The sequence below is a fragment of the Buteo buteo genome, chromosome 11 (assembly GCF_964188355.1).
Source record: "Buteo buteo chromosome 11, bButBut1.hap1.1, whole genome shotgun sequence".
Taxonomy (NCBI): domain Eukaryota; kingdom Metazoa; phylum Chordata; class Aves; order Accipitriformes; family Accipitridae; genus Buteo; species Buteo buteo.
This window is the reverse complement of record NC_134181.1, coordinates 44,139,733-44,240,922: the sequence shown is the minus strand read 5'-3', so window position 1 is coordinate 44,240,922 and position 101,190 is coordinate 44,139,733. Positions and strand designations below refer to the sequence as shown.

The window sequence follows — 101,190 nt, the reverse complement described above, 5'->3', positions numbered from 1 at the left end:
GTCCACGGGTGCTCAGCCCACCCTGGGCAGGGACAGGCAGGGCATGCCCTACCTGCATAGCCAGGCCCACGTGCTCAGCGCCAGGCCCTGGGGAGGCTGTGCTGGGGTTGGGATATGGCATGTGCCCAGAGCCCCTTAGGGAAAGGGCCATCCCTCTAGAATATATTTGCTAATATATGGGGGGAAGGGATTAAAAAGGGGGGATTATCTTCTCTCTTGCAATTGCCAGGCCCTCAGTGCAGAATCTGGGCTGGCTCCATCAGCTATTTTCGGTGCAGGTTTTGGCTGCAGAGATGATGGGTAGTTAGATCAGGCTCCATGGTCGTCTGCAGGTCCTGTGGCTCACAGGAGTCCTCTCCTGCCCTGAGTACCCAGCTGGCACTGCAACCACCTCAAAGCCTTTTCCAAGGGTCAGGGGGTACCCCGAAGATCCTGGGCAGCCTGGTCTAGGTGACCTGCTTGAGCCAGGGACTAGATGATGTCCCCCCTTAGCAAGGCAGTGTGCTGGGCTTCTAGAGTGGCTTCCAGCAATAAGCAACCATGGTCTCTGTTAAACAGCCATGCCTATAAGAAAATAGAGAAAGCTCCAAGACATAAGAAAAGTGAAGATGAAAACTACCCCAAAACATCCCCAAGACACACAGGTTCCTTGTAAGACCTCAGATACTGATGCTAGGAAGAAATTCCCACCATTTTCTGCTTTCCCTTAGCCCCTAGGCAATTCTCAGTGCCATTGTGTACTTGGGAGGTGCCTGGTTTTGCCCTGGTAAACACCCGCCTTTAAATTATGGGAACTACCTAGAAGGAAGCAGCTCTGCAAGCAGGACCTGGTACCTGTTTGATACATATCACTGCACTTCCAGGTGAAGGTCGGGTAAGTGATGAGTCAGCAGGACCTGGGTTGACCAACAGCACCGGTAGCAGCAGCTTAGAAGCAGGGATCCACTTGTTAGCATGTGGTGAGGTTTGGCAGAAATCATGTGGGCTGGCAAGCTGGAGAGCAGAAAAGGTCACGGGGTTGGGGCAGTTTTGGAAAGCACAGTCTCCTTTCTTTTGGTGTCCTAGGTAAACCATGTGCTGGTATTTTCATCTCTTTGGAAATGAGATGAAGGAACCAAAGCAGCTTGACAAGAGAAAAAAATTCTCACATGCTTCAGGTTTGCTTAACATTGTGTGTGTCGGATCTGACTGTGAGCTTCTACAATTGATGGGGAGGTTTGGGTGCCTACAGCAGGAAATGTTGTATTGTGCTGGGTGAATCATTAACCTGCAGAATAAGGCTAACAAGTCACAGCGTATATGTCTGCGTTACACCCAGCGTGGGCAGAGTTGGGGCCGGCCATGCAGCCAGCTCCACCTGAAGCACAGCAGCCCCATGGTGTACTTCTGCTGGCAGGGCTGCAGCCTGTCTGCCCTGGACCGCAGCCATCCACGTCACGTCGGTATTGTCGTATGGCTTGGCAAAGAGGTACTGAGTGCAGAACAAGCCCCAAAGCTTGAGGTTTCCTCCTTGAACCCCACAGGTCTCCCAGTAAAGCCAGTTTCCCTGGTTTTGGTAAAGGAAGTAGCCAAATTCAGTTGGCCTTGGGCACCAGGGGATTTCTCCTTCCCAGCAGAGCTTAGTTTGGTGCAACCAGACCAGGGGATTACATGAAGGGAACTGGGACTTGGGAGCTTCCTTGTCCCTGGCCAAAGATTGTGTCCTGTGCTTGTGCTCTGTCAGGGATGGTGCCTCTGCGGTAGCACCAAAGTTTTGTGAGCAGAAGAGGGAGTCCCTGGGTGGGGAGTGAACCTGGCTGTTGTGGTTTAACCACAGCCAGCAACTAAGCACCACACAGCCGCAGTCGCACTTCCCCCCCACCCCAGTGGGATACAATCTGGGAAAAAAAGGTAAAACTCATGGGTTGAGATAAGAACAGTTTAACAGAACAGAAAAGAAGAAAATAATAATGATAATAATAACAACAATAATAAAATGACAATAATAAAAGGATTGGAATGTACAAAACAAGTGATGCACAATGCAATTGCTCACCACTCGTCAACCAATGCCCAGTTAGTTCCCGAGCAGTGATCCCCCCTGGCCAACTTCCCCCAGTTTATATACTGGGTATGATGTCACATGGCATGGCATAGTCCTTCGGCCAGTTGGGGTCAGCTGCCCTGGCTGTGTCCCCTCCCAACTTCTTGTGCCCCTCCAGCCTTCTTGCTGGCTGGGCATGAGAAGCTGAAAAATCCTTGACTTAGTTTAAACACTACAACATCAGTGTGTTATCAACAGTCTTCTCGTACTGAATCCAAGACATAACACTATACCAGCTGCTAGAAAGAAAATTAACTCTATCCCAGCTGAAACCAGGACACTCGCCTAGAAAACCACCAAAATAATTAGCAAATCCAGCTGCTCTTCCAGAAATCTGCTATTGGAGCATCCCTGAAGAAAGGGTAAGTGCTGGTCAGAAGGCAGCTTGTTTTTGTTTTGGATACTCCCAGCACCTCCAACATTGCTTTAATTCATCCTCGTGTTCATGTCAAACTTGGAGGGCCAGGGCACCTTCACAAGCTCTCAAGCCTTGGGACTACCTTTACCACTGTGGCCACATCACATGCACAGTCACCCTGTAACCTCCCACCCTCTGGGGCCAAGAGTCACCTCTTCTGCGCTCTGTGCCAGAGGTTCTCTGGGCAGGCAGGGACAAGCTCTGATCTTCATCAATCTCTTGGATTCACACCATGGTCAAAGCGGATCTGGCTGTTTTTCTTGGAAAGCACAAATAAAAAACGGGGAGGAGCCCCACAATCACTGCAGCACACCTCCGTCCTGCACAGATGTACGTCAGGGTTATGTACTGGTGTGGTCTTCCTAATTTCTGTCACAGAAACACCACCCTGATTACTCAAAGGCAGAGAAGTTGAGAGAAGGAAGAGTTCCTGTTTCAGTCAGTGACGATGCACTCCCTGTGAGAGGCCAGGTCCTCAGCTGAGGGTGACCACTGAGAGTGGAAAGAGCAGCTCCGGCAGAGGAGACCAAGGCTCCGCTCTCCGCTTTTGACATGCACGGCCGGGCGGGCAGCGGCGGCTCCTTCCTGACGGAGCGTCACGCCTGCCTGCAGCCTTTCCAAGCAGGCCATGTTTTGCGGAGGGAAGAGCCCCAGGTGACCTGGGGACATGGAGGTCCGTGAGGTTCCCCTGCCAAGCTGGCCCAGGGAAGAGAGGCGGAGGGCTGGAGGGCACAGCTAGACTCCTGCAACAGCAGGGACTCGCTGGCCAGAAATGGCCCCGAGGACCCCGGCAAGGGGCTGTGCTCAGTGCTGCAGAGGAAGGCGAAACCCCCCCGGGCCCTGTGCCAATCTGCCCGGGCGAAAAAACTCCTTCCTGAGCCCAGCCCTGGTGGCCCGAGCAGGGTCCGGGGAGCTCCTGCGGGGGAGCGCGTTTGGGGTCGGCAGCCAGGGACCTTTTCCGGCCTGTTTGGTGCAGAGGCACGGGTGGGCGTGGGGCATCAGTCCCGGGAGAGCCGTCGCGGACTCCTCTTTCCCGGGAAGGGCAGGTCGCTCTCGCCGTGTCTCTGTCCTGCGCCCACCCGGGTTTCTTTGTCCTGCCAGCTGCTGCCCAGCGAGGAGGGTTCGGCTGAGCTCAGCAGGGATGTCCCGGGACCCGCCGAAGGAGAGCTCCTGCTTGGTCAGCATCCTGACCGCTTCGCCTTGGCGGGGGCTCCGGCGCTGTGCCGACCTCTGCTGAGCTGAGCCGAGCTGAACAGAGCCGAGCCTGCCCGTGCCGGGGTCCCCGGGAGCTGGGCTGGGGTGAGGTGCAGGGGGACCAGTTATCAGGCGCAGCTGGAGTGGGGTGGCGTCACCCCCCAGGGCCTCCCACCCGTGTCTGCAGGAGATGGCGGATGGGCGACCGAGGACCAAAGCATCCCTACAGAGCCTTGCCTGCCCTCTGCACCTGCGGGAGCAGATAAATCCCACCCAGGAGAGGAACCCCATGCCGCTCCATCCTGCCTCCGGTGTCTGCGCCCCTTGCCCAGTTCCAGCATCTTACGGTCCTTTGGGATCCTCCACTCTGGCTCTAGAGCTGCTCGGTGCCCAGCCAGCTCATTTGGGAAGCGCGTTCCTGGGCAGAGCGCTCCTGGGCTACCCCTCTGGTGCTGGCAGCCCCTTCCCCTGGAGCTGGAGGGGGACAGCCGGGGGGGCACTGCCAGGCTGCAGCCTTCCTGCCCCCAGGCAGGCAGGGATCAGACGGGGACAGGTTCTTGGTCCTTCCTGCCCAGCAAGGACACAGCTCTACTCCCCGCAACTGCAGGCATCCCCCATGGGTGGGAGCTGTGGGCCACAGTCCCTGCTTCCCCCCTCCCCAAAAACTACACCTGCCTTCCACAATCCATTTATTTATAGAAATTCAACATTAAAACCACACCTGGGGGCCAGCACAGACCTGCGGAGCACAGCTCCAGCCCCTGGTGCCCCCAGACGCCCATGCCAGGCAGCTGGGGGCAGGACAGCCCAGTCCCTGGCACGGCTCCCACCTTCCCTCCCTTGCTGCAGGAAGGGTGTGCAGCTTCTCTGGTCCGGCACATGGCCAAGGGGGTCCACGACCGCTCTCCCATGCCCCGACTGGCACAGTGCAGGCAGGAGGAGCAGCCCACTACATCAGTGCCGGAGCTGGGGATTTGTGCGCAGCAGCCACTCAATGGTTTCCAGCAGGTAGGCCATACCGTAGTGCCGGGCGATGTTCTGGAAGACGTTGACATGGTCCATGAAGGTCTGGAGAGAAGGGAGCAGGGAGGGAAGGATGCTGCCCAGCACTCCGGGCAGCGGGGGGGCTCCAGCGGGGTGGCTGGGCAGGGCTGGTGGAGCAGAGGGCAGCACAGCAGGTCCCACGGGAGAAGCAGTTAGGAAGAGGCAGAGGAGGAACAGGGCGCTGCAGGGCACCTTGCTGTCCCTCCAGGAGCTGCTGGCATGAGGCTGGGCTAGGCGGGAGGGTGGTACCTGGGAGGAGATGGTGAGGGCGAAGTCTCCAGCACAGCTGCAGTACACGGGCATGTGTGCCTCCTTCACGCCATGACACTTGTTGCACACCTGGAGGCCAAGGAGTTTTAGGTGGGCCAGGAGACGAGGCCGAGCCCCTCTGCCAGGGGTAGAGTGAATGTGTCCAGCCTCAGCCAGGCAGGGGGACGGGCAAGCCCCGCACTCACCAGGTCCTGCAGCACAAAGGCCATTAGCTTCTTCTGCAGGGCTTCCACCAGCGCTGTTTCGATGACATCGGAGTCATACTGCGCCTGGCAGTTGGAGCAGACCCAGCTGGGCAGCACTGACCCATCCTAGGGGCAAAGAGGAGGGAGGTGAGCACCAAGAGTCCCAAGCACTGGGACGGTGAAACCGGTTTCTGGAGAGGACGGAGCATCAGCCAAAGCCAAGGGATGCTCAGAGCTAGAAATCAGAGCTTGTGCTCTAGATGCACAAGCAGCTAGAAAAGGAGGTGAAGAGAAAACGGCCTTTAGGTGAGGTTGATCACCAGCAGCAAGCAGAGCTGCAAAGCAAAGGGGTTGAGAGAGAAGATGGGTAATGTGATTGATTGGCCTCCAGCACTGCTGTGGTGGGGCTTCTGGTGTCCCCAGGAAAGAGGCTGCACCTGGGAGAGGGCAGGGTCCTTGCACAGGTCCAGGTCCCTGCAGAAGTTGCAGTTCCTGCAGATGACTTCAGGGAGCACATAGGAGCGGCAAGGGTCCCGAAACTGGGCTGCTTCTGAGAATTCGCCCACCTCGATGAGGCGCAGCAGGTCCCGGCGCAGTTTGTTCACCTGGTTGGTTATGTTGGCATCCAGGGAGAGGACCTACAAGAATAACAGCCAGATAAGCCTACTAGCAGAGAAGAAGAGTGTCCTCACCAGGACAGCTCATATCCTTGTGACCTCGTATAGATGCGGGGCAAGACAAACTGGTTGTAGATCACTGCTGGAGGAAAGCTGCAGCAAATCTGAGCCATGGACAAGGACCAGAATTTGAGCCTTGACCGCAAAACTTCAGAAAAGGTGCCTGGCCCACCCCGCTGACCTTGCAAACGTATTTGATAAACTCCAGAGCCGGGTTGTTGAGCGGCAAATAGGAGCCAGGCAGCACCGGGAACATGTCTGAAGGCTCAGTGGCATTACGAGAACCAGCCATCTTCTTCTGGATCTTCTGGGTGATGGTGAAGAAGCTCTGGGTGAGCTCATTGGCCACGTAATCCTGCGAGAAGGTGATCATGCCTACGAAGACGGAGCAGAGAGCACTTGAGCTGTACAGTGGCATATGGGGACAGCAAGGTGAGTGGCTCTCCACCTGCACCAGGGCTGCCCCGTGGCTCGGCACTCACCAGGCATGGCCCCCATCTCCCCCAGTGCCTCCTGGGACACCTGGCTGGTGCTCCTCCTCTTGACGGGGGTGCTCCCGGGGGCGTTGCGCCGCAGTTCCTCCTTCATGCTGTGGTACACGGCCACGATGTAGGCTGGGGAGGCACAGGCAAGGCTTCAGCTCCAGCCCGCGCCAGCGGCCGCCCCGCTCCAGGCTCTGCCTGGCACTGGGGAGGCACAAGGGACCTAGTCCGCTCCCTGGGACAGCTCACCCGACACGATCATCAGGAAGTAGCTCTGGCAGGAGGCAGCCTGGGGCAGGAACTGCGCGATGTTCCAGCTGTTCTCCAGCAGCTCCTCCACGTTCGGCTCCCCTTCTTCCTCCTCTTCTTCCCCCGCCACCTCCTCCTCCTCTTCCTCGCTGTCCTCCTCCTCCAACACTTGCCTTTTGCTGGTGTCCTTCTGGAGGAGGCAGTGATACCGCAGCGGTTCCTTACTCCCAGCCAACGCCTCCCCACTCGGCTCAACCCCCAGCACCCTGCTCCTGGGGGACCGAGCTCTTCCCATCTCTTACCTCCCCATAGTGAACGCGAGAATCCACTTTTCCCTTGATACCTCCATAATTTGCTGGATCCATCCAGAGCAGGAACTCCCAGCAGCGCGAGAAGGAGATGGTCAGAGAGTGGAAGATCTCCTTGGAGTGGATGCTGGAGGGAAGAGACTGCAGTCACCCCCAGCGTCGGCATCGTCCCTAGTTCAGAGCGTTCTCTGTGGGACACTGCGGGGAGGAGGTGGTGCTGGCAAGGAGAGAGGGGGTACCCCCCTCTCCCATCCAGCCACTGGTGGGGACCCCAGGGGAAGCCATGCCCTAGGAGTCTTGGCTCCCTATGCTTGTGTCAAGGTGCCTGTACCATGGCTGGGATACTGAAAGCCAGCCAGGGGAGGAGGTGCTGGGCACCTCAGGTTCTCCTAAAGGTCTTTTCTGGATTGAATCCTATGAGTATTCTTGGAATATTACCTATAGAGGACAGCTAAGGGACAGGCCCCTTCTCCAGGCATGACACCAAGAGAACTGGGAAGCCTTGTCCCTCCGGTAGCTTTGTCAAAAAAAAAAAAAAAGGAATTCAGTGCTGAGGCCCATCAAAAGGCAAAAAATCTGCATCGTCCCTCCTGGCCCCAAGCCCTGCCGCAGCTCCATCACCCGGGAGCCTCATCTCCAGGCCCAACTTGGTGAGCTCACCCCACCTGTTGATGATGTACTCCATGTAGCTGATGGCATCCTCAATGCGCCGCTTCTTGGTGCACAGAATAATCCGGTTGAAGTTGGCGTAAACCACCGAGGAGCCCAAACGCTTGAACTCAGCCACCAGCCTGCGGGCAGGGCACAAGAGCAGGAGTCAGCAGGCAGGAAGGCAAAGCCCGAGGAGCAGATGCAACCTGTGGAGGCCGTGCTGATCCAGCACAGTCAGGAGTCAAGCGTGTTGGCCATGCCAGGCAAGGGAGCTCACCTAAACAGTATGGGAGGTCCAACCTACTGCCCACCTCTGTGGAGGTTGCGGCAGAGAGGAGTGACTGTGGGTGCCAACAGCACCTTGGTCACTAATGCCAAGACTGTCCCTTGGCAACTGGCATGCTCCAGGTCTCACTTACTGCAGGAAAAGCTTCTTCATCATGTTGTGGAGCGTGCGGTGCAGTGCCGGGTCATAGAGCAGGGATGAAGGAGAGCGGAGCCAGCGGTAAAAGTGAATGACCTGGTTGTCTGCATAGACGTTGTGATACTGTGTGATCTCCTTCACCCAGCTCACCACCATGCTCTTCAGGATCCTGCCAGGGAGCAGAGACCAGCATCAACCCACAAGCTACGAGTGACCCCTTACCCCCATCCAGAGAGGGACATGTTTTCAGATACGCTGGAGGATTCAGAGCAGGATCTCTGCCAGAGCAGAGACATGTGAGCCCTCAGCACACAAGCCACAGGGTAAATATGTGCCTCTATAACCTGGTGGAGCACAAAAAAAGGAGAAACAGGAAAGGGCAAAGTCTTCACCAACGTTCCCATACATCTGCTGGCTGAGCCACCAGGCAGTTCTGAGCCCAGGATCTTCATAAGTCTGTTGGAGAAGATGCCTGCCCTGCCCTCGAGGCCTGAATTTATATTTAGAGCACCCCACAAGCCCCATTGCTGGCACGAGTCTGGGAAAGGCTAAAGCCAGGAGGGAATGAGAGGATGGAGACCAGATTCTCCACCTCCTGCTGGTTCCTAGAGCAATACCTGAAAGTGTTGGAGCAGAGGGCAGTTTCGTCATAGCTGGCTGGGATGTTGGCAGCTTGGTTCCCTGTCACCATGTCTTCTAGGGATGCCTGCTGAATCACGTCAAAGCTGATGCTCATGCTGGAGCCTCCTTCCATGTCATTTATGTGGTGGGACTGCAACACCGTGTTTACAGCCAGGCTCTGGATGTCCAGCTCCAGACACACTAACAGCAAACACAACCTCTCAGCAGGCAGGCAGGGCAAAGGACCGACAAGGACACCCTCCCTGCCCCTCTGCCAGAAGTGCTTTTCACAGTTCTAAGGGTGATCTATAGGTGTTGCCACACCAAGCGGGGAGATGCTTTCACAGGCGTGACTGTCAGACCGGCACTTATCTTCCAGCAACACTTGGACCTACTAACCCTCTGGGGACCACCATTTTTTTCTGGAAGCTGCAGCAGAGGAGCTCAAAAGAACTGACTACCACTCAAGCTGCTTCTGCATCTGAGAAAGACCTGTCCTTGGGTCAGCAGGGATGACCAGTTGAGCTAGTCTGTCCTTGGGCTGACACATCGCAGGTGGTCTTCTAAGTGCTGCTGTCAGTGGCCATGAACTGGGAAAGACTGCATTCGGATGCCTGCACGCATTGCAGGCGAGACCTCCCTGCCCCAGGACATGCCCCTTGCATGCACCTTGCCCAGACCGCTGCTGAAACGCCAAAGCTGCTGGTGACTACTGTCAACACAGAGATTCTTTGGAGACCGCATCCATCCCTCTCCAGGGCTTGCAGAACAGGATCCAGCTCTGCGCCTGCTCAGTGCTACCACCCTACTCCCTCCTCACCTGTGGAGTAGCAGCCGGGGTTGTTTATCTCCACAGAGGCTCTCTCATCAAACTCCATAACTAGGCGGTTGTCATCAGCCTCCTTACCCCCCAGGTCTGGGCGGGCCGTGGGTGAGAGCCACAGCAAGTGGTTGTGACGACGGAGGTGGCGCGAGAAGAAGAGGTCAGAGCCGAAGGTGGAGATGTCATCGGGGAGGTTCCCAATGGGGATGTGGTAGTACCTGGGGTGCAGAGAGGTGAACAGTCATCGGGGTGAGCACAGCCGCAGAGAAGACGGGGGCCCCTGCCTGTGCCCTCAGGGGACGAGGCAGCCTCCCGTGGTCACAGCAAGGGCACGGCAGCCCCAGGGGAACGCGGCCGACCCGGGCACCTGCTCATCTCGAAAGCCTGGGAGAGGCAGGTGTCCAGGTTGAGGTAGTGGCGGATCATGCGGCGGGCGGCATGGCGCTGCCAGTCCAGGACCGAGTAGCTGATGTCATCTACCAGCCGGATGGGGACCAAGGGGAACTCCTCAATGATGGGGATCCCGCTCGCCAGCCGTTTCAGGTCCCAGCTAGACTGCACAGCGACCAGTGTGGGCCCCCGGCGCTCGTCCTGTGGAAAGGAGAGGAGGACACATCCCGGTGCACCTCTCCAGTGAGCGCCTCTGCTCAGCAGGAAACCGGCAGTGCTGGATGCCCCGTCCCTGCAGCAGGTTCCCACGGAGGGGACAGCACACCCCAGCACTCCTGAAGCACCCACCTCCATGCAAGCAGCTCTCCAGCTGAGCGCAGAGATGGGGGGACATACTGAGGTGGCCTCGCTGCTGGCGCTGCCCGAGACAAGCCACCCCAAGCAGGACAAAGTCCTTGAGCAACACTCGCTTCTACCCTCGACCTTTGGGCCAGCAGCTCTGTGCAGGTGCTGTTGGAACTGGTGCACCAGTGCCTTCTGCAGCATCCTCCCCTCTCCATGTGTCTGCACGGACAAGGTCCCACGGGGACCTTCTCACACCTTCATCTCACCTTGTAGCCCAGCAGCAGCCGCTGGATGGCTCTGTAGACCACCTTGGGGTCGGTCTCAGCACGGACTTCGAAGGTGTGCTTGTCTGGGGGCAGCAGCTCTTCACCCGCCTTTTCCAGCAGTGCGCTGCGCTCCGCCGAGAAGAGGGTGGTGAGATTCGGCATCTGATTGCTGCGTACCTGCACCCAAGGGGGACTGGGTTGGAGCTGGGGGGAGAGGGACCCAGGGCTGCGCAGTCCTGGGGCGCTCTCCCCTTCGTGCATCACGAGATGCCTTCCACCAAGCCCTGCCAAAATGTGGCAGGGATGTGTGATGCATGGAGAAACCTCCCGCTGCCTGACCGCCATCACAGAACCATAGAATGGTGTGGGTTGGAAGGGACCTTTAAAGATCACCTAGTCCAGCACCCGTGCCATGGGCAGGGACATCTTTCACCAGATCAGGTTGCTCAGAGCCCCATCCAACCTGACCTTGAACACTTCCAGGCACGGGGCATCTACCACCTCTCTGGGCAGACTGTGCCAGTGTCTCACCACCCTCACTGTAAAACATTTTTTCCTTAATTCCAGTCTACATCTGCCCTCTTTCAGTGTAAAACCATTACCCCTTGTCCTACCGCTACAGGCCCTACTAAAAAGTCTGTCCCCATCTTTCATATAAGCCCCCTTGAAAGGCTGCAGTAAGGTCTCCCTGGAGTCTTCTCTTCTCCAGGCTAAACAACCCCAACTCTCTCAGCCTTTCCTCACGGAGAGGTGCTCCTCCCTCTGACCATTTTTGTGGCCCTCCTCTGGACCCGCTCCACCAGGACCACGTCTTTCATTTGCCGAGGACTCCAAAGCTGGATGCAGTATGCCAGGTGGGGTCTCACCAGAGCAGAGGGGCTGAAACTCTTCCCTTGACCTGCCGCTGTGCTGCTTTTGATGTGGCCCAGGATGTGGTTGGCTTTTGGGGTGTGAGCGCACGTTGCCGGCTCACGTCCAGCTTTTCATCTGCCAGTACCCCCAACCCCCCAGCCTCCAACGTCCCACCTTACCTTGTCCAGCACAAAGACGGCAGCTTTGCGCTGTGAGGGGATGAAGAGGCCCAAAAGCGCCTTGCTGCCCTGGGAGCTGTGGTAGAGGTAGATGTGGCGAATACTTCCTAGGGAGACAGAGCACAGAGCATCAGTGGTACCCGCGGGCACCAGGTCCCGGGCGCCCCATGAGCCCCTCTCCCAGGCTGCCTCACCTGGCTCCAGGTAAGTGAACTGGGCCAGCGAGCGCATCTCCAGGTGCTCAATGTCAAAGGTTTCGGCCTCTCGCCCTGCCAGGTGCCTGACGAGCTGCCTGCTGACCATGCACACGCAGCCCAGGTGGATCAGGGCACGGAGCAGGAGCGGCACCTGTAATGATGGGGAGAAATGCATTGGAACAACTACTAAGCTCCTCTCGGGGGCTTCAGACCTAGAACAACCCAGCTTAAAAACCACAGGTAGGACATACCTGAGGTGCCTGAGGCATGAGTTTGGTATTATCACCCTTGCCGGTGCTGGAGATAGGGAACAGGTATCTTACTTCACATGTGTTCCTATCTAGCCCCAGATCCCACCTTCAAGGGCAGCAGCAGGTACTTTGGAGGACGTGTGGAGCGATATCTGGGCAATCTTGCAGCTCTGCAACTTATGGTTTGGCACTCCACAGGACAAAGGCTTCATCTGAACCACCAGATGATTGGTACAGTGGGAGATCCACCACTGAGTCACCCTGTTTTATTAACCCTACAGCTGTCAACTCCACCGCTGCAGAAGACTCCTCCTGAATGACTTGCTGTGGGACCTAGTCCCAAAACAGTGAGAAGCAATAAACATTCTTTGCCTAATCACGCTTCCCTCATGCCAGTTTTGATTTTACAGACCCCTAGTACATCCCATTTTCAGATCTCTTTAGCAAGCTGAAGCATTCCCATGTCCCTCAGTCCCATCCCTGCAAGGAAGCCATTCCCTCCCTCACATCCTCCTTGACATTTTCCTGTGTTAGTCCTGCTGCATTTTTTTGAAGACCATGCTCAGAATTGCACTGCAGATGTCTAAAGATCAAGACAGATCTTTCCTTGCCCAGGACTGTGTCCAGCTGGGTTCTCTGTATCTCCAAGGATGGAAACTCCACAACCCTCTGGGCAACCCGCTTGACCATCCTTGCAGGAGGTTTTTTCTGATGTTTACACAGAATTTCCCATGTTTCAGTTTGTGCCTGCTGCCTCCTGTTCTCTCCCTGGGCACCACTGAGAAGACCCTGGCTCCTCTCCTTTACTTGTCCCATCAAGAAGGTCCCCTGAACCTCTTCTCCTCCAGGCTGAAGAGGTCCAGCTTGCTCAGCCTCCCCTTCCACGACAGATGCTGCAACCCCTTGATCATCTCACTTCCTTTTATATCTTTAAAACATTTCCATGCCCCTTGTTTTACTTCAGTTGCTAATTTTAATTTCCTCTTCGCTAGCTGCTTCTTGACTTTACCTAGTCCCACTTATTAAACACCATGGTAGTGGAGAGGACTCAGGTTTGCTACCAGAAGATCTCCTACAGATATGATGAATTTGTGTACATACTAGTCACTTCAGCAGAGTAATTTGAAATAAGTTTTGGGCGCTGCTTATTAAACTAAGAGTTGTGCCTTGCCTTGTGGGACCTTTCTCCAAATTTTTTAAAAGCAGAAGTTTAAGGTGACTAAAACCGGTTTCTTTCATCCTGCCCCACTGTAACACCTTCCAGGCTATATCAATAATTTCAGTAGCTGAAGACTCCCAGCTTTGTGATGCTCTTTTTGCCCTTGCAGACTCTTGCATCTCCCAAAGCATTTTGTAGCTAATGGTACCACTGCTCACACCAAGCTTGTCCTACTTAGGCAAAGACTTTTGATCCATAATAATTCTATGTTGCATTTTAGTAGCACTTGCCTTTATGCTTTAACATACAGCTCCACTCTTACAATGGTGCAACCTACTCTGCCACTTCCATATAGGTCAGGTCCTGACACTATAATGTCTTCTTGATTAAATTCCTGTCACCAGGTCTTGAGCTGCTGAACAAACCAGTGTCCTCATTAGAAGCAGGCATCCCACTTTCCTATCTTCATTTTCAGGCTTTCAGCATTAATAGCTCTGGTAAATTTAATTTTGGCTTGATTGCTTTGTACTGAACTTTGTTTAGGTTGTTCTTGCTCCTCCCAAACTTTCAAGCTGTATCCTATTCTTCTTTCTAAAGCTTTTATAACCTCATTTTAGAGGACAGGGCACCCAAACCTATGTACGACTCCACACGTGTTGGGTTTTCCCCCATATTTACCCTAGATACACCTTACTGTTTCTGGTTCAAACACCAGCAGGCTGGTTCTGGTTTGGTTCAGAGGAAGATCACCCTTTTTGCTTAAATGCCTTCTTTCCCCAAAGCTTCCTAGCTTCAAATAAACTGAACCCCCTTTCCCCGACATGCCTTAAACCATGTGCTGATACTCAGTCTCTCTGCCCGTATGAACACGGATATATTCCCCAGTAGTCTGCTGCGCAGGTTCTTTGGTTTTTGGTGTCTCACCAAGTTGTTGAATTTTTCAGTACCAGGTATCCCCCTGTGCCCCTGGCACTCAGGCTAATGAGTTTCCATGCAGCAATCCTTACAAACGAGGACCTGGAGGAGTTACCTGTGTCTCATACACTCCCTCGATGTCCGGAGCAGAGAGGTCCGCATTGATTTCATTGATGTGCTCTTGGTACATGTCTTCGGGGACAGAGTATTCGTACAGGTTGTAAACTAAGTTTGAGCGGGGCAGGATCCTGTTCACCTGCCGAGACAAGGGACACACTTAGCAGGACATGTCACACCATGTGGCACCGCTGCCGGGAGCTGGGGCACTTCTAAGGGCTGCAAGGAGCTGGAGTCTGAGCCAGACCAGCTCCTGGTGCTCCTCTCTCCTAAGGAAATCAGCGGTTTATGCTCATGCATGTTACAAATTCCCATAACAGAGAACCTGCTTTCTGGGCAGGCTGGGATTAGCAGAGGGACCGGAGACTGGATGAGGTACATCCGTGGGGTGGAAGAGTGAGGGCCTGCAAGGCAGATGCTTGTAATATCTGCTTGCAGTGGAGGTGAAGTGCCTTATCTCAACCCAAGTGGCTGCTTCCCCTTCCAGAAGGGGCAGGTTCTCACCCTCCTGTAGGCTGCTCCCTCCTCCGGCTTCGGGACGCGCTGGTTGACGTAGAAGACCCGGGGGATGCTCAGCCTGATGCAATGCAGGTCGCTCCCAATCACTGCCCACAGCCTGAACAGCCCAGGCTGGCTGGTCTCAGCAATCTGCAGGACACGGGTGTACAAAGTTAGCATTAGCAGGGAGATCCAACATGTTATCAGTGCTTATGTCTAAGCTGCAGAGCACTTTGTGGTTCTATATGGCCAGATAGTGGCCACAAAGAGAGCAGGGGGCTAAAGAGTCATCACTCTCAGCGTTGGAGTCCCCATGTCCTGCTACTGTCCCAGGGCACCGTGGAGAAAACTCTCTGGCTAAGGCTGGCCAACCAACTCAAGCTGACCCTTGATGTCAGCCAAGTCACTCTGATGTCCTACTGCACAGTGCTGCCCATGGGCTGAACTGGAGCTGCCCCACTGGCAGATCTACACGCACGTCCCAGATTCACCACCAATGACCACGCGGGCTCCCGTTTCCATACGGATGTGCGCGAGCCTGAGGTTTTGCAGCCCCACCTGGCCTCCCCAGGGTTAACACCAGAGCGGCCTTGGGGTCAGCAGTCCCTGAACTTCACCATTTGACCACAGATAGCGCAGATGCGAGGCTTACGCCGCGGGCTGCCCTCCGTGGCATGTCCCCTCCCCAGGACCTGCACAATCTGCCAGGGCAAGTCCAGGATGCTGCGCGCTGTCCTGCGCAGGTAGCTGCTCAGCCCTTTGGAGAGGGCATCGCGGACCACTCCTCCACCCGCTGTCACCCCGCCATCCTCCAGACGCCGCCTCTTCTGCCGCTCCCGCCGCTGCCGAGCCTGCAGCTCCCACTTCTTCTGGTGGTAGCGCAGCCAGACCAGCCGCTCTTCCTGAGGGGGGTGACGGCACGCGTGAGTCAAGCCAGAAACCAGCACAGGCTTCCCAGGCCCCCAACACCATGCCATACAGCCAAGCCCTCCATCCCCCAGCCCCACGTCGTGGTCCTGCCCCAGCTGTGAAGCCACCATGACCCCCCCTTTTCTCCATCAGTGGTTACATTGCTCCATCTCCTGGTTATATTTCTCCCTGTAGCCCTGAGCCATGGGTGTGCAGAGGGTTTCAGGAGACCCACAGATCGCTCCTAGCAGCACCCAAGCTGCTTGGGTGGACGAGCACAGCCCCAGGGCATCTCCTGCCCAGTCTGCTTCACCTACCTTGGTGGTGCCCAGGGGCGGAGGTGGACCCAGGATCTCTCGCCAGGACTGGGATAGCTCCAGGTACTGGGACATCTGTTGGCTCTCCTCAGTTGCAGGGACTCGCTTCCGCTTATTTGCGATGGGAACCAGTGGTTGAAGGGTCTTGGAAGCCCCAAAGTCCTCTATGTCACCAATCTGTGAGCTGGGCGTGCCCTCCCGGGGCTGGTTGGCGAGGACCTGAGGAGGCAAGGACAGCAGGATGACGTGGGTTGCAGAAGAAAAGCCCCACCAGCATAGCCAGCACCCTTCCCTCGCCCTCTTTACCTGTCTCTTGCCTTCCGAAGTGAAGAGCTCATTGATTTTTTTCTGTTTGTACACATCGTTCTTCTCCAGGAGTTTCTTGTGGAGCCAGTCTGGATGCCGGACCCGTGGCACTGGGTTCTTTACCTGGAGAGCATCTCCAAATTACACCGAGTTCCCCCACCAAAGCCCTCCTCCTGTCCCCCCACTGCCCCCCAGCCCGTGCCCCATACCTGCTGGAGGGCTGCAGGAATGGTGATGATTTTCTGGATGGTGCTGCCCAGTCTCTCGATGTAGTAGTCCCAGTCCAGGATCTGTGAAGAGGGCAGAGCAGTGGGTAGCGAAGAAAGCCGAGCAGAAGGCCACTAGATGCAGGATCAAGCATCTCCCTGGGACCCCTGTCCCTAGCACCCTGCTTTGCGAGTGCAAGTAGCCACTGCCCAGGTCACGCCTCCGAAGGGACGAGCCCTCATCCTGGAGCCGGGGCCATCCGCAGGGATGCCCCACTCACCGCGCGGATGTTGAAGTCCTGCAACGATGGGCTCTTCAGCCATTTTCGGAGGTAGTGTTTGCGCACGCTGGGCTCGGCCTGGAAGATGGCAAGGGGGATGGCCCTGGGGAAGGCAGGGAAGCACTTTTTACCCACCTGGACCAAGGCCCTGGTAGCACACGATCCCCTTTCCCAGCCTGCTTCTCCTCGCACTCTGCAAGGCCACTGCGCAGCAGTTGTACGGTGTTATCCATCATTAGTCTTGCTCACAGTCTGAGCCAGCAGGCAGGTGATCGCTTGGCCACGCCACACCAGCTTGCCCTTACCCTCTTGGTTGCCCCCACACTGTCAAAAGCCCTGGCCCCTCAAGATGGTGTTACCTCTCGGTGACTGGAGACCCTTCTGGTTTCTTGGAAATGATGAACCGGCAGCTCAGCCCTGCATCCTTCACCATCTGGTCCCCCAGGAACTCTGCCAGGCGCTTGGCAGTGCTGATGGAGGTGGACTTCTGCTCCCCGTAGTCCTCCAGCTTGCGCGACATGGACCGGTTCTCTGAGATCAGCTCAAACAGCTCTGAATCAGGCATGTTGGCAGCCTGAAAGGGAGGAAAAAATCCCAAAGCTAGCAAGAACATAATGATGAAGTCTTACTACTGCCAGATATGGGGAGCGCGTACACCCAATTGGTGTGGCTTTTTACAGGGAGCCTGGGAATTGCTCCCTGTTGCAGCTGCTAACGTGACCTATTGAAAAGAGAGTGTGGGTTTGAGGCTTGCGTTGGTTTATGCTGTGGCTGGGCTGTGGCAGCACTGCTTTGTGTTGCACACACAAACTAGTTGGGCTCACCAAGCACTTGTTGTACAAGGTCATTGCAAAATGGAAGGACCAAGCCAGGCTCTTGGTCCCTCTCACCCCCCAGTTTCTTGTATTTTCTCTGCTCTCCCCAGTTATTGTATAGCCGATGTCTCTGTGCTCCTCATAAAACACTCTGCGGGCAAGTGTGTTCTCATTCTCTGCCTCAGCAAATGCCCTTAACTAACGTCCTTGGGGGGTGAGGGCCACCAGACCAGCTCCATGAAGGAGATGACTGGAGAAGGACACCACGCACCCACAGCTACAGCTGAATGAAGAGCCTTTGCACTAAAAGACACTGAAAACATCCCTTTTGGACCAAAGTGGCAGAAATATAATGGAAGTGACCATCAGAGGCACCGAGGACCACCCACCTTGTGCAAGTGAAGTCCACCCTCCCCACAGTGCCCGACCGGCTCTGACACTTCTTCTCCAGCTCCACCTCAGGAGCACAGACGTGCTGAGCTGTGCTTACCTTGCTATAGAGCACATCCAGCCAGTAATCGGCCACCTTGGCCACAGAAGCGTAGACCTCCTCCAGGGTGCTGCCTTTCAGAAAGGCTTCAAATACAGAAGACTGGAATATCTTCACCAGCTGCAGCTCTCCCCGGCGCTTCACCTCAAATCCCTTCAGCTCAGCCAGGGACCCGTCCTCGTTGAATACCGCATACCTAGGAGACATGGTGTGGGCAAAACCTGGCCTGTGCCAAGGGACACGTCCTCCAGGATCCTGCTGGTGTCCCTCCTGCCAGGGTGCTTCTCCCCATGCCACCATGCCGCCATCCGACACATTCAATGGAGCCGCGATGCTTGGCACTAGGATGATCTCAGAATTATCTACAGCTGCTCTAGGAACCGTTTCAACTTGGTCTGCAAAAGCACATCAGCTTGTGCCCCAGCTCATCCATACCGCCTGGGAGAATGATCTTAACTGCACACAAGGAAAGGGCAGGAGGTGAGAGCCCGGGTGGGGACATGGAGGAAGATATTAGGAAGAGGTTTAGAGAGAAGGAGGAAACTTTGCCAGCTCAGATGCTGGCAAAGGGATTCAGAGGAAACTGAATGTAGCTATGACATGACTATAGCAACACTCCTCCCTCTCTCATTTTCTCTTGTATTTTTTTGCATTTCACAGCTCCACCAATTATTTGTATGTCTCAAGAAAAACCTTATGGGAACATCAGCTAAGAGAAGAGAGAAGATACTCAAACCTACATCATTGGCAAGCCCTTCTCCCACCTGAGCACATTCCTGGGGGCACAGCCTTCTCTTCCTCCACCAATGATGGTGCCTGCCAGCCACCTCCAGGCTGTTTCGGTTGGAGAGTGACCAAGAAATAATGCACTTGCTTACATCCCCAAGCTACAAGAAACCAAGAGGCCCCAAGAAAAGAGTTCTGTAAGCAAAGTCCTCTCAGTGCTTGGCATCACCTTGACTCCTGTGGCAAGGACTCACTGCTTGCAGAAAGGCACTGACAGGAGACAGTGGATGCTGGAGCTCATCTAATGGGGCATTAAGCACAAAGAAGCATAGAGCTGTAAGGACAGAGGGTGCTGGAGGGCAGTGACAGCATTTCTTGGAGCCGGACCCAGGTCTGTGGGCACCCCTCTAGCTAGTGGTTGCTACTGCTCTAGCTTACATTTCTATTTAGGAGGCTGCAGAGAAATCAGTGAAGTTTGAGTACAACTATCCTATAATGTGACAGTAATGGCAGGACCTGTTCCTTCTTCCAGATGGAGAAGGAAGGGGACATATGTAAGAGAAGCATTACTGGAGGTCAGTGAACTCCTGAGAGATGGGAAGGCAGGAATTGGTGAGTTTAAACAGATTTGGTTGAATGTAAGCAGTATTAGAAGTCCTCAGAAGGAAAGTCAGAGTTCTCCTGCACACCTCAGAGCCAAACAGGGAGATTGTGTCTGGTCACCAAGTTGGAGAAATGTTGTTTTGCTCTTATCTTCCAAAATTTGTTGCCATAGTATGGCACTGGAGGCAAGTGCACAGCTGGATTCAGAGATGATCTGGTGTAAGGAACTTGCCATTTAAAGCCAGTGAATCAAGCACACTGCAAGGGGCAAGGTCCCACATGCACGAAGGGAAAGAGACCCTCAATCTGTTACCCCAGGGAAGTGATAATATTTCAGGCTTTGAAATCTCACCTTTTCTTCAGCTTCTTGCCCTCCTCTTTGGAAGCTGGGAGGATCATGGCCAGGTATGGTCCATCCACTTCAAAAAAGATGCTGTTCTCTGAGCGTGTGATGTAGGTCAGAGAGGCTGGGTCCTGCAGTTCCTGGTACTGATCATTCGTGAAGCCTTCCTATGGACACAGCCCCAGAAGAACAGCTTCACTCAACAGCCAGGCTGGTTACACCAGGCAATGCCCTTCAGGCACACCCTGCCCTAAGGGATCACTGAGCACCCTTCTGAAAGCTACGGCACAATTTAGGACTCAAAAATCAAAATATCTGACACCTGCCTGTTGAGAAGAAAAAAATGCTTTGGACCCTAAAATTATATTCTTTTGTCTTACAGAAGCTGGAGCAAGCAGAGGATGGGTTTGGACCTTGCTCTAGTCTGGACTCCCAGCCTGCACAGGTGAGCATGCACCAACCCTGGCCTCTTACACACCACCTTCTCTGCTCCAGGGATATCAGAGCCTCTCCCTCTGCTCAGATACTCTCCGGGGCAGAGAGCAGCTGTGCAGCAAGCAGGGCCATCAGCCCCAACATCCCGCTCGCTACACGGGGAGCAGAGATGGAAGAGAGACCCTCCTCTCTTGTCAGTCCTCCACCTCCTTCTTCCCAGACTGCAGAGCTGTCCTGGATGGGTGCAAGACTCACCTTCACCAGGATGTTCAGCATGGCACCTGGGTAGGAGATTGTCACCTTCGGCTTCTTGGCATTGGTTGACTTGATGACAAAGTTCTCTGGAAAGCTGTTGGGGAGGACGCACCAAATCCCGTCGGTATCCAGTTCCAGAGGTCTCCTACGGAAGGAAGGAAGAAAGGTAGGTCACTGTCAGGAGGGGAGTGCATGATAGATGAGGATCAGCTGTGTCCCCCATAAAGGCAGAGGCAGCCTGTTGCATCCGCTCTCCAGTCCCTTCTGCAAAGCAAACCCTCATAATACAACAGAATAACCACAACAGCGTTAGAAATCTGAATCTTCAACATTAACTGCTGAAAGCTCAGGTGTTTAATGTGCTTCCACATCTGTCCCAGATGTAGATGGACCTTTCTTCCCCAGCTCAGCACATACTCACCCAATCTGCTCGATCAGTTCCCTGGCCTGGGTGATGATATTTGCTCCCGTGAAGCAGACGATGCCAGCCATTTCCATGGAGTACCAGCGAGCTCTGTGAGCAGAGGAGTCAAAGTGAAGAGCATGAAGTGTTCCCTCCCAAACCCAGCTATGGAAAGGACAGGAGGACCTCCAGAGGAAGAAGGCCAAGAAACATATCAACACTGGCCCTTGGTAGATTGTTCTCCTTGTCCTAGTTATGATGCTTCAGAAAAGCTGGAAACCCATAACAGATAAGATTTCTGTCACTTATGCCCAACACTTCATGTCTGGCAGGAGTCTCCAGGATGAGAAGTCGCGGGCAGAAGCAAGAGGAGAGCGTTACAGGCAGCACCCACCTTCATCCTGGTGCTTCAGAGGCAGGTGAAGCAAGTGACAGCCTCACTAGGACAATCTGGATTCCCAAGGGCACTCTCCAGGGAACCCCAGCACCGCCCGGGGGGACACTCACCCTTTCCGCATGACGTAGCCATAGAAAGAGTTGAGGATGCACTTGTGGGCCAGCTGCAGGGAGTCATACAGGATTTCCATGTTCTTGCAGCGCTTCACTTCAGAGGCATCTCCTGACTCCACTGCTGCAGACAGCTTCTTCTTCCACACCTGCAAGCCAGAGGAAGGGTCAGGACAATCCCACACATCACTACCAGTGGTATCCAACTGGTTCCCCCTCAGTCCCAGTATAGCATTAGAACTCTAGAACAGTATCTTCGCCAAAGATCGGTAGCATGAGATAAACATTCCTTTTTCTTTTGCAGCAGAGGAGGAGCTGGCCAGAGGCACTTTGCCACACGGTAGGAGGGATCTGCAGCACCAACCATAACTCTGACGGTGACCATCAGAATTCAAGCAGCGCCGGCAGCGCTGCCCACCTGTGTCAGTTGTGCTGCACCACATGTGCGCAGGCAAGAACTGAATACGCTGCCTGCAGCAATTGATGATGTCTGGCTAAACAGTAGAACCACCTGTGTAGAAAAAGCCTTTCAGCCAGCTCCGTGATTCATGGCAGAAGAGGCAGCTGGGAGTAACCACAAAGCAAACAGCTTGTTAATTAACTCTGCCAGAAGTAGGGTCCCAAGGCCTCATCATTGCTTCCAGCACACTCCAAGAATAACGTGCCCTGGTGTCCTCTAGCAAACCTCAACCAGCAGAGAACTAGAACATCCTCCTGGGATCAACCGCTCCTTAACCCGAGGTCTAGACCTTGCTTCTTAGCTTGTCTCTTTTCTCCACGTAGGAAGAATGCCCCAGACTGAACCTGGCCAGATCAGACATAGCAGAACAGAGACTAGCTGAGGATTTGTTAAACCCAGTGAAAACTGGAGATGCAGCTTTGTTTCTGACAGCACCCCAGAGGCAGTAAATGCCGCGGCAGCAGCCGTTGAAGATTCGGCGGCGAGCAGCCACAGCTGTCAGGAGCTCCACCACGTCCTTCTCAAATACAAAGGCTGAACAGTGCAATCCTGTAGGGCTCAAGTTTCCAGTGAGAGAGGAGAGGTCCCCAGCCTTGGCAAGATAAGTTAAACCAGAAGCTGAGTTCGGTACCTTGTGCAGCCCCTTGAACTCATAGCGGCGGTCCCTGAAAGCTCGCACTGTGTCCACATAGAAAGAGTTCTCTCGCTGGCAGATGGTGGTGACTCGTTCCTCCACCTTGGTGACATGGATCTTCTTGTACGCCTTGCGGCAGTAATCTAGTCAAGGGAAGAAGCAAAGGGAGCTTCTCAGGGATGGGTGCCCGCTACGGACAGAGGGATGGGCATGGTATGGACAGGGAGACATCTAAGCATCAGGCATGGGTGAATGGGGAGATGGTCCTACTGCAAAGGGAGGGAGGATACCAGCACGGAGAGAAGCAGCACCTCATTGTGGAGATGCAGGGACAGGCGGGGGAAAAAAACTCATCATGATACAGGTATGGCCCATCCACAAACCCAGGCTCTGCCCCCAGCCAGCTGGATGCTTCTGCTGAACAGCATCACTCCAGGTGATGGGATAACATTATATTTCCCATTCATTAACAGGCTTTAATTAGCAGTCTTCCAAAAAATGGAGCCATTCATGTTTCAGCTCAAATCCATGGCTCTCAACAGACAAAAGGAGAAACACTGACACAGGCACCAGTGCCCGGCCCCTCTTTGGGAGACACGCAGCAGCCTGCTGGGATCCTGGAGAAGGTCTGCCAAAGCATGGTGTGAGACCAGACCCAGTCTGAACTAACATCACAGCCATAAGAGAGGTAATTAATGGTGAGCACGACTCACAGTCTAGATTGCAAAACACTGGTCCAGATCGTGACATTGATTTTTTATTTTTTTTTTACCTGCCAGCCGCTTTTTCTCGTACTTGGCCTGTTCTTCCCGGGAGAGCTCGTGGAAGGCGCGGGGTGCTCCCTCGGGGGAGAGGGGAGGGAACTTCTCTGACTCCAGCTGCTGCTGGATGCGGTGATACTCACTGCGGCTGGCAGGCACTGCGGAGGAGGGCAGCCATCAGTTTCCCAGGAGAGAAGCAGGAATTTGTCTCCATCTCTATGGGTTGGACTGCAAGGTCCTTACTGTACTTACTGAACTCTCCTCTCCACTGCCAAGTCATCCGGCGCTGACAGTTGGCACCCGGCTTGTTAAAGTCACAGGCAGCACATGTGGCCTCATCCACCATGGCTGAGGGCTGGACGCCAGTAAGAGACACAGAGGTGTTAGAGGGGGCAGCTCTCCAAACGACAGCCCATGCCAGAACAGGCGCTGGGTGGCAGAAGCGCATAGGTATGAACATCAGAGATGGTACTCTGTCAGTTCTCCTTTCCAGAGCCTTTCGAGAACACAAAACCCACAAAAAGCAATAGCTGTTTTTTTGGGAAGAGTCCTAGCTAAAGTTGTAGCTCAACCTTTGCAGACCTGGCATCCATGGCAGCTTGACTGACTGGCTGTCACACCCAGCCTTATCTGATCCCCCTGCCCTGAGCAGAAAGTTCAGCCCTTGCTGTTAAGGGGATCCAATCAGAAGGACCACCAAGGTTCTGAAAGACAAATTAGGAGAGATGAGGTTGATGTTACCCACCTGCAACCTGTTGGTCAGAATGATGTTGGGGTACATGGCCCCCACATCCAGGTGGTAGATAAGGGGACACTCAATTCTGTTCGGAACATCCTTCAGGGAATTCAGTTTGACCTTGATTTCATCACAAACCTGTAGCAAGACAAAAAGAAGTGAAACTCAGGCAGGAAGGAGTTACTAAGTCCAATACTTGTTGAATTTGGTCCTTTATTCCTGCACAGGGACACCTGCCACTGACTCTGGGGAAGGATTTAAAGGACCAAAGGAGCAGCATCAGGGACTCCTTGACCACCAGTATTTTAAGTTTTGTTTTGGACCTCCAGGGTAGGCTTTATCTGTAGGGGTAAGTGGAAGGTGAGAGCAGCTACCTCCTAAAGGTTACTCGATCAAGGACCTTTTCAGTGCAAACAGGTTAATGGAGCCAACAGCAAAGACCAGAAGTCCCCAGTCACTAACTGATGATGCCCTCCAAGAAACTCCACACTTGGCTTTGGAGAGGGGTGACCTGCACTTTGTAGCTGACAAGAAGCAGGGAACAAGAGGAACATGAGTATTTTGGATATCTGAGCGGCCTGTCTTCTTAATAAATCCCTTCCCAGCTCTCTCAGAACGTTGCTCCTAGTTGAACCTGCACAGGGGAAAGCAGGAACCGCATCCCTCAGCTGGGGCAGAGACCCCTGGTCCCTGGGCTTGGCTCCAGCAGCTGGGCAGGGGGGTCCTGGCTGGGGCTGCTGGAGATCGCGGCTGCTTATAACATCCCTTAAAACCATCTACTCTGCAGGTGCCCATAGATGGGCTTCTTCGTCTCTCTCCGTAGAGCGTAAAATGAACGTAAACAGGCACCTTGAAGCTGCAGCCCCAGCCTGGCAGCTCAGCCCTCCCTGCCAAGCCCAGCCATGCCACGGGCAACATACCGCCTGGAAGTTGGTGACTTGATCCAATGGCAAACCCTCCTCCTCCTCGATGGCATGCCGCAGCGTCTTCTCCACATGCTGCACCAGGAAGTCGAACGCAGCAGGATTCTGCAGGGGCGTGGGGACGGCACTGAGACCGTGGACAGCCGACCCTTGCTGCAGGCTGGCAGCTCCTGCCCTGCTGCCCATGTCCCTGCCTGACTTGGGGAGCTCTGAGCATGGCCCTGCAGCATAGGGCAGCATATTGAGGCACAGGCAGGGTCTAGACCACTGACATTGGGTCAAAAAAAAAGAAAAAGCTAGGAAGGGAAGAGACAAGCGCAGCTAACAAGCAGCTGGTTGCATTTGTGTTTGGTAGTGCCGCAACTCTCATGGTCGCATGCTGGCTGGTGCAAAGGTCCAAAGATTCAGACTTAGTTCAGATCCTTTTACACACCCAGTGCGTGCTCCCCATGATTGTTCACTAGATGATATCCACCAAAATGTGCCACACTAAGTGCAATGCATCACATGACGGAGAATGAAGCCACCTCTGAAAACTTAAGAGTCTGTGAGCACAACGCAGGCGTGAAGCAGGACAAGGGGGAGGTGATGGAGTTAGCAGCGTGAACCAGAAATAGGTGATAGACGCCCAGGAAGGGTTCTGAAGAAGCTTTGTTTGGGTGGGAGAAGGACAGAGGGAGGACAGGACCCCAAGGGGACAGAGGCATATCTTCCAAGAACCACTGGCTCAAAACCAAACCCAAACCCCCACTTCACTCTCCCTTGCTGTCAACAAGGTCTGGCTTGCTTCTAGTATGTGACACATATGACACTTGCTTTCCTAGTGAAGCACAGATGGCCAGTTGGAGGCCTCCTCCCAGCCCAGCCCAGCCCAGCCCAGCTCCACGCTGCTTCAGGTGCTCAAGGTCTTCTGAAGTATGACAGGTACTGTCCAAGGCCAGCAGGGACTCACAGGAGACGTTAACATCAGCGGAGGGTTACTCCTCACCACCACATTGCACAAGGACAGGGGTTGGCTGTGTGGCCCCTTACCATTTTGAAGCGGCATGGGATGTCACTGCGAAAGACCCCAGATTCCAGCGCTTCCACGTGGCCTCCCACATATGTCTCTGAGTCCAGCACATGTCCATCTTCTGTAAGTTTGTTGAATTCCTGCTCCTGCTTGTTGGGGAAGATGATGTTGGCGTGATAGGCCTGAACCATCAGCAGTGCCTCGCACAGTGTCCCAGATCCTTTTCTTAACACCTGCCAAAGAGACATCAAAGCTGGTTTTAAACTCAAAAAGAGTAGATTTAGATTAGATATAAGGAAGAAATTCTTCACCATGAGGGTGGTGAGACACTGGAACAGGTTGCCCAGAGAAATTGTGGATGCCCCATCCCTGGAAGAGTTCATGGTCATGTTGAATGGGGCTTTGAGCAACCTGGTCTGGTGAAACATGTCCCTGCCCATGGCAGGGGGGTTGGACTAGATGACCTTTGAAGGTCCCTTCCAACCCAAACCATCCTGTGATTCAGCAAGAAGTGCTATACCAGCGCTGGTGGGACCAGACTGGCCTTACAGCCACACCAGTGAGCCGGACGGCTTCAGCTGGTCACACACGTGTGACCATGCAGCAGGCAGTGCTGCAGCCCATGGCAAGGATGATGGGAACAAGTGAGAAACCAACACTGACTCCTTCAGGTTGGCTGGGAGGAAAGCAGGCTAGGGACAGCGCAAAGACCTCCAGACCTCTGCTGCCATCACCTCCTGACACTACTCCACTGTCAAACGCCTTTGTAAGCTAAACCAGGTGGGGAAAGAGCAACATTTCCTACACACTTAGCACAGACAGCTTCCTAACCATCCTCCCTACAGGTGACAACAGCCATCAGGAGACCCAGCTCTGCATGACCGTGACTGCAAGTAAACTTGGCTGAGCATAGAGCATCAGCCATACTTTCTTGCTCCAGCCCTGTACTGCCAACCCTCAGGTCTCTTGTTCTTAGGCACCACTCTCAAAACACCCCAGGGCTGTGGAGAGAAAGGAGTAGCCTCCAAATCCACCCTCCCTCCCTCCCCGACACAGATGGGAAAGTGCCCGGGCAGTGGGAATCAGGTCCGTGGCCAGAGCGTCCCTGCAGTGTGGGAGACGCGGCTCTTCGCCCAGCAAAGAAATCATCATTTCAGGAGTGCACCCACCTCATCAGGCTCCATGGGAATGATGGTGCACAAGGCGAAAATGAAAGGATGCACGTACTTCATATACATGTAGTAGGTAGCAACGGCGTCGGACACTGAATAGGTGGCCAGGGTCTGTTGGGGAAGGGTGAGAGGCAAATTAATCCAAATCACATGTGACAGAGCAGCTCAATGCCAATAATCTTTCATTGCTTCCTGCTGGACATGCTCGTATCAGCAGGAAGGGAAAGGTGTATTTCTGCATATCCTAGACTGTAAAGAATAATCTGCTCGCTTCCGAGGACATACTGCTCTAGCTCTAATTACACAGCAATACATCAGCTTTGAATGAGAAGAAATGGGGAGGATGAGCTCATGGCACAGATGCCACCCCATTTGGGAATCAGGAGGCTGCTCCAGGGCTTCAGCAGGAATCCCTTGCCCATGACACCTGGAGCATTAAGTCTATTTCTTGTCCCTCCAGCAAGTCATGGCTCTTCATGGTGTTTCTGATTTAGGTGGTGCCTGCCACCTCACATTGATGTAAATAAATACAGAAAACATACAGTGCAATCCCAGTGCTAGAACTACTTCAGAGAAATCCTGTTCTTTCTCCCCACAAGCTCAAGTGCTTCTAAGGCATTGGCAATCTGGGGGGGCAGATTGGGTTAATTTCTCAAAACCCATCGCACTAAGCGAAACCATTTTGTAACACTTTAACTTAGAGATTCAATCATATTGCAGCTGTTCTAGGCTTGTTTTCCAATTGCTCAGAGGAGGTACAGCACAGGGAGGGAATACCTGAGGCTCCTCCGTAGCCATCCGGCACATCTCTTCAGGGTCCAGCTCCACTGGATCGTAACCCAGTTTTGCTTTAGCTGCTGCTTTCAGGTTGTGACTTCCCACTGGGAGGTAACTGTCTCTCTTCACCCACCTGGACAGAATCAGGAAAATACCAGTTTGTGCAGAGAAACCAGCTCTGCCCTTCAAAAAGAGGCTCAGACTTGCAAACGGGACCTTGACTGCAAAGGGGACCTCTCGCGAGGACAGCCAAGAGCCAAGCATCCAAGTGCCGTGAAGTAAGAGGCTGCCCAGCTTTAGATATCCTGCATCTCTAGCAATGCACTTAAATCCCAATGTGGACAAACCCCAGTATCCATACCACCACCACTGCTCAGAACTACCACCTTCCAACTCCTCAGTGGCTTTAAGATAAACATTTAACCACTGGAGGAGACACCACTAGGACTGCAAGGACAGCCAGCCACTCTCCAAAGTCCAGATGCTGCTCCAGTGGAAGAAACCCACATAAAAACCCCAACTTGGCTCTCTCTCCCATGCATGCACAATGCGTCCTTTCCTATTCTGGCTGTGCCAGGAGGCTGTTGAGTTAGGATACAGTCCCTTCCCCATTCCAATGGCTTGATCTTATCCCACTTTCTCTGCTCCCCCAAATCAGACCTCAAACACCCAAGGACAGCCACCAATAGGCTGCAGGGAGAGAGACGGCCCTGATAGCCCTTCACGGGGAAGGCTTGGCAGCTTCTGCAGTATGCAGAGTGCCAAGGGGAAGCAGCACAGTCAGAGAAATGGACTATTACGCCAGCCTAGGGAGGTGCGACAGATGAAAGCTTCCAACAGACAGAAGGAGGACGGTATTCAAATACAACTGTAGGTATTTTATATAAATTCAAGTGATAAAGATGCAGTTATACGGTAGAGGGGCAGCAGTTGGTACCTTAGACAGTCCATGTGGATGCACTGGGATGCTTTGTACTCTCCCTGGCTGTCTTTCTGAAACCCAATTTCCTGATACATATTAATTCCATGAGCTGCTGCTCTTGCTTCCACAAAGGGCCTGGGGAAAGAGGCAACATGAAGAGAAGGAACGGAACAGCCATTTCCCTTCATTTCCAACACCGGTTTCACAAACACTTTGTTACAAACTACCTAAAGAATTTTTCTTGCGATTTATCTGATATCTGGCCATAGGAAAAACTTCCTGCAGGACAGAACTGCAGCACGACCCTAGAGGCAAAGCTGCTTGCTTGCATCCTGCAGCAGGAGGTGGAAGCATGTGGTCCCTCTCCCCTTGCTTCCTGATGGCTTGCCTGCACCCCTCTCCCTGATACCCTCCAGGTCTCTTTTGACCCTCTCCCTGCTCTCCCAAGACAGGGCTCATCCATACACTAATATCGCCACATTGACAAGGGTTTAAAGCAGCTCAGCCAAGTGGATGGGACTCTACAGAAGCTCATACTTCCAAGCCAATGACCACAGCATTTGGTGAGGTGCTCAAACTGGCCAGACAGTTGGCATGGATCACACACTATCACCACTATATCAGCTATGGAAGGACATCAAGGCTGGTACCTGACCCTGCCCCACACCTCAGGTGACACCCTGCCAGCTTAGTTTTCATTCCTGATCTTACCAGTCAAAGAAATCTCCATTGTATGTGACAATGATAGTGGGTTTTGTCTCCTGGACATGTTCAAACCACCTCTGGATTAAATGAGCCTAGGATGAAGCAGAAGAATAGGAAAGATACATATATAAAGTAACTTCATCTCCTCCATGGAGAGGTAGTGGATACCACACAGTTTACTCCACCCTTCCCGTCTTCTCCCCACCCAGCCCAAACCTGACCTCTCTTACCCTTATTACCAAGAAACATTACCATGACCAGCCCCGCCAGACACACCGCGTTCCCCAGCAAGGCAGCCTACCAAGCCATTAGCTCTCTTTGGCCAGGTGAAAAGTCTGCTGGGCAGAACTGACTTACTTCATCTGGTTCATTAAAGACACAAAACGGGCCCTCATACTCCGGCTTGGGAGTAAACTCAAAGTCTTCAATATCCTCAGAGACGATCTCCCTGTTCGTGATCAGGTAGCCCTAGGGAGGTGACAAGAAGGCAGTTAGGAGGACTTGGCTTGCAGGCAACCCAAAAATGCTGTCCAAATGATGGGACGTTTTCCTCTTGAAAGCCAGAGCTTCTGTCAAGGGGGAACAACCGTTTGGGAGTCATCTGCTGAACCATCGCTGGCCATCAGCTAAGGAGGCCACGGGGAGACAATATGGGACAGCAGAGCTGTCCCTGTGCTCTCCAGGTTACTACTGCTCCCTCAGACAAGGGCCAGCAACCTGAGCTGGGTACCACAAAACTAAAAATACATCATTCAGACTTTAATTTCATTTCCACAGCCATACACCAAGCAGCCAGCAGCAAGGCAAGCCTGGAGCGAGCTGTGTTGGAGGCAAAATGCTGGCCTGCTCCCCGGCCTCACTGCTGGAGCATGGAGGAAAATACTCTGCTGTCCCTTACCTGCCCATCAATCATGTAGGAGATCATCATGATCTGGTCTGTCTCCGCATCAGGAAACTTCAAAGGGAGTTTGGTAGTTTCAATGTCAAAGGCGAGAACAACAGGATCCTGAGCACAACCAAATCCATTAGAAAATATTCTAAAGCTGACTTGAAGTTAAAGAACGGTTCCCATTAAGCCCAGTGCTAGCCCAGCAAGTGAACCAGATCCTCCTCAGTAATCATTTTACAGCTTTATCAACCCAAAAATCACTATCCAAACCCAGAAACAGCCTTCCCCCTGCGCACCATGGTGTGACACCAGCAGAGCATCAGACTCACCAGCCATGCACCTGGACAGGCTGATGCCTGCCTGACCAATGCTCACCGGTCGCTCCACAAGGTCGTCTCGGCGGGTGATTTCAGGGGGGTAGGTGCTGCCCCGGTATCGCACGTTGTACCAGTGAGCCTGTTGAGAGAGGAGGGTGGGCAGTGCTTTACTGCAGGGCCAGCTCTTTGCACCACTTCTGTTTGGCTGCTGGGGACACAGCTGTGCAAATTAAATGCAGCCCAGAAGAAAGGTTCAAGCTGTGGCTGTGCATCAATCATCTAACTTTTCTGCATATCATTAGCTAAGGAGAAGGCCCAGCAGCACAGGACTAAGCTTTACACATGAACTCATTGCCACTGACAGCTTTGCAAAGGTCCTGGAGAGAAAACATATCTGCCCTGCCTGCACTTTAGGAGTACAGCAGCAGGAAAGCGAAGCTCTTCCAGCTTCCCTATTCCGTACTCACCACATGGATCTTCAGGTCAATAGAGAGGCGGATGTGGTAGGGTACATCGTACTCCCGCATATCCACAATGTTGTCCATCTGGTTGGCAATCTTTCTGGAGGCTCCTTCCTCATCTGTGCTCAGGCTGCCTCCACTCAGAGCGCTGCAAGAAGCAGAGTGAAGCAGCCACTTTACCTGAGTGCACGTCTCCGCAGGCTCGGCTGCGGGGGACAGCCACGCGGCACTGGTGACACCCAGCAGCAGGAGTCAGTGACAGGAGAGGAGAGAACGGGAAATGCTTCCCCACCAAGCAACCACCTCTGCCCGCAGAGGCGTCCCTGGGACAGACAGCACACGGAGCCCCATCAGTCCCGTCTAAATTCAACTTTTCTCACATTTGTGAGCTGTGTCTGCTCAGAGGTACAGGCAGGCAAAACCCACACTTGCCTGTATAATGAACAGTTCTTATGGCATTGGATTTATAAGTGTGGTAACGAGACTAAGCGTAATGAGGCAACCTGGGAAGCGCTTTGAACAGGGACAGTATGCCTTCCAGGCGAGCAGGGAGTGCTCGACTCACTTGATTCTTCTTCCTCGAGTTTCAACTGAAATCAGACTTCAGAGCCAGGAAACCAAAGAGAGGGGCAAATTTTTCATGTGTATATTTTGGTTGACTTTAAAAACAAAGTTTCTTATTTTTTTTTTCTGTCTGCAACTGTGTTTCCAATCTTGTAAACAAGTGCCTGGCTTTTTATTCAGATAGAAAATATTTGTTGAGGTAGGACCACAGCACATCACATGCCAGAGGCTCTGGAGCCTCTTGATGTGCAGCACTGAGCTGAAAGAACCACCTTGGAAGATGGGTGGCAGAGGGGCATAGCTGGGGTCAGACCCCAGGCAGGACAACACTTCTCTGAGAACAGCTAAGAAATAATCAAGGGAGATTAATTATTAACACGAGGGACTGACAAGCCACCCTAAGGAGAGCTCCCACCTCGATAGCATGGCCGTGTAGACATCGCTCGCCTGGTCTCGCTCTCTATTTTTCCTCACAGCAGGAGAGATCTCCTTCCGCACCTTCACCAAGTCATCCACTGTGTTGAAGGACAGTTTGATGTAGTTCCTCTTAAGGCCCACCAAGTGGTTTGGCTGCAAGCAGCAAGACAATGCCAGCTCAGGGGGGATGAGTACTGAGGGACGGCCACCATAAGAGAGGGTGGGGAAGGCAGACTAGACTGACGCATGTGAAAGAATTGGCCAAAAAAGAGGTGCCAATGGGTGGGAGAGTCAAGCATCAAGAAGAGTCTCTGGTGGGCACACCAGGGAAGAGCACACGAGCTGCACAGCAAGGGCTCAGCCAGCCCTGCTGCCCATGCAGGCAGGACCACAAGCGGGATTCACCCAGGGAAGAGGAGGAAGACCAGGTCAAGCATGAGCAGCATCCCCCTCCCCCAGTACCTTCTCCTCCTCCAATCATACTTTAATTCCTGCAATTAAACATCTCGAACGTGCTGTGACACAGCTGATGTGCTCAAGGAGAGGAATGTAATTACTACCGATAAGCAAGTAGTCATAACTAACTTGTTTCTGATAGACACCACAAGCAGCACTAGGAGATTGAAGTCAAGCGCACTGTTTCCCTTCACTACTCACTAGTCCCTTCCTACTTCACTAGAGCTGTGCAAAGTCCAAAAAAAACCCCACTACTCAAGAGCACAGAGGGCAGAGGAATACAGACCAGGTCCAAGTCTTCTTTGGGGACAGTTTCCAGCTTTGCAATCTTCCCTTGGAACTTCTTGGAAAGGAAGGAGGACACTTCTCGCTCGCAGCCCTGCCGAGAGACCCCGGGGCTGAGCAGCGTGCCTCTGTGCCTTGGGAGAAGACCGTCCCAAAGCAGGATGCCCGGGAGGTCTCGAGCTCCCCAGGGACCTGCTGTCCCCTTCCTGGGGACCTCGGCCCCCCCAGGGTCCCCTCCTCACCTTCTGGGTGGCGATGTAGAAGTAGGGCTTGTACGGCAGGGCCACCTAGGAGAGAGCAGAGGGGTGACGCGGCGGGTCCCCCTGTGGGACCCTGCGCCCCGCCCGGCCCCCCCGGGGACCCACCTTGAAGCGGCTCCCGTCCTCCTGGATGAAGTAGTAGTCCACTGCGCTCACTGACCGCCGGTCCTCGTCCAGCACCTCCGTCTGCCCACGGGCACCACGGACTCAGCGGGGTCCCTCCGTGAGACCTCCCGGGGCCTCTCCATGGGACCCCCCCCCCCCACGCCGGGACCCTACCGGCGGCCTCCCCGTGGGACCCCCTCCCCCGTGCCCCACCGGTCCGTACCGGGTGCATGTTGATGAGCCAGCCCGTCCGCTCGCCGGGCTCCGCTGGCCGCTCGAAGCCGAACAGCGCGTCCAGCCGGTCCGTCCGCTGCGACCGCTCCAGGCGCTTGAGAGCGGACAGCGCGGGGCCATCGTCCCTGCCAGACGCCTCGCCCTCAGCCCCCGCCGCCGGCTCCCGGGGCCCGCCCGCCCGCCGGCCCCACCGCGCTCCCTCGGGGTCCTCCCCGCCGCCCCGCAGCACCATCCCCGGCCCGGCCCGGTCCGGCCCGGCCCGGCGCGCCGCCGCGGAAAAAATTTCCCGCGCTGTGCCCGGTTCCCGCGAGAGCCAAGGGTCCCTCTCCGCCCCGCGGCGAGAGAGCCAATCAGAGAGCGGCCCCGCCTCCCCCGCGGGCACCTCCCACCAATCCCGGGTTAGAGCGCCCCGCCCCGCCCGCGCCCCGCCCCCGCCCCGCGAAACACTGCCCGTCCAGCCGCGGCCGCCGAGGCCGGTGCGGGCGGGAGGACCGTGTTCGGCTGCCGGGGACCGGTGGCGGCTGCAGCCCCGGTGCCCGCTCCTGCCCGCAAACCCGAACGCCCTTGGGTCGGCTGAGGCACGACCGAGGATTTCTCGACCCCAGCCGGAGCGGTGGACGAGCAGTTCAGCGCACCGTGGGTGCGCGCAAAGAGAGAGAACGGCGTCTGCCACCTTCGGCACCCCCCGCCGGGATCCCCCCCGCCCGGAGCCGGGGTCCCTGCCCGGGCTGGGGGATTTCTCCTTTGTGGATTCAACCGGCAGCGAAGCTGAGCGCGTGTCCCAGAGACGCACGCGTGGACACGCAGACACGGGACACAGGGACGGCCACAGGCGGGGCGCTGCCGTCATCAGCACCCACGCGCGGGACCCACATCACACACCAACCCCGTCCCCTCCTCCTCTGCTGTGGCAGAGGGGGGAGGTCACAAGTGCGGGCACACGCACTTCACAAGCGCACGCACGTTCGTGGGTCCCCCGAGCACCGGCGTGGCCCCTCTGTCCCCCTGGCACCCCTGCCTGCACCCCAGGCTCAGACTCACCCCAGGTGTCCTTGACCCACCAGCTGGTCCAGCTTGCATTTTGCTGGTGAATGCACAGGCACACCCACGCACACACCCGGTTTGGGGGGGATACTCTTGCCCCCCCGCCCCCCCCCCCCCCCAGACACACAGGCTGTGACACATGTTCCAGCTGCACGGAGCCCCTCATTTGCCTCACACTGGTCGCCCCCAGTAGCTACTTTTGGGGACACCCGTGGCTGGAGGTTAAAGACCCCCCCACTCACCCCAGTAACTGCACTGGGACCCCACTCACCCCAGCAGGTGACACCAAAGCCCCTGATGCACACACAGGTCTCACCAATAGCTGACGCTTGGTCCTTGCAGCACACACTCACACAGGATAGAGTGAGATGATGCAGAGAAATAGTTAAGAAAACATTTAATAAGAAAAAATAAAAAGATGGGACAAACTGTGGTAACCAGGCACAGAGCGCAGCCAAACCAGCCCCAGTTCGTACCTCAGTGGCCCCTTTTATACCCCTTTCTGCCTCCCCTCACTTTGTTCCTCCTGGTTCCCCTTCCCATCCCCACATGTCCATTCCCCGCCACCCGCAGCCCGTGTTGGGGTCCCCCTCCTTTGCACACTCAGCACTTGCAAAGCCCAGACTGATCCTCCTGGAAGGACCAGCCCCAGTGTGGTTTCTGGATAGCCCAAGACTTAGTGTGAGTGGTGATCACTGGTCCCCTTTGCTGCCTCCCTTGTCATCTGGCAGTCAGGTCTGCGTCCCTGCATGGTCTTATTCCCAGCTTCCTCCTTTTTGTATTATCCCTGGTTGCTTTGAAGGTCCTCGACCCTTAACGGAGCAGAGACACACTCTTATAGCAGGTTTCAGCAGCGATGTGCTCTCCAGGTGTTCAAGAGAAGGAATAAATATAAAGCAATACTTAAGACAGCAGTCTCATTTCCACCCCACAAAGCCACAGAGAAGTTGCTGTCTCCACTTAGGCAAGTCTGAATTTCACCTGAGCTGGATCCAAAAAATCTCTTCTGGACACCCGAGCAGACTGCTCCTGCCCTGACTGGTGTGTTCAACAGCAGGAAGATGCCATCAGTGAAGGCAACCCCATGATCCAGAAAGGAATGGACTTTATATAATTTTACATATGTAAAAATGTAATTTTAAAATAATCTGCCAGCTTTCTTTTGAACATAAAGCGGCTGCTATTCAGTCAGACTTTTCTTGAAGATGCACGAACCTGTATCTCTTATCTTTGCTATTTTTTGTGGCTTCTTTCAGAGGGGCTCCTTCACCCAGCTGCTGCTGGGGTCAGGATGGTCGTTTGCTCCTTCAGTGAATTTTGGTCATTTGGGTAAACGAGGCTGGAGGGAAACGAGGGGAAGGTTTGATGTTGATAGGGGTTCACATCAACATCTATAGTTTGCTGCGGCTTGCGCATGAGAACAAGCCTTTGCAGACAGCTCTGCATGGTAAAGCAGCTCCCCTCTTCCAGTTGCAAGAGGTGCCCATGGACACTGAGGATGAGGAGGCTGAGCTGGAGGTACCTCTTGCGATGGGAGCTCCTCTGCCAGCAGCTGCAGAGGCCCTGTCTCAGGGAGGCAGACAGGTCCAAGGTATTGGCACTGGATTGGGAACCAACGTCTCATTCCATCAGCTTCTCACCAGTGGCTGACATGACACTGGTTGTCCACTGCTGCCAACCGAGTCAGCCAAGTGAGGCAGGCCTGAGACTGGGTGGTTCAGAAGGCTTATTGCTGCTTTGCACCATGGATTTTGCATTGAAAGGTTGGGATTCAGGTGCTGGTAAACCTGACTGCCTTTCTGTTGCTCCTGTAAGCTAAGCAATTTTAGCAAAAGCAATCTAGCTGTACTTGTCCAGGTCTGCGACGAGGTATGGGTCTTTCATCTGGAGGATCTGGTAGAGCTGTCCCTGGGCCTCCAGCCCTTTCTTCTCAACTAGCTCCAGCAAAACTTTGTTCCTCCTTTGACTCGTAACTTGACTTTGCACCTCCTCTTCTTCATCGCTGTTGATGACGTTTGCATCCCGTAAGTGTAGCAGAATGCTTGGGAGCTGCCTCATCCGGACACAAAGCTTGGTCTTGTGCTTCTTCAGGAAGGCTGTGCCTAGCAGACACCAAGCCCATGTTACTGTGCTGCACGCAGCCCAGCAGCCGCAGGTGAGTGCCACGCTGCGGTATGTGGCATCCTAAGCCAGCGGACACCATGGCTATGCACCCTGTCCCACAGCCACGTGTCTCTATCCCTCCACCAAAAAGGATGGGCACCTGCTGCGCCAGCGGTGGGAGCACTGGAGGCAGGGCAAGGAAGGGGACGGGAACATGAAGTCAGAGCTGGGGAAGGTGAGGTCGGTGGCAGCCCCCATCAGCTGCTGGCAGCTGTCCCCTCTGGGATCCCTGCTGTGTCTGGGCATGAAGTTACCATCCTGCCCCTCGCCCTGCAAGGTGAGGAGCTCCTAACTCGGAGCACAGGTCTCTCAAAGCTCTGGAATCTTACAGGATTGCAAGCGGTTTGTAAAGAAACAGAGCCTGGAAAGGCAGCCGACGCCAGCGGGGTGCTGAGCAAGCCATGGCTCAGTGCAGTGGCCAGCACTGCCTGGCTTCTCCTCCCAAGCCTCCACCCAGTCCTCCTAGGCGAGGCTGAAGTGGGCACCCAGATGGACATCTCCTTCTAGAATCACAGGATGGTTTGGGTTGTAAGGGACCTTTAAAAGATCACCTAGTCCAACGCCCCTGCCATGGGCAGGGACATCTTTCACTAGACCAGGTTGCTCAAAGCCCCATCCAGCCTGGCCTTGAACAGTTCCTATGAGGAGGCATCCACAACTTCTCTGGGCAACCTGTTCCAATGGCTCACCACCCTCAGCGTAAAAAATGTCTTCCTTATATCCAATCTCAACCTGCCCTCTTTCAGCTTAAAACCATTGCCCCTTGTCCTGTTCTTGCTCTCATCTGCCACCCTGCTTTCCTGGTGCTCTCAGGCAGGTTGTAGGTCAGTGTGGTGACTCCATGTGCATGGCAAGGAAAAAGAATAATGCTGAAATGTCCAAATTTGTGTCTGTCTGAGCCAGGCCTATCTGCCTCAAACTGTGGCTTAGCTGCCCGGGTGTCCTCTTGGATCTGGCCTTTCATTAGTAAGACAAGATGCAAGAAGTAATGAAGTATTGCAGCCCTGGAGAAATTAGGCTGGGCAAAAAAACTGCAAAACTGCTGGGCAGCACGTTGTTGTTACTGTATTTGAAGCAAAGCCGCTTGGTAAGAAAGTCCTGGAGCTGCTGTAAAGGTGGCCCTGGCATCCCTTCTGCCAATGCCTGGTTGCAAGCTCCTTCCCAGAGGCCTCACTCCCGTGAAAAATGCTCCCATTTGGCACAGGGGCCGTCAGCCCCTGAGCTGGCTGTATGGGATGCAGCAGCTGTACCACTTACTAGAAGTCCAATGAAATATTATTTATGGACTGTGAACTGTACTAGCTGCAGCTCATTCTCTGTGACAACAGCATGTCTGCCCCCAAAGAAGGCAAACCAGTTTGGAGGGTCACCTGCGCTATCCCACTTTACCCACCAGCATGGCACAGAGCCTGCTGCCAGCAGTGTGGGAATAAAAGTTTGAGGTTGCACCTTTCAAGGCTTTTTGTCTAGAAACTATCATAAAGATGGGAAAAGAGGCTGATATCTGCTTTATACCAGAGGATGGTGAGCTCCAAAGAAATAGATTCAGACTCTATAAATGCAGCTCTGAAACACTGTACTGACCTGACAAGGTCTTGGAGACACAGGCAGGAAGATTAATATCACCTGAAAGAGTAAGGAGAGAGATCACTGAAATGATGGTGCCTCGTCTTCCACACCACCTTCCTGAGGTGCCTAATCCTCCGTGAAGCCGTTAGCCATTCCTCCTACTGTTCCTGCCCATCTGTGGAGAACTCAATAAAAGGCACTGGGCTCTGCGTGTTTGTAGGTGTTACTTTTAGGGGGTGCTGGATTAGACTAACAGAGAAGGGGTCTCAAGGCACGCTGAGCAGTACCATACCCTGCGCCTGTGACATGCTGCTGCCCACAGCTCCTCTGCCAAGCTTTCCCACAGAGGACCCCACAGGTGGGTGTTGCTACATGAAGTTAATGGCATGTGCAGTGGCTGCTGAGCCGACCCAGCAGCAGCTGGGCAGAGAGGTGTGGAGATTAGCAACCTGCTGGTCTGGAGCCGGGTGCACGTAAAATGTTGATTTTCACTAAAATTCTCCTTACCTCCTCTGCATCGCACAGTGGCTGCACTAGTTTGTCCATGGGTGTTCATTACATTAATGGACTTTTAAAAACAAGTCAGATTTCTATGCATACAGTAGCCAAGAGAACAGAGACACTGATAGTACCGTCATGCTCTCTTAAACCCCAGCATCTGAAATTCCACATTAAATCTGAAGCTCTGGTCTACTCACATCGGGGTGTCCTTTCAGGTCCCTATTCTTCAGTGGCCAATTGCTGCATACACAGGGTTTGCTTTCCCTGCAGGATGCGTGGACAAGTGTGACCACAAAATGTGTGAAGTCTGCTTAAGCGGTGCACCTCTGCTTTTGCTAAGGCAAATGAGCCCCTAGATAGACCTGCTGTTCCTACCTGATCTCAGTGATGCCCTCCAGACCACGGAGTCATCGCGTGTGTCTATCATAGAGAACGTAATTTCCTCTGCCATCTTCCTGATGTAGATCTCGACAAAGAGCTGCTCTTCCTTTGGACTCTTGTAGCAAAATGGCAAGCGTGCCTGTAAAGGTAAGAAGCAAGTTGAGTCTCTCTCACCATGGGGAGCTGCAGTGAATTCGCATTCATGATGCTTTGTTTCCTGACCATACCAGCAAGAGGAAAGACAAGGGAAGATGCACACGTCAAGGCTCTACTATGCTGCCAATATCACACATTTGGGATGGAAAGGACCTCTGGAGTCTCTCATCTGACCTACCTCTCAAAGATAGACCAATGTCAAGTCTAGATCTGTTCAGCTGGGGCTTTGTCTAGCTGAAGTACTGAAAACCTCAAAGAGCAGAGAATCACCACCTTCTAACCTTCCCTGATGGCTGCATCTCCACCAAGTGACAAAATTTTTCCTAACTTTTGGCCTGAACTTCCCACGTTGCAACTTATGGCTTTTACCACTTTTACCTGACACTGCTGAGAGCTTGGCTCTGTCATCTCTACAACTGCTCTCCAAGGCAGACTGCCCAGTTACTACCTGGCCATTCCAGGAAGTGGGAAAACAAAACCCTACCTCGTGATTCAGTTTACGACTGTCTCTCAAACAAGCTGAAGGCCCCAGCTGTTTAGGGCTGTGCTTAGCTCAGTAGCAGGATTGTAGCTGCAAGAGGGAATGATGAATAACCTGGAGGGGAGGGATGCCATTCAGAGGAAGCTGGAAAGGCTGGAAAACTTAGCTGGCAGGAGGCTCATGCAATTTGGCAAAGGGAAATGTAGAGTCCTGCGTTTGGGATGGAATAGCCTCACACCGGAAAAGAGCCTGGGCACTGGGTGGATGCAGAAAGCAGCTTTGCAGGGAAGGACTCAGGAGTCCTGGTGGGCATGAAGTTGAACAGGAGTCAGCAGTGTGCCCTGGCAGCAAAGGCTGGCTGCAACCAGGGCTGTATTAGCAAGACCACAGCCAGCACAGTGAGGTCAGAGATTCTTTCCCTCTGTTCAGCACTTGTGAGACCGCATTTGGGCACTGGGTTTGGGGCTTCCCAATACAAGCAAGACATGGAGCGAGGCCGGGTCCAGGCTGGAGCGCATGATATGCAAGCAGAGGCAGAGGGAATTGGATTTGTTTGACATGGAGAAGAGAAAGTCACAGGGAGAACTAATCACTGTCTTTAACGATGTGAAGGGGGACTAAAGAAAAGAGAGAGCCAGCCTCCTGGAAGTGCATAGCTATGAGAAGAGAGGCAACAGGCACAGGCTGCAGCAAGGGAAGCTCCAATTAGATAATAGGGAAAAAAAATCACAATGAGGCTGTTACAACACTGGACTGGAGACCCAGGGAGGCTGTGGTATCTCCATCCTTGGAGATATTCAACCTTGACCAGACATGGCCTTGAGCACCTTGATCTAACTTTAAAATTCACATGCTTTGAGCAAGAGGTTGGACCATAGACATCCTGAGGTCCCACCCAACCTAAGTTTTTCTGATTCCCTTTTCATAATTATGGTGCAGTGCACATCCATGAAAGGAGATTTTCATAACCAGTGATGAACGTGCCATTGGACTGTCATCAGCTGCTCTCAGGATGTCACAAACGCCTGTATAAAACAAGTAACCACAAGGACTAAATGGCCAAATCTTCCTAGATTTTCCCAGCCATTCCAATCTGATTGCCACAGGGCATGGTGGTCAAAATCAGAAATCCTCAAATGGAGTTTCAATAGAGAAAGAAGTCATGTCACATCATGGCATAGAGAGAAAGTCTTTCTCCAGTCCTGCTTCTGGGCTGAAAGAAACTCGCTGCAGAGGAGATGAAGATGAAGGACTTGGGACCACACCTGAGTCAACACCTCTGAAATTCCTTCTTGATATGCAGCTATGGTTAAGTCGAGCAAGTCTCACATTATGACTTCTGCCGTAAAGAAAAACAAATGCAGTCCCTCTGGGGCTTTGAGGTGTGCTCTGTGCTCTTTCTGGGGATGTGTATCATGAAATACCTTTGCCACTTGTAACTAGTACAGCTCCCTGCACCTCTGCCTCTGGGACCTAGTAAGGCAGATTCTGGTAGCAGAATATGGCTGAAGACAGAGACTTCTTGTACTTTCTATTTCACTGCAAAAAAAAAAAGAAGGGAGCAATCCCACTTACTTCAGGCGTTATCACCACGGAATTTGTACTGGTCACCTGGTAAATGCAGCCAAAGAACAGAGGGCTGAACGGAGAAGGCTTGGGAATAAGCTTTGAATTCCAATTCATTTCTTGTTTTTCAATGGCCTGTAAACATCAAGCATTGCTTTTGAGACAGGAAAAAAAAAAGAGCTGTGAACTGGAGGTAGCCCTCGGAAAGTCAAGAAGAGAAGAGATCGACCCAGTCAGAACAGACCGCTGGGTGTGTATTACAGGCAGTGCTGTGCTTCAGGGGCCAGGCAGCTCCCACTCAGCACAGGCAGGAACCTACCATGTGCAGGCAGGAACATGGGCAGAGTAATGCACTGTCACTCTGTGAAAGAGAGTAAGGGCTTGCACACAACAGGAGAACGGTCAGTATGCAGCCAGCTGTTGCTGTGGCTGGCAGTGGCCAGTAAGTCCTGCATCTGTTCCTTGCTGCAGAGCATCCTGTGCCATGGCTTTGCTCATGCTAGGACATGCTGTCCCAGCTGAAAACACGGAGAGCAATTCCTGGAGGCATCTGTGAACCAGGGCAGTGGGGCAAGGATGCTGTCCTGCAGTGGGAGATGGGGGCACAGGACTGTCTGTGAATCAGAGGCTGGTGGCAGAAAAACTGGGAGGCATCCTAGCTTATCAAATCCAGCCCCTGCTACTGCAGCCAGCCCAGATGTCATCCTTTCTTAACACAGTCAAGTTCCCTCCATCTTACCTGCTTCACAGACTTGTCATCTGGGATCAGGTAGAGGTGAAGAGTTGTATTTGCAGCACTGAGCTGCTGGAAGATCAGCACCGAGGAGTGCATAGGGAATGAATTTAAGGTTGAACGAAACCTCCTCCAAAGCACCCCAAGCAGTGAGAAGCTGGGATTCTCCAGGGCAGCAGAGAAACACATCAGTCCACTCAGTCTCTCCAGGATCATCGTCCCAGATTTAAAATGGGCGATGCAGAACAGGCTGGTATTTACATCTTCTGCAAGAGACAGCAAAGGCAACAAGGTTCTGTTTAGTCATCCTGGCACCCTCTCAGGCTGGCTCCTTCTCTTTAAGTCTTTAGCAGCAGAAAGGAGACATGCACCCACACTTGATGGCATACTCTGCTTTAGGTCCCATGTGTGCCCTGGGCTTTTGGGGTTTAGCAGGGAGTTGCAGGCTTTTAGCAGTCTACCTGCAGGCTCAGAAAACTGCAAATCTGAAGGTGGCAGCTTGGGACCATGAAAATTGTCAGACTGCATCCGTGCAGCATCCTGTGTACAAGTGCTACACCACCATGTACCGGGTTGGCAGACGGTCACTTTGATCACCAGAGCAGCCTAAACATCCCGAGATGACATCCCTAGGGACGACTGGGTCAGGGAGCTCTGCTGATGCCTAGTCACCTGGAATATCTCTGGAGCATGCTTTGCTATTAACCTGACAGATTAATACAATTACAGCTTTTTGCTTAGCACAGCTATGTCAGTGAAGAGTGCATAGAGCCACTTTTTGGCCAACATGGCTGTGCTTGCCAGGCTCTGGGCAGGAGATGGAGCCATGCAACAAGAAACTCCTTTTGCGGCATGCTCTGTTTAGGCAGAGGACGTGGCTTTGCCAGGAAAAGTCCCTCGGCCAGCACACCCAGTGCCTGTGTCAGGGCCCCCCAGCACAGGGACTGGGACTCCTCTGCATGCTCTGCAGCCCAGCTGCGGGTGCCTATGCTCCTTCTCCGCTCTTATGGGTTTGTGTGGCAGGGTTTTTTGGTAGCAGGGGAGGGGGCTACAGGGGTGGCTCCTGTGAGAAGCTGCTAGAAGCTTCTCCGGCTCCAACTCGGACCTGCCGCTGGCCAGGGCTGAGCCCATTAATGACAGTGGTAACACCTGTGGGAGAACAGATTTAAGAAGGGGAACCTGCAGTGAGTAGTGGGATTGGCATGTGAGAGGACCCTCTCTGTGGACACTGAGGTCAGTGAGGGAGGTGTCCCCACAGCCTGTGGTGAGGAGGCAGGTTGTTCCCCCCCACCAGCCTGTGGAGGGGAGTGGGGAAGCAGATGCTCACCTGAAGCCCAGGCACGAAACTGCATTGGAGCAGTCTGATGCCCCCAAAGATGTTTGCGACTCCATGGGAAAGTCCACGCCGCACCAGATGCATGCCCCCAAAGATGCCTGTCACTCCGTGGGAAAGCCGGTCCCTGAGGGACTACACGTTGTGGAAAGGGCTCAGGCTGGAGCAGTTCGCCAAGAGCTGCAGCCCATGGGAAAGACTCACGTTAGAGAAGTTCATGGAGGACTGTCTCCCGCGGGTTGGACCCCAAGGTGAAGCAAGGGAAGAGCGAGGAGTCCTCCCCCTGAGGAGGATGAAGCGGCAGAGATAAGGTGTGATGAACTGACCCTAATCCCCATTCCCTGTCCCCCTGTGCTGTAGCGGGGAGGAGGGGGAGAAATTGGGAGTGGAGTTGAGTCGGGAAGGAAGGAAAGGCGGGGGAAAGGTGTTTTAAGATTTGGTTTTACTTCTCATTATCCTTGTTTTGACTTGATTTGCAGTAAATTAAATTGATTTTGTTTCTTCTCCAAGCTGAGCCTGTCTTTTGTCTGTGACCGTAAGTGGGGACTGATCCCTCCCCATCTGTGGCCAGCGGGGTGGAGTGAGAGGCTTCGTGGTGCTTTGTTACTGGCTGGGTTTAAACCATGATATCCGCTCATTAATAGCAGCTCATTAAGAACACTGCAGGGCAGAGGTCCCAGGTCCAAGCCTTGTGGCTCCTCATGTTGCCTGGGTGAAAATGGACAATTTCATTCCCCTTATTTTTCTGCCCGGACCAGTTCTGACCTACTGTATCCCACCCTGGGGTGGTCCAGCCTGTGGGGGGGCACAGCCAGCCAGCTCCTGTCCTGGTGGAGCAGAGCAGGGATGGCCATTGCCATCCACAGCTGCCATAGATGCAAAGAACTGAGAAACTATCTGGGGGAGCCCAGGGGCTGATCTGCAGCTGGGCTGGCGTAGTGCCCAGGTATCATCATGGCACCTGGGAAGAGAGGGTGGGTGAGGAGGGGCTGGTGGTGTGGATCAAGAGCTGGGGAGGGCATCACTGCAAAGCCTTGATAGAAAGCGAGAGAAGGATGCCAAAGCAAAGTAGAGGAATACAAGGGAGTACAGGGGACCTCAGAGGGAAGGGAGAATTTGGCCCTGTCTGGAGAGAGGTCTCCAAAGAGCTGGAGACGTCCCCAGGGGGGACAGGCTGAGGGATGGTGGCTTGGGAGACCCAGGTCCCTGCAGCTGCTGTACCTGACAGGCAGATGAAGTGGGGGAGATGCACCGACAGCACGACCCCAGGCTGCACCTCGATGTGGAAGAGGGGTCCAGCAGGTGACCACGTTTCCTGGTCAGCCTTGCTCAGGTGCCTGGTCCAGGTGGCATATCTGTAGGTGATGGTCACTGCCGACTTCACCTCGAAGCTGAGGCCTGTGATGGAGCACTGGAAGATGCCTGCACCAGGGAGGTGAGCTCTGCAGGTGGGAGGGATGACAGGCTCATGCCACCTGGGACAGGGCTTTTGGAAGGTGCTCCCGCTTCACCCGACAACTCTTACCGGTACACGGTGCGGCGCTTCAAGTCTTGGGTTATCTCCGGCGTCACTTCTGGAGGAACCTGCAACATGAGCGTGGCCAGTTTGCCACTGATATGGGGTGTTGCACACTGGGTGGTGCTTGCAGGAGGCGGGCTGGGATTTACAGTGAAGCACAATTCAGCTTGGCATGGGAGCTCGGAGCCTTGCAAGTAGCAGCAGTGGATCAGCAGCTGCTGCCTGGTGCCCAGAAAGGCATCACCCTCATCAGTGAAGAGACCAGAAAAATCACTGACTGGCAACAACCCTGTTCTGGGATCCGAAACAAGCACTGGCCATGTCTGAGGCTCAGTGACCCCTTCAATGCGGGTACCTGTAGGGGAACCCAAGAGAAATCCTGTGTGCAGGCACAGCAAGGAGGACTGAACACAGCCCCGCTTGGGTAGATCCCACCAGGGTGGGGAAGGCATCGGTTAGTCCATGCATCCCCCATGCATCAGTAGGAAAGATAAGGGGTGAACACACAGAGCAGCTCCTGGAGCTCCAAACTACATGTTTCACCCACCGATTTTTAGAATGTATTTTGCAAATGGGATTTCCAGATAGGAAAGTTTCTGTTTCCTGAGAGAGAAAATATTCTTGGCTGCTGACTTTCTTGTAAGTAAGGCCTGGGCTGTTCCCTCTCTGCCATGGTGTATCAGCGGAGAGGACAGTGGCCACAGGCAGACAAAATGTTTAGCAGTGAGAATAAATTTGTGATGTGAGCAAGTGGAATTTGTCTTCCCATGAGCTTGAAAGCTGGGGCAGCGCGTGCTGAGTTAGTGTAGCAAAAGGGACTGGAGTCTTCTGGAGGATGAAGAACTGCTGCGAATAACAGGTTTTGAAGGCACACCCAGCCCCCGGGGTGAGAGCCAGGGTCAGTCCCAGGCTCCCTGCTGTGCTATTTCCTTCGGGTGCCACAGTGCCCTGCCAGGACCAGCAAAGCCCTTACCTCCCCCCTGCGGCACAAGCATTTTGTCTGCAGTGGTGGGTCCAAGTCCAGCAGGTGATAGCACTCCTGCAGAGCAGAACACAGGGGAAAGCACTCACAAGCTGTATTTCTCCCCTACAGCTGTGCTTGCCTGCTGGAGGCAGGAGGAGAGGTCTTCTGAGAGCATGAGCAGCATGCCCAGCATCAGGTGTAGCGCTGGCCCTGCTCCCCACTCCTGCAGGGAGAAAAGAGGCTGGTGCAGGAGTTGTGCCCACCTGGCCTGCCGGCAGGGTGAGACCCCTCTGCTGGGACCGAGGGCAGCACCCACTGGCCCCCGCCACCCGGCGCGGTGCTGCAGTGGCGATGGGCAGCACCAGACCCCCCCATCCGCAGGGCCGGCTGTGAGCCCGTGCGCTGCAGCTGTGCCTTCCTCCCCAGCCCCGTGGTGCTCCTCACTCAGGCACCCCAGCCTCAGGCATCGTGTCCTGCAAGACCTCACCTGTCCACTCCCTGAGGCCTCGTCTGTCAGAGATTTGTGAGGGTCTGCCACCAGCTTCCTTGGGGATAAGTCTGTGGCTGGAACAAGAGGAACACACTGTCATTTTTGCCTCATGTTTGGGAGAAGAAGCCATCCCGGAGCAGCCTTCACCCAACCTTCCTGATTCCATTAGCTGCACCAGTCCCCTCATATACCACCGCGTGCTCCCACATCTACCGCAACTTCCACGTTCTCCTCCACGAGTTGTGGCAGGAACACGCTCACCACCATGCAGTGAGTTGAGGGCCTATGCTCATCACCACGCAGCTCCACCAGCCCCGCTGCACCAGGTTGTCAGTGAGGACCAGGGCATTACCTAAAGATTGGTATTTGACAGGTCCACTGCCACCTCGCACTGCAACAGCAACACAAAGCAGAGGAGAGCTCAGGAGCCAGGTTATGTCCAGAGGGTTATCCCATCCTCTGCCCACCCTCTCCCTCTTCTTCACGCTTTTGCTGTGAAACCTCTTCCTGCCAGTTTGTGCCCACTCGCACCAAGCTGCCGGGCACCAGGAATCCTACCCAGCTGCCTGTCCCAGAAGGGGCTGAGAACACGGTCCCAGCCTCCACTTCCCCATCCCTCCCTGCTGCCATGCAGAGAGCAGATTTCTTGCTCAGCTTCCAGGAGCAGAGTCCTTCCTCTCCCTCCTGCCTTCCTCCTGTATAGGTGCATCCCTGGGCCCTCACCTTCCTCCCACATTCCAGTGCAAGTGTGCTCTGGCAGGTCCCTGGTGCTCACACAGCCGCAGCCACCTCGCCCCTTCCCTCCTGCCTGTGGAGGCTCCTGCCTGTGGTCCTTGCAAGGGTCCTTCCTCAGGAGACACCCCAATCTGCACCCTCTCCCCCTCTCACACCTCCAGAAGGATCCTCACCCACCTCCTCTGGCCCACCCTGCACTTACGTCTTTGAATATAGTACAAAGAGGACATGGGTGTGATTTCATAGTGTCGCAGGGTCAGGTTGTCCTCCATATCTCTGCTGTGGTAGATCAGCCTTCCTCTTTCGTGGCTCAGGGAGGAGTCCTGTGCGATCAGCTTGTCCTTAACCTCCCCCACACTGTCATCCAGAGACACTGGTACTGCAAACGTTTTGCCAAACAAAGTCTTAATGACAATGGAGAATTTGTCGGGGCTGTCAGCCGCAGGCTGCTGCTCCGCCATGGTCTCTCTTTCAGCCATGCCAGAAGATCCGAGGCTCCAGCTTCGTCACTTCCCAAGAAACCGAAAGTGCTGGGTGACGTCAGGGCTGATCTGCTGCCAAAGCATCTTTGTGCCTCAGCTGAGCGCTCCTCCTCCTGCCCACATCACCTGCCTGCACCCGGCTTTCTCCCCTGCCTGCGTGGCCTCCCGCTCTGCCTGCACAGGCTTTCTCCCCTGCCTGCACCAGGCTTTCTCCTCTGGGCTGTCCCATTCGCACAACCTCTCTCCCTTGCCACCTTCCCTTTCCCCTTCTCCCCCATCCAGCTCCTGTTCCAAGATTTCCTTCCTCAGGGAAGGCAGAGCAGGGCTGTGCAGGCAAGGGCAGAGCTTTTTTTCCGAGGGAACAGAGCAGCAGAGGCTTGGATCCAGCCTGGAAAGCAGGTCTAGGGGTGTCAGAGTGTCCCCTGCTGGGTTACAGGGGTCACCCCAGCGCCTGCCTTTCACCCAGTCCCCAGAATATCCCTGCCCTCCCTTCCCTGCCCGCCCTGCGTGTGCCCGGGTTGGGCAGGATGCAGCTCTGCCTGTCCCCATCCCTGCTGCAGTGGCGTGTGGAGGGGTTAATTTGGGGGTGGTGGCAGGTGCAGGGCTGCGGGTTGTCGTTGCCCTGACCCCTGCGGAGCTGGCAGGGAGCTGAGGGTAGGCAGCATGGTGGGCAGCTGTCTAGCACTGCTGGCATGGCCCTGTCAGCCCCCCAGTGAGACCCGCAGGCCCTGCCGCACAGCATCCACTGCCCCCACCAGCAGGCCCAGGATGGCTAAGCACCCTGCCACGTGCACCAGGGTGCCCGGGGCAGCCCAGGAGCCTGGCAGGAGGGGCAGGACCTGCCGGTGACATTCAGGGCTCCCTCTGCCCTGGTAGAGGGAGACTGAGGACATTTCAGTGACAGACCCTGTGGTCCAGGCAGTGGCCAATGTGGGACTGGCATCAGAGTGATGGAGTCAGTGCCTGGAGCCCAAGGCTGCACTCCAAGAGACGGTGATGGCGGATGCCCAGCAGCTCTGCAGTATTTATGGGGAAGGAAGAACCACCCACAGCCATCCCTCAGGGCTGGGGCTGCCCGCACGCCCTGCTGTCATGGGTCCTTGCCCTAGCCCAGTCACCCCATTGCAGGCAGAGCTGCATCTCCCAGTGTTCCCAGGGCAGCACAGCCCCACGGTGCTGCTTTGTTCCTCCCCAGGAGCAATGTGCTCAGCCCCACAAGGTGCACCAAAAGAGGCCCAAATCTTGTACACTTGTAGTGTCAGCTGAGCCTGACCACCCATGGCCTGCTGACAGAGCTTACTGTTGGGATAATTCCCTGCAAAGCCATTTATTGACTCCTACCAAGGCCCAGTCCTTGCTCTTTGCTTGGCAGCTGCATGGGAATGTTTTTCCACAGCAGAGGTCAAAAATCCTGCTTGCTGGGTACGGAAATGGAGGTGGCTGTTGGCTGCCACAGGTCCCCACTGCCAGCAGTACTGCATCCCGTGGGATGAGCTCTGCACCATGACCCAGCCAGGCACAGCACCGCGTGTGGGGATGCTCCTGCTTCACTGCCTGCAGACATACCCAGTGGACCTGGTGTTGCTTCTCCTGCCTTAAAGCTGAGGCAGGTCCACGAGCATCCACAGTCCCTCTGGCAAGGCCGTGGAAGCATATGGCTCCCTGGGGCTCCTGCATCTGCAGGCTCCATCCGTGGGTAGTTTTTTTAACAGCAGTGAAAACCACAGCTGAACAGCCCAGTTTTAAGCCTCTCACCTCATTTGGAGCAGGGAACAAAGAACTAAAGCTGTGCATCTGAGGACAGTGAACCACCTGGACAACCTCAGGGAGTCATATCATCAGGGTGTAAGACAGCAGCGACCCAAGACAATCTGTATCCGGGGGAGAAAAAAACCTTCCTCTGTATCCAGTGTGGTCTCAAAAGTCATAGAGGTAAAATAGAGGACGTATTTGGTGCACGCAATAAGAAAAGGCACACAGAGATGCTGACGCTCTCCCCAACAGGGTATGGTGGAGAAGGAAAATAGTTTACTGGGGAGAACAGAAACGTGCCCGGCAGGCAGGAGGGGGCAGAGGTCCCTGTCTCCAGGGGGAGAGCAGAGAAACGCGAATCCAGAAGGAAAACGTAAGCCAAGTGACCCGGGAAAGGCCGGCCCAGGTTCCTTCCAGGAGGGCAGGAATAACCCCGGGGGCCGCTGCCCAGCCCCGCTCCACCCAGCGGCAACAAAAACGCCTCTTGGCGCGCCCGGGGCCAGCGTGGCCACCCACGGCACGTCAGTCCCGGCGGCGGGCAGGGCCGGCGGGGACCCCCCCTCCCGTCCCGGTTCTCCGCTCCCCGCCGCCGGTGCCGTCCCCGGGGCGGGCGCCTCGCCCCGCCCCGCCCCGCCCCGCCCCTCCCGGGGGCGGCCGCGCTCCCGCCCGCCGCCCGCCGCGCCGGCACCCGCCGCTGCTGCCCAGGTAAGCGCGGGGGGTCCCGTCCCGGGGGTCGTTCCGGGGGTGGTGGTGTCCCGGTGCGGGGCCGCTGCCCGTAGCCTGCCCAGGACCGCATCGGCGCCTCCGGTGGGGGGGGGATCGGGCGGTGGGAGCAGCCGCTGCCCGCCCCGGCAGGCGCGGGGATACCGGGGGCCCCGCACCGGTCCCGGAGGCTCCTCTGCAGCGGGAGCTACCGGCAAGGCCGGGGGAGAGGGGGCCGGCGGCCGCCGCAGCGGTGCGGGAGCGCCGCTTGTTTTCGCATCTCTCTTGAGATGCAGCAATTGCTTAAGAAATTAAAGGAGGGGGGAAAAAAAAAACCAGCAAAACAAACGGCTGCGATTGCTGTCGGGGAAAAGCCGCGTTTCTCCTGAATCCCCGGTGCTGGGGTTCGTCCCCCCCCAGCGTGTCCTTCAAGTTTGTTTGTCGCCGTTTTGGGGGACTGTAATCCCACCTGGGCAAACAGCCCCGGTTTCACAGACCAGCCGTGGGGGACTGGGACAATGCAGACGCTCCAAGCGGTACTTGCAGGTGCAAATCTGCCTTTGCGTGAGTGCGTGGGGAAATGGTATTAGCAAAAGTGTGGGTAACTGCACGGTCTCCTTCGAGAGGGAGCATCCAATTCCGAGTGCGGTGGATGGAAGCTGAAATTGGTGGTGGTGTGCTTTAGCTGTTAAGTCTTGGAAAATGTTGCCGTGATAAACTCCTTTTGCACTGCTTGCAGCTTCTGTAGGGAACGCGGTTGTCTCTTGTGCAGTCGTGAACTGGCAGTGATAGCTAGCAAGAGGAGGACTTGGCTGCCTGTTGTAGAGCGATTGAGAATTAAAACTCTTTTGTGTTGTGAAACGTTTTGATTTTTGCATCAAGCAGTCTGCACCTGGGGACAATTTTCAGCATTTGCGCTTTTTATTGGCGTACCTTTGAGATCCGAACCAAATCTTATGTTTAATTATTTCCAATCCAGCTTGCAGAGGACGTGTTTGGAGGGGTGGCAATGACAGCGCTGCTGAATGAGCCTTTAACCTGGAGCCTATAAATTGCTGAAGCAGCAGCCAGTAAAACAATTGTGGCTAATTGTAGCGTAGTGTTCCCGCTGTGCTGCTTCGGGAGCCGGCAGGGCGCGTTAAGCGGCAGCTTTGTAGCTCTCCGGGCTGCCGCTGACACAAACTCCTGGTGACAAGGTGACAAGGTGAAGTGCACCAGGACGCATCCCTCCCCGTTCGACGGGGCCATGCAGCCCATCGGCGGGCCTGTGAGCTGCTCTCGGCGTTTTGCAGCCTGAGTTTTGTTTCTGTTTCTTGGGGCCATGGGAAAGCAAATCACCTGGCAAAGCCAAACCCACTGTTTGCTCCAGGTGGGTGCAAAGCAAATCTCGGTTCCTGCCAGGAAGCAGCTGGAGAAGTAAAGATTTGGTGGGGAGGGGTGTGCTGAGAAGTGGGCAGGGGCCGGGGGTCCCGGGGAGGCAAGGTGATGGAAGGAGCAGGAGGGGAAGGAGGGGACTGGTGCGGCTCTGAGGGTGTCAGAGTCATTGGGTGTCAGCGGCTGGGGGACCCCTGGAGCGGGGGCCAGGCAGCGGGGTTGGGATGGGTATGGAAATGGCAGGAAACTGGGAGTAGGAGGGTTGGGCAGAGGGAAGGGGGAACTGGCTGGAAAGCTGTCTGGGAGGGGAAAAGTGGGGTGAAGAGCTGGAGAGGTAAAGGGGAGGTTGGGGTGCTGGGGAGAAGAGAGAAGGGGGTTCCTGTGCACCAGCGCCCTTGAGTTTAGCTTACCTGCTGTGTGGGCAGGGGACAGGCAGGGGTGCGTGGCTCGTCCCTGTGAGCACAGTGTGATGGTGTCATGGGTGCAGCACCCTTGAGGTGGAGGGACGGGAGGCGATTACACTAACAAGGATGTTTCCCCCCCAGTTGCGCACCCCATGCTGGGAGGCCAGTCTGTGGAAGTGCTGGGAGCTGGGGCTGGGGGGGAGTTGTGGGAACACCATGTTCATCCTTTGTAGTGCAATTCCTGAAAAAAGTGATAGCTTCAGGGTGGAGACCCGTCTATTTTCACCCCCAAATTATTTTAAGTTCTTCCTGCCCTAAAAACATCGTACCCTCTCTCTTGTGTGACTTGGTTGTCTTCCCTCTGGCTCTTTCCAAGCTTTTCTCGTGGTGGGCAAATGCTGTGCACCTCCCCGGGGTCAGAGCAGGGCTGCTGCGTGTTGTCTTGATAACACAGAGTGCACAGCGTGGTCCGTGGGGCGCGGGGAAGAGCCTTGGGACCCCCGATGCTCCGGCCACGCCTGGGCTGTGCTCAGAGTCCTGCGTCCAGAGAAGAGACCTGTTTTCCTTGGCAGCAGAGCCCAGCTTGTCCTGGAGATGGGGCAGTTTGATTCTGCTGAGGCAAGACCTTGCAGGGAAGTGGAGCTCCTGATGCCTAACTGGGGAGTTTTCTCCTTGTGGTTGTGGGCTGTGGCAGCCTGGGCATGCCCAGGTTGGCGGAGCAGGTGGAGGGTGGACCCTTGAGTGGGCAGAGAGGGAGGCTGCAGGCAGCTGGGGGCGTCAGCAGGACTTTGTGCCGGCAGCTGCCTTGGTTTTTGGTGGAGTCGCTCTCTGCAGGGTGCTGGAGATGGCGGGAAGGTGCCTGTGGACTGCGTGACGCTGTAGGTGAGGCTGTGCTCAGACAACAGCCGGAGCCCAAATGCTGTCTCACTGCCGCCTGCTCTGCGCTGTGGGGAGCGCGGTCTGTGCACTGCAGGGTCTGTGCCGGCTCCTGCTCTGCCAGGCTGTGCTGGGACAGACTGGGACTGCTCCAAACCGGTGGCCCATGGAGACTGGCTGCTTTTGGGGAGAGAAGGAGGTCAGCTGAAAGAGGGTGCTGTTGGGCCTCTGGGCCAAAGCCTGGTCCCTGGCAGGGCTGGGGAGGCATGGCAGGGGTACTGGGGGTCATGCCAGTGTTCCTGGGGGCCAGGAGGGTACTGGAGCAGAGGCAGGTGTGCCGGCTGGTGGACTGCAGGGACTCTTGGAATCCACCTTATGTGTTTTTATTAATGGTCTCTGCCCACAAAGCAGCAGATGCTGCTGAAACTTGCTGAGGAGGTGGAGGTGAGAAGCATCGCTGGTGGCTGGAGTTGCCCCACCGAGCAAAGACGGGGGAAAAGTGGGGCATGAGGCTGTGCATGGGGGGACCAAGAGTGAAACAGGAGCTGACCTTCAGGGTATGGGAGAGGAGGACAGTCTGGGTGTACTTATCAGGGAGAGGGGGGACGTGGAGTCACCACTCTTAAATCTTTCTAACATTGCTGTGCCAGGCATGGCAGGACCTGGTGGAGGCTGGTGGCCCACCGCATAGTTCTGGGAATCACCGTGGGAGTCAGAACTAGAGCAAATCGCCAGAAAAGTAAGAGAAACTGGTAGCCCTTGTCTTAGGAGGACACCAGGAGTGTGTGTGTGGTGCATGGGGGCTGGTGGCGTGGCGGCAGGGTGTATGTGGTGGGTCAGGGCGGGTATGTGCCTGGCTGGCATGGAGTCACACAGGGCGATGTGTGGTGCGATGGTGGAGCTGGGAGACAGGGTGCACTGCTGGGTGCCATTGCATGGGGTGAGCAGGTGGGTGGGAAACAAGGGCTCTGGGTCCCGGTGAAGGCCAGGACTCAGTGGGCAGGGGAGGTGCCCTGCGCCCAAGGACCAGAACCCGGGCTGCCCCATGGGATGGGCTGCGCTTTGCGGGACAAGCCGGGGAGCTGTGGTGGGGTCTGTGCTTCACTTTGTTTGTAGGGTGTGTCTGAAACGGGTCTGCTGCTGGGACTGCTCCACGGTTCCCGCTGAGCCTTGTGTTAAAGACAATATTTTGCATGTATGGAGAATTGGCAAGGAGGCAGCTCTGCGGTAGATAGGGTACCGTTGGGATCAAGGGTTGTTTTTTTCCACAGTGGGGACCAGAGTCAGCGCCAGGTCTTCCCTGCAAGTGTGGAGAGTGCCAGCAGATGCTCTGAGCCTCCAGCCGCCCCCTCCTCTTGTGCTTCTGCTTGGGGGGTGCAGCTGGCAGAGCCGGGTCTTGCTGGCTAGAAAAGGCACGCGGTCCTCCTTGCTCTGCAGAGCAGGCAAGGCTGTTTGCAGGCACAAAAGTCTTCCACGGGATGTGGAGCTGCCGTGTGTCCTCTGTTCCCTGGCCTGCATGACGTGCATGGCATTGCATGCTGGTGGGTGAGGAACTGAGGAGTACGGGGCAGTGTGTGTCCAGGCTTATAGATAGAAAAGTTTGCTTTGTTGTTTTTGAAGATCGATTCTGTCCAGAATAGAGTTCAGGTGGAAAACCAGCTGTGTGCAACAGCTGGACAGAATCTCTCACCTGAGCAGTAAGTGTGGTAGAAAAAGTCCATTACTGACAGACATCAGGGACCTCCCTAAAACTCCAGGTGTCCGTTGGGATGGTATCCCTGAATACAGGTGCCTCCATTGACTTTCTTCTCCTGGCCATAGGCCCTTCTCTCAGACCTAGGTGTGTTGTGGCAGCTGGTGAGACCTAAGTGTGCAGGGCACAAGGGTGTTGGTGAGACCCGTTTTAGGTGTCCTTATACTAAGCAGGAAAGAAATGACTCTGACATGCTCTGACACGGACTCTTCAGAGACATCCACGAAGGATGTCCTGAGAAGAAAGTGCCGAGTTCTTCAAATGGTGATAACATCGCTGTGAGTCAAAAAATTACCTGCAGTAACTGATAATGCTTCTGAAGGACAAAGTTCTTGAGGTAGAAATAGGCACATGTTTGCACACAACAGAACTGAGATACAATAAAAAGAAAATTTTATTGTATGCAGGGGCAGTTAAAAAACAGCAGCTCCTGTTGAGTGTGGAGCTGTTGGACATTGCTTTAGAAGACGTACACTACAAATGACTGAAAACTAGAAAAACAAAGCTGCCACAGGGAAGAGAGGTGGAGAGATCACGCACGCAGCTGGACTCCTGGTCCTGCAACAGCAGGGACCCACTGGCCAGAAATGGCCCCGAGGACCCTGGCAAGGGGCTGTACTCAGTGCTGCAGAGGAAGGCGAAAAACCCCAGGGACCTGTGCCAATCCGCCCTGGGGGTAAAAACTCCTTCCTGACCCCTGAACTGGTGATCAGCTGTACCCTGAGCATGTGAGCAAGACTTGCCATCCGGGCTCCCATGGTTCCAGGGGAGACCAGCACTGCCCGACCCCTTTCCTTCCTCCCCTGGAGGCATCTCAGGGGCTTCCAAGCACGGCAAAATACTCCAGAAGTGATAGGCCTGGGAGAAAAGATGTCATTCCCAGTCCTGCAGGAGACCATTGGGTGCTCCGAAGTTTTGAGAGAGTGCACATCTTTGAACATCTCCATTTCCCATTTCTAATGGGTGCTGCATCTGGCAATGGAAGAGGTATGGATGGGGAGCTCTGGGGTGGTCTCCACCTGCCAAGAATGGATTTCTTGTTCTTTGTAGACCATTGAGTCTCAGCCTTTTCCACTGATACCCATCTGAAAAGGTCTGGTACCTTTGGGCACCCCCAGGTGTTTAGTGGGTCTTCGCAAGTCACGTATGGCATTGGGTCCATTTTCCAAAGCTTAAAGCAGGATTAGGGTTAGATCCAGGTTGGTATCTCGCCCTGTTCAGAGCTGGAATTGGATCAGATGACCACCAGAGACCTCTTCCAGCCTGAATTCTTACATGATCCTGTGGCTACACAATAGCTCTTCAGTGCAGTGCTCTCAGGCATGGGATTCAGCCTGCTGCCTGCAAGGCTGAGATGCAGCCTGTGATGCCTGTCATTAACGGCTGCGGGACCTCCTGCCGCAGGCATGTGAGGCTGCCACCAGGCTCCCAACCTCTCCCAAGTGTCTCGGTGTCCCTGGGGTGAATGCTGGACATGCAGCGTGCACAGCGAGGAGGAGACCTTTGAATGGCAGAGGAGTGACGTGGAGCTGCTTGGGCAGAAGGTGCAGAGCAAGAGGTGCCATCCTGATGGGAGATGAAGGCCAGCGTGGTTATGACCACAACTGCATTGGGGCTGCCATGTCGCCCTCCCTGCGTTAAAAGCTGCCGAGTGGTGTCATGTCTCTTGAGTAGGCCCTTTATCCCACTCTTCTAGGGAAACAAGCATCCCAGGGGCCCAGGCTGCCTGTCTTTTCCATTGTGGTTTTCTTCAGTCCTCCGAACTGAGAAGTTCTTCCTCGGCCTTGGGGAAGCTCTTTTCCTCATTCTGAGGGAATGGCTTCCTTTAGAAGGTATCTCTTGCTGACCTGGTGTGTGTCCTAGAAGAGATCTTCCTCATCCTCACTCGTGCAGACCTTGGTTGTCCATGAACATGCAGCCCTTTTCCTCCAGACTGGTTGTGTCAATGAAGAGACAGAAGTCATCTCCTTGGGATCAGAGCAGGTCCCAGATCTCCCACTTGGTCACCATGAATTCCAGTGGCTCCTCAGAAACCTCCTCAAAGATTTTCCAGGCACTCTGCCAGGTTTCTTCCTAGGGCTCGCCCCAGGTTTCTTCCAGAGCCTCCTGCAGAGCACTGCAAACCAAGCAGAGTTCAGCTGGGCTGGAGATCTGCATGGAGAGGACAAGGCTGCTGATCCTTGCCAGCACGCAGGCATTGGAGCCTGGTTTGCTGGACCCATGGCAGAGACCATGCAGGCATTTCCAGCTGGGGGAAGGAGTAAGTCCAGACAGTGGTGTGTGGTGAGCCTGTCCCCAGCAGAAATCAAGGGAGGAGGAAGGCTGGCTGAGTGCTGGATCCTGGAGCTTGGTTGCTGGTGGTGGCAGGATGCTCCCATCGTTGTCGTCTTAACCTGGACTGATGGTCATATTCTTGAGCCCTTAGACCTTGGGAACCTGAACTGTGTCCCCAGCAGCCCCAGGCCTGGCTTGAGCCTGGCCCAAGAGGAGGATGAGGCAGTGGAGAAGGTGCAGCTGTGGGAGGACCTGGGACTGTGTCCCTGCAAAGCCTTGATGATCTGGGATTGTAAGACCCAGAGGCTGAGGTGTTTCTTGTTCTGGTAGCCACGGCCAGGATCCTCAGGGGTTGGCAGCTGCTCTAACTTCTTTGGCTCTTCCATCCTCAGGTCCTGCGGTCCAGCCCCAGTGCAGGCTGCCTTTTCTGGGAGCAAGTGGTGGGTCGGCACCACAGCCACCTGCCTTCTCTGGCCTTGCACCCACCGGCCCCTTGTGCGAAGAGATCACGTCAGTCTTCTTGCTGACATTGGGAGCTCCCACATCACTGAGGAGAGGAGATGGGAGAAGGTGTGGGGAGGGGAGGCGAGGCAAGATGTGTCACCAGGGCTTGAGAGGAGGGGTTCGGTGGGGTGGGGAGGGGACAGAGCTGCCCTGGGAGGTGGCAGGACCCCCCCTCTCAGAAGAGTCTGGCTGGGGAGGGGGACAGCAACGGGCCAGGGGTGGGAACTTGTGCTGGGCAAGTGGGAAGGGGATGAGAAGAAGCCCCCCCCCCCCCCCCCTTCTCCCTCTGGTGGCACCCAGGGCTGACTTGGCCAGGACCGGCAGGCAAGGGGCAAGTCAGGTCAGGACAATGTCCGTAAAAAGGTGAGGGTGCAGCTAGAAGCTTGGGGAGGGGATTTGGAGGAGCCAGGAGAGGCCACAGGGGCAGCTGGTGTCCACAGGCACCACGGCCCCCTTCCACTGAGATGACCCTGTGAACAGTGTCATGAGTGTGTCCCTGCTCAGTGCTCCACAGGGAGAGGTCTCCAGCTGACATCCCCAGCCAGAGCTAGCTTGGGTTGCAAACTGGTTTATCTGGGAGATGCCCATGTCACTGGGCATGGCTCAGTGCTCAGACATGTGCCAGATTTCTAGGCAGGCAGTACAGAATTATTCACCGCAGCAAAACAGGTGCTGACTGTGAAATGTTGCAGCTGCATACGATGGACCTTGGTGGCCAGGTGATAAAATGACACTGTTTCAATAAACACAAACTAACGCTCAGGGGAAAAATACTAATTATACCTACAACGTACTATATAGTTATATACTTACCACATTACTACTTGGAAAAGATTTTGGAGTCACAGCAGAGCATTCAATTAAATAGGAGCCTGGGGCTCAGCAGCAAGCAGAGAGGTAAATACAGCGCTAATAATAGCACTGTCAGTACTGCACCATCTCTCAAAAATGGTGCAAGCTCTGGATCCTGATCTGTGCATGGGTTGCCTGAACCTGGCAGGAAACATGGGCTGAAGTGTCACCTGCCTTATTCTTGCCTGCTCGTGGCACATAAGTGCTGTTGACCACTGTCGGAGAGGTGGACGTCTGGGCTGAGCTGCGTGGTCCTTCTTTTGGTTTTATATCCCTCACCTGCAGTGAAAACTTGATGTTGCAATATTGCAGTTTTACTGCCATGCAGTGGAAGTGCTTGGGGTTAGTAGTAGCGCTGGATTGTTTTCTACATTTCTCCTGTTGGATTGTTTTCCATGTTTCTTCTGTTTGGGAGCAGGGTGGTTTCTCTGGTGGTGTGCTCTCAGGCAGTGCTCTCTGTGGGTGATGCTGGAGTCCTGTTTTGCGGACAGCCTGTTGCAGGGCCGATTCCCCATTCACACTGGAATTTTTAAAGATGGGGCAGTATGTTCCTCAGCACCACAACAATTGCCTCATATTTTGGTAACCCATTCTTTGTTGCCCTCTTTGAGCAGATGCTGAAGGTGTTCCTGTACAGCTGTGAAGCACAGAGCGTTGTTTTGTTCAGGGAGCATATTACAAACTGGTTTACTGAGGCGCAGACATCAGCTGCCTGACCTTGTATAGGTCAGTGCATTACCTTTCAAGACCTAGCAAGGTTTTATGGATGATCCTGAGTTCAGTTACATCGTGTTGTATATGAGCTTATTTCCCTTTCCTAATGGAGAGGAGATTTTGGCCATGATTCCTGCAGGATCCAGCTCTGGATCGGTACCTCTGGATGCTGCTAGCGGTGACACAATCCCAATGTGTCCCATGAGTCGGGTCTGGCAGGGCAGGCTGGTGCCTTTCTGCAACCAGCTGGGTCTCAGGTGACTTTCTGAAACATCTCTGTGTGCTTGCTGGGACTGAGGCTGTGGGCAGCCAGACGCCTTCTCCTCTGGTAGCATCAGCTGAAATCCTACCAAGAACCATTTTGCTTTTGCCTGATTAACTCCAGGAGTGGAGGAGGGACACCCAGAGACGTGTGCTATGCTCTGCTCTGACCTGCTCTAGGATGGCTCAGTCAGCCGGAGCACAGCCTGCGCCTCCCAAGGGCCCAGGGGGACCATCAGTGGGGAAATTAGGAGATGTGAAGTGGGCCTGAGGGCATGGCTTCAGATTGCCATCTTTAAGGTCCAAACAAAGCAAAGGCATTTCAGACAAATGGCTGATACTCAGGGACAGGAGCTCTGACATCCTGAGTCCCTCGCAAAACCAGCCAGACCAGCTGGAAACCAGTCCCATGGCCATCTGACTGCGCATCAGCATCTCTGGGGGGTTTGGAGAAGATTGAGGCATCCCCTGGTGAGGCATGTTGGGGAGCCACCCTTCTGCCATCAACTCCACCGCCTGCCCGGGTGGTTGGGGGTCCCCACTGTGCTCCCCCACATGTGCAACATCCCAAGGGCTTGCTCCGATGCTGCCTGGGCAATGCCTGCCCAGGGTGTAGCCCTGTCCTGCCAGCACAGTGTCCACTTTCTGCTGCAGGAAACCCACAGCAAATGTCTGCTCCGGGTTAGCAGGGGGTTTGGTTTGCTCTTGAGTTGGCTGTGGGGATCAGCTATCGCGGACCTTGGGGTAGGCTGGTTGCCTTCCAGAAGAAAGTCCAGCCTCTGTGTAGGTGACAGTATCTTCGTTTCAGCTTTCTCTTTGTTCTCCTTTGCATGGCTCATGTTGTCTCATTGGTGCGTTCTGCTCACAGTGGCACCTCATTTTGGTATGAACTCACTTAGGTCGGGTTTTACTTTCCCTTCTGGCTTGATGCTGAGGATGTCCTGGATGTCCCCCCCAGCTCATCCCCCATCACCCATGCCTCCTTGGCACTCACCTCCTGTCTCCTTTTTTGCCAGCCTTTGCATGGTATTTTATTACGCGTTTTACACTAAATTACTGTCCTGTATCACTGATACATCAATGGCTTGAGACCCTGTTTCTCTGATACAAAGACATTTTCCCTTCCTTCCTGCCAGTTTTGGCAAAGGGCCATGCAGCAGTTACTGCATGGGACTTCTCCGTGGTGTTTTTCCCCAGCGCTCCCAAATCTTCCTCTGCATTTGTGCACTTTCTTACACGGCATCTTTTTTTGCATTTGCTCTTGCATAAATATTGGCGTGCTGCTTTCCTTGGATGCTCTTGCGAGAAGAGCTCTTGGGTCTCCCCTGCTCTGTTTAATGTTCCCCCTTTGCAAATGAGCTTATTTGGTGGCTCCACACACTTATGATCCCTCTTTGTAGTCTGCAGGCAAGCTTGCCTGGTTTTTGTCCTGTTAATAGTCTGTCCCAAACCGGTACCCCTCAGTGCGCATTATCAAATGGTAAGTGTCCGCTTTGCATCACGCAGCAAGGCACTGGTCTCTTGTTCCTCTGTAGCCTGGATTACTTATTCAGCATACTTCAGGCTTTGAAGGTGCTCCTGCAACGCACCTGGGACTTGGTGGAGGTCATGCCATGCACGGCAGAAGGGGAGTTGGAAGGTGTGCGGGAAGGAGTGTGTGTGTTTTGGAGGGATATAGCTGAAAACGGAGGGATGCATCCGGATATTTTGAGTTGGTCATTAAGTAAAGGGGAGGAATTGCAGTGCTTGGCTTCTGCCTCCTGGCGCTTCTGTATTTTCTTCCCTTCGGAAAGATCTTGAGGCACTTTCTAAGCTGCAGAAAAGCCTACTTTGCCTGTGTTAAAATATCCTTTGGAAATGGTTTTAACTCCCTGCCCAGATTGGAAGGCTTTGTGAAAAATATATGGTGAAACCATAGTAAATCAGTTCAAGTGCAGGTATGAATGGGTAAAATTAATGAAATGTTCTATTTTATTGCCAGTTGTGTTGTATGAATCTTTGCTGTTTTCAGTCAAGGAATATAATCAAAAAGGTTTATCCTACTTCTTAGTCTGTACCAAATCTGAGAGCACTATCAGTCAAAGCTAACAAGATAAACACAGCTGGAAGTGGACTATTTGCCTGTCCCACTTAAAAATAAAAAAATCTTGTCTTAATAGTATAAAAAACTGGGTTTTGGTGCAAAATGGCCTGATACTGAAAACCCTTTCTAAAATAAACAATTGTTCCAAAGCGAATGGGATTTCTGCAGGAATGAGCATTACTGGAAAGGGGGAACTTGCAGGACTGGGCAGTAAAGCAGATTTCTTTTTTCTATCACCTAATAATAAAAGAAAAAAACCTGACTGAAACGTATGTATGGTTTAATCATTGTATTTGGGCTGTGACCTATGCGCGTAGAGATTTAATTCCCAAAGGCAGGGCTTTGGAAAGTTATTAAAGTCTGAACATAAATGATACGAGGGCTTCTGCAATTTTAAACTTTGAAAGGATAATTGAATTTATAAACTTCATAACCGAATTTACTGGCAACTCCCAGCACGGTCACCCCAGCGTCACGTTTTCCCCTTGCCGCTCGGTCACCGGGGGTGCATGGGGCTTGGCACGACTTGCCCCCGTGCTCCACGCACCCTCCGTGCTCGTGCTGCCCGGCTCCTGCCTGCAGCTGTTGGCGCAGGCGGCAGCGCTGCTCGCCGGCTTTCCTCCCTTCCCTGCAGCACCCGCGTTCCCTGCCCGTACTGGTTCTCACGGAGCTTTTCTACCCGACGCAGGTTGCGAACGACGGCTGGAGCCTGGGATGGCCGAGTGGGCGGTTTATCATGCGAGGATGTGCCCGTGCCCTCGCTGACCTGCCTGCCGTCCGTGTCCCCGCTGCCTGTCCCGGCCGGCGCCATGGGAGGATGCTTCTCCAAGCCCAAACCAGGTGACTGCCATCCCGCTGTCTCCGTGGGGAGAAGTAGGTCAGCGGCAGCGGACGCTGGTCGGGGGAATGTTAATTCTCGGCTCCTGCGGGGAGGATTACGGGCCCATTAATCCCCCCCCAAATTCCTCAGTGCTCTCACTCCCAGGCAGGGAGCTGTGCGGGGGCTGCAGCGGTGCCGGGGGGCGGGAGGAGAACTGAGCCGGCACCCTGCAACCCCATCCAAACACCCGCTGCCAGCTCTTCCCCATCCCATCTCCTCGTACGCCCACCACCCTCCCCGCTCCTGCCTTCCTGCAGCACCGGAGGGCAGAACTGCCCCCCTCATGCCCCAAGGTGGGTTTGTGTGACAGCCGTCCCCATACCAACATGTGTGGCTCTGGCACCGTCCTTGCTGCCGCAGCTTTGCCACTCGCTGGCCAGCCCTTAATTTTGTCCCTGCTGGAAGGGAACGACCAGGGAAGGAGCAGGACCACTGACTGCTTGATTTCTCGGTGCTTTCTCAGTCCCACCATCCAGGCCAGGTCCTGGGGCTGCTCCGCTCTCTGGATTTTATTTTCTTGGTGAAGCTTATCCGTGCGTGCTGCCGCCAGCGGGGAAAGCAGCTGCAGGCACCTGGACATCAAGGATGTTCCCCTTGCCCCCCATGCTCCCGCTGCAGCTGGGCTGGATGGGCTCCCTGCTCTCTGCGGTTTGGCAAAGGTGGGCGTATGTAGGAGAGGAAGGGGCTGCGGTGCAGGCTGCGTGGGCAAACTGGCTGGTTGAGGGAGGTCTGGTGTGGAAGTGTCAGCGTTAAGCCTTGTCCTGAGACCCGGCTGGCAGCCTGGGCACGAGCAGGCACCGCGTGGTCGCCCTGGCTCATCATACCCGGCAGCACCCGCATCGCCCCAGTGCTGGTCCGCAGGGACCGATGCTGGTGCGTGGGGGGCTGGTGCAGTCGGTGTCGCCGAAGCTGCCTTCGAGGAGAGCTCCCATCCTGCCGCTTGTTTTGGCCACCTAAGAGGGAGCTGAAGGACCCTGTCCTTGTTACCTGCTTGTGCCCAAGGGCAAGGGGAATCAGGTAGTCACACTGATCGATCAGATCAGGCAGCATCCGCATGTCGCCTTTTCGGGTGGCAAAATGTCTTTTGGGGACCTTTTATTGGCAATTTGTCTTCATTGCCTCAGGCAGTGGGGATTTCAGGTTGAAGGACTCCAAAGGTCAGAAGGCCAACACGAGTTGTGTCTGCAACCCACTGAGCATCCACTGAGTGAGGTCCTCTGCCTTTGCTTTGCAAGGCACAAGGGGAAAATACAGGTGGTTTTCTGCCCTTGACCTGTACTGGGATTATTTTATGGGTCATTGCAGTGCCAAAGTAATATGGCATTGGACACTGTGAACTGTAAGTTTTCTTTTGTGAAAACTCATGCTGTTTATATCCTTCCTTGAAACGTTCAAGGAGTGAAAACGCATCCAGGAATAAATGCCTTTGTTGACTAAACTTGTAACAAACTCTGCTGGCAGTTCCACTTTATTTTGTATACCATCAGCAAAACTGTGTTTAATCTTGGACCAGTGGAGGAATAAAAACGCTCTGCAGGCATATCTCCTGAACTGCAGATTTTCATGTAGAGCTGTATTTGCATAGTAGGGCCAAATGACTGAAAATGCCATCCTGTAGCGTAGTGCTCTCTCTGCAGCTCTGGTTTTGATTAGCAGTCTTCAAAGGCTTTTGACAAGCCTTTCCCCAGTCCCTGCTTAGCACACCACTGACTGCGGTGCTTCATTTCAGTAGTTATAAAACCTGCAAATGCAGTGAGGTAAACAGATGCATTTGCAGATACCAATTGTTCTGGCAAAGAGGCTTCACAGCCTTTTTATGATATTGGTCATTCCCATTTCTTGCGGGAACTGTGCACCACCAGAGTTAAGCAGTGGACTTTCCTGTTTCTAAAAATCTGCCTATCACCTGTACAAACAAGAAGCAAATCACGCAGGGACAGAACAGGGCTATTTTCTCCATCAGTGCTGTTTCGACATGAAGGGAATATCTCAGGCGCAGCCTGAAGTCAACAGAATTTATTTAGACACCTTTGAAAGATGTATACGAGGTCCTTATCTGCTCCATCACCTTATATCCGAGAAAGACCCTCAGTCCCCCTGAGGACCCTCAGCGTTTCTCGAGGTAACCTTGACACTGCACCACACGCGTTATTATGTGCCAGGAAGACCTTTTGATGAGCAGATCACCAATACAACAGCTTTGAGGAGTGGAGTCCTGTAACAGTAAATAACTATGCTGGCTGTACCGGAGGCCAGCCCCGAAGTCTGGCTGCTGCTGCAGCACCCGACCCCATCCTGATATTCAAGTGTTTAATTAAGAGCTTATGTTCAAGCAGCGAAGTAATCTTCTGTTATCTCTAGTGCTGCAGTCCCGTGATGCCGGATCCTCTTCTGAAGGCCCAGTTCTCAATCTCTGCATAATTTTTTTTCCTCCGGTTTTTCTCCGGGTGCGTGATGCATAAGCGATGAGCTGCCAGCTGGCAGTCTGCGTGGGATCCCAGCACCCGCTCCAGGAGAGACAGCCAGGTCAGGATGATGGGTAAAGGGAACCATCGTGCGCCAGTGACTGCTCGGTGTGAGCTGCAGCAGCACCGTCTCCGCACCAGGCGTGGGAGAGCGGCTTGCAAGACCTATAAAGTTGTGATTATTTTATTTGCACTCAGCGCTTGATGATGGGGCAGGGCAGCAGCATGTCTGCGGGTGAGCTTTGCCCTCACACAGAGGATGCATTTGGCTCTGAGCAGGGAACACGTTCCCTTCGCAGGGATGCTGCATGCTGTCGGAGGGGGTGCCGTGGGCTGTGTGTCCTTCTGAGGTTGGCTCTGAGGGTGCCCCCAGGCGTGGCTGGCAAGTCCTACCTCCTGGTTTTTGGGAGCATGGCATTTGCTGAACAGGGCATCTGGAGAGGGAGGGTGAAGCTGGGCACATTTGATGTGATGGTTTTGTTGTTAGCTCTGTCATTTTTAATAGAAATGGTTTGGAGTCTCTTTGAGACCACCTAAAGTAGTTGTCATTGAGGACAGCAGTTAAGAGGCAGTGGGGGCGAGCCCGGGGGTGCCTGGAGAGCGCAGCTCTGGCAGGGCAGAGCGAGACCCCAAACACGTCCTGCAGCGGAGGATTTACTCTGTGCTGGCTGTGGGAAAATAAAACCCTGCTGGGGTAAACCAGCCTTTCTGGCTGTGCCCACCGCACCCCGCGGGTCCCTCCATCGTCACCACCCGTGACGCTTTCCTGGTTTCCACTGCTCTCGGAGCTGTTGGCACCATACAGCCAGTACGAGGGTCTTCCCTGCCCTCGGTCCTCATTTGCCCTGTGCCAGCAGCCCCTAAGCAGCAAATCCTGAGGCATCGCAGGGTTTTGTGTGTGGGGAGGGCAGACACGGGGCTCTCCCCTCCGCCGGCCCACCTCCTCCATCCCCTAGGGCCAGGCGTCTTCATCTCACCCAGACTCCCTCGGGTTCCAGCCAGCTCTTGGCTCATGCCAATTTTGTCTTCCCCTGCACTGCCGTCTTAACTTAGTATTTTCCTTGTTTCTACTGTTTAAAGTATTACACTTTAAATGGCCTGATACCCGTAGTTTAAATTTAGCCTCTAGAAGGGCACTGAGCCATACAGGGAACCTAATCCTGTGATAAAGAAGTCTTGGGTCATTTAATTGCCCTAATTTTTTTTAAAAAGGACCGTGGCCCTGCACTGCAACCCAGCCACCCTCCACCTGCCAGCGCCCTGCCCAGGGGTCGATGCCAACGTTTCCAGCCTCGTGTCGCAAGTACCTGCCTAAAAGCAGGCAGAGACTTTGACTTGTCCCACAAGGCTGTCATAGTGATGGAGAAGGAATAAATTTACAGGAGATGTAATGGAGTATTAATGACTGACTGCCAGGTGTTAATGACATGAGGCAAAGCACAAGAGCATTGTGGCCACAATGTGAAAAAAAACCCAAACCTGAGCCAGCTGTGATAAATGGGGTTGGGATGTGGCTCCTGGGTGTGCACGTAGGGGTCCCAGCAGTGCTCTGACCTAAAGGCTGAAAACCTGGGAGGGAAAAAAAAAATTGGGTCAAAATTTATAGTCTTGACAAGAGTCCGTATTTTAAGCAATCTATGATTTTGTGCAGCTGACTCAGGATTTTTGAATACTGAGAGCTGGCAGTGCTGAGGTGTATGTGGATGTGTGGTATTAGCACCTGCTAATGCTCAACTGTTTCGTCTGCTTTTTTGTATATTATGAAATACTTCCAGCCCTGGCCTCCTGGTCCTTATATATATATATATGTGTGTGTGTATATAGATAAAAAATACATATATATTAAAAATCTACATGAACACACAAAACCACATACATACGCATATATATGTATGTAAGTGATGCTGGTGGCACAGGGCAAGCCAGCATATCTATATGTCTAGACGCACACATACATGTGCTCGGAGAGCAGCAGTTGCTCTGCCCTGGAGGCTACAGCTGTCACCCTTGTTCCCACCAGCCGTGGCCGGGGCAGTGCTGCTGTATGACAGTGGTGGCCTTGGCTGGACCCTGAGGAGTCGACCACCATACAGATTTGCAGGCATGTACCTAAAACTTTCCAAACAGTTTGCTTTAAGGTCAGGAACCTCTTCTAGCAGTTACAGAAAATGACTGTCAAAGAGATGGAATGCGCTGGACCCAGCAACACGGTGCCAGTCGGATTTCAGAATTAAAATTGGGTTTATAAAGATTTCATTTAAATGTCATTTTCCCTGATGGCAATTGAGGCAGTTTGCTGGATCAGCTCAGGTGCCACTGAGCCCCGAATTCCAGGAGGGATCATCCCTCAGGAATGCAGGTCTCTGGCCAGGGGGACACCCCATGCAGGGCTGGGGGGGCTGAGGAGGAGGAGAAGGGGGGATAAAGGGTCAGGGAGAGGTGAGTGGGAGTTGCCCCCCATGGAGGCAAGTGGTGAAGTGTGGGGCCCGAAATAGGAGGGGGGAAGACTTTATACCTCTTTTTTCCTCTGGACATTTGTCCAGCAGTGTCGGTGAGTGCCTAGCGGGGACGGCTCGGAATGATGTCACGTACTGGTTCAAGAGACCTGCTGCTTTTTGCATATGTTTTTCTGACTGAGAAAGAAGTGAAGAGCTCAGAGCTAAATTTCGATCTTCATACCTGCAGGTTCATACGCCTGTGGATCAGCGAGCACTCTGGGTGCTCAGCTGACCCAAATGTAGTTTGGAAAACAAAGCTCTGGGCCATGGGGCCAAGTGAGAGATGGGGGTTGTTCCCTGCAGGGTGAATTTACCAGCATCAACATCACCGTTGGGGCTCGGAGCCGCTGGCTTTGCTGGTGCCAACCTGGTCTCATCCTGTGCCTGGGTTGGCAGCAGCAGCATGCTGCCCGTCTCCGGGGTCTGGCCGCAAGGATGTGTAGCTGCATTCGCTCCAGATAAATGTCTGATCAACTGTGTAATCGTATGAAATGATCCTCCTGTTTCTTTGACCGAAAGTATTTCACAGGGACTGGCATAAATGGATATTCATTGTATTTCCTAACTCTGTCCTGGAAAATCTGTGTCTGCTTTTCCAAACGCCATGGGAAAACAGCCCTTATGGAAAGCAGCCTCTTTGCTGGGTACCTGAGGGGGCTGGGCTGCTTCTGTAATGTTCCAGGAACAAATTCGCTCATAGCAACATTTTTTTTTTTTTAATGCATGGTGCTGGGCCTATTAGTTTGCAGTAACTCCTGCAGCTGGCAGCTGCAATAACACACATTTTCTATTGGTTCAGTGTGGATACACAGAAAATTGCTTTACTGGATCTGTCTGTCAGAACCCCTGGTGAATCCTGCCCCTGGTGATTGTGAGGATTTGGCACTTTGGCAAAAAGCCGCCCCATCCCCTGCCCTGCTGAGCTGGCACAAAAAGCAGAAACTTGCAGGAATCTTGAAACAACTGCCTGCCTCCAGTGCCTGACGGCCATGGCCACTTGCTTTTCTCCCTTCCTAAATGAACAACCTTCCATCGTCCTTTCAATGGACTTGCAAAAAGTGGCATGGGGCAACAGATGAAGCTGGGAAGTCCCAGCACCCTTCTCTTGCTGCAGGGCTCATCCCGCTCTTCTGGGGCACATTGTTCCCCTTTCTTTGCCTTTTCTTAACCTGTTTAGGTCGTGAGCTTTAATTTTTATCTTCTGCACAGCTTTTCCTCATCGTGACATTTATAAGATGGGGAAAGATCAGAAATCTCCCATTTACTTGAGGCACTTCTTCAGTCTCTGGCACTTACCCCCGGCTTACTATAGAACTCCCCTGGGGTTTGTTATAAATATTAATGGCTTTAGTTTTATGAAGCGCCTAGGAGCTAAAGTGATGTTTTTCCCTTTATGTTGTAAGAGCTCATCACCGGCTTCCTCTGACGCTCCTGTGTCCAGCCTGCTCCCCCTGGGCACGGTGGGTGGGCGTGCGGCTGGGTGGGTGCACGGCGAGGCCGGGTGAGTGCTGCCCTTTGGGGAGCCGGGATGAACATCTGCGTGTCTTCGCCTGGGTGGCCGAGGAGAGCCCCTGTGCTCCCCCTCCATCGCTGCCCGGGGAGGGGAGGATGGAGGGGCAGCACCCCAGCTGTGCCGTGCCAAGGGCTGCCTTGCTCCGTCACTGCCCTGTGACAGCGCCAGGGTGGCGGTGGGGCCGAGGGGACCCGCTGGCTCCGGTGTCCCCTCGGATGGTCGGGGGGATGCGCTGCGCCGGCACGAGCAGCTCCTGCGTGTCCCTGGGTCCCCTGGTCCCCAGGCCAGGGACGCTTTTATTGTCAAACCTGTTCAATGGTGTACGCCTAAGTAAAACGGACAATACTTGCTTTTCTCACTTAATGCTGAAGGTTCGTTCTACCCTGAAAACCTCATGCAGAAATAATTTTGGATATTTCTAGTTCCTTATTAATTGGTCTCCATCTAATGAAGCAGCTTTATACACCATGCAGTGTTGGCTTTCTCTTTCAGTTAATGTTATCTACAAACAATTAAAGGGTTTTTTGAAGTCTGTCTGAGCCCTAGAGGCCTTGGCATGCCTCACATTTAGCTGCCTGAAGCTGTTTTCCACTAAACAGGACAGGAACTGTGACTGAGGGGTTGTTCTGCACTGATGACTAATGTCTGCTTGCAGGAATATGTACTTTATGCATGCAAAGGTGCCCGATGGAGAACGAACAGTGGAATAATGGGCTCGGGTAATCAAGCAGAGTTTGATATTAAATGTTTTATCTTCCCAAGCAAGCCAACAAAAAGTGTCTGTTCTGGCAGCAAATGGCAGCAAAACCTCTGGCTTTATTTTAATGAAGGTTTCTGTTTGTTCCTGCAGTTGAAGTGAAAATTGAAGTTGTGATACCTGAGAAGGAGAGAAGCAAGGAGGAGATGTCACCCAATGGGAAAGCCAGCCCCCTGATCTACAAAGTCAACGGGACTGCCCGGCATTATCACCTTGAGGAGCATCCCATTGCCAGCAATCCCTACCACAACCCAAAGGACGTGGTGGAAGCGTCCGTGTGCCACGTGAAGGACCTGGAGAATGGACAGTAAGTGCCTAAAATTTTTGCAGGTAAAACTTGAGAGACCTTATAACCCAGACTGAAACCCCTATCTTGTTCTTTAGAGTTTTTGGAGATGATATTTAATTTAGTAAAATAGGTTTTTTTTTTATCTTAAAAAATGACATCATGGACAAGCGACGACTGTTTTTTACTGGAAGGTCTGCTCCCTGCATGGTTCACTCTCGGACTCGTCTTAGAAAGATGTGATGTTCTGTAGCAGAATTTCCGAACAGGCTCTGCTCAGCTTGCGTTAGACGACCCTGACAGTTTTTTTGTAAATTTATAGCCTTAGTAGCTTTACAAAGCAGTGTGAGTAGTGCATGGATGGGGCTGATGGGGCAGATCGTGTGCTCCATCACTTCTGCAGTGCTTTGCTCTTCTAGCCAAGCTTATCTCTTTCAATTTGCTCTTTCACCAAGGATGCAGTTTTCCAAATTTTTTGCTAATGGCAACGCACTTTGGCTATGTACAGTTTCACTACCCTGATTTAAGAGTTTTCTGAAGTCTAAAAAGTGCCGGTCCTGGTCACTGTGCTTTACAGGCTGGTGTTTCTTTTCTGGGGTAGATGTGCCTTTTCTGCAGCATGTTCCGTTAGTCTGATGGCCAACATCTCAGCGGGCTCTGTCCTTGCGTGAGAGAAAACAAAGTTCGAAATAGCTTTTATTCCAGTGAGGGAGTGATGTCAGGTGTGTGGGACACAGCAGGAGTCTGGCAGCTATTTGCTTTAAATTGAACTATTGCTTGTGGTAATATTCTAGAATAATCCATGTACTACAAGCTACTTTGTGCTAAACTTAAGGGGCTTCATCAGTTATAAATTCTTCTCATTAGGTAAGTTCATCTAGGAATAAACTGGTTTTTTCATTGTGATGGGAATTTATGTATTAGACTGTTCTACAAAGGGATGCACTGGACTCTGTTGGATTAAATCTTCACGTGATGAGGTGTGGCTGACTCTGCATGCTCTGCTGCAGCTCAGAGAAATGCTGGAGGGCCATCAGGACCTGGGGGCAAATGGCCTCCTCCAGTGAGAGGTGGGGGCGAGGAGTCAGTGGAGATGCACGGGACTGGAAGGCAAGCACAGTGGCTGCGGGGCTGCGTCTGGGAGGTGATGGGCCAACCCAACTGCCTCCTGCGCAGGTGAGCAGCAACAGCAAGGCTGGGGAATAGGGGACCTGGGGCAGAGCACAGGCAGTGACCGGGATTGCCTTGAAGCTGGAGCGAAGCAAAAAGGGCAGCCTACCCTGGGAAATACTGGTTGCACAGGGAGGGTCCTGTTCCAGTGTTGAGATGTAGCCTAATGGCTGAACACCCAAGTGTTGATGGCGGCAGCTTCTGCTGACTTTGTGTTGGGGTGTTACTAAAAGAGTATGCTCTGCTTTAGTGCCCCAGTGCAAGAAGGACATTGGAAAATGAGGGCTGCAATAGATACCTTGACTGGAAAGCATGCAGTATAGTAGATTAAAAGATTCGAAGAGCTCTGCTGGGGAAGGCGGCTGCAGTCTGCGAGAACATAGCTGGCTGCAGGCGGCTGTAGCAGGGAGCTCCTCAGCTAAAGCCAGGGCTAGAAACTTACAGTGGTCTGGAAACTGGAGTCACGCTTCAACCATGTGTGCAGTCAGCTACTGAAACACACTACCAAGTACGGCAACAGACTGGCCATCACTGGACATTTTAAGTTGAGGATAGCTTTTTTTGCTAGCAGGCTGAGTCTAGCTCAAAAGAGAGGTGTTGCGAGAAGGTCCCACGGCTCACGTAAGCAACAGGGCAGACCAAAGGAGTCCATTCTCGCTCTGATACCCAGAGGGATTTTCCGGGATGCTTCCCAAGGAGTGAGCTGGGCAGGGGTGTGCATGGGCACAGCAGCAGTGTGGGGCATTGGCACAAGGGTTTGGCCACCTCTACGTTGTGTTAGTGGAATCTGCAAAGCACAAGGTATTCTTTCTTCCCACCCTTTCTGGCTTTCTGATACCAAGATGGTCTCAGCAGAACCAGTAAAAGATACTGGAGGATAAACTCTGGCACTGCTGTACCCAGCCAGCCTCCCAGCAGGCTAACTGGGGGAGGTCGATGAGCTGCAGACAGAAAACAGCCCCCAGTGCTCCCTCAGCTCCTGAGCAAAGGTTCTTCGCAGGCCAGAGCTGAGTTTTAGTTGGTGCTTCCCTGGTGGGGAGTGGAGTGGGGCAACAGGACAAATTCCCAACTGTGTAAATAGCTCAGCGGGGAGCAGCGCAGTGTAAATCATCCTCTCGCTCGCTCTGGAGTGAGTGTGGGATCGGGAGCCTTGCAGGTGGCTGTGTGCTGCCTCGAAGACACCAGGTCTTGTTTTTGACTCTTTCAGATCACAGTTCCTTGGGTAAGTTGTAAACTCTTTCACTTATCTTATCTTCCTATAGAGCAATGGTTGTCATTTAACCACAGGTTTTATCTGAAGTACTGCACAGCTGAGGAATGCAGTAGGACTTGTACTGCTCTATTCCCCTTGTGCTGTCGGAAGGACCTCCAAGTTCCAAGTGTCCTACATGGGGAGGGAGCAGAGCTGCATCGCTTTGGTGTGGGGCTGCCAATTTACTGGGACAAAACAGCTCCCAAGGGCAGGCATGATGAGCTCTGCTGCTGTTTTCACCCAAGGTGGCAAGGAAATTGAGCATTTGCCATTACTCTAGTGGGACAGTTGATGCAGGCGGAGCAGGCACCTGCACAAAGACTTGCCCAGGGTGGGTTTGAAGGTGTTACGGGAGTGCTGGTGTTCTAAGCCCCAGTCTCATCTCCATGGCTGTGAAGCAGAGAGCGGGACAAGTGTCTCTGTAGCCTGGGTGCAAGTCATGGGATAGAGTTGGGGTGTTACCCAAAGAGGAGTGAGCATGCGAAGTGAGACCCATTCTTCTGACACCCTGGGACCTATCGTGCATGAACAGCATTCAGGGATCACACATGGCCAGTAGCTTTCTTGAGCACATGGGAGCATGCTGCATGCACAGTGGTGTATTGGGTACACCAAATACAATGTGCCAGGCTGGCTGTAGAGATGGTCCACTTGGTGCAATGGGAACAACCAGGATTTCCAGATAAACATCAAGTTATGCGGGGACAGGCTTTCTGGCTGGAAGAGGGGAAGTTTCCAGGGAACAGCAGCTCTGCACTCCGCACCCAGCTCCCTGCAAACCGAGGGCTCACTCATCGTCTCTCCACTTTCCTCCATAGTTAGCTGGAAGACTCTGCTGTAGGGAAGTAGCTGCTAATAATTGCGTCGGCAAGAGGTTCGGTGCCTCACACAGTGGGTATCAGGGCTGTTGGCTGGAAAGGGAGCACCTGAGTGGTGAGAAGAGAAAAGGAGGTGAGGATGGGACATGTTGGGATGAAGTTCTGGTGGAGACACAGTGAGAGAGCAGAGAGTAAAGATCTGCTCAGTGCAGAGCATCAGTCTCACTCAACGATGCTTGGGCAGCCTGCACTGCCCCTATGGCTGGAAAGCCACAGAAATCCCCTTGGCAAAGATCTGGGCAGGTGGAGGAATGGGGGTCTCAGCCCTGGACCCTCCTGCATCCCAACCTCTAGACTCTGCAGAGAGGAGCAATGGGCAGCCTCCTGGAGATGATGAATGGTTGAAAGACTTGTATTTCAGTGGGTAGTGCAACTGCCCAGTATAATGCAACTGCCTAAATGCAGCCCAGTTCTGTATGTGGTGTGCAGGGCTTGAAAACTTGCAAATAAAAGCAGGTGTTGCAGCTGCATTGCAAAACCCGTGCCCAGCCAGCCTGCAGCAAGCAGTGCAATGGGGCACAGCTGGCTGGGTGCCACTGGGCACTGGTGAGGAGGCATGCCATTCCCAGGGAGACCTGGGCAGCCAGCTGCTGTGGGCAAATGCACCCGCTATTTGGGGATGCTGCACCCACACTGCGGCCGGTGCAGAGGTGTGTACCGCTCAGCACAGCCTGGCTGAGCCGGAGGGCTGCAGATCAGCTCTCAGTCAAGCCAAGGGAGTTGGGAAGGATTTTTGAAAATGCTGCTTTCCAGCACTAATGGCATTAATCATTCATTCAGCAGATGGGGATGCTCACTAGCAGACAAGGTGCATGATCAGCAAAGAGATGTTTTTGTCCAGGACAGGGGTGGCTGGAGCCTTAGCCTGGCTTGACTGGTCAAGGACCAGGTGACTGTAGATGGGGAGGTGTAACCCAGAGAGCCTAAAAATTGCAAAGCTTTGTGTATAAAGGATTCCTGCTGCGCTAATCACGCTTTTGTCCAGGGTATGACACAAGCAACAGTGGTCTTTCAAAGAGCACTTGAATCTCGGGGCGGGGGGGAATGGCTTGAGGGTTAAGTTGGCTCCTGTGCAAGTGTGGGGCTGAGTGCCAGCAGCACCGGAGAGGCAAAGGCCCTCTGTGATGCCGAGCTGGGGCCAGCAGCCCAGAGCAGGCGGGCAGGTCGCTGCGTGAGCTTTTCTCTGCAAAAACAGCTGAGGGAAACAACAAGGAGGTCACACGTAGGTGTCTGCTGTCCTGAGGGTTTTATCAGGAAAAGGTGACCCATGTTGTTGACCCTGGGATGTGGCCAGGACCAGAGCACGAGCCCCTGTGGTGCAGGCAGGCAGACCCCAAGGCCGGAGTACGCAAAGGGTCAGAATCGCCTCTCCTGGTTTTCAAGTCTCAGAAATGTTGTGTTTGCTTCGAGTGAACACAAGCCTGGCAGGGACCTGCTGAGCCACTGGGGCCAGGAGGGGAGGTGATGTTGCAGTAAAACCAGTTTGGTTTCTTGCTCCCACTACCTGCTGGGCTTGGGCAGAGACCACCAGCCACTTCTGAGCAGCTGGGGAGGTGCTTTGGGCCACCTCTTGGCACAGTGATGGATGAAGAAGCTGCCACTCAATGGCCCAGCTTGGATGTGCCCCAGGCTGGGAACAGTGGACCCACCTCCAAAGCTGGCTTGGTGACAGGAGTGACCCACACCTGTAAGTCACTTGGAGCCGGTGGTGAGCAGGTTGAAGGAGCAGGGGAGCCTGGCGGGACCAGGGCTGGGGTGCAGGCTGAGGGGGTGGCATCCGCTGCCAGGCGGATGCTCTGCCATGTGTTTTCCATGCTCCTCCTCCCCAGGATGCGGGAAGTGGACCTGGGCTGCGGGAAGGCTCTGCTCATCAAGGAGAGTGGCGAGTTCCACGCCGTGGGACACAAGTGTCCCCACTATGGGGCTCCGCTGGTCAAAGGTCAGTCTGCCTCACATCCTAGGAGACTAACCAAGGGCATCAAAATGTTGGCAAAAGACAGCCCGGTATTCATCCGGCTGTGCTGCCGGGCGTGGGGCAGTGCCATGCCGCACACTCAGCATCATCTTGGTATCTTCTTGTTGGGGGAAGGCATGGGCAGAAAGCTGGGGGTGCACAAACCTCCTGGGAGCACTTTGCTGCAGGTCTGGTTTGCTGGTGACCCCAGCTTGCCACTGCTGGTCACAGGGCTGGGGCTTCTTTGGGTGACTTTGAAGAACAAGACGGCACGGGCATCATTAAATTCGGTTTCTGCTTTGTTCTTCAGCTGGAGCTGAACCTCCCTTGCATGGTACGAAACAGCTGCAACTCACTGTCCTCTCGCAAAGCCCAGTTTTATGGGCTTTTCATATTGTTCTGTTTATCAGTTTCCAGCCACTGAGGAGTTAAAAAAAAAAAGTCTTAAAGCAAAAAAAAAAATCACCTTATGATTTTTTAGGCCACTCAGTCCTAAAAGAAACCACAAACCCACAGCTCCCTGTAAATCAAAAATCCTGCTTGTGGGGGAAGGAGGAAGCTCTTTGGGCTGATGGGAACCTTTCAGTAGCAAAAAGAAACGTTGCTGGTGTTATTGACTGAAGTGGGATGAGGTACAGTGGTATCCCATCTCGGCACTTAAAAATATGCATCTTGGCATTTTCTCAGCATGGGCTTCAGGCAGGTCCCTACCCAGAGGCTGAGTAATAGCAGCAGGCAGTGCTGGCCCCGCTGCGTGCTGGAGAAGTGCGTCACCCGAACTGGGGGTGGGGGGCACTTTGCTGGATGTGGGATCCTAGGGAAGACAGCAGAACATCCCGCTGAGTGCCCTCTGGGCATTGCTGGCCCAGCAGCAGGGCTGGGTGCAGGCAGCCGAGCTCTCAGCCCCTCTCCTGGGGCTAGCAGCTCGCTGAGCCGGGCAGAAGGGCCCCACGCTGCTCTGACGGCTGACGGAGGTGAGAGCTCGCCTGCCTTTCAGAGACCTGCGGGCGCATCCCTGAGACTGGCCGCTTGCACAGGGATCTCGCTGGGGAATACAGGATTTGCTGCAGAAGTAAATGCAAGGGCTGCCCCTGCGTTCCTGCGTGTGGCGGGTGACGAGACGTGGCACTGCTGTGCCTTGGCAAGTGAAGGCACAAGCTCAGGACTGGTCCGGCATGGCCAAATTGTGGCCGTTTGCTCTGCCCCAGCATTGTGAGCCAGCTCTTTCAGGTGGGGAAAGCTGAAGTCCTAGGGAGTAGCATCCTCCGAGCAAACATTTGAAAGGAGTGAGCTCATGGCTTTGGGCATGCCCTGTGCTTTCCTGGCGGTGTGCAGGCTCCTTGCTGTGTCAGGATCTGTTCTGAAACACGTTTGCTCTAAATAAGTGATGCTCTGCTTGAGGTGCTGCTTGTTCCGCGTGCTGCAGGGGCTTGTGGAGGTGACTACAAGATCCTGGAGACTGCAGCCCCAGGCCCTGCCGGAGAACGAGATTGTATTCCAGGCAGAGCAGACAGCTCTGGAGCTGTGCTCAGAGGTGCTGGAAGGGTGCTGTCAGCGAGGGCATTTTAGATGGGATCCCAGTTGGTAATTGCGTTCACCCTCTATCCCAAATGACTGGACCAGTCCCACGTGCAAGTTAAGAGAACTCCACATCAAGTAGCCAAGATGCTCTTGACCAACACAACAGCTGCCATGTGTCCTGTAGGAGAGGTGACACCTCTGGGTAAAGGAGTGTCACGGGGACATGCTCACAGAGTCTGAACTTTGAAGCTGCTCTGCATGGAGCAGCACAGCCCTGGCAGCTGCAGGAGGCCCTGGGCAGCAACCTTCAGCCTTTCAGGAGGTCAGCTGCGCTCCACAGTGGCGTTCACGTTGTGAAGAAGCCGAGGACCCCACCATCACCGGGACAGCAGGAGGGACAGCTGGCCTCTGCCATCCCTGCCCTGGCCAGGTCATGGCAGCTCAATCTCGGTGACCTGCAGGCAGGGATGGGAGGCAGCTGCAGGGCAGCACCAATTCTGCTCTCTGCCATGTTTTCTCCAGGAGTTTTGTCCAAAGGAAGAGTCCGCTGTCCCTGGCACGGAGCTTGCTTCAACATCGGTACAGGCGACATAGAGGACTTTCCTGGCTTGGACAGCTTACCCAGGTTCCAGGTGAGACCTTCATTCTTGCAGCAGCAGAGGAAATCACAGAATCACAGGATGGATTGGGTTGGAAGGGACCTTTAAAGATCACCTAGTCCAGCACCCGTGCCATGGGCAGGGACATCTTTCACCAGATCAGGTTGCTCAGAGCCCCGTCCAACCTGACCTTGAACACTTCCAGGCACGGGGCATCTACCACCTCTCTGGGCAGACTGTGCCAGTGTCTCACCACCCTCACTGTAAAACATTTTTTCCTTAATTCCAGTCTACATCTGCCCTCTTTCAGTGTAAAACCATTACCCCTTGTCCTACCGCTACAGGCCCTACTAAAAAGTCTGTCCCCATCTTTCATATAAGCCCCCTTGAAAGGCTGCAGTAAGGTCTCCCTGGAGTCTTCTCTTCTCCAGGCTAAACAACCCCAACTCTCTCAGCCTTTCCTCACGGAGAGGTGCTCCTCCCTCTGACCATTTTTGTGGCCCTCCTCTGGACCCGCTCCACCAGGACCATGTCTTTCATTTGCCGAGGACTCCAAAGCTGGATGCAGTATGCCAGGTGGGGTCTCACCAGAGCAGAGTAGAGGGGCCGAATCCCTTCCCTCCACCTGCCACTGTGCTGCTTTTGATGCGGCCCAGGATATGGTTGGCTTTCTGGGCTGCAATGGCACATTGTCAGCTCATGTCCAGCTTCCCATCCACCAAGTCCTCCACAGGGCTGCTCTCAGTCCCTTCAAACCCCAGCCTGTACTGATACCGGGGATTGCCCCAACCTGGGTGCAGGACTGTGCCCTTGGGCTTGTTGAACTTCGTGAGGTTCACATAGGTCCACTTCTGCAGCCTGTCCAGGTCCCTTTGAATGGAATCCCTTCCCTCTAGAGTATTAACTGCACCACTCAGCTTGGTATCATCTGCAAAATGTCTGTTTGCATTGGGAGAAGCATGCTCTTTGAAGGCATGGAGCAAACTTTTTCCAAGCACATGCTGGGGTGGCCAGTGGAGAGCAGCACCTTATCCAGCTCTCCTTCCTCCCTGCAGCTCCCCTTGCATCCACCCATGGGCATCAGACACCCCCTGGGAACCTGAGGGCAGAGGTGCACAGTCTGGGAGGTCTCTTGAAGCAGGAGTGGGGTGGGACCAAGAAACCAGCTGTAAGCCTGAGATAGAAATTGGGTTTTATGCTGACCATTGGTGCATGGTTGATAGGAGACGTGAAACATCTCACAGCCTCAAGCTGGGGTGAGCCCTGCCATGGCCTGAGGCGCTCTCTCAGGAGACTTGGTGAGATCACTGCTCTGTTCATTAACTGTTGCACAGAGGGAGCAATTACCCTCTTCACGCCAGAGGCACTCACTGTCCTGCAAACCACTGCTGTTCTGTCGCCCTCAGGTGAAGATCGAGAAGGATAAGGTATACATCCGAGCAAGCAAGCAGGTGAGGGGCTACTGACATCCCAAAATCAAGGCCCATGCTTTTGCTTTTTGCTCGGGGTGGGGTGGGAAGGGGAGGAAATGCTTTTCTTTGGGTTCTCTGGCAGGGGAAACACTGCCTGAACAGAAGGATGCCTGAGCATCCAACATGGGTAAAGCAAAGGTCCGCTTAGCCCGGTCCTGTCTCAAGCAACAGCCCAAAGTTTTCTCTCCATGAAAAGCCTTCTTCTGATGCACATTTGCACATATGGATGTGTGAATCCAGCGGCTCAGAACCAGCCGGACCCTTAAAGCACTTGGGTTAGATCCAGAGAGGTCACCTGAATGGCAGCACTTCTACTCCAGCTGATTTGGGTGGGATGTGATGAGGAGGGTTGAGCCTGTTCCCTCTACCAGAAACAGATTTTGGCCTCCGATGGCCAGCAACAGGGGGTCTCTGCAGCAGGGCTACAGTGACATATGTCCTCGGGTATGCTCTGGTAGGTTGGAGAAGTCTGTCAGCTTCTTTGGATATCAGAGGTATACAAGCTCTGCTCAGGCGCAAGATAAAGTTCCTGATAGGACTTCTGCATTTCCGTCTTGCCTGTTGGTTGCAGAATTGCACAATGACACACCTGGGCTGCTTTTTCTATTTTTTTTTCCCTGCTGCGCATACCTGGATGAATTTGCAGAAGAGAATGGATTTATTTTTCTTTTGTACCTTGTAAGGGGGTAGTGCATGGGTTGGAAATCCTCGTTGGGTACAAGGGTGCAGTTGTTCCATTTCTATCTAAGTTGTTTTATGACAATCGTGTAGTTGTCCCCATTCCTGCCTGGCTACCCAGGTTAAAGCTGAGAAAAGATAATGATTTTTCTTCTTGTTGTTGGTGGCGTAGGCTCTTCAGACACAGAGGAGGACAAAGATGATGGCAAAGTGCATCTCCTTGAGCAACTATAACCTGAGCAGTACCAACGTGCTGATCATTGGTGCAGGTATCCTGTGGCATGTGCTGGGACCGTCGTGTGTGTCCCCTCCTGGGCGGCTATGCAGAGAGCAGGGTGTCTGTGTGCCGTGCACCTTCTGTCACCCCTCCTGCCACCTTCTGTCACCCCTCCTGCGTCCCTCCCTGTGCAAATTGTCAGACCAGAGGGTCTTCAGCCTTTTTGTCCTGCACACTAATAGTCCACAGGTGCCCCGTGCCTCTGGTCTGTGCCTTCTATAGTTCCCTGTCACAGTCCTTTATAGTGGGTGCACTGAACGCTCTTCCCTCTCCACCCTCCCTAGATATATCAGTAACCCCTGATTTCCACAACTGATAAGAGTAAAGTCCTCTCAGGTGTTCCTGTGATGTGAATACACTCTTGAAGCCTGCACATCTCAGTCTCATCCCATTGCAGCTGCCTGCAGCTCCAAAGCTCTCACCTCAAGGTGCTTCTCTGAAGATAAATTCTTCCATCTTCCCAGAAAATATCAAATCCCTGCATGAAATAGCAAAACTGCCAAGCTATCTTTTCTTATCTCTTGTCCCTGCTCCATTTGTGTAATGCAATTTTTGCAGAAAGCCTCATGCAGTGAATCCCATCTACCGAATTTGCCTGTTTCTGGAATGGGTTGGACGCTGGGCTGGACCATGTCATGGTGAAATGGAGGGTGGGAAGAGGACACAAACTGTCTGGTGTTGGACCTGGGGCTGGGAGGGAACAGTTGCTCCTGGCACGTGGCTTGTTCTTACTTGATTACAGCCCCCAGGTCACCAGATCCAAGCTGTGGAAATGGGGAGCACACTGTGATCTCCTGCTCCTGCCATCTAAGTTGCAGCTCGCAGCCTGAGCAGAGGGGACAACCAGCCTGGCTGGCTTTTCCCTTGCTGCTGGGTAACATTTTTCCCCTCCTTGTGCCCCTACTGTTTGTTGACTGAAAGCCAGGGTGTGACACTGCTGCTCCCCGAGGTCAGCTGGGCTGTCCTGGTGTGCGGCAGGGCTGGACAGTCATCACAATCCTCAGCAGGGTCACTCCACAGGCAATGTTATCCATTGCTGAAGGAACTTTCTCAGGCTTGACCAGCTAAATTTCCAGGTCTATTAAAGACCAAGGTCTGTTCTGGTGGACAGGAAAGGAGATTTCAAAGCTGGGGTTGCGAGGAAGAAGTGTTGGGAAGAAACTACCCATCCAGCCCTGCCTTGAGGACCAAGATCCAGCCATGCCCAGCAGAGCGGAGGGCAAGCAACCACAGCCCCTTCTCACGTGAAGGTCATCCTGGCGTCAGTGCAGCGTTAGTCCTGGCTCAGCATGCTCCAGGCAGCGTGCTCGGGATGTCCGCCTACGTGTCTCTTCTTCCACTGTCCCCCACCTCCATCAACAGGAGCGTTTTGTTGACAGATCAAACCATGATACTGTCCAGGTCCATCTTCTTTCACTGGTATTACAGAAACTGTGGCCCTTACAACACGCATCATTGAGCGAGGCTTTCTTGATTGTGAAGAGACTCACAATTTCTCACTTGAGCTCTCAGGTCTCACCAGTGTGGCCAGGGAAGAAGGGATATGCCCATCAGGCTGCCTGGCTGCAGGGGGACAGCATGCCCCAAGGCAGTTTTTTGTTTGATTTAACCTTTTTTCTGTGCTTAAAAACAAGCAAACAAAAAAGCCTCAAAGAAATTGCATGCAAAATCCTCTACAGTGAAGCATGCAACGGACACTTCAGCCATGAAGAAGGGAGGACTCTCTGCCCTCCGTGTTCGGCTGTAAATTCACCAGGAGCTGAGTGTGCAGAGGGGAAGCTGCAAGACCCTTCCCCAACTAGGGGAGGGCGAGGGTCTGAGTGTCCGCCTGTGGCCCTGAGCTTGTGAGAGGTGTGTAGGAGTTGGCAGCACTCTTCAGGTGTGCTCTTTGTGGGTTTTAGGGACAGACAAGTCCTGCAGAAGATTAATGTCGTGCTCCACAGACAGGGTCCCTCCTCCTGCCTGGTGCATCCGCCCCGACTGGCTTCCTGTGCAAGTTGTTTGACTTGGGAAGGGCCATGAAGTAAGGCCAGGGCTAGTGGAGATGGTCATTTTGGAGTCAGCCCCGGTGGGGTTTAGGAACAAAGGGTTCAAACCTTCAAATGCCCCATATGCACGGCTGCTGCCAGTCTTCCTTCTCCCTTAGGGGCAGCTGGACTGGTCTGTGCAGAGACCTTGCGCCAGGAGGGTTTCTCGGACAGGATTGTGATGTGCACGATGGACAGACACTTGCCCTACGACAGACCAAAGCTCAGTAAGGTTTGTATCACTTTGGGTATGTCACCTTCCTCCCCAGTTTTAAAATTTGCCCTAGGCCCTTTCCCTACTGTTATTTATTGCAGCAGCATGTTTCTTCCTTTTTCGTCCTGTGTCTTTTCCCTTGAATTTTCTTTTCTGTTGGTTACTGAAATATGAAACACAAAAGAGGAGTCGTTCAAACTCTGAACTAAGACTACTCCAGCACAGAAATAAGGGCATTCTTCATAGGTCTAGCAATAGCTGTCTTGGCCAGCTCGTACCTGGATGGATCTTCTTATGTTTCTGGATCAAAGTCTTTAGGGCAATGAAATGGGGCATGTGAAAAAATTGTATTGTCTACCAGGTTTTTTATTAGTGCATGGTTCTTACTGCCCAGTGATTCTCCATGCCATAGTTATGATGATTATCGGTCATCATCACAACTTGGTAACTTGATTGCAGTGCAAAGATCACTTTTTCTGGCACACATCCCATTTTCCATTCCAATTTGTAGAAACAGGATGATCTTCTAATCACATTTTTTATTACTGATTCCTGAGCTTTACTTGATATCAGACAGCAGATTAGGTTGGACAGCAGCATTTGATCATTTAAGAACAGGTGGCATATGTATTCCCCTTTTATGTCAGGGATGCTTGTCTGTGGGGACAGGTACTTTACAATCACAGCGTCTAACTCTGCTTCCAGCCCCAAGGCAAAGTGATTTTTCAAAGGAGGGCAAATATGCATGTGGCTTTTTGAGAGCATTCAAGCCTTTTCTGCGCTTGGACAAGACCTGCTTGGGGTGAGAAGCAGCTGGTTGAAACCTGCATCTGAGTCACAGAGGTTGTGCTGGGGAGCTCGGAGAAGCTTGCAGTCCCTGTCCCAGCCAGACAGTGCTCTGAAACACTTATTCCCACTGTGTGAGTCTTAGACTGCCTTTTCCACTCTCTGTTAAATAGTAAGAACACCTTACATGCCAGAGATGTTATGCATGATTTGTTAAACTCTCCACTAAACACCTCTGGCTGTAGTTGCTTTTGCAAGGTGCACAAAGCCCATGGAAGAGAAGGCAGAATTTTCGGGAACAGGCTAGAAAAAAAGGAGATTTTTCTTAATTGTATTGTGAGTGGGACTAACCCTGGGAACAGTCATTAGAGTACGAGCATGTAAAGCTGTAAGCAGCAGACTTCTTGCCTCCTGAAACTGCAACTTTGCCCTTCGTCTGCCTTGCTGAATGGCTGTTATCAATCTGTCCTGAGGTCCTGCTGGACTGTTCCTCTTTGTCCCCTTTGGACCATGACCTGCTCCCTGGTGTGCTGCAATGTCCCCATTACCATGGCCAGAGCACTGAGCAGCAAAACCAGTTGTGGTTGTGCACTGCTCTGCGTTGCCCTCCCTGCGCACCGGTGTGGGGGCCACCGCTCCCGAACCGTGGGGTCAGACGTTCCTCTCTGTAAACATTGGGTGTTTAAAGAATTTGCAATAAAACCTGTATGACCCTGCACCTGCCTCAAGTCCTAAGATATGGGTCTCTTCTGAGCACAGCGTTATCTGATGTCACGGTAAGGGAGTGTCCCGCAGGGCTCATCCCAGCCCCTGACCGAGCCACCTCCAGGGGGAAGGACCTTGCCCATCCATCCCTGGGGGCAAATGTTGAAGCCCTTGATTCCTGCATCCCCTGTCCCTCTTGGGTCAAGCCCAAATGCCATGCCTGTGTGGCACAGGTAGGTGACGCCGCTGCTTAGCACTGTGTGATGTGTTGCAGGGCTTGACCGTGGCATGTGTGTGTGGCCATGCCCATCCCCACTGTGCTGCAGGCAGGGAGGGATGCACTGGAGCATGGAGCAGCCTGCATGTAGGTCACTTGGTGCTCAGCTTGTCCTCAGCCTATGTGTGAGCTTGTGTCCACAGAGTTAGAAGGACAGAAGAACTCGAGCTCAAAATGTGAGCTCAGCCCTCTGTGTGAAGATGATGTAGGTCTCACCCAAGTGACCAGGAAAGGTGGGAAGAGCAAGAAGGTTTATCTTGCAGCTAGAGATGAGCAGATATGGGGCACATGCCCCTGCTAAAGCTTTTGAGGGAACTTGTGCTGCATAACCTGGGTGCTTTTGAAAGCATTGCCCTTGCTGTGTTCATGCTGATTGTTCTTACTGCTCTTTTAGCTTCCATTTCCCCTGGCAACTGGTTGTTTTCCAAATAATGGGGCTTTTCTTTTGCTCCTATGAACTTGTGTGTGTTATGAGGAGCTGCAGTTAGAGCTGCTTTGCAGATGCTCAGAAACACTTGCTGTGGTCCTGCCTTAGCCGGTCAGTGCCATCTCTGTGCCGAGCAGGCAGAGAAGGAACCAGAGCCCAGCCCGGCATCTTGTGACGACTTTTGCTTGGACAGGCTTTGATTCCAGCCCCTGTAGAGCAACCCTTAACCCATGCCATAAGGACTGACTTCAGACTACCACGGACTTGTGCTGGTAACAGGCATTTCTCCACTTGCCTGTACAACCCGCAGCGGCTGACAGAAAAATGGCTTTTTTTGCAGTCGATGGATTCCCACCCAGAGCAGATTGCCCTGCGCCCCAAGGAGTTCTTCCGCTCCTACGACATCGAAGTCCTGACCGAAATGCAGGTAAGGAGAGTCCTGTGTGTACCTGCAGGCTGTCTTCTGCAAGTGCTGGTATGCAAAGGCTGTGTTTAGGAAATGTGGCAGCTGTCTCTGTTCTTGGCTTACTGGATGCCGTTGCAGAAATGTTGGGTCTCCCCCAGCCCCCCCTGTTTCATGCCCCAGAGCACAGGCTGCCTGTGGTTGTTCAAAACCACAGTTAATGAAATTTGTCCCGTGGCAGGAAGGACACCCTGGGCAAACTCCGTGGTGAACATCATTTCTTACCCGCCCTTTTCGAGCATCCTCACGTGGATCTGGGGTGACAAGTTGGCCTCTGATTAGGATAATCAGCAAGCAGTGCAGTGATGGTTTATTTTATTTATACTGGGAGATCTTGAAGCATTTGTGAAAAGGCAGCTGGCAATATTTAAGGTCTGGGTTGGCTAAGCTGTGGACATGAACACAGGGGACTAAAACCTAACAGACAAGTTGGTTGGGCTGGGAGCTCGGTGAACATCTGGGATTTTGTCCCTTAACATTATTTAGGAATGATTTCAGGTTGCAGCTGTGGATATCAAGAACAAGATAGCCGTGTTCAAGGATGGATTTAAGATGGAATACAACAAGCTGCTGATAGCGACTGGAAACACGTAAGCTATGAACAAACATTTTAAAGATCAGGAGAAACTGTTTTATCTGAGAACGTGAGGAGCTTGTGCCTGGGGATAAGGGGTCAAATATGGCGGTTGAGTTTGGACACTGAATTTGTTTGCAAGAGTGTTTGCAGAAAAGGCAAGGAATGCCTATTAGATACGTCTGGATATATCTGTATCTATATATCGATATCTATATCATATGTATCTATATCATGTATATCTGCATCATATATATCTCTATCTCTGTAATGCTGTGCTGGGTATGTCTTCTCAGCCAAAGCTGAAAAGCCTCTGTGCCACCCAAGAGTCACCCAGAAAGCAGGTAACCACCAGACACGGGGGCTGGTGGGACAGCTGCCGGATTTGCTACCTGGGGTGCTTCCTGGTCAGTGTCAAGGTCAAAAGGGTGTTAACAAAAAGTACTCACTGAAGCAGTCAGGGTGCATGGATTGTTTGATCTTAAAGAAATTGATAGAAAACTGAGATTTGAAAAGGTGGAGGAATTTGCCAGCAGCAACCTAACGCTGTGCTGTTCCCTGGGAGAGACTCAGGAAATTCCCACCGAGTTGTTCATCTCATAATATTAAAATTAATGCCTGGGCCCTTGAACATACTTTCTTTAATGAAAGCCTCCAAAATGGAAGTATCCTGAATTTTTTTTTTAGAGGCCATTTTTGCCACGTTGCTCTTCTTTTCACCCCTCAATAATACTCAACCCTGACAATCAGATAATTCATCCATCTGAATTTCCATCTTTCACTTCCTGACAACCTCTAACATCTTTCTTGACAATGAAAGCGTAATGCTTCTCAGTTGCAGCCTTCATTAGGTGTTGCTGTTGCCCCAGCCTAAGAGACCCCTTTGTGAGGCTTGCTCCCAGGAGGGAGGTTTTCATGAAACCTGGTCCAGCCATAGGGAAAGGCAGTAGCGATGTGCCTGTCCTGCTCCACACCGCTGCTGCTGGGGCGCGGAGCATTGCCTGAGACCAGCATCATCCCTAGCGCCCTGGAAGTAGTGGGTTGGTTTGTTTTCAATAGGGGATTTGTCAAAATTGGCACTTTAAGATGAAAATGAGGCATCCTAGCTCCCTTCCCTTGTACTCCTAACACCAGGGCACAAAATGAAGTAGAACAAATGCAGCCCCTGCAAAATTGATCATCCAGGGCAGGGATGCTGTAGAACAGCCAGAGCAGGGTTGCAACCCTGTTGCAACCCTGCATGCCACTGTTAACAGCAGCAGCCCCACCAGGTGCTAACGGCTGGTGCTGGGGTGTGCAGTGCTGCAGCCAAAATGCCATCCGCACCAGCCACATAATTAGGTTCAAAAGAGGATTAAGCCTTTGGCAGTAATTTCAAAATCCTTATGCACAAGCTCTAGGTACACTGGGTAAATGTTTTTAAGGTACATAAATTATGTAGGATTGTCTGTCCCATTTCCAGATGTGAGTTGGTTATGCAGGGGCCAGATATTTAAAAATATATAGGCTCCAGTAAGTGTGTGGGGAGGACACAATTAAACTGCTACAGCATCAGCAGCGTGCCCCTAGGAACAGATAGTGGAACCTACATCTGCAGAGGCTTATGCAACTTTCAATATCTGGCTCCAAAGCACCTGCGGGAGGACTGAGTTTTCTGTGTCCCATTAAGCTTCTGAAAATTTACAATGTGCCAGCAGTTATGCACAAGCTTGCAAAGCAGTATCCGTCCTGTGCTCTGCTGCATTGCCCCAGAAGGGAGCTCACCCCAGCCCCGTGAGTACACCGGTCCACGGATGGGGCTGGGGGCGGCTGCCGAGCAGCCCCTGCTGTGCCAGTGTTTGCTGTGGTGCTCTGGCCATTGTTCACCAGGATTTGGGTCCTTCTGTGTTATGTCTCCAGCCCAGAGAAAGGTGAAAAAGAGGAAAGGCTGAGATGCTGGCTGAAGCCCTGGAAAAGGGGTCTGCAGTCCTGATTGCCACCATGGCATCAAGAAAAGCACCTGTATCGTCCTCAGTATGTGTTTTTCAGGCCCAAAGCTCTTAGCTGCAAAGGCAAGGAGGTGGAAAACGTTTTCAACATCCGGACGCCCGAAGATGCCAACCGTGTTGTGAAGCTGGCCACAAGCAAGAATGTGGTTATTGTGGGAGCATCCTTCCTGGGTAAGCGGTTGCTCTGCAGGTGTCCGCGTCTTCCTCAGATGTCCACATCTTCCTGCAGATGGTCCCAGTCCCTCGCCCAGTTTGTCACTGTCCAGTTAGAGGTAAACCCCCCGCAAAACTGGACCTTGAGGTAGTCCAACCTCCAGCTCCAGGTGGGTGGTAAGGACATCTCCTTGCTGAAGAAATGGATTTTACTGAAGAGGCTGGGTTGTCCAGCTTGCATGGACACAGATATTGCTGTCCCAGTCTGAAAAGCATACAGCAAGTCCAGTACTGGTGCTCAGGTGGTTTCAAATCTGGTGTGTCTAGATTTGGGTTCAGTTGCAGGGGGTCTTGTTGGTAGGTGAAAGCCTGTGGGTTTACTTCTCTTTTACTTTTTAGCAGGGTGGTGAATTTTTAAAATAGGCAGGAAAAATCTTATTGTTTCTTTGATGGTTCTTCTTTTTGCTTGGTATGGTTCTAACAAAATTATTGTGGGTCCTGCAAGCCTTAAGCATAAATGGTTATTTGTCTTGGTGAAGGTTCCCATGCAATTGTCAGCACCACAATTCTGTTCTGATTGGAGAAACCAGCTAGTCACAAGGGCTGTTTTCAGTCTGCAGCTCATTACCTCTGCTGAGACAGTCCCAGCCGTAAGAGGAAGGTTTGCCTCATCTGAGGTCCATTGCTCCGAGGGCTACAGCTTCCAGGGGCACTCTGGGACTCCAGCATGGCTGGTTCCTCCCTTCGGTCTTTGAAACCTGCATCTAAGAACAAATTGCCATAAATCTCACCTGAAATGGTGTGGCCCCTTCTAGCCGCCAGGTACCCCAGACCTCCTAGCAGAGCATCTCCAACCTCCCCAGCCAGGAGCAGACAAGGCTGCTCCTCCGCTGCGGCCAGTGCCGGGGACGCAGGGCAGTGCCGAGGGGTTCCTGTGGCCGCTCAGACCTGCTTCTGTTCTGCAGGGATGGAGGTGGCCGCCTACCTGGCGGAGAGAGCCCACTCGGTGTCCCTGGTAGAGCTGGAGGAAGTCCCCTTCAAGAAGTTTTTTGGGGAGAGGGTTGGCCGCGCTGTGATGAAGGTGACCTTGCTTTCCCATCCAGGGGGTGGTTTTGATGACAGAGCGGGTTCTGCTTGTTTCGCTCATTGCACTAATTAATTTGTTATTTGACGTTTATTGATAAAGCTGTGATGGCAGCAGTCTCTAGAAAGAAAGAACGGGCTGCATCTTCCCTCTCTGTAGAGAATCTTCTTCTGGACATGGGCTGGGGACGGAGGTGGTGGCCGACCCCCTTTGCAGCACGGGTCGAGGGGAGCCCGGAGGGTGGGCAGGGCACGGCGGGGGACACAGGGGCACCAGGAGCAGGGGGGGTTCGGGGTCCTGATGTCCCCTGCTCTGTCCCATGTCCCTCCCTCCAGATGTTCGAGAGCAACAGGGTGAAGTTCTACATGCAGACAGAGGTATCGGAGCTGCGGGAGCAGGAGGGCAAGGTAAGGTGTGGGCAAGGGCTCCCTGCCATTCCCTTCATCGTGGGGGTTTTGCCCTCTAATCTTTCCTAGCCCCTGAAGTTTATATTCCTGGATTTAGCCCCCAGGAGCAAACATGCTCCAGCACAGTATGTGGGGTTTCATTGCTCTCACCCTCCTCCTGCTGCTGTTGTAAGGAATTACGGTCAACGTGCATGTCAAAAATGAAGCGAGCTGCCCCTTGGCTTGCTGCTGCTACAGGTTGGGTTTTTTTGTCCCTAAAATAACCGTGATGTCGTCCTGTGTCTCATGCAGCTGAAGGAGGTTGTGCTGAAGAGTGGGAAGGTCCTGCGTGCCGACGTGTGTGTCGTTGGTGTTGGTAAGGAGCTCTCGCTGTGGGTGCAGAGCCCAGCAGGCTGGTGGTGCTTTGCTCAGCAGAGGAGAAGCTGGAGGGGACGTGGCAGCGATGGGTAGCTGGGGGTCCTGGCAGTGATGTGCCAGCCCTGCTCAGCTGCCACACACAGGACTGCACAGCAAAGCTGAAAAAGGCCTTTCTAGAGCTTCCACCCCAAAATGCAACTGAAAATATATCTGGAAAATAGTAATGGTTTCAGTTTTTCCAGAAAAAAACCCCCATTCAAACCAATTTCATCGTCTGAAGTTTTTTTTTTTTTTTTTTTAAAACCTCCCCAAACTGAATTTTTTTCCTCTGTTTTGTTTTTTTTTTTAATTGCTGGTGCTGCCACAGAAGACGTTATTTTTCACTTTTACACTTGGAGGAAGAAAAATCCCTGTTTCAGTCTGTAACTTTTCAAACTGTTGCAGACTGGAAGAATCAGAGAATTAGTTTAATTCTGCTTTTGTTGTTCTATTGACTACTCCGATGTGTGAAGGCTAGAGGAAAAAAAAAGATCAAAACAGGAAAATGAAAGCTGAAGATTGTGGGAGAGGCAGAGGCGCCCTCTCTGGAAACCTGAGGGCTCCCTTGTAAATATATTATTTTCAAAACGTCTATAAAAGAGAAGTGGATTGAAAATTATCTTCGAGCATTAGAAAAAGGTGGTGGGCAGATGACAGTGGTGTGCTGACAGCTTGGAGAGTCATAGGGACTCTGGGGGTGCAGAGGGTGATGTCGTGGGGGGCTCTGTAGGGTGCCTGGCTCTGCTCCCTGCTCCCGGAGCAGCCCGCTGCCGTTCCCTTGGGGCAGATGGGTTGTCTGGGCAGGGGGGATCTGCTGGCCTCAGGGTCAGCCCCTCTCAGGGCTGCAGGGACTCCTGGCTACCGCACCAGCAGCCCTTGCCTTCTCCCACAGGTGCAGTGCCAGCGACGGGCTTTCTCAAGCAGAGTGGCATCAACATCGACTCCAAAGGCTTCATCGTGGTCAACAAGGTGAGCCTGGGGGGCAGCCCCTGCCAGGGGGGAGAGCAGGAGGAGCTGAGTCCGCTGTCCTCCGAGATGAGCTTCCCCGAGGCTCCACACTGCTGTGGCAGGGGCGTTTCATCAGCTGAGGTGCTGGGAGCATCACGTCGGAGTGCCTGGGAGCCCCCTGCAAGTGAAGGGTTTGCAAATCCCAGCCCTGGATGCTGTGGCTTGGGTCCAGCTCTGAGCTGTCCTGGAATGGTGTGGATATTTTGAGGGGGAAAGAAATGGTGAAATATCCATCTTTTCAAGGGTCTCAGAGGATCTCATCTTTCCTCCTCACCACCAGTGACCCCGATGGGAGCAGTGTTGGTGCTGATAGGTGCTGTGTGCTGTGAGCAAGGACTGTGTCGGGGGGGACTGGGGCTCACTGCCACCCACCCCTCCACTTATTGCTCATACATGCAATAAACCAGGCTCTGTCTGCAAACACCAACAGACCCCAGTCTTCTAAGAGGGGCTCAAGGACACCAGTCTATGTCTTTCTTTACCGCGTAACCCACTGGCAGAGGGATGCTGTAGGTCCCTGCCTGCGTGGTCTGCTCTGAAAGTGAAGAATGCTAAATCAAATCCCACCTGGGAGTCCCACAGCCGAGCAGAGGTTGCCCATGTGTTCCTGAGGACCATGGCAGCTCTAGAGCAGTTCCCTGTTTGTTTGTGTAGGGTGCAAACCCCACCGATGCACACTTCTGCTTCCCCCTGCAGATGATGCAAACCAACGTCCCCGGAGTCTTCGCAGCTGGTGACGCTGTCACGTTCCCGCTGGCTTTGAGGAATAACAAGAAGGTGAACGTCCCTCACTGGCAGATGGCCCATATGCATGGTAGGTGCTTTTCTGTCCCTTTGCTTTGCAACAACAAATTGCTTATGGAGAAGAGCCTTTTCCAGATGCCCAGGAAATTTCCAAGCCCTCTAGTGAGAGAATGAGACAACTGCCAGCAGGGAAACTGGGTAGTTGTATTAAACATTTTGAAGCATGTATATTTTATCCTGTCCGATATGCCTTCGTTTGTCAGCCTTCTTGATGTGCATTGTCTAATAATGCCTCGTTACAAACACAGAGGTGCCCAGGGATGGGCTTTCCCATACGCCATGTGCTCCCTGGCGTCTGCAGTCACTGCAGGAGCCCAATCTTCTCCTTGCCCTGGGACACTTAGAGGCTCACATCCTAATAATGTTAGCTTGGGCTTACATCCCCAGCTGGGCTGCCTATGCCACTGGGCTGGCCCAGGAGCATGCTGCAGAGCTGAGACCATTCTCCCCTTTACGACTGCAAGCCTGGAGACCTTGGTGTGATCGGCTGCCCTCCCGCCGGGGAGGAGTGCGAGCCCAGCCTCGGCTGATGCGATGTGTTTCCTTGTTGGTGCTTGTTGCTGTATGGGTTTTTTTTTTTTTTAGACTAAGCAGAAGGTCTTGGTTTCCCTGTACTCTGGGACTAAAGATGTCGATGCTATGCTGTGACCCGAGGGCAGACCACAACGCTTGCCCTGGCGCGGAGCTTCCTCGCTTATTCTGCTGCTTCTCTCTTCCAGGCCGTATAGCTGCGCTGAACATGCTGGCCCACGGCATGGAGATCAGCACAGTCCCGTATCTGTGGACTGCTATGTTCGGGAAAAGCATCCGATATGCGGGTAAGGGGCTCCCCAAGGCTGCTTGTAGAGTTTGTGCTGGTGGAGGTGTCCTGGGATAGAGAAGCCACAGCCACGTCCCTTGCTGTGGACCCTCCACGCCAACCTCTGCCTTGGGTCTGCTTCCCTTCCTGGCTCCTGAGGGTTTTGGTATCTCCTCTGGAACCTGTCTGCTTATGACTGTGGGGTGCAGGGACAGAGGGATGGCCGTGGTCACGAGGAGGGATGGCCCAGCATGAACAGAGACAGTCTCCCTGAACTTGCACTTCTCTAAACAAGAAGGGGTGCTTTCTGGTACCCTCATCTTCTGGTGCTGGTCTCTTGGTGACTGCAGGATGCTCTTTGTGTAGCTCTGGATTGAAACACTCTGTCTTAGGGGTGAGAGCTGGATCCAGGGGAATTGTTGCTGAATCCACTTCTTCTCTGCCTTCCAGGCCATGGGGAAGGATTTGATGATGTTGTCATTCAGGGAGATTTAGATGAACTGAAGTTTGTGGCATTTTACACCAAGTAAGTGTTTCTCTTCTCCACGTTCCTATGCAAACATTCATCTAAGCTTGTTTTGCTAGGCTGGAAAATATTTTTGCCAGAGCTTCTGTCAGTTTTGTTCCTCTCTGGACACTGAGGTTGCAGGACATTAATAAAAGGCCCTAGAGAAACAATGTGCTAAGCATAAAGCAAGTTAAATTGGTCTTTGGACCCAGGGTCTCTGCCAGATGTAAGCACTTTACCTGTTAACATAATATCTGAGAGCAGATAATGGCTTCTATTAATTTGTTGCTGGCAATTCCCATCAAAGATTTCCTTTCCATCTCATCACTGTGTTAATGGTTTGCGACCAGGGCTGGACTGGGAGCTCAGGCATCGCCGTTTCTGCTTCTGGTTTGACAAATTAATCTCAAAACCCTCTTCTGTCTATTAACAAGCCGTGAAGGTTAGCAAGAGTTCAGGAGCTTTTGTTCCACCTGTAGTGAAACCCAGCTCTTCCCCAGGCTGGGAGCCTATCTGGGAATATTTTCCTGGGATGTGTTGACAGCTGGGACATGTTGGCTCTACTGTTCTCGAGCCATACTGGCTGTTTAGACTGGCAAGACCGTGCACCATGAATTTATCCCCCAAATATTTGCTGCTGTTTATTCTTTTGTTGCCTTTGTCCAATCCCAATCTAAAATTGATGGCCACAGAGCCTCCTGATGCCTGGAGACGGAGGGGATTTCCTCAAGTGCTTTCTAATAGTAAGGATGGGGAGAGTGAAACCAGGGAAGTGAAGGTCTGTCCGGCTCAGTGATCGAACTACTCGGCAGCAGCATTCAGGCCGGGATTAGGAGGGAGCTCTGGGCAGGAGGCAGCTCCTGCTCTGCAGAGATCATCTCACCAGCGCTCCGTGTTTTGAAGTGCATTTAAATCACACAACTGCCAAAGCAGCATTTTAAAACACACAGTTTGCGCAATGAGTGTGAGCCGGGGGAAGATAAACCCCCATTTTGGGCAGTTTTGCTGCAATGGTTTGCAGAATTGTGTGTACTCTTGCAGCTGCGTCCCCTGCAAAGCCGCTCCACAGCCATTGCGTTGCCCTGCCTCAGGTCCCCTGGCCTTGCTGGCAGTCCCCTGCGTGCAGCGAATGCAGCATTATGGGGCCAGGCATCCACGAGCCGCACTGGCACACATTTCTTTGCAGCATATAATCTTCTTTGAAACCTCTATTCCTCCTTCCCATACCAGAGCATTTAGCTAATTACCCTAACCCTAATTAGAAAGGAAATGTCAGATTGCTTTAATTAAACATCTGTAGAGCCCGTTCAAAAGGAAAGCCCCAAGCAAGGTGCATAATCCCCGCTCTGTGCAGCGGTCCCATGCTCAGCGTGCCACCGGTGGCTGCCAGGCTCGGTGGGCAGCAGCTCCCTGAGGGTGGGCGGTGGGGGTCCACCGCTAAGTGCTGTGTTGTTCTGCCACCCAGGAGGGACTCCCGGAGAAGGCTTTTGGGTACCAGGACGGCATCCTGCACTGAGAGCCGGAGGTACTGGGGGAATGCCAGCTGGCGGGGGGCCAGCCAGTGCATCTCCCACTGCTTTGCTTGGCTGTAACTGAGTTCCCATCTCTGCTTCTGTGAGAGGCCACCGGGAGCATTTCTTCCTCTTTTTCTCATTTGGTGATAGTTCTTCTGGTTGGTGCTAATGCTTTTGGACTGAGGACGCTGTCCCAAATCGACCACCCCCTCCTGCTTCTTTCTGCTGTGCCCACCTGACAGTTTGGACTCTTCTGGTGCGTGCTGTCTTGGTTGTTGAATGAACCGCTGGTGGTTCCCACTCCCAGAGCCTGTCCTCAGCATTGGCTTTCACAATAAGGCTCTTTTTTCCCCACAGTTTGAAGGAGAAAGCTGGTTACTTATCCCCATTCAGAGCTGTGTGAGCTGTGGGGGTGTCCGGGATGGTGCTCTGCAGATGTCCCCATGGGACACTGCTTTCACTACAGCACCTCAGCCAGAACAGGCTGATGTCTTGGAGATATTGGGATATCCAGGGAATTGCTGTGGTTGTCTTCTTCATGGTTCCCCACTTCTATTGTGTTGAACCCTGCAGAGGAAGGGAAGACTGTGTAGACACGGTGCTCGTCCACAGTGGTTCATCTTCACTCAGCCTTTACACCAAGACTTCTGATTTCTCCAAATCCCAGGTTCAGGACAGGCACTTGTGTTGCCCCTGAAGACCTTTTGAAAAAGAAGCATCCCTCCTGGCTTCCCCATCTGTCAGACAAAATGTTTAAAAGCCACTGCTGATGTGGGATGCTCCAGCTTACCGCAGAGAAGATGCAGGCTCAGAAAGCAAAGAGCTCTTCTAAATCGCAGCAGCAGCCCTTGAACGTGACAGCCCAGCAGGCAGTTCAGCTGAACACACACGTGCTTTGTAATCTTCTTGGATGGTTAATTGTCCTCACTGCCTGCCATGGATGCCTCTTTTCTGGTGTGAATGTATTGCTTGTCAACATCTGTCTGTTACTCCTTATTCTCACCTTGTCTGCTGGATGGAAGAGCCGCAGGCTATCAGAGATCGCCTCTGCTGTAGGTACACATCTCTGCAGTGAGCTAAGGATGCTTGAGATGGGATTTCCAATGGCATCCAAATCTTGTTTTTAGAGCTCCTGGCAATGCTTCCCTTTCCCACAACCATTCCTGTGGAGCAGCACCCTGTGCTGGAGCCTGGCTGGTGTGGGCTAACTAAACTGTGGCCAAACTCCAGTGGCTCCAGAGATGATTCTGGGCTCCTGGTGTGCTCTGCACACCTATGCTCACCCACGGGACAGGGAAGACAGACCACTGCTCTGTTTCCGACTTGCTCTCTCTTATTTGTAGTGAGTTTATTTAGGAATCAATCAGAACCTTTTGAAATAGATACTCTTCTGTGATGGAGCTACCCTGTGGCTTTGTGGGACAGCTGTGAGAGATTACTTCAAGTCCCGTGGCTCCATAGAGATGAAGTGCCCTCTGAAACATGGCTTCTGCTCTCTTCCTCTCGGGAATCAGGCACATGTTCCCCCATGCCCCAGCTGCTCTTTGCTCTGTTGGTCACGGAGCTCTCTGGCAGTAGATTGAAGAGCAGATCTTGATTTGCTGGGTGCTTCTACTCTTCAGCTTACTCAACAATATCACCAGTGTTTAATATCTTACCCACACACATTCTCTGATCTTTATGTTTTTTGTCTATTCAGTTATCTATTTATGAGTCATCTCCTGGGTTCAGTCTTTGAAGATTTACACTCAGGTTGACCTCTGCAAACCTCAAAGTAGAAGAGCCCGTCTTGTTTGCCTTGTGACCTTTAGCCAAAGCTCCTCCAGCATTTTTACATCCTCTTCCCTTCCGCTTAATTTGTTTCCCATTCAGCCTTTGAGGTTGTGTTGTACCACCAGCACTGGCATCCTGGTGGGTGATTGTCAGCTGGACTGGGATGTGCTGCTGGACATCCCATATACACAGGGGTTTCATCACTGGGGCTAGTGGGACCCTGGTGTCGGACACCCCAGCCATCCCAGTGCTTTGGGAGAAGCGTGCCTGTGGGGCAGCTCTGCCCACTTGGAGGAAGGGGATGTGGAGCAGCACAAGTGAGTGTCCCACAGAGAAATCCTGACCACCCGCTTCTGCACTCCCTCTGTACAGGGCAGCAGCGCAGGGATCACCTGCTCGGATGGCAGCAACCACTGGGCATCCTCGCTGATGTCCAGGGTTTTGTCCACCATCGGATCCACCTTTGCTGGTGTTTTCCCACAGATGCCACGGTGCCCAGAGCTGTCTCCATCCCCTGGGCACCCTAGTGATGCTCACCATGCCAACACGTGAGCATTGGTGAGACCACCGTGGTGCCAGGCTGCAGTGCCAGCTCTGAGCCCTCTCCCTGTCCCTTGTCCCACACCACTAGCACAGTCCCCGTGGTGCTCACGCCTCGGGACAGGCCCTGACCCTGGAGTGGGTGTTTCTTTTTACTTCCTGCTTCTCTCCAGCATGTTGCTTTTTGGGTGATGGATCCATGGCCACCCAGGGCTGCCCTAACCGCTCTGCTCTGCCTGGCCCTAGGAGCGACGAGGTGGTGGCTGTGGCCAGCATGAACTACGACCCTATCGTGTCCAAGGTGGCTGAGGTCCTGGCTGCCGGCAGGACCATCCGAAAGCGTGATGTGGAGTAAGTAGACGCACTGTGGGAACCAGCAGTGCCAGGGCAGGGGCTGAGCACAGCCATGAGGTGCAGGGCAGGGCTGAGCACCCTGAGGCAGGACCCCGATGGGTGCTGGGCAGCTCTTTCCTGCTGCTCCCCACTCCATACCCTTCTCGCATCTCCCTTCCTGCCCCACTCACTCTGTCCTCGCAATGCTGCCTTCCAGCCACCTCCAGGTCTGGCATCCCACACACAGGGGGTTGGTCTTAAACACCCGGATCCAAATCCTTGCACAGACTTGATGGGACAGTGGTACTCACTGCCACCGGGTGCTAGCACATCACCAAGGCAGCACTGCCTGATACCGGGGTGTTCCTGGGCACCCAGTCACTCTAGGGGACCCGCAGAGAGGGGCTGGGTATGCAGCCTGTGCGCAACCCTCTGCGAGAGCAAAGCCCGGAGAGCTCGTGGTGCCGGGGCACCGGCCCTCAGTGTCTCAGCCTCCGGTTCATTGGGACGTAGCTTATAGGCAAAGTGCATTTTTGCCCCTTCACTTTGTTTTTAAGGCTTTGCACAGGAAAGAGTGAACGCCTGTATGCAAAGGGTGGGTGCAGAACATGCTGTGCTGGAAGGCAAACGTCAGGGAGGTGGTAACAGCTGGGAAGGATCCTTTAGAGTGGGAATCAGAACTGAGGGGGGGAATGTGGGTCCCTGTCCCTGGGGTGTTTCCACATCTGGAATAAAAGCAGACTTTCAAAAGCTCAGGGAGAGAAGCGCTCCCAGCCCCCAGGCAGCCCTGAGCCAGTTCAGACACCCGGGGCACCCCCAGGATGGGGAGCAAGTCAAGGGTCCACCCAGCCACCAGTGACCAGGGCAGGGTTGTGCCCATCATCTCCAGTACATCGGGAAATGGTTGCTGGCCACCCAGTTTGCAGCTGGAAGGGAGGTGGCATCTCATGGGCAGCCTGGCGATGGGAGGAGCTATGGTCCCCATGGTGGGGCTCGGCGAGCCTGGAGGAAGCCGGACCATCGTAAACCTAAATGTCTTTTCTCTCTCTGTCTCCTGCTGCTCTCGCACCTTTTAGGCTGTTTGTCCGTCACGGCAAGTACGTTCGGTTTGGGGTCCAGGGTGCGCTGGGCGTGAAGGGCTGGCAAGAGGGACAACCAGCCCCCTGCTTGGGCCATGTCCCTAATTCCTGTGTGGGGATACTGGTTACGGCTGCGTGCTTGTTTTGCAGCCTGCCCCGCAAACTGCAGCGGGCAATGCTGCTGTTCTGGGTGGTGGGGCTGGGGGCGGGCGGGCATGGTGCTGGTGCACAGGTCTGTTGGGAACGGGCAGCTGCCTTTGGGCTGAGACCCTGCTCAGCTGGGAAGATGCCTGCCGTTCGGTGGCTTTCTATAAATTTTCAGCTGAATGCCAGAAGAGCTTGTTTTAGGTTAAAAAAAATACTGTTTGAACTCAGTTTTAGGTGGAATTGAGGATCTGCATGTGAGTTTTTGGACAGTTTTAGTGACATGTGAGTGAGGGCGGAGGAAGGGGTGCTGCCATCCTGCCCTCTGAAGGGCTCTGCCTCTGTGCACAGCAGCACGGGTGCTGGGGTGGGGACCGATGACCAGCGACAGGACTAGCGCTGAGGGCAGCGCCCAGGCACACCGAGCACATTTGCTTGTGCACGCTGGGAATCACCTCACAGCACTGCTGGTTTTTTCTCTCTTTTAGAACCGGAGATATGTCCTGGCTAACTGGGAAAGGTTCCTAATGCCGCTGGTGGCTGCGCCCTCCTGACGCTGCGCTTGCTGTGGGGAGACGGGATGGCAGCTCCACGGACAAGCGGGAACACCGCGGCTGAGTCATTTCCCTTTGAGACTTGGATGAACCCAGTGCCCGTCACTGTACTTATCTTCCCAGCAGACCGCTGACGGCTCCTCTGCCCCGGTGCCTACTGGGCTGGGGCTCTGCTGTTGCAGTTCCCATGGGATGCTGGAAAAGCAGCCCCCAGAGAGAGCGGGGTTTGGCACTGACAGCAGGCACGGGTGCCACGTGGCCGCGGATCCTGCCGACGGGCTGGGGGGTCCCCAGGCGGGTCTGCCCCAAGCACGTCCCTCACCCCCGTAAATAGCGCGAGTGCCTTTCGTTGCTCCCTGTGCTTTCAAGCATGTTGCCCCTTCCCAAATCTTCTTCATTCCCGGCAGAGCTCTGATGCGCATCCCCATGGAGCCTGACATCCGCTCCCTCTCTGCATGGCTGCAGCGCTTGCCACAGCTCTCCCTGTGCCCACCCATCCTAGGGAGCACCTGAGGGGGCCAGGGAGATGGGAGTCACATTGGGTGGTCTCTGGACAGCCTGTGTTTGTTTCGCATTCTCCCTTCTCCAGGCTGGTCTCCCTGTCCAGACCCCCCCCCATAGAGGTGTGTCCCTGCCTAAGCCGAGGGTTCTGGAGCTTATCGGTCCCCGTCCCAGAACCCACAGTATCTCCCCGTCCTGGAGCAGACAAGGGACCGGAGCGCTGCTCTCCATCTCTCGGGGCTCAGTTTGGACTCGGGCACTGGCAGCTCTCGGTCAGTCCCCGGGGTGCAGAGCAGGCGCTCCCTGGAGAGGTACGACAGCCGAACTGCAGCCCCTAGGCTTGGTAGCCATCCTTCCAGCCAGCCTTGTGATGTCTCTCTCCTTAACAATGATCACAGGATTAGTGCTGCTGCTGAGATGTTACTAAAGGAAAAGTAGCCGGAGGAGTATTTTTGGCTGTCCTCTGGCCTTTGTCACTCATTCCTCCTGTCGCCTAGTGACAAGACTGCATTTCTCATCTCAGCTTTCCATGTTGGTGCTCTGCTGTTGTGTTTTCTGCCCCTTGCTGGAAGAAGAGCCTTATCTCCAGCTTGGGAGTGGACCTGGCCGACCCACAGCCCCATGTCCATCAGCCCAGCAGAGCCGAGGGGGTGAGAACCCCCCCCCCTTGGAGAGCCTCTAGCACTCTGTCCTTGAGGAGGGTTTTTTTTCCCCAGCAGTCAGTGTTTTACCCTGAGCCCAAAGCAAAAGGATTTATATTTTTAATTTGATTCACCCCCTATGAATTAAAGCAGTACTATTCTTGGGATCTGGATCATCTCTGACTCTTTCCAAGGCCTTGGGTCACCTCTGCAGGTTGACCGGGTGGTGCAAGCACCTCTTCTGTGAAGGCTTCCCACTTCTGGCTAGCTCACCTGTATTTATTTCCAGACTTTCTGATCTTTGCTGGGTAGAAATGTCAGCAGTCGTCTGTCACATCTCCGGTTGGTCTCCTTGTTTCACTGCAAGGTTTTTCCCAGGTGGTGTGACCAGAGGGGACAGTAGGCAGGGATGTGCATGCTTCAGCATGCAGCAGTGAACAGGGTCCTTGTCTTGCATCATTACGTTACAAAGAGATGTGAACTTGCAAGTTTCATCATAGGTCCCAAAAGGCAAATGTTGATGTCTCCGTCCCCAGTGCAGTGCGGGTGAGGGCTTTCTCTGAGGGCAGAGGTGGCTGGGGCTGCTCAGCTCCTGGTGCACGGGGCAGGGCTTTTGCAGAGGGGCTGGGGCCATGCACGCTGCCCAGGCGGAGGCAGCTGCCCAGCCTGCTGCCCCGGCTCTGCACACTCGACAGGGACATGTGGTTTTGCATCCCAGGTCTTGCTGGTAGGGTGGTCGGACTCTGCTTCAGCAGGTCCCTGGGGGACCCAGCTGGGGGTGCCTGGGGACACCAGGATACCACATGGTGGCAGCCCCTGGAGCTCTGTGGTTTTTCCTGCTGGGCTCTCCAGCACATCTTCCACTCTGGGTGAGACTGACAGCTCCCATGCTCCCCCAACACATCTTGGCTGAGCTTTTCCAAGGCCTCTGTCTTCCTGCTCACCTGAAGGCTTGGCATCCTCTGGAGTCCTCCTGGACAGATTGTCAGGGCGCTTCGTTTTTCAGGAAGATGCCCTTTGACTCCTTCGTCTCTGCTAGGGCCTCATCCAGTGTCGGGCATGAGCTGTGCACAGGAAGCATCACCCTCATGTTCATGGAGCTGAAGACCACTCAGTGGCTGAGGTAGGACCTTCTGCCCCAGTTTACAGCTGCAGTGTGGGGAACAAGTCCCATTCCCCCTTCTTAGAGAGGAGCTGTTTCAGCTGGGGCTGGGAACATCACCCCATGACACAAGAAACCCCAGTCACCACCGTGGCTTTCCTTAGGACAGATGCTGGGTCATGGGCAGAGCTGCCCACAGAGGTGGGCATCCTGACACTGACCTGCGGGCATGGCTCCTCCACACCGGTGTGGGAGATGGTGTTGGACTTGGGACCCCTCATCCAGCACCTTGGCAAATGCTTACCGGTGGTGAGCATGTCCTGGAGTGGGGCAAGGCTGGGTTGTCTCCTCTGCCACCTCTCCAGGCACATCTTTCAACCTCCCATGCCAGGACAAAGTTTCCAGCTCTTAAGAAACCACATGTTCCTATTGGGAATGAGCACCATTAGCTAAACCCAGCTGGGGCAGACGCAGCTTGTTAGTGATCCCCGACTGCATTGCCTCATCACGTTTAGCTTCACCAAATTGCCCACATAGCTTCTAGGTTGCTCACCTGTGTCGCCCATGCAGACATGATGACCACAGACCCCAAGCTCTCCACCAGCTCCTGCTCCTCAGAGGCTGGGCCTTGCCGGTCACCCTGCCCGCATCTCGCCCTGTGTGCTGGCAGGACCCAGGGAGCCATGTGTTGGGCACAGCGCACCTTCTGTTCCCGCACACCCAAGAACCCCTCTGGACATCTTGTTGCAGCATCGTACCAGGTGACAGGTTTATTTTTAGTTCCCTTGTGTCCTAAGCCTTCGCTTTAAAAAAATCACTGCTCTGCACAAGATGGTTTCCCAGACTAAGTATGGCCTCACTCTTCATCCATCTATCTCTGCCTTTGCTTTTGCACCTTGGACATTGCTTGGGCGAACGTTGCCTCTTCATGTACTGGCATTTACTCCTAGCTTTGTTCCTTCTTACAGCCCCCAAGGAGGTTGTGGCAACACAGTTTTGCCTTCTTCCTTTCCTGCAGTGGCACACTTGTCCCCCTGTCCTGTGGGCTGGCTGCCCTTGTCTCAGCTAGAGCTGGTCTGAGCTGAATGGTGGTGGCCAACCATCTCCAGGCAAGTCTTCCCAGTGTCACTTCTGAGGCTGGGAGGTGTTACAGGCTGTGGTTAAACACCGTCCCCGATGCAGTGGAGACCATCTTCTCATCAGTGGCATCTTCAGATGTCTTGTCCAGGCATGGCCAAA

General features: G+C 53.7%; 3 protein-coding genes across 9 annotated transcripts; 1 reads left to right on the top strand and 2 right to left on the bottom strand.

Moving 5' to 3' along the window:
• Window positions 1–4,396: 4,396 nt before the first annotated feature.
• On the bottom strand, window positions 4,397–33,516 carry POLE (DNA polymerase epsilon, catalytic subunit). The gene is made up of 48 exons (XM_075039674.1): window positions 33,274–33,516; window positions 33,051–33,131; window positions 32,928–32,972; window positions 32,687–32,779; window positions 31,943–32,097; window positions 30,970–31,111; window positions 30,561–30,641; window positions 30,195–30,302; window positions 29,654–29,764; window positions 29,303–29,388; window positions 28,607–28,726; window positions 27,670–27,802; window positions 26,890–27,003; window positions 25,741–25,953; window positions 24,706–24,813; window positions 23,795–23,923; window positions 23,302–23,404; window positions 23,061–23,207; window positions 22,286–22,431; window positions 21,195–21,343; window positions 20,706–20,798; window positions 20,285–20,429; window positions 19,604–19,761; window positions 17,923–18,118; window positions 16,977–17,191; window positions 16,618–16,720; window positions 16,340–16,420; window positions 16,131–16,253; window positions 15,825–16,043; window positions 15,291–15,500; window positions 14,605–14,748; window positions 14,099–14,239; window positions 11,656–11,809; window positions 11,462–11,568; window positions 10,431–10,607; window positions 9,797–10,020; window positions 9,427–9,647; window positions 8,603–8,807; window positions 7,981–8,154; window positions 7,576–7,701; window positions 6,905–7,037; window positions 6,603–6,792; window positions 6,354–6,485; window positions 6,053–6,246; window positions 5,632–5,832; window positions 5,195–5,320; window positions 4,989–5,078; window positions 4,397–4,763 (listed from the first exon to the last, which is right to left on the bottom strand). The coding sequence occupies exons 1-48, from the start codon at window positions 33,514–33,516 to the stop codon at window positions 4,650–4,652; spliced, it is 6,903 nt and encodes a 2,300-aa protein (XP_074895775.1). The 3' UTR covers window positions 4,397–4,649.
• A 1,235-nt stretch (window positions 33,517–34,751) lies between these two features.
• LOC142037470 (caspase recruitment domain-containing protein 8-like) lies at window positions 34,752–47,407 on the bottom strand. 5 transcript variants are annotated; one of them, XM_075041954.1, is made up of 12 exons: window positions 47,122–47,407; window positions 46,537–46,575; window positions 46,182–46,258; window positions 45,704–45,769; window positions 44,737–44,795; window positions 44,433–44,653; window positions 43,206–43,391; window positions 41,885–42,144; window positions 41,155–41,280; window positions 38,937–39,081; window positions 38,076–38,117; window positions 34,752–36,430 (listed from the first exon to the last, which is right to left on the bottom strand). In XM_075041954.1, exons 1-12 carry the CDS (start codon window positions 47,396–47,398, stop codon window positions 36,168–36,170), a joined length of 1,761 nt encoding a protein of 586 aa, XP_074898055.1. In that variant the 5' UTR covers window positions 47,399–47,407; the 3' UTR covers window positions 34,752–36,167. The 5 variants fall into 5 exon arrangements, with proteins under 5 accessions (XP_074898055.1, XP_074898056.1, XP_074898058.1 ...); XM_075041955.1 differs by lacking the exon at window positions 46,537–46,575; XM_075041957.1 differs by lacking the exon at window positions 47,122–47,407 and having other exon boundaries at window positions 46,376–46,569.
• Window positions 47,408–61,638: 14,231 nt separating this feature from the next.
• Window positions 61,639–98,943, top strand: AIFM3 (AIF family member 3). Of its 3 annotated transcripts, XM_075039670.1 has the most exons (20): window positions 61,639–61,790; window positions 69,157–69,370; window positions 74,479–74,588; window positions 76,647–76,756; window positions 78,130–78,174; window positions 79,046–79,142; window positions 81,297–81,409; window positions 83,927–84,013; window positions 84,548–84,639; window positions 86,652–86,782; window positions 87,730–87,845; window positions 88,184–88,255; window positions 88,547–88,610; window positions 89,544–89,620; window positions 90,356–90,473; window positions 91,183–91,281; window positions 91,713–91,788; window positions 95,844–95,948; window positions 97,007–97,027; window positions 97,642–97,681. In XM_075039670.1, the coding sequence occupies exons 1-20, from the start codon at window positions 61,760–61,762 to the stop codon at window positions 97,679–97,681; spliced, it is 1,818 nt and encodes a 605-aa protein (XP_074895771.1). In that variant the 5' UTR covers window positions 61,639–61,759. The 3 variants fall into 3 exon arrangements, with proteins under 3 accessions (XP_074895771.1, XP_074895772.1, XP_074895774.1); XM_075039671.1 differs by lacking the exon at window positions 97,007–97,027 and having other exon boundaries at window positions 61,662–61,790; window positions 97,642–98,943; XM_075039673.1 differs by lacking the exon at window positions 97,007–97,027 and having other exon boundaries at window positions 61,760–61,799; window positions 69,148–69,370; window positions 97,642–98,943.
• The last annotated feature ends 2,247 nt before the right edge of the window (window positions 98,944–101,190 follow it).

What these genes read in the sequence shown, in the direction of transcription:
- POLE (XM_075039674.1), bottom strand. Translation starts at nt 33,516, where the DNA reads ATGGTGCTGCGGGGCGGCGGGGAGGACCCCGAGGGAGCGCGGTGGGGC. An exon ending in TTCTGACCAACAGGTTGCAG is followed by an intron (nt 23,405 to 23,794) that starts GTGGGTAACATC and finishes ACTGGCGTCCAG; the next exon opens with CCCTCAGCCATGGTGGATGA. An exon ending in ATGAAGAAGCTTTTCCTGCA is followed by an intron (nt 7,702 to 7,980) that starts GTAAGTGAGACC and finishes CCCTGCCCGCAG; the next exon opens with GCTGGTGGCTGAGTTCAAGC.
- LOC142037470 (XM_075041953.1), bottom strand. Translation starts at nt 46,371, where the DNA reads ATGAGGGGACTGGTGCAGCTAATGGAATCAGGAAGGTTGGGTGAAGGC. An exon ending in GCTTGTGCCGCAGGGGGGAG is followed by an intron (nt 45,086 to 45,703) that starts GTAAGGGCTTTG and finishes GTTCCCCTACAG; the next exon opens with GTACCCGCATTGAAGGGGTC. An exon ending in ATGACAAGTCTGTGAAGCAG is followed by an intron (nt 41,281 to 41,884) that starts GTAAGATGGAGG and finishes TGATGTTTACAG; the next exon opens with GCCATTGAAAAACAAGAAAT.
- AIFM3 (XM_075039670.1), top strand. Translation starts at nt 61,760, where the DNA reads ATGGGAGGATGCTTCTCCAAGCCCAAACCAG. An exon ending in TGTGGGAGCATCCTTCCTGG is followed by an intron (nt 86,783 to 87,729) that starts GTAAGCGGTTGC and finishes TCTGTTCTGCAG; the next exon opens with GGATGGAGGTGGCCGCCTAC. An exon ending in GCAGATGGCCCATATGCATG is followed by an intron (nt 90,474 to 91,182) that starts GTAGGTGCTTTT and finishes TCTCTCTTCCAG; the next exon opens with GCCGTATAGCTGCGCTGAAC.